Raw genomic sequence first — 144,179 nt, 5'->3', positions numbered from 1 at the left:
GCATGGCCCCACCCATTCAGGGTGGGCCTTGATCAGTGGAGCTATATAAATGACCTGACAGGCAGAGGGAACTCAGTGCAGCTGTGAGTGACATTTTGAAAAGGAGCCACAGCCAAGAGGGACACTCTGAAGAAAGCACAGGAAGTAGATGAGAAAGAGTTTGAAGTTGGCCATTGGAAGCCAACTCTTGCTCCAGAGCAGCTAAGAGAGGACAAATACCCCAAGTGCAACTAAGAGTGACATTTTTGAGGAACTGCAGCCTAGAGAGGGACATCCTGGGAGAAAGCCATTTTGAAACCAGAACTTTGGAGCAGATGCCAGCCCCATGCCCTCCCAGCTATCCTCTTCAAGAATCAAGGCCACTGGGTTGCATTTTGACAGTTGCAGGTATTTGCTTCTAGCTATTCCAATACACTTAAACCTAAAAAGGGTTATCTATATAGTGTGTAAGAATGTCCACCAGAGTGACCTCTTGGCTCCTTTTGGAATCTCTCAGCCACTGAAGCTTATTTCATTTCCTTTCACATTTCCCTTTTGATCAAAAAGATGTTCTCCATCCCATGATGCCAGGTCTAGATTCCTTCCTGGGAGTCATATTCTGTGTTGCCAGGGAGATTTATAAGCCTGAGAGTCAGGTGCCATGTAGTGGGGAGGGCAGGGAGCTCACCTGTCAAGGTGGCTTAGCTAGAGAGAGAGGGCCATATCTGAGCAACAAAGAAGGCGTCAGGGGGAGACTCTTAGGCACAGTTATAAGCAGGCCTGGCTTCTCCTTTGCCCTACTGCTGCTTTTACAGCCTGAACATGGCTGGTGGTCTTGTTAGATTCACTTGGGCTCAAGGAGAAGGATATCAGAGGGAAAAATATCCTAATGGTGCCCCTTTGCTGCATCTAGCATGGCATGGAATTGCTGATTGTCTGGATATGAAACTGAAGAATAAAAGCCTACTATCAGCCTCTTTCATAACTTTGGATTATGTAAATTGTTACTTAGCTGGTACACACACAAAATTCAAGTGATCTAGACCATTATGAAGTTAGGACCAGTGCCATTATATATGGTCATTTTAATGGCAAGATTTCACTGAATCTTTCCATTATCCTTTTATCATTGTGTAAAGCTACCCATGCAAGTTCTGTGTTTTATAATAACTGCTTTAAAAATTAAAATTAGTAGGAAATATTTGCTTTTTATTGACCCAAATAAAATTTGCTTTTTAAACAATGCAATTTTATTGAGATATATTCACACACCATTCAATCCATCCAAAGTATACTATTGATGGCTCACAGTATCATCATGTAGTTGTGCACTCATCGCCGCAATCAATTTGAGAACATTTTCTTTATTCCAAAAAAGAGGGGGGGGTGTGGAAGAGAAAAAATCTGAAGCATCCCATATCCCTTATCTCTCCCATTCCCCATCTTTGTCCCTATCATTGGCATGGAACATTTTTTACTGTTGATGAAAGAATATTAAGATATTACTGTTAATTATAGTCCATAGTTGGCAATAGGTGCTTTTTTTTTTTTTACTTTATATTACTCTATTATTAATTCCTTGTAATAGTTTAATACATCTGTTCTAGTTCATGGAAGAACTTTTTTCTATTTGTACTTTTGCACAAAGTCACCATCAACTATGAGGTTTACTGAGTTATACAGTCCCTAGTTTTAACCTCTGGCTTTCCTTCTGATGACACATGACATACCCTATCAACCACATTCATACAGAATTCATCACTAAAATTTGCTTTTAAGCACATAAAATTTAGGAGTTTGGCTAAAATAAAGTATGAAAATTGACATGAATGGATGGTGTTACATATTTTGCATAAGCCATTTTTATTCCATTTAATGAAAGGTTTTGGGGAAAAAAAGAAAAGTGATGAATTTTAAATCTCAAATTAAATTACTTTCAGTGTTCAACTAAAAATTGATTCCCCTTGTCTCAGTACATTCTGCAGTTGGGCTGCATAGTAAGTAGCAACCTATTTCAGGAAGGATGTCTGGATCTTCAAGCAATACTGAAAACTATAGTAGAAACTCTATATTAGGGTCTTAAAAAAACAAAGGAATACAATTCATATTTGCAAAGGATTTAACAATTAATTCATATAATTTGATATCACCATTAGTATTTTCTAGATATCTGGGGGTTAAATTCCAAACTAAAATAAAATTTTTTGATGTGCATGATTTGGGGAATTCCTTTTGCAACATACTCTTAAGAAATTTAAATAAAGGAGAAATTTTAGCAGTTTTAAGTTTACAATGGCATCATTTTCCTCAGAGAAATAGTTTTGATATTTCCTTTTGCAAAAGATTTGAGATACAGAGGTTTGGTTCAGTGAAAATGTGAGTGATAGGTAAATTTATGTGCACAGAGAAATAGATAATATATTATCATATTTTTAAAATGACAACTCCTTTTGAAAAATTATGTACGAGGTGTTTCTTGGGCATGTATATCTATGTTAGCCATTTAATTAGAGAAAGTTAAGAAGTCATGACTATAATGATGCTTCTTAATTATACAAAGAGAGCAGGTTGTTCCTCTTCCACATCTTTTCTCTCTCTTCCCACAGCACTTTGTAAAGTGTTCTGTATATAATAGTCTTTCCATAAATGTTGTTGAATGGCTCTTTTATTTTTGTATTATGCAGAAAGCATATCTTTATTTTTGTTTACACATTCATTTTAAGAGGTAATCCCAGCTTTCACACCAACTTCATTTAAGCAAGTTATTTAAACACTATAAGCCTCAATTTACTCACCAATAATAAGACAAGGATAATGAAATTTACCTCAAATGATTGATGCTTAGCATAGTTTTTGGAACACAGTAGGTGCAGAGAAATGACAGCTATTATAACTGTTGCCGTAATACAACAGTTTAAAAAATTTTGTTTTAAACAATATGGTTCTGGATCATAATAGGTTGAATAAACAGTTTTAAAATGAGATAAATCAACAGTTCAGCTGGTTTCTTGTTTAATTGAGTCTACAAAAGTTTTATTAGAGTTATGAAAAAATGTGCTATTTTATGACTGTGAAGGCTTATTCTAACTTTTCATTTCAGTATTTAAAAAATCATAATCCTTATAATCACATAGCATCAGAATCATATCAGAATTTACAGTTTAGTTCAAATGAGTCACCTTAATAAAACTTTCACTGATTCCCTCAAATGAATGGAACATCCTCTTTTCTGAAATTCCTTACATTATAAGAATACTTTTTTATTTTGAGATAATTATAGTTCACATCAATTGTAAGATATACAGAGATGCTGTGTTCTCTTTAACCAGTTTCTCCAGTGATACAGCTTGCTTAAATGTAGTACCATATCACAACCAGAAAACTGACATTGAGACAATCCAGCTACCTTATTCAGATTTCACCAGTTTAAAAAATATGTACCTATTTGTATGTGTGTGGATGTGTGTGTGCGTGTATTTAGTTCTATATAATTTTATCAGATGTGTAGATTTATGTGATCACCACCACAGTCAAGATGCAGAACAGTTCCCTCACAAGTGCCCCTCATGCCACAGCCACCTTCTTTCTTCCTTTTTCCTTACTGCCTGGCAACCACTAATCAGTTCTCCAACTCTATAATCTTGTCATTTCAATATGGTATATAAATTGACACATACAATATGTAACCTTTTGAGACTGGCTTTTGTCAGTCAGCATAAATCCCTCAAGATCTATCCAATGTGTTGCATATGTCAATAGTTCATATCTTTTTTAATTGCTGGGTAGCAGTTCATGGAATGGATGTACTATAGTTTGTTTAGCCATTGACCTGTTGAAGGGCATTTGAATTGTTTTCAGTTTTTGGCTATTACAAATAAAGCTGCTATGTACATTCACATATAGGTTTTTGTGTGAATCTGAGCTTTCATTTCTTTGCATAAATGTCTGAGTGCAATTGCTGAGTCATATGGTAAGCATATTTTAGTTTTTTTTCAATAGCCTTACCACTTTTTAAACTCTGTCATTATCACTTTCTACTAATGCGTTTTTTTCTTTCAACTTCTTTATTAAAGTTGGTTGCATAAAATACATACATTCTCTTATTGACAATTTTTGTCATGATCAAAAGCAGCAAAAATAAGGCAATGGCAAGATTTGCTTCACATATAAACAATCATACTTTAAGAATAGGAAATATGGATTCCTGTACAATAAAAAGGTTAGGAAACCTGTTAATAAGCTCTGTACTCAGAATATATGCAAATGTGTTTGCATGGACTGCATACACATAATATAACTCACTTAGGTGCTTTTGTTTATGATGCATAATTCCTTAATCACCTATTTGTGTAATAAGAATGAACATAAAGAAAATGAAATCTGATCAGCATTTATTTTCATAATATCAATGCTAAACTAAAAATTGTAACTTCGTTGATTATAAATATTAATCTTAATTTTTTTAACTCTCTGGAATCTGCCAAGAAAGGTAGATTATTTCACTCTACTTGCAAGGAGATTAGACAGGCTGTGCTTTTGTAGCATGAGCAACAAAGGATAACAAACAAATAGCACCAAGAATAATGCCCATACATATAAAAATATCTAGTTGAGCCATGTTCTTTCTATTTATATAGCTAGACTATTAAGCAACCAGCATAAAGAAAGCTTATACAATAGACTTCTACAGATGTGTAAATTAATTACACATCTATCTGAAATTTCCAAACCTTTGCTCTCAAAACAATTTTAGTACACCTATTAAGCACTACAGATCATTTAGAAAAATAGAAATTAAACATACACCCAGTATTTGCAATTTAAAATTCTTCATAACGTGTGACAAATGTTCAGATATAAATTTTGAACTAATTACACTTTTTAAAATATGATTCATGTGATCAAGGCTTCCTAAACAAAGATCTTAGGTATACAGTCTATAAACACTTACAGTTGTTTGTTTATATTTTAAATAAAGATTCTGTTCCTACTATAATATTACAGTATAACTATTTTCTGAGTAAAGATTTTATGCTAGGGCTTAAGATAAACTCGTTGGAAGGCAAACACCTAGTGAAGAAATTAGCATTCATTTAAAAATGTGTATTGTCTCAAAATAGGCTCCTGCACTTTCAAATTTATATTGAGAATATATTTACATCTCAAATTTCTAGGAAAGGCACAGGCTTTACGTAAAGAAGCAGCAAATTTTAAACCTACCAATTTATTGAGAAAGTCATTACTTTTATTAGAAACAATGAGTGCTTCTTAAGATGTTGGCAACAGGTCATATATTTCACAGTCTATTTCTCTGTTTGATTATAGTCCAGCAAGAAATGGAATACCTCCTTCACCATGGGCAGAAGTATTTGTTGGACTGTGTAAGCTGGTCTCCTTGTACACAAACCAAGCATTTCCTCTCTAAATTATCATTGTCAGAAAGCCGAATATCACAGATACAGGGATCCCATACTAGTGATGGAACCAAAAATAACACATCACTTCTTGATGCTTGGTACAATGCAGTTCTTGAACAATATTGTGACCAGTAACTCTTTTAATGTCTGTGAGAGCTTTAGCTCAGGCTGAAGTACTCACCAACCACAGAAAAGTGGCAGCAAGAGTAATAATGAAGTCAGTCATGGGCAGTTTTCAATTATCCCAACATAGGTTCATGTAACCAACATAAAGGAGTAAAGCAGCAATGCAATACAGAAAACAAAGACTGCAAATGCAACGTAAAATTGCACAGAAGAGTAATCTCTTATAAGGATATGACTTTTCCAATTTACATGACACACATTTACTGGAGCTGACTGAAATGATGCGTGATTCGACCTGAATGGATAACTAAAAGTGGCTATAGCAGTTTTATTTTCACTAATTTTAAGAGGACAAGTCACTAGAATTTCTGTTTTATTCTTAAAACTGCCTCAAATGGCAAAAGATGGAAGCAATTCACTCGAGGAATTTGATGAAGCCAAGTGACTCCTCGAGTGGGTTGAGGTTGATCTGGAAGGCGGATGCCCTCTGAGAGAAGGAAGGCGAGTCAGGCCGGGAGGCTGGAGGAGAGGGGACATCCCAATGTTTTTATGCATGTGTTAATAGATCTGATTTCAACAGTTAAATTATAAGCTCCTTGGGTGCATAAGCCATGATTAATTCATTTTTTATATCCTTTATGGTTCATTAAAGGATGTTATTAATTATAGGATCTCAACTGATATTTATTAAACACAGAGAGACAATATTGGCAAAAGCAAAGTGATATAAAAAAAGGGAAAAACTTTAGGCACAAAAAAATTAACATTTTTTCCTTGATAAAGGTATTAAGGCTTGATTCCTTCAATACTGGGCTTTGCCACAGTACCTCCAAGTATTTTATGTTGCTTGATATAAAATCATTCCTACATGGCACACAATCAAACACAGACTAAAATCATGGTTTAGGAGTGAAACTCTGCCCATGTCTGAATTTATTTCCTCACATGGAATATACCTAATAGTTTTCTAACACATCAGCTTCTACACTGTACTTGCAGAATAAATTCTAATATAAGGGTATGCTCAATAAATATTTGTTGGCCTTAGTTTAATTTAATTTTTATAACCATGACTGAATAATTTGTTTGTTCTAACATACTTTTTATTATAGAACTTTCAAGGTGGAGTGAAAGACAGAGGCCTGTGGTATGCAATTAAAAGTCTCCCTTAGTTGGTACCTCTTTGCTATGGCTGCTTGCAGCTTAACTTCCACAATCAATCATTAAAATCACTGCCCTACCTGCACAATTCACTCTTTCGCCCCTCTCTTGCTTTGCCACTCTATAACGCTCTCTTTTTGCCACAACCCTTGTAAAATCCAATTCTCCACCAGCTCTTCCCTATATCCACACAGCCAAACATGGTTATAGAAAAATATACAAATACACTGACTGGTCTAATTTCAAATTCATGATCATTAACCTTCACTGGCTAGCCAAAGATGAAATGAAGGTCCTCTCTCTCTCTCTCTCCCTTAAAAGTCTTCAACAGATTGGATTAAATTCAGCTGACTGAATTCTCTCATTGAAGAAGACACAGCCTTTGTTAATGCAAGCAGTCACAGGTGCAGTCAATTGACTGATGATTTAATAAACCATTGTTCTGGTTTATTGACCAGCAAGAGATGTCCTTGCAGTAATGGTTAGGCCAGTGCTTGCTGGACTAGACACCATCACCTGCCCAAGTTGACAAATAAACCTATTACAGTCCACCCCTTGACAACTTGGCAGTTATACACATCACCTTAAATCATAGTTTATCACTAAGCTGAGAACAATAACAAACATATGTTTCACCTAAAAATAGACAGTTGCCCTGTGTACAACCAGAAATGCACTAAATCTATCCAGGATAGGGTGCAAATCCTTGGGTGACATTGACTCTTAAAATTGATTCCCTTTAACTTAAATACTGTGAAATGAACAATACAGTTTATGTCATATGATAAAGGATAGACTGAGGAGAACACAAAGATATTTGCTTTATGGACAAATACAAACATTCTCATAACAAAACAAGGAGGAAATATTCAGGCCATCATAGTACTTGTTTCTGTAACTGGTCACATGGCCATAGTTCATATTTATCAGTACCTTTTTCCACTATCCATTCCATGTTCCCTTTACCTTCAGCAAGCAATTCAGCTGGCCATGGTTCTTTGCCTGGTGGGGTGACCCAAACCTTCATTGCTGAAGTTTCTTGGCCATTGGTAGCCCTGCCTGGATTGAGTTGTTGCAGTTTTCCATCGACTTTAATCACAGGGCATGGTAGTACTAAGAGATGCCCTAGGGGATCTCCTGTATTCCAGGAAAGCTCTTCTTTACCTCCATTGTGTAGCTGCAGTGCTATTTCCCCTTAATAGTCAGGATTGATCACCCCAGTCAGTACAGTAATCCCCTTCCTTGCCTGCTGATTCAGAATATGTGAAGCCCAAAGTGGCCAAGTGGCAGTCTGAACTTCCAGTTCAATGGAATTATCATTGTGTCTCCTGGTGGAAGTACTCCTCCTTCTGGAACTAAGACTTGTAGACAAGCAGAGCTTAAGGTTGCAGGGACAGGAAGCCAAAACTTTCCTAGTGAATCACTAGGAGTGATAGTGAGTGGTGCCACTCCTATTTCCACCCCATGATTCCTGGACCCATGAATCCTGACTATGGGAGAAACAGCTCCATAGAGTGGACACTGATTCAGAGCATACACAGCTTCCTGGAGTACATTGCCCTATCCCTGCAGGGTATTGCCATCTAGTTGGCACCACAATTGAGTCTTCAACAGGCCACTCCACCATTCTATCAACCCAGCTGCCTCTGGATGATGGGGAACATGGTAAGAACAGGGGATTCTGTGAGCATGTGCTCATTTCCTCACTTCATTTGCTGTGAATTGGGTTCCTTGGTCAGAAGCAATGATGTGTGGAATATCATGATGGTGGATAAGGCATTCTGTAAGTCCATGGATGGTAATTCTGGCAGAAATACTGTGTACAGGAAAGGAAAACCCATGACTGGAGTATGTGTCTATTCCAGTGAGAACAAATTGCTACCCCTTTCATGATGGATGTAGTCCAATATAATCAACCTGTCACCAGGTTAATCACTTCATCACATACTGTGGATGGACTCTGGGTCTCTGCCACTGGCAGATTAGGCACTCAGGAGTGGCTTTGGCCAGGTTGGCCTTGGTGAGACTAAGTCCATGTTGCTGAGCCCATGCATAACCATACCACCATGACCACTTTGCTCATGCACCCATTGGGCAATGACAGGAGTGGCTGGGGAAAGAGTCTGAATATTATACGCGGAATGGATCATCTTATCCACTAGATTATTTAAATCTTCCTCTGCTGAAGTCACCCTCTGGTGAACATTCACATAGGAGAAAAATATCTTCATGTTTTTTGCCCATTCAGAGTGTTCTATACACATACCTCTTCCCCAGACTCCTTTGTCACCAATTTTCCAATCAAATTTCTTCCAAGTCCCTGATCATCCCGCCAAACCATTAACAACAGCTCATGAATCAGTATACAAATACCCCTCTGGCCAGTTCTCCTCCAAGCAAAATGAACAACCAGGTGCACTGCTTGAAGTTCCATCCACTGGGAGAATTTCCCTCACAAGTGTCCCTCAGGGACATCCCAGAATAGGGCTGCAGTGCTACAGTTGTCCACTTTCAGGTTGTGCCTGCATGTTGTGTAGAACCATCTGCAAACCAGGCCCAAGTTTTCTATTGCTCAGAAAACTGATTGCAAGGAGGTCCCCAAGATGCCATAGCTGTAGGTAATGTGGAAGGAGTGGGGGCTATGGGCATTTGGGCCACTTCCTCATGTAACTTACTTGTGCCTTCATGACCACTCAAGCTCTATCTCATATATACCATTTCCATTTTATGATGTAGTGATGCTGTGCACACCCAACTTTATGGCTTGGTGGGTTGGACAGCACCCAGCTCATAATAGGTAATTCAGGTCTCATGGTAACTTTGTGGCCCATGGTTAAGCATTCAGCCTCTAGTAAGGCCCAATAGCAGGTCAAAATTTGTTTCTCAAATGGAGAGTAATTGCCTGCAGAGGATGGTAAGGCTTTACTCTAAAATCCTAAGGGTCTGCATTGTGATTCTCCTATAGGAGCCTGCCAAAGGCTCCAAACAGCATCTCTGTTTGCCACTGACACTTCCAGCACCATTGGGTCAGCTGGATCATATGGTCCAAGTGGTTGAGCAGCTTGCACAGCAGCCTGGAGCTGTCAAAGAGCTTCAACTTTTTTTGGTCACACTCAAAACTAGAAGCTTTTCTGATCACTTGGTAAATGGGCTGGTGTGGCACACCCAAATGAGGAATATGTTGTCTCCAAAATCCAAAGAGACTGATTAGACATTGTGCCTCTTTTTTTGGTCATAGGAGGGGCCAGATGCATACAGTTTATTCTTCACCTTAGAAGAGATATCTCGACATTTTCCACACCACTGGACACCTAGAAATTTACTGAGATGAAAGTACCCTATATTATTTTTGGATTTATCTCCCAACATCTAACACACAAATACCTTACCAACAAATCTAGAGTAGTTGCTACTTCTTGCTCCCTAGGTCCAATCAACATGATTATCATCAATATAATTGACCACTGTGATGTCTTGTGGGAGGGAGAAATGATCAAAGTCTCTATGGACAATATTTTCACATAGGGCTTGAGGGTTAATATACTACTGGCCTTGCCAGCTGAATGCAAATTATTTCTGGTGGTCCTTAATAGCCACTACTGAGAAAAAGCATTTGCCAGATCACTAGGTGCATACCAGGTACCAGGGGAAGTTTTGATTTGCTCAAGCAATGATACCACATCTGAAATAGCAGCTTAGAGTCACCATGTGGTTCAGTTTACAATAAGCCACTGTCATTCTCCAAGAACCATCTGTTTTCTGTACAGGCTAAATAGGCCAGTTGAATGCAGATGCATCCTTCAAGTCCTTAAGCATGGCATTAATCTCTGAAATCCCTCCATAAATCTGGCATTGTTTTTGGTTTACTATTTTGCTAATCAGGGGCAGTTCTATTGGCTTCCACTTGGCCTTTCCTACCATAATAGCCCTCACTCCACAAGTCAGGGAACCAATGTGAGGATTCTGCCAGTTGCTGAATATGTCTATTCCAATTATGCATCACAGAACTGGGGAAATAACCACAGAATGGGTCCAGGGACTCATTGGACCCATGTGAGATGCACTTTAGCTAAAAATCCATTGATCACATGACCTCCATAAGCCCCAACTCTGACTGGTGGACCAGAGTGCCATTTTGGGTCTCCTGGAATTAATGTCACTTGTGAACCAGTGTCTAACAATCCCCAAAATATCTGATCAGTCCCTTTTCCCAAGTGCACAGTTACCCTGGTAAAAGGCTGCAGGTAGCGCTGGAGAAGGTTGGGAGGAAGCTTAACAGTATAGACTTTGGCAGTGTACCCAACCTTCCCCTCATTCAAGGGTCTCTGAGTCTGTAAACTGTCTCAAGTCTTGGAATTGATTAAGGGGCTGTGACTCTCTATAATTCAAGGTAGACTTTTGTTCACTTGACCTAGAATTCTGCTGCTCATATAGATCAAACAAGCATTTAGTAGATTGTCCATCTATTTTACTCTAGGTACTCCATGAACTACTAGCCAATGTCATAAGTCTGTGTGCATCAGATTATTCTGACTGCTGCTTTGAGCCTGTTTTCTATTATGGTAGACAACCCCACCGTGTCTTTCATGATTAACTGCTGCCACATGGCTTCTGCCAATTCAGGATCTGATTATCCCCTTTTGTTTAAGGATTTCAGCTCAGTGACAGCAGTCCTAATAGTAATACCTGCCTTACAGAGAAGGGTGATGACAGAGCTCTTCAGGGATGATGCAGATAGTCTCACAAATTTATTCCTCACAGTCCTGGTAAAAGGTGTGTCCTCTGGACATTCCAGGGGTGTGTGAGCAGGTCTTCCATGATAAATCCACTCTAATATTCCAATCTCCCTAAGCCTTTGAGTACCCTTCTCTACATTATACCAAGGCAGTTCTGGCATTTTGACTTCAGGTAATGTTGGCCACCTTTTGATCCATGTTTCAGCCAACTACCCAAACAAACTGTTAACACCCTTCTAACCACTCAAGCTATGACATTTAATGCAGAATCTCTGCTTAGTGGGCCCGTATCAATAAATTTAGCATGATCCAACTGTATATTCCTTCTATCACTATTCCACACCCTTAATATCCATTCCACACATATTCCCCTGATTTCTGTCTATATAAGCTGGAAAACTCATTCAGTTCTTTTGGAGTATAGTGTACATCTTCATGGGTCACACATTTTACCTCACCCTTAGGGGCCTTTTGGGACTTTAGTCTAGTTATAGTTCTTGAAACAAAGATTGATGGTCGGGGTCGGTCATGAAAATAATTAGAAGTATCCCTCAAATCATTTACCTCATGACATTCCATTGCAGTTTCATCTCATAAAACAGGATTAATCTCTCCAGACAGAGGAGGGAGGGCTGCTTCCTCAGGGGAGGTGATTATAGGTTTAACAGGCACTGAAGATATCTTTTGGTAGAGGCTGATGACAGGCTCCTGAAGGCAGACTGGAGGTGGCAAGACATTTCCTCAAAGCTAGCTGGAGGTTGAGTAGCTGTCTCCTCAGGGCAGACTGGAGATGGGGAAGCTGTTTCCTCAGGGCAGACCATTACATGTACATCTAGCAAAGACTCAGCAGAATCCAGGGTTCCAATGCCCTTACTGCCATTATTATCAATCCATGTGTCCCCACCCCATGTTTCAGAATCCCATTCTTTTCCAATCAATACCTTTACCTTTAGAACATACACCCTGCAAGGTTGAGATTTTAGTTTACCTTGTAAATATGTTACTGACACAATGAGACCCTGGGTCTGGTTTTCAGAAATCTCAAGTCTGCACCAATAAGATTGTCTTCCAGGACACACATATAAACCTTTACATCTTTCATATGGCACTTAAGTTTCAAATATGAAGCCTTTAGCTCATCCCTTTGTCTTATAACTTCATCCAGATTAAGTAAGAGCAGCCAACCAATATCATTACACCTCTTATCCCTTCAAAACTCTGTTAAAGTCTCAAAAACACTGTCACCCAGAGCCTTGCTTTGTACAAGAGTATAATTAAGAGAATCAAATGGTGATATTTTGTGTTATCTCCATTGCCAACTCAGGCCACGGACTGTCAGTGCCATCTTGATTCTTGGAAATGTAGTCAATAGTGCCTTTGACTCTAATCAGAGTAGATAAGCAATTTTAAAAGCCCATTTTTAGTTTCTGTTTCTCAAGAACCACCCCACTTCTGGTACCAAGTTGTATTAGTTAAGGTTCTCTAGGGAAACAGAATCAACAAGGGAGATCTGTTAATATAAGATTTTATAAAATTGTCTCATGCAACTGTAGGGATGTATGACTCCAAATTCCATAGGGCAGGCAGTGAACTGGCAACTCTGATGAAGGTGTTCAATGAACACCTCAGGAAATGCTTTCCTTACTAGCCAAAGAAGAAATGATGCTCTTCTCTCTCTCCCTTAAATGTCTTCAACTAATTGGATTAAATCAAGCTGACTGTATTCTCTCATTGAGGGAGACATGTCCTTTGTTGATGTAATCAGTCACAGGTGCAGTCTATTGACTGATGATTTAATAAACCATTCTTCTGATTGATTAAGCAGCCACAAATGTCCTTGCAATACTGGTTAGGCCAGTGCTTCTTGACCAGATACCTGGACACCATCACCTGGCCAAGTTGATACACAAACCTAAGCATTACAGTCATTCATTCAAAGAATGTGATAAGAGTGGTTTCCATATTCCAGGTGAGCTAAGTGCTAGATATGCAGAGAGACAAAGTAGACACAATTTATATCCCCAAAAATCTTATATTTCTACTTGGAAAGGTAGAACATAAGCAAGTAACAAAAATAAAGTATGAGATGTGTTATAATAAGGAAAGACCACATCACTAAGGAAAAGTTCATTAGGGATCACAAAAAGTAACCCAGAGTCATTGATAACTAAGGTGACACCTGCAGCATGTGTAAGAATAAGTGGAAGAGATGGGGGCAAAGAGGGAGACACAAAAGAAAAGCAGCAAGAGCAGGTCCCAAGAACTCCAACTTCAGGCTAACAGGAAGAGGATGAGTAAAGAGGAACCAGATTCTAGAGAGGTAAGTTAAGACCAGGTAATACTAAGGAGGTAAAACATCTATTAAAGGCATCAGGGAACCCATGAAAAGAGTTAAACAAGGGAGCACTGTGAATAGTGTTCTTTTTGTGAATACCCCTCAAGATGCAGTCACTGAATTGAATGGCAGGGAAGCAAAACTGTTGAAAGGGAGATCAGATAGAAGGTTGGTACAGGAGTTTAGACAACAGATGATGGGAAATTAGACTAGAATGTTCACAGATGGAAGACCATATCTACATCTAAAATAGTACCAACTTCATGTTGTTTTTCCATGGAAAAAATTAGTAAATACATGGAAAGTATTTAAAATATCTCCGGCATATACTAAGTGACCCAAAAGTAATATTAACTATTTTCATTGATGTTATATTTTGTTACAGTTAATAATACTATTATTATCTAATATGTACAAGGCACTTTAGATATAATCCATCATTTAATAACTGGATATCCTACTGATCAAGAGAATTCTATTCTCTACTCCTAGGAAACAGATATCCTCTGCAGTTGTTTAAAAGTAGATGTGCTGCCAATTGCATGGAACTTTGAATAGGAAGTGAGATACGGTAGGTTAGTATAGGCTGGAGTGAAATAGTGACACATCCCAGAGTAATTTGGGAAGATAATAAAAAATATATTTACAGCCTCCCCCTCCCCAGCCCTGAGGATCTGGCGGAAGGTGCGGATGTGTTGGACATCCTCACCTGGACTGGTGTTGATGTTGTCACAAACATTGGGACTGGCGGTTTGATGTGCTGAGCCCTCGAGCATGGGACTTGCCCTTATGAAGCTCATTACCACAAAGGAGAGTCTAAACTTGCATGTAATGGTGCCTAAGAGTCTCCCCCTGAGTACCTCTTTGTTGCTCAGATGTGGCCCTCTCTCTCTCTAACTAAGCCACCTCGACAGGTGAACTCACTGCCCTCCCCCCTACGTGGGACCCGACTCCCAGGGGTATAAATCTCCCTGGCAATGCAGAATATGACTCCCAGGGATGAATGTGGACCTGGCATCGTGGGACTGAGAGTATCTTCTTGACCAAAAGGGGGACGCAAAATGAGACGAAATAGTTTCAGTGGCTGAGAGATTTCAAATGGAGTCAAGAGGTCACTCTGGTGGACATTCTTATGCACTATATAGATAATATGTCTTAGGTTTTAATGTATTGGAATAGCTAGAAGTAAATACCTGAAACTACCAAACTCCAACCCAGCAGTCTGGACTCCTGAAGACAATTATATAATAATGTAGATTACAAGGGGTGACAGTGTGATTGTGAAGACCTTGTGGACCACACCCCCTTTATCTAGTGTATGGATGAGTAGAAAAATGGGGATAAAAACTAAAGGACAAATGGGGTGGGATGGGGGGATGATTTGGGTGTTCTTTTTTCACTTTTATTATTTTTTATTCTTGTTCTGGTTCTTTCTGATGTAAGGAAAATGTTTAGTGATAGATTGTGGTGATGAACGCATAACTATGTTATCATACTATGGACAGTGGATTGTATACCATGGATGATTGTATGGTGTGTGAATGTATTTCAATAAAACTGAATTTAATAAAAAAAAAAAAAAGATGTGTTGCTGAGTGAAATAATTAAGGCACTTAAGGGCAAATACTGTATGACTTCATGTATATGGAATCTAGAAACCACAAATTCATAGAGACACAGAGTGGATTGGAGATTACCACAATACAGGAGAGAAAAGAAGGAAGAATGGTTGCTTGGTGAATATAGACTGTTAGAAATTTTAGAAAGTTTAAAATAAAATGGCAAAAATAATGTAGGTGTATAAGTTTTGGCAACCAGATGAGCAAATTGAAATGTTAAAATTTTAGTTGATGAGTAGTCATCCATCAACAGTATAAATGTGTCTCCAACAATATTGGCAGCCAAACCTAGAATTTACACTTTTACTCCAGCACTTAAACAATTCCTCCTTTGGGACCCCAGAGTCACACTTTGTAGAGCATAAAGAGGATGTTGAAGTCTATCAGAGCAGGGTTTTTCTGCCATACACCAAGTGTATAGGAAAACCTCAGTAAAGTTCCTTTGGGAAACATGGATCTTTTCTACATCATAGCTGTCTGACAGAATAAACACCAAGAAAATAGACCCTATATGTATATAATAAAGACCATAAATTCTGTGTATTTATAAATAAATACCAAATAATTTCTAACATTTATATTTAGTTTCTTATCTGCTAGAACAAACACCGTACAATGGATTTGAGTTAAAAGAAATTTATTGGCTCATGGTTTCAGGAACAAGAAAGTTTGCTTCCTTCTGGGGTCGGCATCTTTTGGCTGACCAGTGATTTTAGGGTTCCCGGCTTTTCTGTCACACAGCAATGCACACATGGTAGCACCTTCTTTCTCTTCCTGGTTCTATTGACTTTCAGCTTCTGGCTGTTCCTCATGGCTTCCTTTTCCATGGCCTTCTCTATAAAGCTTCCAGCAACAGGATTAACACCAATCCTGATTCAATTTAGCCACACCTTAACTGATTCACCTCATCAAAAGGTCCTATTTACAATGGGTTCACACCCATTGGTAAGGATAAAGATTGAGAGCATGTTTTTCTAGGGTACCTAGCTCTAGGTCAACACAGTTTGTTATCTGAAATTGCCCTGACTTTGGCATTGCAAAAGAATTCTGTCAGCACATAGGATACTATTCTTTATGAATGAAATCAAGACTCTAATATATTTTAGGTTAATATCACACCTTTAAGACAAATAAAAGCAACTATTCTTTACTGCATTATTATATACTGCTCTTTTGTTACGGATCACATTCTTTCTTCACAGGAAATGGAAGAGTTTGTCCAGAGCTCTGGAGAAAATGGCAGTGTAGTGTTTACTCTTGGGTCAATGGTCAGTAACATGATTGAAGAAAAGGCCAATGTGATTGCATCAGCCCTTGCCCAGATTCCACAAAAGGTTAGATAAAGGCTTACTGGTGAACAATCAGTCAATCAGTCTGTCAAACTCTATAAGGTAACCGATTATGGAAATTTTCTGCAAGAAGATAAACCGTTATGATAGTTCCAATTTATCTCAAAATTTAAGTTGAAAATAAAAATATATATTTTAGATGCTAAAATAATACAGGGAGTATTTTCATTGCTAATCACTGTAGCTTGACATTATGTGGTCAGAAAGAAATATATTTTATAAGAGGTATAGTGTGGAGTTTGTGTATTTTAATGGTATCATGGCCAAATACCCAGAACTCACTGAAGTCTATGCTTTCATTTGCTCTTTCCCTTACAAGATTCCTTAGGACAGTGTACACACTGCAGGCATTATCAGAAAGGAATAAAGTTTAAAATGGTAATTGCACCAGCACATCTGAGCAACAAAGAGGCACTCAGTGGGAGACTCTTAGGCACAATTATAAGCAAGTTTACTTTTGAACCAAATTTACATTATCTGATCTAGCCTTTTCCGAATCACCTATGTTAGTTTTTTAGTAAGACCCTGAAATCCCTTTTTTTTTTTTTTTTTAATCATCATTTTATTGAGATATATTCACATACCACGCAGTCATACAAAACAAATTGTACTTTCGATTGTTTACAGTACCATTACATAGTTGTACATTCATCACCTAAATCAATCCCTGACACCTTCATTAGCACACACACAAAAATAACAAGAATAATAATTAGAGTGAAAAAGAGCAATTGAAGTAAAAAAGAACACTAGGTACCTTTGTCTGTTTGTTTCCTTCCCCTACTTTTCTACACATCCATCCATAAACTAGACAAAGTGGTGTTTGGTCTTTATGGCTTTCCCAATCCCATTGTCACCCCTCATAAGCTACATTTTTATACAACTGTCTTCGAGATTCATGGGTTCTGGGTTGTAGTTTGATAGTTTCAGGTATCCACCACCAGCTACCCCAATTCTTTAGAACCTAAAAAGGGTTGTCTAAAGTGTGCATAAGAGTGCCCACCAGAGTGACCTCTCGGCTCCTTTTGGAATCTCTCTGCCACTGAAGCTTATTTCATTTCCTTTCACATCCCCCTTTTGGTCAAGAAGATGTTCTCCGTCCCACGGTGCCAGGTCTACATTCCTCCCTGGGAGTCATATTCCACGTTGCCAGGGAGATTCACTTCCCTGGGTGTCTGATCCCACGTAGGGGGGAGGGCAGTGATTTCACCTTTCAAGTTGGCTTAGCCAGAGAGAGAGGGCCACATCTGAGCAACAAAGAGGCATTCAGGAGGAGACTCTTAGGCACAAATACAGGGAGGCCTAGCCTCTCCTTTGCAGCAACCGTCTTCCCAAGGGTAAAACTTATGGTAGAGGGCTCAACCCATCAAACCACCAGTCCCCTATGTCTGTGGTCATGTTAGCAACCATGGAGGTGGGGTAGGCGAATACCCCTGCATTCTCCACAGGCTCCTCAAGGGGGCACTACATCTTTTTTTTTTTTTTTTTTTTTCCTTTTTTTTTTTTTTTGTTTACTTTTTTTTTTTTTTTTTTTTTTTTAACTTTCCCTTCTTTTTTCAAATCACCTGTATGAAAAAAAAAAGTTAAAAAGAAAACAAACATACAATAAAAGAGCATTTCAAAGAGACCATAGCAAGGGAGTAAGAAAAAGACAACTAACCTAAGATAACTGCTTAACTTCCAACATGTTCCTACTTTACCCCAAGAAAGTTACATAATATAGCAACATTTCAGTGAACTTGTTCCTACTACAACCATCAGAAATTAACAGACCATAGTCATTTCTGGGCATCCCCAGAACATTAAATAGCTTATCTGTTCTTCTTGGATTATTGTTCCCCCTTCCTTAATTGCTCTCTACTGCTAGTTCCCCTACATTCTACATTATAAACCATTTGTTTTACATTTTTCAAAGTTCACATTAGTGGTAGCATATAATATTTCTCTTTTTGTGCCTGGCTTATTTCGCTCAGCATTATGTCTTCAAGGTTCATCCATGTTGTCATATGCTTCACCAGATCGTTTCTTCTTACTGCCGCGTAGTATTCCATCGTGTGTATATACCACATTTTATTTATCCACTCATCTGTTGAAGGACATTTGGGTTGTTTCCATCTCTTGGCAATTGTGAATAATGCTGCTATGAACATTGGCGTGCAGATATCTGTTCGTGTCACTGCTTTCCGATCTTCCGGGTATATACCGAGGAGTGCAATCGCTGGATCGAATGGTAGCTCTATATCTAGTTTTCTAAGGAACTGCCAGACTGACTTCCAGAGTGGCTGAACCATTATACAGTCCCACCAACAATGAATAAGAGTTCCAATTTCTCCACATCCCCTCCAGCATTTGTAGTTTCCTGTTTGTTTAATGGCAGCCATTCTAACCGGTGTTAGATGGTATCTCATTGTGGTCTTAATTTGCATCTCTCTAATAGCTAGTGAAGCTGAACATTTTTTCATGTGTTTCTTGGCCATTTGTATTTCCTCTTCAGAGAACTGTCTTTTCATATCTTTTGCCCATTTTATAATTGGGCTGTCTGTACTATTGTCATTGAGTTGTAGGATTTCTTTGTATATGCAAGATATCAGTCTTTTGTCAGATACATGGTTTCCAAAAATTTTTTCCCATTGAGTTGGCTGCCTCTTTACCTTTTTGAGAAATTCCTTTGAGGTGCAGAAACTTCTAAGCTTGAGGAGTTCCCATTTATCTATTTTCTCTTTTGTTGCTTGTGCTTTGGGTGTAAAGTCTAGGAAGTGGCCTCCTAATACAAGGTCTTGAAGATGTTTTCCTACATTATCTTCTAGGAGTTTTATGGTACTTTCTTTTACATTGAGATCTTTGGTCCATTTTGAGTTAATTTTTGTGTAGGGGGTGAGGTAGGGGTCCTCTTTCATTCTTTTGGATATGGATATCCAACTCTCCCAGCCCCATTTGTTGAAAAGACCATTATGGCTCAGTTCGGTGACTTTGGGGGCCTTATCAAAGATCAGTCGGCCATAGATCTGAGGGTCTATCTCTGAATTCTCAGTTCGATTCCACTGATCTATATGTCTATCTTTGTGCCAGTACCATGCTGTTTTGACTACTGTGGCTTTATAATAAGCTTCAAAGTCAGGGAGTGTAAGTCCTCCCACTTCGTTTTTCTTTTTTAGAGTGTCTTTAGCAATTCGAGGCATCTTCCCTTTCCAAATAAATTTGATAACTAGCTTTTCCAAGTCTGCAAAGTAGGTTGTTGGAATTTTGATTGGGATTGCATTGAATCTGTAGATGAGTTTGGGTAGAATTGACATCTTAATGACATTTAGCCTTCCTATCCATGAACATGGAATATTTTTCCATCTTTTAAGGTCCCCTTCTATTTCTTTTAGTAGAGTTATGTAGTTTTCTTTGTATAGGTCTTTTACATCTTTGGTTAAGTTGATGCCTAGGTACTTGATTTTTTTAGTTGCTATTGAAAATGGTATCTTTTTCTTGAGTGTCTCTTCAGTTTGTTCATTTCTAGCATATAGAAACATTACTGACTTATGTGCATTAATCTTGTATCCCGCTACTTTGCTAAATTTGTTTATTAGCTCTAGTAGGTGTATCGTTGATTTCTCAGGGTTTTCTAGATATAAGATCATATCATCTGCAAACAATGACAGTTTTACTTCTTCTTTTCCAATTTGGATGCCTTTTATTTCTTTGTCTTGCCGGATTGCCCTGGCTAGCACTTCCAGCACAATGTTGAATAACAGTGGTGACAGCGGGCATCCTTGTCTTGTTCCTGATCTTAGAGGGAAGGCTTTCAGTCTCTCACCATTGAGTACTATGCTGGCTGTGGGTTTTTCATATATGCTCTTTATCATGTTGAGGAAGTTTCCTTCAATTCCTACCTTTTGAAGTGTTTTTATCAAAAAGGGATGCTGGATTTTGTCAAATGCTTTTTCAGCATCTATTGAGATGATCAATTGATTTTTCCCTTTCGAGTTTTTAATGTGTTGTAATACATTGATTGTTTTTCTGATGTTGAACCATCCTTGCATGCCTGGAATGAACCCCACTTGGTCATGGTGTATGATTTTTTTAATGTGTCTTTGGATTCGATTTGCAAGTATTTTGTTGAGGATTTTTGCATCTATATTCATTAGGGAGATTGGCCGGTAGTTTTCCTTTTTTGTAGCATCTTTGCCTGGTTTTGGTATTAGATTGATGTTAGCTTCATAAAATGAGTTAGGTAGTGTTCCATTTTTTTCAATGTTTTGAAAGAGTTTGAGTAAGATTGGTGTCAGTTCTTTCTGGAAAGTTTGGTAGAATTCCCCTGTGAAGCCATCTGGCCCTGGGCATTTATTTGTGGGAAGATTTTTGATGACTGATTGGATCTCTTTGCTTGTGATGGGTTGGTTGAGGTCTTCTATTTCTTCTCTGGTCAGTCTAGGTTGTTCATATGTTTCCAGGAAATTGTCCATTGCTTCTACATTATCCAGTTTGTTGCCATACAGTTGTTCATAATATCCTCTTATAATTTTTTTAATTTCTTCAGGATCTGCAGTTATGTCACCTTTTTCATTCATTATTTTGTTTATATGGGTCTTCTCTCTTTTTGATTTTGTCAGTCTAGCTAGGGGCTTGTCAATCTTGTTGATCTTCTCAAAGAACCAACTTTTGGTGATATTTATCCTTTCTATTGTTTTTTTGTTCTCTATGTCATTTATTTCTGCTTTAATCCTTGTTATTTCTTTTCTTGTACTTGGTTTAGGATTGGTTTGCTGTTCATTTTCTAGCTTCTTCAGTTGATCCATTAGTTCTTTGATTTTGGCTCTTTCTTCCTTTTTAATATATGCGTTTAGTGCTATAAATTTCCCCCTTAGCACTGCTTTTGCTGCATCCCATAGGTTTTGGTATGTTGTGTTCTCATTTTCATTCGTCTCTATATATTTAGCAATTTCTCTTGCTATTTCTTCTTTAACCCACTGATTGTTTAGGAGTGTGTTGTTTAACCTCCAGGTATTTGTGAATTTTCTAAGTCTCTGATGGTTATTGACTTCTAATTGTATTCCATTGTGGTCAGAGAATGTGCTTTGAATAATTTCAATCTTTTTAAATTTATTGAGGCTTGTTTTATGTCCCAGCATATGATCTATTCTGGAGAAAGTTCCGTGAGCACTAGAAAAGTATGTGTATCCTGGTGATTTGGGATGTAATGTCCTGTAGATGTCTGTTAAATCTAATTCATTTATCAGATTGTTTAGGTTTTCAATTTCCTTATTGGTCTTCTGTCTGGTTGATCTATCTATAGGAGAGAGTGATGTGTTGAAGTCTCCCACAATTATTGTGGAAACATCAATTGCTTCCTTTAGTTTTGCCAATGTTTCTCTCATGTATTTTGTGGCACCTTGATTTGGTGCATAGACATTTACGATTGTTATTTCTTCTTGCTGAATTGCCCCTTTTATTAGTATGTAGTGGCCTTCTTTGTCTCTCAAAACATCCCTGCATTTGAAGTCTATTTTATCTGAGATTAATATTGCTACACCTGCTTTCTTTTGGCTGTAGCTTGCATGAAATATTTTTTTCCATCCTTTCACTTTCAATTTCTTTGTGTCCCTGTGTCTAAGATGAGTCTCTTGTATGCAACATATTGATGGTTCATTTTTTTTGATCCATTCTGCGAATCTATATCTTTTAATTGGGGAGTTTAATCCATTTACATTCAACGTTAAAACCGTGAAGGCATTTCTTGAATCGGCCATCTTATCCTTTGGATTATGTTTGCCATATTTTTCCCTCTCTCTATTAGTATCCTTTATTGTACCCATACCGAATCTCTTTAGTACTGAACCTTTCTCCAAGTCTCTCTGTCCTGTCTTTGTTTCTCTGTCTGTAGGGCTCCCTTTAGTATCTCCAGTAGGGCAGGTCTCTTGTTAGCAAATTCTCTCAGCATTTCTTTGTCTGTGAAAAATTTAAGCTCTCCCTCAAATTTGAAGGAGAGCTTTGCTGGATAAAGTATTCTTGGCTGGAAATTCCTCTCTCTCAGAATTTTAAATATATCGTGCCACTGCCTTCTCGCCTCCATGGTGGCTGCTGAGTAGTCACTACTTAGTCTTATGCTGTTTCCTTTGTATGTGGTGAATTGCTTTTCTCTTGCTGCTTTCAGAACTTGCTCCTTCTCTTCTATGTTTGACAGTGTGATCAGTATATGTCTCGGAGTGGGTTTTTTTGGATTTATTCTATTTGGAGTTCGCTGAGCATTTATGATTTGTGTATTTATGTTGTTTAGAAGATTTGGGAAGTTTTCCCCAACAATTTCTTTGAATATTCTTCCTAGACCTTTACCCTTTTCTTCCCCTTCTGGGACACCAATGAGTCTTATATTTGGACGTTTCATATTATCTATCATATCCCTGAGGTCCATTTCGAGTTTTTCAATTTTTTTCCCCATTCTTTCTTTTATGCTTTCATTTTCCATTCTGTCATCTTCCAGGTCACTGATTCGTTGTTCAACTTCCTCTAGTCTTGTACTATGAGTGTCCAGAATCTTTTTAATTTGGTCAACAGTTTCTTTAATTTCCATAAGATCATCCATTTTTTTATTTAGTCTTGCAATGTCTTCTTTATGCTCTTCTAGGGTCTTCTTGATTTCCTTCATATCCCGTACTAGGGTCTCATTGTTCATCTTTAGTTCTTTGAGTAGCTGCTCTAGGTGTGTCTCTTCTGGTCTTTTGATTTGGGTGCTTGGGCTTGGGTTATCCATATCGTCTGTTTTTTTCATATGCTTTATAATTTTCTGTTGTTTTTGGCCTCGTGGCATTTGCTGACCTTGATAGGGTTCTTTTAGGGTTTGTAGACCAGTTGAAGTCCTTATCTCTAATTTATCAGATCTACAGCTTCGTGGAGTACACTTTCTCTAACTAACCAGCAGGTGGCGTCCACGAGCCACCTGTTCTCCACAAGCCAGATCTCCCCTGCTTAGCCTTTTTGGTGAGTGGGGGAGTGAGTCTTGTGGGGCCCAATTGGTGTCCCAAGCTTGCGTGTGTAGTTGGTGTTGCCTGCCCTGGATGTGGGGCGTGTTTCTGGGCAGTCGGGGAGGGGGGGTGGCCCTAACAATCAAATCTCCCTGATGATCCTAGAGTTTTAAAGCTACTGCAATAGTCTAATCCTTCAGTTCAGTCCTGCCACAGTTTGTCTCTGCCACTGACCCACAAGTCTTTGGTATTGGCGTATGGCTCCTGAGACTTGCAAGTGAGCCCCTCTTCCAGGCTGTGCACCCCGGGTCCTCTGTTGAGGGATGACTGTGCTATGTCACAGGTGAGTGCCGTCCCCCCAGGGCAGTTCTGGGCTGCTGGGCTGTGTTGGGAGGCTCCCAGTCTGCTCAAATGATGGCTGAATGGGGCTCTGTTAATTCACACTGCTCCCCCTTCCCAGCTCTGGGACATTCAGCTGAGGTTGCAGGGAAGGCTAATGTCCACGCCCAGTTTTGTGGTGTGTGCCTGTTATTTGAAGCACTTCCGTCACACTGGGTTGTCTGGGGCAGCTCTGGGCTATGGGGCTGGCGATGGGCAGGAGTGTTTCCTGTCCACCAGGATGGTGGCTGTGAGCGGACACCCCCCTTTTCTTGGGAAGTTGTGTTGTTTAGTGAATTTTCTCAGCCACTGGATTATTGCCTTTTGTCTCAGAGCTCTCTTAGTTCTGCTCTTGACTTGACGTGCCCAAATTTCAATTCTTTGAAGCTTTCTGTATTGAGCTTCTTAGAGTAATTGTTTTAGAAAAAGCAAAAAGGATTTAAAAAAAAAAAAAAAAAAAAAAACGGCCCTCCTCAGAGATCTAATGGGTTATTGAAATGCTAATAGACAAAGCAACCAGGGCCATTAAGGAAAGGTGCCCAGGGCAGAGAGATCAGCCTTGCTTCGGGATTTGCATATGCGCCTCAAGGCCTGATCTCCGCCCTTCCCCTTTCTGTGTTCACCAGAACTCCAAAAATCCTCTGCTTTTACTTTGGAGCTTCTCGTGTTGTTTTCCTTCTATGCCCGTCTCCTCTCTGCTGGGCTGGCTGTTCTCAGAGTCTCTGGTGTCTGGCCTCAGTCTATCTATGGTTGGAGTTTGAATCAGTAGAATGAGTTTCCGATAAGAGCAGCCACTGCAATTCTCCCTTCTCCTTCCTGGAGCTGATAGCCCCTCCTCCCCCGGGACTGAGCCTGGCAGGGAGGGGCGCGGGTCCCCTGGCCACAAAAACTTACAGATTTCGCTGATTTCAGCAGTTCCACGTTTTCATGAGTGTTGTATGAAGTATGCCCAAAGACAGATTGCTCTGTGGTGTCCAGTCCACGCAGTTCCTGGCTTTTTACCTACTTTCCTGGAGGAGTAACTAAAACATACAGCTCACCAGTCTGCCATCTTGCCCCGCCTCTCTAGGATCTGAAATCACTTTTAACATTCATATATCAAATACAAGTGAACCACTGGTAAATAATACTCCTATTCAAAAGGATTGTTTGGGAATTCCATGATGAGCATCGTGTTGAGCATGGAAGTGACTTGGATATGGGAGGCCATGTCAATCACTGTTGTCAATGCTTTGTGGTGCTACTACTTCTATTATCATAATGGTCAGTTTGTTAATGGGATTAGCTAAACAAAATTTAACATAATCACAATTTTGGATTTTTTTTTTTTCCCAATACCCAAACTGTTATTTATGAATTACCAGTGAGCTCTTCTTTTCTACATTTAAATAACTTCTAGACCAGTCTAGCAATATGATAACACTTTCAGTTCATATCATATATTGCCAATTGAAATTTACTTGGAAGTATTGGTTTATAATTTGTGAAGTAAAAGAAATCATACTTACTTCCTCAGCATAATTCACTTAGTTCTCACAAATAGCTGATTGCACAGATTTGCTAACTTTAATCAAATAATGCAGAAATCTAACAAAATAGTTTATGGAACAAGTGCCTATAGGTAAATTCCCTCAATATCACTCAAAATAAAAACAAAAAAAACCCACCAGGTTAATACTAAATTTGGAAGATGAGAGCTAGTATAATAAATAGATAAGACAAAATAAATGTGTGGATCATTAGGAATTTACTGTTTTTTTGCACTATAATTATAATAATGGCCTAACAATTGCTTAAGAACTTGAATTTGTTATTGATAATCTCATTTGTCTTAGTTACTATGTGTGAAACATCATAATTACATACCAGATCAGATATAAAAATAAATAGATTGAATGTGCATATTTCTATTTACTTCAGTGTTGTATTAGTTCCAATTTCTTAACATCTCTTGAACTCATTTCCTTATCTGTCATACGGAAGGGAGTTGACCAGATGATTGCTTAATCTGCTTAAAAGTAAAATTTGCTATAACTTTGTGGTTCTACTCATGGAATAAAGCACTTTCTTCACCTTAATAGGTTCTGTGGAGATTCGATGGCAAGAAACCAGATACCTTAGGACCCAATACTCAGCTCTATAAGTGGGTCCCGCAAAATGACCTTCTTGGTAAGAATGAATAACAAACACTGAAAATGTGAGTTACAGCCAATCAGATGATAATAGTTTAAGAGGAAATGAATTTATCAGATATTCAATATTGAAAATCTCAAAAATAAAACATAATTTCTTTATATTTATTTTCCAGTCTTAGTGAGGGGAAAGGAAGAAATAGAGGATTTAAAATTTTATTATACACAGTCACATTCCTTAGAGCCAGAATCAAAGTATCTTTATGTCAGGTGTAATTACCTTTTATTTGGAATTTTTCAGTAACTTCTTAGATGAGCTTTCTCTCTCCTTATTCATTCTTATCACACCTATACTTTCCCCTATGTAGTGTTTCAAGTGCCAGTGCACATTAACAACATTCTTTTCAAATCAGTGACTCTCCATTTTCCACAGGAAAACATCCAAAATCGTTATCATGAAGTGATAAAACATTTTATGATGAAGTGTTGCCTTACATCTTTCTGATAACAGCACCAACACCTCACACTTTCTGCTGTTTTGGACACCCTAAATGTCATACTCAGTGACTTTTACCTCTTTAAGAGAATATGCTTTAACATGACCCCTTTTTGCACATGATGTTACTTTTATCCAGAATGTTCTCCTTCAACTTGTCCACCTGGCAACCTTCCCTTCATCTTTCAAGTCTCAAGGCATACAGAATTTCTTCCAGGAAGACTTCACTTACCTCTCCACATGCTTAGTTGCTTCTTGCTCTGAGATCTGAAAACAATTGAAGTACAGTTTCATGGGGACAATAATCTATTATCTAGAAAATACTGCCTCATGCACTGCCTTTTATTGCCACTTCTCATTTTATTTGTAAGACATAATTAATTTTGCTAAATTTTACCCAATCCTAGGTCATCCAAAAACCAAAGCTTTTATAACTCATGGTGGAACCAATGGCATCTATGAAGCTATCTACCACGGGATCCCTATGGTGGGCATTCCTTTGTTTTGGGATCAATTCGATAACATCGCTCACATGAAGTTCAAGGGGGCAGCAGTGAGTCTGGACTTTTTCAAATTGACAAGCACAGATCTACTTAACGCTTTGAAGACAGTCATCAATGACCCATTGTGAGTTGTCCCAAAAAAGGTTTTCTTTCTGGTATTAGGAGGAAGATTTGTCAGAGGTTTCAGGAAAGTGGAGAAGTTTTAAAACACTCAATATGGAGAATGAAAGGAATCACTAAAAATGGTAACACTAGAACAAAGTTGAAGCAAGGAACCATGAATATTGTACATTTCTAATCTGCACAACCAATTGACTTTCAGCATTGAGAATTCATCAAATGTTTTAAACAATTCTAAAGTGGGCCCCCTTCCCCAGTAAATCAGCAAGACATAAACAACCTCAATTCCCAGTACATTTACCAAATTCCAGAAATTTCTGTTTTAGTGTTTTAAACCCATTAATGATAAATGTAAACACCTTGAATCTAAAATTTATCCAGTTAAAACTTTTAAAAAAAAAGGATACTACTTATAAATGCAGGCAAATTCTTAGGTGTTTTGGTTGTGGTTGTTTCTATCTTATTTGGAGGAATTATAAAATAAAAAAGTGATTGACCTGGAAGAAATACATTAGAATATTTCAGTTCAAAAGCCAAAATTCCTGAAAACAGAAATATCTGGTGCCCAATTTCTCTGAAGGTATACATTGATTTCAGTTTTGTTGTTACTATTATTATTGTAGTATTATAATTAATCAGGTATTTTGCTTTGAAATAACTTTAGTGGAAATAAAATATTTTATTTGAGAATATATTGACAATATTAGTGCAGTAGACACTTATATTTTCAAAGAAGTGTTATTTTCATTTCAGCCACACCTATTGCCCATCCTAAAGGGTATCACATAAATCAATTTTGTTTTTCATTATTATATAAAGGAATATACCTTTCATTTGATGAATTCACTCATGTAAAAGTACATCTTTCCAGTATAGACATTTTTCTTTTTTTTAATTTTTAAAAAATGTAAAGCTGTCAGTGAAAAATGAAGATAATTTCTTTATTTGCTGATATTTATGGTATGCTAGGCATGGTACTAGTTTTTTGCATGTATTAAGACACTTCTTCATTACAGTCGTTCTATATTGTATTACAAAAATGTTTCTCGACTGGTGCCATCATCTCAAAAACTCAGCCTTCTTACTGTGATTTTAAAATAACAAGGAGACAAGTCCCGTCCATAGCTGTTGATACAATGCTATACTGTTACAACACTTTGGAATTCAAAGTTCATAAATGATATAACTCTATGGCTTCTTCCCCATCTATTAGTCCGTAATCATTTTCAACAGTAGAAACAAATGAACCGCAATGCCTCAGAGTGAAATGTTTAGCAATCTTCAGATCATAAATAATAATACTAATGAGGACAACTAAATTAATAGTAGCAAACAATTACTGGGTACACTACATGACAGGAACAATTGTAAGTGTTCTAAGAATTAATCCATTATGCCTCACAATAATCAGATAAGGAAGGTGCTATTCCTATCAATTCCTTTTAACAATGAGAAAACTGAGGCATAGAGAAAATAAAAAATCAGACAGTGAATATCAGAGTTAAGAGTCAAACCCAGGCAACCCACTTTCACTCTTCTAACCACTAAATCACTGACCCAAGGTCAATTCCAATTTTGGGCAATACCAATTCCTGACCAGCTCTGTGTAAACATGTCCCTGGACCTCATCAGGGATCTGCCTCCTCTCTCTGGATTATACTAACCTGCACCGTGTAAACCAAGTCCATCAGTAACTCTACTGGATAATTCAAGTTCTGAATTCTCAAGTGATTTCTTTCTTTCTTTTTTTCCCCTTTTGGGATTTAGCTCATTCTATTCCTCCCCCATATTCTCTCTTTCTATACTTCTTGAAATCCTATGCAATCAAAAAATTTGAACCCACAGTCTGTGATCTGTATAATCATCTTTGAAGACGACAATATATTTTCTTATGTAGCACTCATTTGTACCCTCTGCATGAATATTTCACGTTTATATTTTCTAGTTCATTGTCTAAGTTTACATCTGCTTCATTTTCCCTCAGCTATAAGGAGAATGCCATGAAGTTATCAAGAATCCACCATGACCAGCCCATAAAGCCCCTGGACCGAGTGGTCTTCTGGATCGAGTTTATTATGCACCACAAAGGAGCCAAGCACCTCAGGCCAGCTGCCCTTGACTTGACCTGGGCACAATACTACTCTCTGGATGTAACTGGATTCCTGCTGGCCTGTGTGGCAATTGTCACTTTCCTTATTAAGTGTTGCTTGTTTGGCTATAGAAAGTTTGTTAAGACAGTGAAGAGGGAAAAGAAGGAGTAGAGTTCCTAGAGATCTAAGGCTATTATGCATGGTAGGTAGGCTCACTCTTTAATTCAACCACTATGTTTCAAGTTGTGAGTTATTCTACCCTAACAGGGGAATAAATCTGAGATTTTGTATTTTTTTTTTTTTTTTTGATAAACTATTCCTCAATATTCATCAATTTCATTCATCACACTAAAGAGGCAATGGTTCCTGGGGACATAAAGATAGATTATATTCAAGGTATTATTCATATTTTGTAAATCCTCAAACAATTCTACTTTGGTGTTGATTTATGTACTGATTTGAGAAGATCAGAAAGCCTGAAGTTTTTACTGTGCATTTTCACAAATTTATTCTATGTATGTTAAATGCATTCAAATGGTATGCATTTGTCCCTCAAGAAGCATGAAATATTTCTTCATGGAAATTTTCTTTATTTCAGGTATTTTGAATGGTCCTAACTGACCTTCTGCCTAGACTTATGAAACCTGTATTAAGTCTTTGGTTAAAAGAATTGAAGATATTTTCTACACAAGACTTTAAATTTGCTGGAGTTACTATCCTTGCTTTCTTGAACAACCCTTCATAATTGGATAGTAAGTCACAAAATTCTTAAAATCCAACAATCACAATTACTGAATACAAGGGTAGTACTTAGGAAGGGATGTGTCTTCCTGCCATTACCAACTTGCAGGGTTATTCCAGTGCCCTCTATTGATGAAGCTTTTCTTTTCAGCTAGTTAGTAAAGGAGAAATGTTTACAAGGTCCAGATTTAATAGCACAAAGCTGAATTTGGAGGTGAGAGACATTAAATTGCAAACTGACACAACAGACTACAGTATGTCAAAATTTCTCATTTGTTGGAATCCCAAAGGTTTTTGTACTTTTGGGCACTGCCTTATGGTAAGATTCAGATGAGCAAGGGGCATGACTTTCTTTTAAAAATGAAGTTTATGAAAGGAGGGTATATGGAGTGCAGGCAATGAATAGAGAGTCCTGATAAAGATCAGCTTACAGTAGGTCCACTGGGTCTGCAGCACCACCAGTGGTCATTTGCTTGGTCCCAAAATGTATAATCACAATAGACATAGCTGCAGATTGGGTTTTTGGTTGCAGTAGTAGCTGGCTTAGTCTTGGTTGGGCTCATGTACAGACTTCATCTCTGCCTTGAGCCCCACTCTGCTCATGTACCGTCAAGCAGAACTGGAGGGGTTAGTTATTTGGTGTCTCTCTATTGTGGATATTAATTTTTTCCAATTCAAAGTATATGAAAATTATCTCATTGGCTTAATAGTCAAATTCCTAATTATTTATCTGGTTGACCATCTTTTCTTATCTTTTCATATGTTTATTGCTCTGTGTTCATGAATTATACTCATCTTCTATTTTGATGTTTTTCTACTGACTCTTCTTTGATGTAGAGATGTTATAAAGAGTATATTTGCGTATTTGCTATTTATAAAAAAAAAGGACAAAATAAAACAAAACAAAACAAAAAAACACACTAGCATCCTGGGTCACGTATTCATGGATGACAGTGGCTCAATGTAACTGGCAAAGAAATGAGATCAATGAAGGTAAGGTGAACTCTGATAAAAATTAATCTGAAATCCAAGGTCAAAGAAGATGAGGTTTTGGAACTGCGTAGATCAATCATAGGGAGGATATGCAAGTTGCAAGAGCCAGGTTTTAAAAAAAAACGATGCAAACACATAGAATCAGATCACATATATTGTAACAAGTGGTGGTTTAAGGCCAAAAAAAAACAGCTAGGAGCAAGAGAGCTTCATAGGGTTCTAATGTCAGATGTTAATGAATAACACTTTATATTTACATCAGTTATCTGGTAATTCCTAGAGCTTTTATTTGATTCCTATTGGAGGCTGTATCAGTCTTAAGTTCAATCAGGAAAACAGAAACCGTCTACATATTTCAAGTAGAAAAAGATTTAATATAAGATATTAAATGCTTACAATTCCAATTTCCAATAGGCTAGAAAAGCAAAAGCCAGGAAAGGGTATCATGTACTTTCAGATTTGCCTGTTGTCCAAAATATCAGGATGTTGCTAATGCTGTCTATATAAGGAAAATGGAGGTAGCTATCTTCAAGAGTCACAGCTATCCCACAGCCTCAGGGTTGGGGGCAGTGTTGTTAATAGTCATGGAAAACCTCACATGGAAGATATCACATCTGCTCAAGTTCACTCATTTTCCCACTTCTGCTAGAGGAAGAATAAAATGACTTCTTTCTTATATATGCCCTCTCACATATGACAGCACATAACTCACTTCCACAACTTTGAAGTCAAGAGAGTCTAGATAACGTAATTCCATGTAAAACACAAGAGAGCATAAAGGTGGTGGTACATGCTGGTGCCAAAAACAGAGACCAAATCACATCCAACACAGGGGCAGAGCTCAATTTCAGGATTTGTGGCTAGACTAGATAGATAGGAATAGTTTATAAATAGTTTCTATTTAAGGTATGGTAGACATGCAAGAAGCTTTTTGATAGCAGATCTACCCTGGACACTCTTTTGTTTCAGGTGAGTGAATAGCTGCAGAATCAAAGTTTGTTCAAGTATTAGAAAACTAACTTGTCCATGACACATAGCTCATGGGCAAAGTCATGGGATATAAACTAAGGTCTGCATTTTTCCTAACCAATGAACAGGACCCATCTTTGAAGCTTTTTCAACTTCATTTATTTATCCAAAAACAGACTGCATATCTGCCATCTCATATATTATGGAAAATATTAATGTGAGTAAGATACAGCACCTAGTCTCAAATATCTTAAAATTTACTAGGGAAGAGAAGCATATACACATCAGAATAGCAAAAATCCTCTGCAAGTAACTACACTCCTTTTGAGAAACAGCTTTTGGCTTGCAACTGAGCTTTAGAGGAGACCAAACATTAGCCATGGTGCCAGCAAGTTACAATAAGACCTCAGCTGCCCATCATGAACTGGGTGTTGTCTGAGCCACCAAGCCATGAATTTGGGTGTGCACAACATAACTCTGACATCAAGTGAAAGTGGTATATACAAGATCAAGCTTGAGCAGGCCCTGAAAGCATAAGTCATTTATTGAAGGAAGTGGCCCAAATCCCAAGGCCTCTTCTCCTGCCACATTATCTTCTCTCCCTCAGCATATAGCTATGGCCACTTGGGGAGTTGCCTCCAATCAGTCGACTGAAGAAGGGAAAACTTGGGCCTAGTTTACAGACATTTCTGCATGGTATTTAAGTACCACCTGAAAGTGGACAGCTACAGCCCTACAAACCCTTCTGTGACATCCCTGAAGGACAGTGGTGAAAGAAAATACTCTCAGTGGGCAGAACCTTGAGCAGGCCACCTGATTGTTCATTTTGCTTGGAAGGACAAATGCCTGGAGGTCCATTTGTGTACTGTTTCATGGGGTATGGCCAACAGTTTGGAAAAATTTGAATGCTTACCAGAGGGTGACCTTGGCAGAGGAGGACCTTAATAATCAAGTAGATAGGATGACCTGTTCTGTGGATACCAGATGGCCTCATTCTCCAGCCATTCCTGTAACTGCCCAATGACTTATTAACAAAGTAGTTATGGTGGTAGGGATGTAGTTTATGCATGTGCTTAGCAACATAAACTTTAACTCACCAAGGCTGACCTGGCTACAGCCACTGCTGAATGCCCAATCTACCAGCAGCAGAGACCAACACTCAGTCCCAAGTTTGGCATCATTCCCCAAGGTGATGGTAGCAGGTTGATTACATTGGGTTTCTGCTTCTATCATCAAAGGGGCAGAATTTTGTTGTTATTGGAATAAGCACATGCTCTACATATAGATTTGTATTCTCTGCATGCAATACTTCTGCCAAAACTACCATCCATGGCCCTACAGAATGCCTTATTCGCTGTCATGGAATTCCACACAGCATTGCTTCTCATCAAGGAACTCACTTCACAGCAAATGACATGCTGGAATGGGTACACGCTCATGGAATTTACTGGTTCTTAGCATTTGTCCATCATCCTGATGGAGGTGAATTGATAGAATTGTGGAATGGCCTTTTGAAGACTCTATGGCACTAACTTGGTGGCAATGCCTTGAAGCTCTGGGGCAGTGTTCTTCAATAGGTTACTGTGCCAGTTTGAATATATTGTGTCCCCCAAACACCATTATATTTGATGTAATCTTGTGTGGGCAGATATCAGTGTTGATTAGATTGTAATTCTTTGAATGTTTCTTTGGAATGCACCCCACCCAGCTGTGGGTGATGACTCTGATTGGATAATTTCCATGGACGTGTTGCTCTGCCCATTTGGGGCGGGTCTAAGTTGATCAGTGGAGCCATATAAATGAGCTGACACAACAGAAGGAACTCAGTGCAGCTGTGAGTGATGTTTTGAAGAGGAGCTACAGCTAAGAGGGACACTTTGAAGAAAGCACAGAAGCTGCAGAAGAGAGACAGCTTGAAGACAGCTGTTGAAACAGATTCTTGCTCCAGAGAAGCTGAGAGAGGACAAATATCCCAAGTGAAACTAAGAGTGACATTTTTGAGGAACTGCAGCCTAGAGAGGAACATCCTGGTAGGAAGCCATTTTGAAACCAGAACTTTGGAGCAGATGCCAGCCATGTGCCTTCCCAGCTAACAGAGGTTTTCCAGATCCCATTGGCCATCCTACAGTGGAGGTGTAGTTGCTGATGTGTTACCTTGGATACTTTATGGCCTTAAGACTGTAACTGTGTAACCAAATAAACCCCCTTTTATAAAAGCCAATCCATTTCTGGTGTTTTGCATTCCAGCAGCATTAGCAAACTAGAACAGTTACATATGCTCATATGCTCTAAATCAGTGTCTGATCTGTGGTTCTCTTTCTCCTATAGCAAGGATTCACAGGTCCAGGAATCAGTGGGTGAAGACAGGAGTGTCACTATATCCTATCACCCATAGTGATCCACCAGCAAAATTTTAGCTTCCTGTTACTGCAACCTTATGCTCTGTTGGCCTAGAGATCCCAGTTCTAAAGTGAGGAGTGCTTCTACCAGGAGACCCAACAATGATTCCATTGAATTGAAATTTAAGATTGCCATCCAGCTATTTTGGACTCCTCATGTCTCTGAACCAACAGGCAAAGTAAGGAGTTACTATACTGGCCTGGGGTGATTGGTCTTGGTTATTCAGGAGAAACTGGATTTCTACTGCACAACAGAGGTAAGGAAGAGTATATATAGAATGCAAAAACACCCTTAGGGCATCTCACAGTTCTACCATGTCCTGTGATTCAGTGGAAAACTACAACAACCCAACCCAGGCAGGGCTACTGTGCTGGTTTGGAGCTGTTATGTATTCCACAAATGCTCACGTTCTTTTAATCCATCCCTGTGAGAGCAGACATATTGTGGGTAGGACCTTTTGGTTCACTTAGATGTGATCCAGCCCATTCAGTGTGGTTCTTACTCCCTTTATTAGTGTCCTTTAGGAAGATAAGAGAGAGAAAAATGCACACAGGTACTCAGAGAGAAAGTCACTGAAAACAGAAGCTTAACCTAGGAAAGAGGACCAGCAGACTGGTGTCAGGTTGATTACAATGGGTTGCTGCTTTTGGCATGTGGCAGAGAAATGTGACAGAGGAACCCTAATGCTGACAGCCTTTCCTCAGAGAAGGTATCCTTTTGTTGATGTCTTAATTTGGACATTTTTCATGGCCTTAGAATTGTAACTTTTAACCTGATAAACCCCCATTGTTAAAAGCCACTCCATTTCTGGTATAATGAATTTCAGCATTATATCAAATACAATATGTCCAAAACTGAACTCCTGATCTTTCCTCTGAAACCTATTATCCCCACTGTCTTCCCCATGGTGGTCAACACCATTCTTCCAGTTGTTCATGCCCCAAACCTTGATGCCATCTCAAGTCCTCTCTTTCTCTTACATCCCACATCTAAAATGTTTCTAACATGCTAATATTCTAATACACCAATCTTTTCTAGAATTTTGCCTAAACTCAAGCTCACTTGTAAATTGTTTGTAAACCAATATTCATCCCTCTTTTGAAAAGAATGTCATTTTCTACTTCTCTCATTTTTGGATTCTTTGTAATTCCAGAAACATTAGTTTAGATAGTTGAAAGTAATCATTTGCAAGTCCTGTTGGTAACTTACGATATGGTTCATTCTGGGCAAAGAAATCTGAAGGCATTTATAATAGTGGAGTGGCTTCCTAAAATCTTTGAATTCCTCTTCAGCTTCTGCTGTCTCCAATTCAGCCTCCTTTGCAGCGGTTATAAGGCATGTCCGTCAGCCTACAACTTAATCTTTTTAGGCATCAGTTGGAATGATCACCTGAGCATTTAGTGACAAGAATAGGCCTCCAGTTCCCTCACCCCCTGCATTTACACTTCCATCCACAACATTTTCAACAAATCATAATCCCATATATCCAACTACCTATTCAAAAGCTCCACATAATTATCTAAAAGGCCTTTCAAATAGAGCATGTCTTTAAAAAAAGTCATGGTTTCCAAAATTCACTCTCTGCTTTTCCCTGAATGTTGCCATCTCAGTTAATGGCGTTACCACATACCTCACTGCTCAAGCCCTGAACCTCCCACCACATTCAATCCAGCAGCAAATCCTGCCAGCTCTAACTTCAAAATGTACCACCTCTGCAGTCCAAACCAACATCCTTTCTCATCCGGGCAACTGCAATAGCTTCTTTACTCCCTGTCTCCCATTCCTACTCAGCCCAGTCAGTTCTTTTTTCACACAGCAGCCCTTGGGAGCCTTTAGAAATGTAAGTTTGACCATGTCATTTTTATGCTTTAAAATCTTACAACACTTTTTCACTAAACTTAAAATAAAATCCCAAGTACTTATTACATCCTAAAAGGTCCAATAAGAATGACTCTTCTTTGCCCATTAACTCTATAGCATCTTATCTTTCTACTGTTTCTTTAGTTTTCTGTACCCCAAATACTTTGGCCATGTTGTTGTCCCCTCAAGCATCTCACAAATTCTCCTGCTACAGCATTTTTGCTTTTGTCACCTTCTCTGCCTGGAGAGCTAGATCCCTAGTAATCATGTGATTTTTTTTTCCTGTTACTTCATTCGAGACACTACTCAAATGTCAACATCGCAGAAAGGCCTTCTTTTACCACCCTATATCTCATACAAGCCCTTGTTATTCACTTTCCTTTCATCTTACTATATTTTTCTTTATAGTAATCATCTCTGCCACACACTATATATACATATCCAAATACATATAAATGTATACATGTATACATTGTTGTCTTGTTGTCTGTCTCCTCCACTAAAATGTAAGCTCCATGAAGGAAGAGAGCGTTTCTCTCTGTTTTCTATTTCCAGTGTGCCTGGAACAGAGTAAGCATCAATTATTATATAGAAAATGAATAAATGAATGAAATAGTGTTTCTAGGTCCTGAAATCTTCTAAGGAACCTGAATTCAAAGGGAACCTGAATTTGTCAGTTAGGACTCAGGATGCTTGACTGAGACAAGGGGCATTCTTTCCGTTTGTATTAAAAATTACATTGTTACTATTATTCAAGTAATGTCCCAATTAGTTTTTTTAAAAACATTGGGACCAGGAAGTGGTTCCATGGTTAATGAATGTAATACAGATACATTTTGGCCTTTGTTCCAGTGTATTTTTGTGCATGAACACATGGGCATGTGTTCCCTCACCAACCCCAGGGTTAGAATGGCTTTGTCTTTGGAAGGAATTCTAGCTTTATTAGTCCCTCCCCTAAGATTGAAGACGGACAACATTCTCCTTTTTCACATCAGGCTACCAATTGTTCTTGACTTTCAGAGTGGGACATTCTGTTAGTTATCTATTGCTGAGTCACAAATTACTTCAAAGTTACCACTTAAAATGACAAAATAATATCTCAAGGTTTCTGTAATTCAGGAGTCTTGGTGCAGCTTAAATGGATGCCTCTGGTTCAGGGTGTCTCATGAAACTGCAGGCAAGGTGCTGTCTGGGGCAGCAGTCATCTCCAGGCTTGACTGGGGTAAGATCTGCTCCCCAGTTCACTCCTATGGCTGTTAGACTGCATGCAGACAACATCTTGCATGCAGATAGTTTCCTGGAGGTGATCTCAGAAGTGAGGGACTAGGAAGAAAGAAATAAGGAAGAAGAAAAAGCCAAAACTTGGATGAGTTATTGAACTGTGCCTCTGTTACGGTATAGTGTTGTGCCAGTTTGAATGTATTATGTCCCCCAGAGAAAGCCATATCCTCTGATGTAATCTAGTGTGGGCAGACATTATCCGTGTTGATTAGATTGTAATTCTTTGATTGTTTCTTTGGAATGTGCCCCACCCAACTGTGGGTGATGACTCTGATTGGATAATTTCCATGGAGGTGTTGCTCCGCCCATTTGGAGTGGGTCTAAGTTGATCAGTGGAGCCATATAAATGAGCTGACATAACAGAAGGAACTCAGTGCAGCTGTGAGTGATGTTTGATGAGGAGCTACAGCCCAGAGGGACACTTTGAAGAATGCACTGGAACTCAAGAGAGGAGCTTCAGCAAACAGACATTTTGGAGATGGCCTTTGAAAGCTCATTTTTGCTCTGGAGAAGCTAAGAGAGGACAAATGCCCCAAGAGCAACTGAGAGTGACATTTTGGAGAGAAGCTGAAGCCTAGAGAGGAATGTCCTGGGAGAAAGCCATTTTTAAACCAGAACTCCGGATCAGAAGCCAGCCACGTGGCTTCCCAGCTAACAGAGGTTTTCCAGATGCCACTGGCCATCCTCCAGTGAAGGTATCCGATTGTTGATGCACTACCTTGGACACTTTATAGCCTTAAAACTGTAACTGTGTAACCAAATAACCCCCCTTTTATAAAAGCCAATCCATCTCTGGTGTTTTGCATTCTGGCAGCATTAGCAAACTAGAACAAGTGTTCTATCCCACTGGAATTTTCTGAGGAGCCTATAGTCTATGGTATTTCTCAGAAATGTCCACCTGAGGAATGAAAGGACAAGCATTTCCCCATTACCCCCAATTTATTGAGGCTTGCCCCAGGGTGTATAGTCTGTTTGCTCTACTGGGTTGCACAAATGTGGGAGATGAACAGGCTCCCACAGGCATGTCCCTCACTGAGGTTTGAGAAAAACCCTAGGACAACCTGAAGAAAGATGATGTCAGACTGAAGGAGGTCAAAGTCTGTGCAGAATTGTTCTCCGTAGCAGTGTCTGGAATTGAGGTGAGGCTGAGAGGATAAGAAGTGATATCCAAGAGATTTATGATGCAATGGGAAAGGCTAGGAAAACTGGAAGCTCAGTGATGAAAGAGTCTGCCTTCAGAGAGCCAGGATAAGTCACCCACATACTGTCCCATGCCTCCTCATCTAGTCCTCAAGACTAGAACAGTCTCCCCACTCCTGTTTAAGGCCCAACTATTTTCCTGCTTTAGAATGACTGGTGGTCCGATTAACCATGGCCTTATCCCAATGGCTCCCAGTATATATTCACACACACAAAAATAAAATCTTGTTATAAAGGCACTGTTCCTTAGGTCTTGGCTATTAATTTTTGTCATTCATCTATTTATGTATGTGCCCTTAAAAGGAGAGAAAATGTTAAAAGTAGTTATCGCTAGATTAGTGCTGTCTAATAGAGACATAATGTAAGCCACATGGGCAATTTTAATATATTAGTAGCCACATTAAGAAAAGTAAAAAGAAACTAATTTTCATCATATATTTTGTTTAAACCAATATATCCAAAATATTGTCATTTCAATATGTAATTGATATAAAAATTTAGAAGATATTTAACATTTTTTCATACTACACCTTTGAAATTATACTAAGACATGTTAATATGGACTAGCCACATTTCAAGTGCTCAATAGACACATGTGGCTTGTGGTTTGGCATAGTGGGTGCTGTAGCTCTGGATGGTGGGATTAAGAGTGTTTGCTATTGTAATACCAGCTATGCCTACAATACAATGTATGGCAAATTGAACTGGCCATGTCAAGTCATGTGGTACTATGCTAGTTAGCACACATTGGGTAAATACTTATGGAGTGAGTTAATGAATTATTAATAGAACCTAATCATTCTCATTCTTTAAAAGAGTGAGGAAGAAACACTGAAAAAACAATTCTTGTTCCCTCTGTTTGCTCTTTATCTCTTTTATTGAATCTTTTCATCAGAAAACTGCTCTTCCTTTCAACAAATTTTTCTACTATAATTTCCAAGTTTACACTATCTGTTTTTAAAGATTCAGAGAAGTGTTAGTTATGTATATAATAAAATTTTATGGTGGGGTAGCTGAGCAGTTTAGTTTATTTATTTGCATACCTCCAAAGTACTTAACTCACCAATAGAATGTCTTACAATTATATTTTCGGATAGGTCATTTCTCAGAAGTTCCTTCTACATAGCTAACTGCAGTCTACAAATTAGTTCTATCATATTTCTATTGCTGTAGTAAACATAATTATTAGGAGAGGAAAATTTGGCATTAGGCTTGGTGGGTTTGTTCTATTAGCTTTTCATTTTAAAAATGTCACAGAAATGTCTGGATTAAATCACATTTATGGTCACCAGCCTGAAATTGCTTTTTGGTACTGCATGTTTCTTAGATAGAAACAGCTTCCCTGTTTCTATCTAAGAGTAGTGCTCTGTATGTTACCTCTTCTCCAAGACTGCACTACATCCTCTTGTCTTCTATGACATTATACTCATTTGATTTTTTTAAATGAAGTTTTATTGAGATATATTCACACACCATACAATCCATCCAAATTATACAATCAATAGCTCACAGTATCATCACAGAGTTATGCTTTCAGCACCACAATCAATTTTAGAACACTTTCATTACTCCAAACAAAAAGGGAAAAAACAAACCATCCTATACACTTTTTCCCCCATCATTGACCCCTAGCATTGGTGTGGTACATTTGTTACTGTTGATGAAAGAAAATTTAGATATTACTGTTAACTATAGTCCATAGGTGGCAATAGGTGTGCTTTTTCCCCACATACCACTCTGTTATTAACATCTTGTAAGAGTTTTGTACATTTGCTCTAGTTCATGAAAGAAATTTTTATATTGTACTGTTAATCACAGTCATCATCTACGACAAGATTTACTGAGTTATACATTCCCAAATCTTAGTATGTGGCTTTCCTTCTAGTGACATATATAACTGTAAACTTCCCCTATCAACCACATTCACACAGCATTCAGCACTGTTAACTATTTTCACAATAACATGCTACTCTCACTTCTATCCATTTCCAAACATTTAAGTTCAACCTAGTTAAACATTCTGCACATATTAAGCAATAACTCCCCATTCTCTAGCTTTATTCCATCCCCTGGTAAACTATATTCTAGATTCTCTATCTATGAGTTTACATAACATTATCAGTTCATATTAGTGAAATCATACAATATTTGTCCTTTTGTGACTGATTTATCACACTCAACATAATGTCCTCAGGGTTAATCCATGTTGTTGTGTGCTTCAGGACTTCCTTCCTTCTTATTGCTGAATAATATTCAATTGTATGTATATACCACATTTGTTTATCCATTCATGGGTTGATAGATCCTTGGGTTGTTTCTATATTTTGGCAATTGGGAATAATGTTGCTAGGAACATTGCTGTGCAAATATCTCTGTGACCCTGCTTTCAGTTCTTCTGGGTATATACTGAGTAGCGGGATTGCTGGATCACAGGGCAACTCTGTACTTAACTTTCTGAGGAAACACCACACTGTTTTCCACAGTGGCTGTACCATTTTACATTCCCACCTCACTTGATTTTTCTCCTCCCCCACCATCTCCAGTATTACAGACCACAGGTAAGAACAGAAAAGAAAATTATTAGAAAATAAGATTGGGTGGAGCAGTATAGATTTAGGATGTGACAGTACTGAAAATCCAGAATGATTCTATGACTGGCCATGAACCTACAAAATAGATTCCACCAAAGATGATGGGCACTTAAGGCCCAAAAGTGAAGCAGGCTACTCCATATGGCAAAATAGTAACAGTTTATTTGAGAAATTACAGACCAGGTAGCTGGTCTTTGGCAGCTACAGGATGTTCAGAGCAGCACTCTGTGCCACCCAGGGGATTACAGGGCATTATAGAGATAAGGACAAGGAAGTCACAGAGCCAAGTTGGGATTGCAAGATCATAAACATGTTTCTTTGAAGTTACTGATATGTAACCAAAGTTGTCCTACACAGATAGCTATTGTGCTTAGGAATATGCACAAACTCCTTAAGATGCACCTACAGGTTTTTTTATTTGTCTTATCTAGGAATTTATGGCTTTTCTGGTTTATGTTCTCACATTCCACCCCTCTTCTGTAAATATCCCTGTGCAGTAATTGAGGGGCATATCTGGAAGCAAAATCCACACAAGAAACATATACTAATAGCGATGCCTGCTAAAGTCAAGATGAAAATTATTTAAGCACATCTCCAAAACCTACTCTGTTACATTAAAAAGTGATACTGTCCAAGGTTTTTGTGATGGTTAGGTTCATGTGTCAACTCAGCCCGGTGATGGTTTCCAGGCGTCTGGTCAGGTAAGCACTGGCCTAACCATTACTGCAAGGACATTTGTGGCTGGTTAATGAACCAGAAGGCTGGTTTATTAAATCATCAGTCAATTGGCTGCAGCTGTGACTGATTACATCAATGAAGGGGGTGTCTTCCACAATGAGAGAATTCAATCAGCTGGATTTAATCCAATTAGCTGAAGACTTTTAAGTGAGACAGATAGAGGACCTTCACTTCTTCTTCGGCTGACCAGTGAAGTGTTTCCTGAGGAGTTCATCAAAGTTGCCAGTTTGCTGCCTGAGGAGTTCATCGAACATCTTCCTTGGAGCTGCCAGTCTGCTGCCTGCCCTACAGAAATTGGACTCATGCATACCCACAGTTGTGTGAGACACTTTTATAAATCTTATATTTATAGATATCTCTTGCTGATTCTGTTTCCCTAGAGAACCCTAACTAAGACAGTGTTCCATCTCTGGTTCAAGTTGGCAACTGTTCACACGCCCAAGTTAGTCCCATGGTGGGTTGCACCTACTTTGGTTGCCCATTTCAGAAATTCATTTCCTTCAGCTGTAAAGATTAGCAACATTAACCTAAGGACAAAATACATGATTTTTAGCAGGGACTAACTTGGGGAGGTCATGACTGTTCAGTAATATGCAGGTTACAGGCCTATCTCCCGACAAGATGGTTCCAAACAATGGCTTCTTCAGGAAGGTGTACCAAGGTTTCTACAGTATTGGGTAGGACATTATAAAAAGGAGCCTGTGTATTAACACATAATAAGAGTGAACTTCTGCTCCAGCTCCTATACAGGAGACTGTAGATCAGAGCAATGGGGAACCATCTCTATATAAAATAGAAGTCAGAGTTATTGTTAATTCCTTTCCCTGTCCCTAAAGAATAAGAATACCTATCCAGTAGGAAGGTGTTTACCAATGTAAGCTCCACCAAATTTTATGGTTGCCTTTGGGTATGGCCTTTGGCAATCTCAATACAAATTCCTGTTCTAACTGGAGAAATACCATGTTGAGGTGTTACTTCTACTCTTACTGCTGATGGAGTGAACCCTGGAGTCCTGAAAGGTTTAAATGCTGAGATCTGTCCAGTCATTGGTGCACTATTTTTTTAGCCCAATTGCTTCCTGTAAACAAGGTGCCCACCCATGCAATGAGTGGTTTGGAGATAACTGCTGCAGCTGTTGTTTAAAATACTGTTCTTCCTATCAGGAGAGATGAAAATAACAGGTATTTTCTCTTTCTTGCATCCAGTCCTGGACTTGTAAAATCAGTGCCTTGGTCACTGTCAGTGTGTTGTGGGTACCCATACATGTAGGAAACTTTCTGAAGTCCTCGTATTGTTGAAGCTTGATTTATTCATTGACATCCAAAAGTCTGCAGAATGCCTGAAGCAATATCTATATACCTTAGTGCATACTTTTGTCTATTTGATAGAGGAAGGGATTCTATATAGTCGATTTGCCAGCATTGCCAAGCCTGGATTCCCTGTGCTATTTGCCCCATACTATGAGGTAGTGGGCACCTTTGTCGAGCACATGTTGGAAAGGGCTCACATGCTCTAAGCACATTGTTATATTTCAAAGGGAGATTTAACCTTTTACATAATTCCCAGTCATAAGACCCTTGTGTTCTAATTTACGGTGTGGCCAATCTACTTGGTCCTGATTTTCATCAACCCATCTAATTTTTTTTTTGGTAATCATCCTGTTTCTTTATTTGGCTTGTAATTTTTTGCTGACATCGGGGCATCTGATTATCTTCATGAGTTAACTTTGAAGCTCATCTTCTCCCTCCTGCCTAGGGTTTTATTGTCAAGAATCTTCTTTGATGCTTATTCCATATTATTCTAGACCTTTATAACAGCCCATATTTAATTGTTAATAATTTTGCGTATTTTCTTCATCTGATTCTTACCCTGGATATGTGGTACAATTTTTGCAATAGCACTGTTTTTTTAAATTAAATTCAGATTTATTGAGATATATTCACATACCATACAATGGTCTATGGTGTACAATCAGCTGTTCACAGTACCATCATATAGTTATGCATTCATCACCCCAATCTATTTTTGAACATTTTCCTTACACCAGAAAGAATCAGAATAAGAATAAAAAAAAAAAGTAAAAAAGAACACCCAAATCATTTCCTCCATCACACCCTATGTTTCATTTAGTTTTTTTTGTTTTTTAGTTTTACTTATTCTGTGAGTTTTGCAAAAGTCAATTACAGAGACATTTCACTGTAATTTCACTTTTAATTGGGTCATTAAAATGCTCATTAAGTGACAAGATCCAAGAGCATTACACCATCACCAAATTAAAAAATACCACAAACACTGTTTCTAGCTCTGTTTTGTGGAAGCTGAATTCTGGTTGTTCCAAAGGATAGAATGAATGACAGCTGTCCCTTAAACAACTTCTGTCACAGAATACAGACACAGCCATCAATTAACCTAGCCCCAGGAGGGACTTAGTGTCTGAAATTCCTTTGTGGACATGTGCTTGTAAAAAGAGCAGCAAAGTTTTTCTTCCCTCTGTGCCCCTAAGGATTTTTTTTTTTTTTTTTCAGTAGTTTCTAGTATCTCTTCCTTTGGTCTTACTAGCTCTACACAACTCATATTAAAGAATGATATCCAAAGAAAATTCTCACATCTTCTTTCAGACACCATCATCTTTTTCCTCAGTTTGTATACTCTTTTACAAGCAAATCCTTCGATTTTTATTTTCTATGACCTTATCCACCATCTAGAGGAAATGAGAAGTAATGTCTGAAACATGAAAGGTAAAAGTAAAAAGGTCCAGATAAACAGATATTCAATTTCTGAATAATGAAATAATCAGAATAATTAAGCTTTTAAAACAAATACTTATATACTTAGAATTTAGGTTAAAATATTCCCTTGCTTTCTCAAATTTCAGAAATGTTGCAAGGCCAATGCTGAAATGCTAATAAACAACTGTAAATTCAGAAATTTATGGTCTTCTAGAATTTTTTGAAAGTACATTCTTTGCTGAAATTTACAATACAGATCTCTTCTAAAATAGTAGTATCACAGGCCGTTCTGGAATCTTTTAGTCAAAGGCCTATATAACAAGGAAACAAGCAGTTCTTAAGAAAATCAGAAGTGAAAGTTGTCATATCTGAATGAAATAAAATGAGGGGAAAAAAGAGGAGTTGATAAGTTCAAGAAGATACACTGCTACCCTTTATCAAAATATTTTTGATAGATAAAAAGAAATTATTCCTGCAACTTTATAATGAATCCCCTAGATAGTATCATGCTGTTCATAATACATATGTACACGAGAGTCTGCTATGTGTAAAGTGTTGAAAAGGAACACAGAGTTGAATAGTATGAAGTCCCCAACCTCAATAACATTATTGTTATTCTATCAGGAAAGATAAGATAGTTAATTTTTCAGAAACTGCAATGGAAGACTGATTTTGTAACTCCAATGGAAGAATCTGGATTAAACAGAGAAGCTACTAAATTCATGGTTTGGTTTTGTTTTGTTTTAAAATATGACTTATAATCTCCTTAGGCCCAAATCATTTTTCAACTGGGGATTAAGATTCTCTATAAAAGCAGGGGCGGGGGTGGGGAATGAGGAGTTAATGCTTAATTGGCACAGAGGTCCTGTTTGGTTAATGGAAGGTATGCATAGTAGTACAGTATTATGAATGTAATTATCACCATTGAATTGTGTACTTCAAATTAAAATGAGAAATTTTATGTTGTATTTGTTACCACAATAAAAACCCATGTAACTCTGTGTACAACACAAAGAGTGAACCCTAACATAAACTGTGGATTTTAGTTAATAACATATTTGCTCATGAGTTGTAACAAATGTATCACACTAATGCAAAATATTAATAATAGGGAAAACTGTGTGTGTGAGGGGTTGGTATATGGTTACTCTATACTTTCTGCATGATTTTTCTGTAAATCTACACTTCTAAATTAAAAAGTAAAGAATAAAGATACTCAATAAGGCAAGTAATTTGGGAACTTCATACCTTCAAGTTATGAGATAGTGATGACCAAGAACACTGTCGCGAATGAAATGTTGAATATTCTTTAATTAAATCTTTCTTCTAGGAAAAATACTTTGGAAAACTGGACTGCCAACTTTGGAACTGAAGTAAAAAAATCTTACATGACACAGAAACTCTGAAAAATTATTGTTCATGAAAATTATCATCCATGATGATTATTACCCTTGTATAGCTTGCTGAAGAAGTCTCCTTTTCTTATGGCTAATAAGATATATATATATTTTATGGCTAATAAGATATATAGATATATAACATGTCTATAGTATAGATTCTATACCAATGATCCTTTAAAAGAATCTTCATGAAAACTCCTGCTTAGGGCAACGTACCCAGCAGTTTTGTGACCTTCGGAATATTTAAGCTTTTTTGGACCCTAATCAGGTCTGATTTGGCCTGGGTCCAGTTCAAATTTTAACAGGATATTATGGACAACAATTGACCTGGGAGATTTGGAAAAGCTCTGAGGAAAACTAATTTTCAAGAAACCCAAGGTGACTGTGTGGGTTCTAATTTCCCTAAGTATCCATCCAGGTACACTCTTTGTAAATTCTGTAAAAGAACATTCATTGCTATGACAAGAAACATTTTCCTTCCCTCTAAGGTGTCCCTGGTGCACCTCTAGTTTACCCTGATACTAGAAATATTTGGCACCTGTTGGTGGTGAAAAATGTGCTAAAAAGAATAAACCAAGTGTCCATATGCAGACTACTTATCATGATTGGATTGCTTCTCATGGGGGATTCTAAAAGAAAAGTAACTTGCAGAGTAGAACATAATTACTATAGATCATAATGATCTATAATTTAGAACAGCTCTTCAGTAGGTAGTCCTTTCTTATCTGGACAATAGTGTCAAACTATGAATAGTTGTAAAGACATGGTTTTCATTAACACAATTTTCATCTAAAAAGAACTTCAATTTCACTTATCTAGTTCACTAAAAGATGGGAGAAAAGAAAAGAGAAATTATGACTAATTCTATTGCTTTTCATCAAAGTGATAAAGCGTAAAAATTTTTCAGACATCGTACCTCTTGTCAAAATAATTACAAACACCACCACTCCGCAGCAGCTGCAATCAAGCCAAGGGCATTCTAGGCAAGAGGGAAGGCGGGGGAGGAGGGGAGCGGGGAGGGGAGGGGAGGCGTGGCGGGAGAGAGGGGAGGCGGGGGACGGAGTGGGGTGCGGCGCAGCTGCTTCCCTTACCCCAGGCGCGACCCGCCGGGCTTTGGAAGCCCAGTCCCCGCCGGGCTCTTCCGCCTTCGGAGTCCATCGCCGCCGCTGCCGTGTCTTCCGAAGCCAATGTGAACGCCCTGCAGCGCCTGGTGGAGCCGCTCAAGCTCGAGGCTGCGGTGGAGAGGATCCAGTTTTCTCCGGCGGTTGCAAAGCTTCAGCAATTCTGCGTGCAGTTTGCCTGCAAGCAGGTCCTGCTGGTGGGTGTTCCAGCCCGGAGCAATGCTTTCCAGGAAGATCCTGCGCTTTGCTCTGACGATTCATTGAGGAATGCCTTCAAGCACAAAGTGATAAATGACTGCCTCCAAGTTTCAAGAAAACACCTTTCTCTAGCTGTTTAACAGCTGAAAGGAGACTCTGAAAACCAAAGCATGGAAGTTTATTGAACTAAAGTAGCATTAATGCAGAAGAGCAACACAAAGTTACTGCTCAAAAGGCAAGTTTTGGACAGGCAGAATATGTGAGTGCTAGGAACAAAAAGAGGGTATGGGAATGGGGAGGAAGAGCAAGGGAGAGTGAGCTACAGAGCTGCTTGAGGCGGGATGTCCTTGGGCCAAGGACATTAATTGCAACTTGGACAGGCAGGATCTCTCTGCAGGAGCAGGGCTATCTAGAGAAAATAAGCAAGCTTGCTGGTGTCAGCATGACTTGTTTCTTCTCTGCAGGGGCAGAGGTCTCAGTTAGCTTGGTGAAGGATATTGTATGTCACCCTGGCAGTTTTCTCTGTTGCTTCTTTTTAGTTACCTTGATAAAAAGAAAGTTGTCACTGCCCAAGAGGGCTTGTTACCGTTTGAAAACATGGTTATAAATAGTTAGGTCCGCCTGATCCTGCATCAGAGAAACAGGTCTCTTTGCTTGGTGAGAAGGTGAGTTTATTGAAGATGCATCAACAAGGAATTGGAGGAAAAAAAAAAGAAAAAGATTCCCAAGTCCAGTTCAGAGTGAGAAGAATTATTTGGGCTTTTATAACCTCAAACAGAACAAAGAAATGGCCAGAAGCCAGAAGAAAGCAAGAAGGAAAAAAAAAAAAAATAGATGGGAGAAAGCTGTTTGGTCAGCATTTCTTTGTTATCTTCAGGTTCTCCCCTCATTCAGGCTTGTTTTTCAGGGTCCTGATTATGAGACCATATGGTTACATCCCTCATATCTTACTGCAGGCAATGCTGGGAAAGATCCTGGGAGCAGAGAATAAGTTTTTGTTGTTGAGAATAGGGCAACAGCAAGTTATTTTAACAAGGGCTTTTCATGGTCAGAATAACTTAAAACTGCTTGAATGAAGTGATCTTAATCAACAGTTTTTTTTCTCTCTATTGGCTATTGAAGACTGTACTAACCATTTTCCAGCTAAAGAATTATATTGAACATTTTCTACTTATCCAGCTATCATTACTATAGTACACCAAGGTTTGGGATTGTGACAGGAAGTTGTGCCTTACAGATATCAAACCAGCCTTGTTTGTGATTTTAGAGGAAAACCAACAAAGGTGTTCACTTAGATTAGTTGTAAAAGAAGCAGGACAACTTTTACAGCAATGTTTTCAGAAATTCCGCAAAAATTTTTTAGTGCCTCTGATGTACTAGGCATTGTGCTAAATGTTAGGGGGAATAAAAGATGAATAAGAACAAAATTCTTTCCCTAAAAGAGAATGCAATCTCAGTTACCTTTTCCCTTCATTGTAAAACAAGGTCATTTTATAATGTCCAAACAGGGAGACAAATGTGCCAAACACGTCTTGCTAGAATTTATTTAAATAACCATTACTAGGATATCCAGCTGAAGCACAATTAATTTAGCACCACTTCAACCTCATTTAATTTGTATACTTCTAGTATTAGAAAATATCTTTTATACTATCATCCTTCAAGTCATTGTCTTTTTTAAAGAACCCCTTCTTTCTCCTTTCTTAGAATAAGGTGATGCAAAAAGCTATTGGTAAATAAATTAAAAAAGAAAGCAAGTAAGACTTTGTGTCTTTGGGTGTTGAACAGTGAAGACCCCTCTCATGCAATTTGGATAATTTACATGTTTTCTCCCTCTGTTTAGCTTTATAAACACAAACAGGTGGTCTTTCAGGTCTTGAGTTTACTGACTTATCAAAATTACATTAAGACTGGAAAGCCACTAGTCTGGATATTACAAGTGCAATATTACAGTGTGGTTATTAACAGGCCAGGCTTTAATCTAGAACTAGACTGCTGGGGTTCAATACCAGTTTAGCCATTTACCAGTTGTGTTACTTTGATTAAGTCATGTAAATCTTTCTGTCTCTCTTTCCTCAACTGCAAAGTGGAGATAATAATAATGTCAATATCTAGTATCAAGAGTCACCTGAGATAGAACTGAATGTAGGGATTTAAGAGCAAACAGAAGGCCTATGTGGCACTGTACAGTGAGAACTAGAGCTAGAGGTGGGTAGTCAGATAATTTTGGATTGATAATAGATACATTCAATAAATAAAAAGAAATACTTCAAGTAGTATAAAACCTTATAGAATTCAGGAAACATAACTAGATATATAAATAATCAAGATTATGAAATGTTGAGTGGGATTTATTTTGTTGCACATAATTGAAAAGAAAGTTAACCACTCCGTCTTTTATGAAAAATTACAAGGAGATGCCAAAAATCGGGGTATTATTATTGTCTGTTAGTTGTGAAAACTGTATTTCTGGTTTTTACTATATGTATCAATATGTATTATTATTAGCAGAGGCTCACAATTGATGCTCAGAAATGTTATCCCAAGCATCATGAAGTTAAAGCAGTTGCAGAACTTCTAAGAGAGAGGTAGAGAAACAATCACATTTTAGCTAGGAAATCAAGACAAAGAGGAGAGTCAGTGACAGAGTAGAGACAGCTTATTCTCCAGTAGCACTTTTACATGATCTCCTCCTGTTGGGATAGAGGCAAGGATTAATTAATTGTACTGAGGCTCTCTGTTTTCTCAGCTTAAACAAATTAGGTGCATCAGTACCTTCAAAACATTACACGATAGGAGGAAATGGGCCAACAAAATGAGCAGACAAAAGACAACAGCTGTGTTTGCCTAGACAACTAGTTCATTCACTAGTTTAACAACATTGGCCACTCTATAATGTACATCCCAAAAAATTGACCAGTGAAATTAAGGGCATACAACCTAGCTACAACTTTGAAGGTTTCTATAAATTAATCATGTTATTATTTATAGACATCCATGTATTATCATATTCATAATTTGAATATTAGGCATATTTAAGCAAGGGAATACTTAAACAATGATAAATGTCATTCCTGACTAGCCACCCTGGCAATGTACTATGCTTCCAGCTATCAGATGCCTATTGCTATGACATTGCTAGCAATGTAAGAAGAACTGTGGGAGTTTGTTGACTGGTAAAAATGCCTGTGGTCAAGTTGTTATTTTTCTAGTAATATCTATTGTGCATTTCAAGTCCATAAATGTATTCCTCCTGACTCTGCTTCCACTGTTGCACAGAATGATATAGTAAAGTTAGTCTTTCCTGATCTCATGAAGAAAGTTAACTTTTTGAAGACATTTTCCTCACACCATAGAGAATTGCAGAATAAAATTATAATGTCACAAAAACAGCAAAGAAGAAAATGAATATTTGAATGAAAGACAAACTTTTTGCTCTAGGTTTTTGTTTATCTCTTAAAGATCAATTAATTTAGAAAGTATTGCTTTTGCTTTTGCAGGGTACAACTCTATCAAATGATACTTAAATACGTGAACTGCTTCACTCAGTGGATAGTTTAGAGTCTAATGTTTCATTCTCCCATCTTTTCCCCTTCAAATTGCTACAAAGAGTAAGCTATATCATGAAATTTGATTATAAACACATAATGCCCTTTGAGCAGGCTGAATGAATTCCATTAATATAGGAAGGATATACTCATGAGAAACTTTTGATATTGTTTAGACCAATATCCACTTTCCTTCTATTTACATACATATCCTTAATCTCTTGGTTTTCTATAAATTATAGTTTATACACATAGCTTTAAAAAAAAAAACATGAAAGCCCTCTGATTTTCTGCATCTATATTGCTTAGGTATATATATCATTAAGTATAGAGGACCATAGGACCATATAAAGGATGTATTTGAAATTAGAATCTAGATATTCAGAGAAAAAAAAGTCATGAAATTCTTTTAAAATTAGTCTGGCAACTTTCGGCCTAAACTTTTTTTAAAGGCTGTATAATAGGAACATCTTAATCCCATAGCATAGAAGTTTCTATTTCATTATTGTTGCCTCACTGTTTTTTCTTTAAATTTTACTTTTAACCTGATGCTATATATTGAATAAATTTAAGTAAATATATTTGTTGTTCATCAGTTTTAAGTGATCTATTGGCCAGAGTAAAAAGAATAAATGCAATTTTGTCTTCAGCCCCAAGAACTTTACACCCAGTTTAGAGGCTTCTTGGGTTTCCAATTCTTGGTAGCCCTCCCATGTGTCAACACAGATCCCATCTTCTGCATCTGCTCAGATGAGCCATGGGCTAAATGGAGGTGTAATAGCATTAAACAATATTTATTTGTTTTCTTTATGGAAATTTTTAGGACTAGTCACATACATACCACACCCTCTTCCCTCTTCCTTCCATGAATATTTTTGAGAGCCCATAAATGCTAGGCATATGTTTCCTGTCTGTTAGAAATTTTCGGTCTAGTGAAGTGGGAGACACAAGAAAACATAAAATTCCAGTATAGTGTGGTAAATATTATGATACATGAGAGCACCGAGGAGACACACCTACTCTAGTTATGGGGTTTAGGGTAGGACACACTATTTTTATAAAATATTTATTTCCAGACAGAAGACAATTGTGGTTTCTTGTTGACTGATATGCTTGCCTACAGTAACAATGAAAAAAACACCGTCTCAATTGGGGGTTAAGTTTTATAAACAACTTGATTTTATCGAATAAATATATAATTTCAAGATATTGGTGATTTTCTAATCCTAGGATATTTTTAGCAGCTGATTTATAGTCAATAACAAAGAAAAACTTTCTCTAGATGTATGGTACAGTGCAGAGAATGTCAGATTACGTAGAAAAAATTTATAGTTGTTAGTAATAGCTTGGCAGTTCATTAAACTGAATTAAACCTCACTTTCTTCACTAAAACATGAGGAGCAGATGGTTTGTACAGTGTGTGGATATATCCTAATAAAACTGCATTAAAAATATAAAAGAATAGGTCCCAAGGAAGAGACTCCATGTTGGCAACAAATCTATGTTTTAATCCTTGGTATTTATTGCCTCTGAAATACATTTAAAAGGCAAGTAATTTAAAATATTTATAATGTTCCCAAGGAGAACACCAATTGAAACAACTCACATAAGTGTAAACTCGGTAGCTGATCCAAAATGGTGCATAGAAAATGTGGAGCCTGTTGTAAAAATGCCTAATCTTGCAACAGCAACAGTGTTTGTGTTTGTTTGAAAAGGATTTTAACATATTGAGGATACCATGATAAATAAGGGTCTATGGTAGTAGACAGACTTAAGATGAAAGTAATTAGATGACATACTTTCTAAGGTTCCTACCAGCTCTGAATTTTGTGATAGAACAGAAATCCTGGACATAGGTTGTTTTGTTGTTGTTCATTCTTATTCAGAGTTGTAACTGTGTGACTTTATTACCATGGGTTGCCTAAAATTTGCTAAGTACTTTCTCCAGCCACCTGTATGTAAGGTTTAGACTTTTTAGGTTCTGACTTTTTTATATTGCATGTACTCTTTGCCACAATCAAGAAAGTCACCCTCACACTGAAAAAAAATGAGAAGACTGAACAAGATGATTTAAAAATTTCTTTTTAGATTTAAACTCCTGACTTTTCTAAAAATGCTGGTTTACACCAGTAGTTATTTTTATTATCTTAAGACAATAGCCTTAAGTTCCTACTGCTAGAAAGTGCTTGTAGATTATTTATACTCCCTATAAAATTTGTCTTTGTCTTGCCAGTCACGCAAGCAATCCCCACTACACTAGCCAAGACTTGTCAGACTCGTTCTATTTAGGTCATCAGTAACTTCTTTCTTCACCTCTGTCCAACCCACAAAGTCACTTTTAGAGCTGGGATGCACACACTTGATCATAGAACTTGGTCTACACAGGTCAGCAATGTATTGGTGAGTTCCATTTTCCTTTCTATCTTTAGGTGACTTGTAGATTAAAATGGCATAAGCCACACCAAGAAATGTGTAGATCTCCTATTTATTTCCTTTGCACTATATATGTGTGTGTGTGTGTATATATAAATATATATATATATATATATTTTTTTTTTTACATTGCATTATGTCAAGAAACAAATATGTATTCTTTATGTATTAGCATTCCTTGCCTGCTCATGCCCACCCCAAGGTCTTTTCCTACATGTTTTCAGAAGGATTCTGCTAAAGATAAAGGTACGTGTAGTTTGACACTTGTCTTTTTGTTTGTTTCTTTGTTTCAAGAATAATAGGATGTGCTGCTAGCTTGGGCTTCATTTGTCTTATTGAGAAAATGTCCTTATTTGCAAATGTATATGTGAGGGAAGAATTAAACTGAAATCTTGTAGATCAAATTTGTTCATTTCTGCATATAAATAGTTGATATTAAATAAATTATAGATGTTTTGAATGAATAAGATACAATTTAAAGAGTATGAATAAATTATTAAGGTTGCAATTTAAAAGTAAATCCAATGATGTATCTTGTAACAATCAGCTTCTCTAACAGAAAAGTCATAATCATTTTGAGGTTGTTTTCTTTCAATGTTAGAAACCAACCAGTAACAAGGTTTAGTTTACTGGTTTGGACTCTGAAAATAATTTTTTCTTCAAATTAAGACTTTATTTTCTCAGACCGATATATTAGCATATTATTTTTATAATTAATTTCTACTTTGAGAAGAAAACAGTTTGAAAAACATAAAACATGCAAAGGAACCTGTGCTCTTCATTTAACTCGGGAAAAAATGCTTAGTTTCTGTCATTGATAGAGATAAATTTTGACATTGTTATATAGTTTCTGTTGTGTAAGGTTCAATATGAGAAGTTTGTTACAGGAAGTTAAATACTCTTCTCCACATGTGAAGAAACTAAGGACCTCAGACGCTACAAAGTGAATCAGACTTCTTAAGGGTCCCTCCTTACCTTTAGGAAGAATCTCTTTTTAAGCTATGATTGTTTTGTGTTTTACTCTTTTCCCTGCATTAGCTTTAACAATATTGCTATAATAAAACAATGCTTCAAGAAAGCCTCTACCAAATTCAACTTACTACATAGTTTACAGCCTTGTCCATGCTAGATCTGAGTGAGTCTAGAATTTGATTTTAAATGTGTAGAGGAGCTGGAGGACATGTGGGGATATATGAGTGAATTTCTCTGAGTGTAATCTCTACTCTGAGGCAAAAGATGCACATATATATATATATATATATATATATATATATATATATATTTTAAGTTATGCTTCAGAGCAAATGGGAAGTATCCCTCAAGAAAAGAAACACCTTTCTGGTTGTATAACAGGTGCAGCACATCTATGTTTGCAGAGGCCTAGGCGATGTTAGAAGGATGGGCTTCATAGGAAGGGATTAAGTGTCCTATGCACATTTGCTGGAGTAAGTCTACCAAGAATGCTTTGAAGAAAGACATGTAATTAAAATACCAGGAGATACATAGACAACTTCTCTTTAAGGACATTGGTTTATAACTGGGAAGGCATATAAGACAGGTAGAAAGCTTTTCAAATGGCATTTGCCTTCCTCTCTAGCCATATTTCTGATCACTCCTCCCCTACTCCGCCTGTTCTAAATGAGGACTATTTTTAAAAATTTAGGGGTAAGAAGACATTTGGAACAGGTAGACATTATCTTCTTATGTTGCCATTTCCCCCAAACTAATATTTTATACTATTATCTGAGCATGAAGAGACCAACACATGAATTTTATAAACACATACACACATACACAAACAAAGTAGAAGGTTAAAGAGAAATTTACCAGCAATAAGTTTATGGAGATGAGGTTTGGGAAGAGAAGAATATCTATTTATTGATTATGGGGATGTAGGCTGACTATAATCACCAGCAACCACTGGAAAGAATTAAAGGTAAGCAGGCAGAATTATAGGCATGAACATCTACAAACATTTAGATTGATGAAGATGAAATGAGTCATATTGAAATGAAACAAAATGGACAACTTTGATTTTTACATAATAGGGTATCTCTGGAAGTGTGGCCCATGGACCCCCTGCATTAGACTCACCTGAATGCTTATTAAAAATAGAGAAGCCTGGCTCCCATCCTAGAAATTCTGATACATCTTTGGTTGAGTCATGGGAATCATATTTCTAAAAGTGACACATGGTGATTTTATTCATACTAAAGTTAGAGTAGAAAACAGTTTGTAAAAATGAAAGAAAGTAAGGCATCCATGAAATAGGTCAATTTTGAAAAGAGGTAGTCCTTTGTTTTATTTAAATTGGCATGATTACATCTTAATGGGAGAAGAATACTCATTTAAGCAACCTAGTGATGATTAAAGAGGAAAGGACAATTTCAAAAGTTATGGGAAACTGAAGGGACGGTACAGACATTATTTGGGCAGTTTGTTTCAAACAAGGAAGGGTAGTCTTTTTGGAACTTAAAAATCCATTTGTTCACAGGGAAAACCTTGAACTATTATTAATCTAGCAATGTCACTCCCTGAGATTAGTCAATAGATAGTGATGATAAAGGGCCACTCTACTTACGTTTAGGCTCAGAGTTGCAATATGATCTTGATCAAAGTATTTAACACTGGGTCTCACTTCTCCTTCAGCCAACATCATTCCTGGTACATACGACATAATTTTTAGCATGTTCTCATTGTGTTCTAAATCTTGGGTGGAAGGGAACTACTAGATAGTGTGATTTTTTTTTTTAAAAAAAAGCTATCTCATATCATTTTGGCAATACCTGGCGAGTTACTTATTATCACAACTACTTTAGAAGATGAAAATGGTTGTGGCTCAGATTGTCTAGGCTTTGTAAGTGTTGGATATAGAATTTGACTCTGGTCTTTCTGACGCTAAAGTCCAGGTTCTTTCCACTATAACACATTGTCTACCCTGTGTGGTGATCTAAAAGAAGAGTCTTTAGGAAAGTTTGCACTCTAATAGAGAAATGGAAAACATATAGACAAAGAAACATCATCTACAGATTAATATGAAATAATTCACATATATGTTGAGGGAGCAGGGGTTGCTGTATAATTTTACTTCCATTTATAGGTTTTTAAAGCATTGTTAAAGCCTGTACTGTTTGCCCTTTTTTCATTTTCATAAAACTATCTTCATATGTAAACAAAATAAGTGTGTAATGTCACTTTCCCACACTATCTCAAAGGTGATCAGTGACTTTAAGAGAATAGCACTTCAATTACAACAGCACTGTTTCTAGAGAGGATTATGTTTGCTATTATTTTGAAAATCAAGTTCATTTCAGTGCAGAATTCTGTGGAACTAATCCATTGATCTGTAATAACTATAACTGTAATGGACCTTTGTTATTCTTCCATTATTGTCTACTTTCTTCTCAAACCATGTTGCTTCAACATAAAGGGAATAAACAGAAACATTAAAGAAAAATAGTAACTTCACATGCTTTGACATCAGCACTGGGATTCCTAGCATGCCTGATGGCTTTAGTCCTTGAGAATGGGGAGAGCTGAGCAATTAGGGGGCAGGTCTTCTGAGATGGTAGCTGGTGAAAGGAATGCTCTGGTTGTATTTCACAGCTTTGTCTAGATGTGGTTTAGAGGAACTATACTAAAAAGTACTTAACACATAATCCCTTGGAATACTCTTATTGAAGATAATGGGTGAGAATTGTGAAGAATTCCCTCACAGATTCAGAAGAAATTTAATATGTTTGAAATGAGTGGGTTATAGAGCAGGGAGATTTCTGGGCTTCGGAGACAGCAAGTCATGCCAGAACCTGCAAGCCCAATCATCTCCCAGGTGTATACATGGCCTGTGTGGTTGGGCAATTTGTGAGATTTTTAGAATAGTAATTTTAAGATGACAATACTAACCTTAGGGGAATTCAAAATGGCATACAGGTCCCATTAAACTTTATCCTACAACCATTTATCTGAAAATGCCAAATGATATCTGTGCCAGTTTGAATGTACTGTGTCTGCCAAACGCCATTATCTTTGATGTAGTCTTGTGGGGCAGACATTTTGGTGCTGATTAGATTTGCTTGGAATGTACCCCACCCAGCTGTGGGTGATGACTCTGATGAGATATTCCCATGGAGGTATGGCCCCATCCATTTAGGGTGGGACTTGATCAGTGGAGCCATATAAATGAGCTGACTCAGAGAAGGAATGCAGTGCAGCTGTGAGTGATGTTTTGAAGAGGAGCAAGCTTGCTAGAGAGGAACATCCTGGGAGAAAGCCATTTTGAAACCAGAACTTTGGAGCAGACTCCAGCTAACAGAGTTTTTCCAGATGCCATTGGCCATCCTCCAGTGAAGGTACCCGATTACTGATGTGTTACCTTGGACACTTCATGGCCTTAAGACTGTAACTGTGTAGCCAAATAAACCCCCTTTTTATAAAAGCCAATCCATCTCTGGTGTTTTGCATTCCGCAGCATTAGCAAACTAGAACAATATCTCTTTTTTGAAACTGCAAAAGCAGAGACACAGAAGGGGTTTAGTACAGTGTTTAAGTCAATCTATGAGCCACTATAAGACAAAATTATACTAGCTATCATTTGTTTCATATGTACTATGTGTCAGGTACTGTTGTAAAACATCATGGGCATTTAATCTTTATAACAACCTCTAGTTTAATATTATGCCCAATGTACAGATGAGGAAACTGAGGCCCAGACAGGTAACATTATTTGCCCAGGGCTAATAAATGACACAACCAGAAATTGACCCAGGCCTATTCTACTCCAAAGTCTGTGCTGCTAATCACATCCCTATCCTGCCCTGCAACATCTTCTTTGTCTACTACATGGTCCTACTATTATGTTAATTTAGCTGTATTGTGTTGAAAGATAAAATTTATGTCTTCAAGGAACTATGGTATTTACTGGATAATTTTTGGAACAGATCTTTGAGGCTGCTCAACAGGAAACAGTGCTATCTGCATTTATAAAGGAAAGGAATAAAATGCTGAAAGATTAGGTAATTTGCATGCGATCACAGGAATGCATGTGAGTCAATAGTAGAGTAAAATCTGTCCTTCCTGTTCACCTGCATACTAAGTCACAGGCTGTTAAGTTGTGGAGTTACATTAACACAGCTGACTATATGACCCAAAAAATAGTATTATAACTATTATTTCAACTTGTATAGAAATATATGGTTCTTTAAAATTAGCTATTGCACATTAAAAGCCTTTCATGTCATGTTAGTGAAATACAGAAAGGATCTAAACAGTAGGAATAAAAATTTACTGAGATAAATACACACACACACACACACACACACACACTAGCACAAACATAATTCCAACATATATTTTCTTATTTGCTACTTGCTAACAAGCCTTTGAGGCAGATAATTTTAATATTTTCATGATTTTACAGATAAAGAAACCAAAGATTAGGAAGCTCGATACTTCCAAATCTCTGAGTTAGTAATTGATGGAATTGAGGTGTGACTTATCTCCAGCCCCTACAACTTTCCAATACTCCTGCTGTCCCCACACCATGATCGTTGGAATCATTTGTGCTCCTGTGATTAAGCAGAGCTAACTTTCCTTGACTTTCAATTAGCTTAATCCTAGTATCTCAATTTTCCTGATCAAGAAAATACCAAGGATAATAAATGAATACATCTAAAATATTTTGGACCAATCTTCTAACCCATGCAGCATATTAAGCTATTATTAAGCTCTTGGGCATATATTACAGCAGTCAACAAAAAAGCTAGATATGGGCTTCATAAAAGAGTCCTAAATCCTTGTGCTGACTGTGATGGACAATTGGGAGCTTCCTGATTCATATATTCTTAGATTTGTATGGATACAAAGATGAATGGTTTTCTACATTCTCTTGATCAGTTTAATTCATTTTTCACAGAAGGTCGAATGTGAACCCCTGAAGCAGAGAGCAGAGTTGCTGTGTTAGAGTGGGGCTGAGGCTTAGGAGGCTCACCAGCTCTGCTTTCTCCTTATCCTCTCAGGCACACATGAAGCGTCTTTAGGGATTTTTTTCAATATACTTTAAAAACAAATTAGTTACTCATTTTGAAGGAGAAAATGATGACAATAGACAACATTTGTTGAGCATTTACTCTGTGTCTGGCATGGTTTAAATTTCCTGATAAGTATTATTTCATTTAACTCTTAGAAGAACCCTCTGAGGTCCAACCATTATCCCTATTTATAGGTGGGGAAATGCAGTCTTGAGAGAGGGTGAGTAACTTGCTCAGAGGACCTAGCTAGTGAGAAGTAGGACTAAACCCACACTGTTTGACCCAAAGCCCAGGCTTTTGGCCACTAAACAAGAGAATGGGAGTTGCCTGCTTAAACTCATACAGCCTGTTACAAGGAAAGCCTTGATTAGAACCTTGGTCTCCTGATTTATTAGTATTAGGTTTACTTGTATAGCAAAATTATCCTGCCAGAGCAGATTCAGTAAAAGTATTTTATCATCTTTTTCTGATATAGAAACTATAAAAGAACAATATTTCTTAATTTCTTCTTTTCCCAGAAATACTGATATAAAAATGGTAATTTAACTTGATTGCAACTAATCTACTTTGGATATCGTAATAATATCAGATTTCATTGTGAGTGACTGAAACCCAGAGTAATAATGACTTACACAAAATGGAAGTTTACTTCTGTTTAATGTAATAGAAGTTGGAGGCAGGCAGGTAAAAGCTGATAGGGAGGTTCACATATGAATCAGGTAGCTCCCAATTGTCCATCATAAAGTCAGTGCAAGGATTTAGCTCTCTTTTTATGAAGCCCACATCTAGCTTTTTTGTTGACTGCAGTAATATATGCCCAAGAGCATCTTAGGAATCTAGGCTCCTGCTATCTTGCTGTTCCCCCATAATGAATATATGTCTTCCTAGTTATGGTTCAGTATGGCTTCCTGAGCTCCTACTAACACATCTATATCCTAGCTGTGGAATGCACATCTGTATTCTAGCCACCAGATTAGAAACCCTATTGGCTAGAGCTCATTCACAATGTGACTCTTATGGACAAAGGACACTACTGTATTTTCCAGGTGACAACATACCCAACTAAAAAGCAAGGATTGTATTATTAAGGAATAAGGGAAACAACTCTCCAAGAAAGACATGCTGAGTTTGAATGGTCAGTGGTACAACTCATTGTCATGAACAGTAGGCAGGTGGATATATGGGTCTGAAGTTGAGCAGAGTGACCTGAGTTAGTGTTATTGAGTTGGTAGACATCAGTGTCTAGATATGATCTATAGCTATGGAAATTGGTAACTTAAAATATTTGGCTCTTTTAGATGAAATAATACTTTTCTTGTAATTTTATGGTATTAAATTGCACAATACATTCTCTCTTACACTAATATGAACTTGAGCGTATCTTACCATATGTTATTTTTAAAATTACAATATATTAAAGTGTGATTAAGTCAATTTCACAAATATTGTGCTCTACCCAAAAGTTAAGACTCAGTACTTCCACGTAATACAGGACAGTAATTGTGACAGAAAATTCAATAGTTGAGGAAACTCACATTTGGAAGAATCATATAAACATTAATAAGGACCATACATTTCCCAAGTGTCCTCATTGCTAAGTTAATTCAGATGGAGTTTTACTATATACAGGCATTTCTGGATCATCTTAAAGATTCTTGGTGTATGGCTTGCAATACTTGCCAGGGGCACAGAAACTTGGAGGACATTGTAAGATCTTAGCTTGGGTTCCATTGGCATGTTCTGATTTTAAGGGTCATCAGGGTCTAAGAATTTTGACTTAGTATGCAAAGGTCTTGACCCCTTGAATTTCCTCATATGAGTGATACTCTGAATATCCCAAATGGCTTGCTATCCCTTAGTTTGGCCATTCCAAATTATCTGGCATTGTAGCTACCAAAAAAAGCAATGCATTTGAACAATTATGTGAAAACTGATTGTTTAATGTAGACTGAATTTTAATTATAAGTAATATTAAGCACTTACTAGGTTAAAGCATGAAACATTTGCTTTGGAGCATTAATATCAAGCCAAATATCCACTTTTTTTTTTTAACAAATAAAGAAAATGAGAGAACATTCAATGTTACAAAAGTTGGTGGATATTGGAACTTGTGCAATATTGAATATGATCCCAGATTTAGTCTTTGTTGGAAGTAAGACCAAGTCAAAGGTCACCAGCCTTCCAATTTGGAGTTACTTTAACAATATCATGCCAACTGTCACAGGAAGCCTCTAGACAAAGTCATAAAGAAGATTTGGCAGGAAGACATCTAATATAACAAAAAGTTAGTAACCGCAAGGATGTCTCTAGCCCAGGATTCTCAACCATTTTTATTTCTTATACACATGCCATGACATACTAAACACACTCCCAGTTAATTCTAATTCTTCTTACACACCTTTAAGTGTGTACAGTTCTCTATGGTTGGCTGCAATGGCATCCCTTCTCAACACTGCTGCTTTTAAAGTTGCTTATGCAGGGCATGCTAATTTGTTACCTCAAACTGAAAGAGTTTGAGGGAAAGAAAGCAGATATATAAGTGGAGTGTAAAGCTTATAATAGCTCAATTTACTTAACCTATACCTAATTACTTAATTTACTTAACAGGTTAGCACCCCATCTGTTTGTGATTGTAAATTTCTAGAGGTCAGGCCATGTGTTAACCTAAAGCTTGGTTTGTAGCAAGTTGTGGACTTAATAAAGACCTTGATGATAACACAATGGAGATCAGAGACATTCCTTACTGTTGAGTTGCCATTAATATTTATATAACATACATATCTAACAAAGTCTGGTGGTATGATATTAAGTGCTATCTTAATAGCCTCCTTTTAAATTTGGGGGACGAAAGATACTATACCTTGAGCTTTATGGTTTGCTAAAATATAGACATGGTTAAGCTATGAGTTTTGCATATGTTAACAGTTAATAAGTGGTAGGGTTTTCTGTCACTAACAATATTTACTAATGGCTTACTGCTGAAATTCTATAATTATAACACTATTTTTAAACAGTTGGGTTTTTCTGCCTATCATTTCAATAGTTTTTGTATAATTGTAAGTGAAAATAGCTCCTAGAGCCATTTCGATAATAATTAAAGAAGTGTTGTCAGATATTTAAAAAATTCAGAGCTTGGTATTTAAATGATTTCACACTACCTCCCCACCTCCTCCCACCTCCCATAAAATTGCTATTACTGAAATGTAAGTGATGCCATTTGCCAGTATTGTGGGACATACCATAAGTATTATGAAACTAATTTTTGTTTCAATACTAAGAATGCTGTTGAAAATACAGTTTATTGTATTATATAGTACCCTTTTTTTGTGAGGGCATGAAAGAACTTTATTGCTGCTGAGAAACTGGTCTGTTTTTATCTTAATGGGTGCCATGAAAAATGTACCTGAGCAAGGTGTGTTTCTTTGTTTTCCTTTGCTTAGTTTTGTTTTTGAGTTGGCTACAAGAAAACTACCAAATTTGTGTCCTAACTTAAGGAAATTTGAAAGTGGGAATTATTTAAGTTTTGTTTTATTTCTACGTTCACAAATTTATTTTTATATCATGTATTACAAGTCTGTATTTCCCTAAGTCACCTTAAAGAAATCTTGAAAAAAGTATCATTAAGTAAAAGCATGTATAATATAAACAATGAGTTGCCCATCATTTGTCTTGGTGCTGTAAAAAGAAAATGGAAACAGTTGTCTGCTAATTAGACTACCACCTTGTTATAATTGTAACTTCTCTATGAGAACTATTCATAATTAGCACTGTAAAGAATGCACACATTGTAAATCAGTTCAAGGACCTTGCTATGTTATCAGGCTCTTTATAGAGGTGTTTTGTATATCATTTGACAAGATAGAAATGTACTATCTGCATTTTATAGGAGCATTTTGTTAGTATTACTTATCTTTTTTAAAAAAAGCTAGGATCCATGCACACATTTACAAAATTTTAGTTCCACATTGGACATTGTTATATCCTTGTTCTCAAAAGTATGAGAAATACTGAAGGTCTCATGAATGCCTGCTGGTATGAGCTTTCCATAGAGGACAAAGCTTCCAAGTATTTGTGTGGATAGGACAAACCTGGATAATTCTATAGGCTAAAGAATATGCTAGTGCCAAACACAGAATAAATGCTGAATAAATATTTATTAATTCATGCTATAGATCTTATGCACTGACTTAGGGAATTAGCAATATCCCGAGTTACTATGCTGTGTTTTCTCTCTACATATGCCCAAATAGTATGTGTCTTCTGAAATTCATGTTTCCTTATTGGCACTTGTATATTGGCACTGGGCTACGATAACATTTGTATAGTAGACAGACCAAATAATCAGTTGGAATTGCATGTATTTTCAATACAAGTGAAATAGAAATATTAACCACAAAACTGTATCATTATCTAAAGTATTTTCATGGAAATCAGACTTACTTCATTAGTAACCAGACTTCACAATGTCTGACTTGTCTTTCCTTGTGTGTAATATTCCCGGTTCTTTTCTAAGGAATAAGATGGACCAGAAGTGCTTTGAGAGAGATCAGCACCCACACTGGGGCACTGAGAGATGGTCTGTTGCATTTGGTTTGGACAACATCAATTCAGTTCACTCTGTGATCATTTCTTGAACATATGGTCAGAGAATACAGAGATAAATAAGGCTTAGACCCTATGCCCAAGTTGTTCAGAAGACATACTTCAAAGTGATATACAGGAATGAGTAGATCTGACAAGTAGAGAGGACTCTTTGAACTTTGAACTGGCTTCTAGGTATACACAGGTTTTTATGATGCAAGCAAAGAGTAGACTCTTAAGTTACTCCACACAGGAGGCAGCATGAGCAAAGGCAGAGAGCTTGAAAGCTGGTGGGGAAGAAAGGGAATGTCAGCCTAAGGGAGGCAGACCTGGATTTCAAGTAGTCTGAGCCCCTGCTATACCAGATTTAGAAAGCTTACAGTAACGGGATGACTCATAAACTGGGGAAAACAGAAGAGAAACCTGTTATCAAGGTGAAGGACAAGTTTTAGTGAGAGATGCCAGAACAAGGTCAGTGGCAATTAGATTGGAGACAGACTTCATGAGATTTGCCATATGGGTGAGTCTAGCAAATTAAAAGATCATTATAGTTTCCCAATGTCATTAGCATTGACTTGTAGGCTATTGTTTAAGTCAGAAGTTGTAATCTATGGCCCGTGAACCATTTCTGGTGTGCCACCTGTTTTTGTTTGATCCTTGAACAAGAATGATTTCTTTTTTCATTTTTAAATGGTTGAAAATAAATGAAAAGATGAAAAATATTTCATGACAATTGAAAATTATATGAACTTCAAATTTCAGTGTAGAGACATGAAATTTTATTGGAACACATGGTCATTTGTTTATGTATTGTCTATGGCTGATTTTGCACTTTAAGACAGAGTTGAATAATTGGCGACAGACCATATGGCCCATAAAGCCTAAAATATATATAATCTGGTCCTTTACATATGCAATCTGGTCCTTTTTCAGAAAATGTTTGCTGATCCCTGGCTTAAATACTTGATCATAATGCTTCAGAACCACTAACTTTACAGATACTGTGCACAGCTCATTCCAAAAAGCTGAGGTGGACTGAGCTGATGAAACTGATCTGAGAGAATATCGGTTCTGTTTATGTCTATGAAGAATGAGCAGAGTTTGAGGCCCATTATTAATCAGCACATGGTGGTAGTGTTGTGTATGGGTGCTTGCTCAGGTAAACTTTTCTTTGAAGGCACCTTGAGTCCATTTATCATTCTCCAGTGCTTGCCATGAGGTTCATTTACATTAGTACCTTTTTTCAATTGTCTTATTCAGCACTATTCTTTAAGATGACACGTTAAATGAAAAAACAAATGGCCTCTCTACCATAGTGCAACCCTGGACACATTACTTGTCTTTTAATGATTTGGGGTTAATAAATATGTACCCATACATTAACTGCAATATTCCTCTGATTCGTCACTGTCTTACCACACATGTCTATGAATTGAAAAAAGTCATATAAAGAGAGCAATTTGACATCACTGAAGCTAGTAGAATTCAACCAGTCTGTCTGAAGGTGATTTTAAGTGAGGAGGTACAGATAAGTTTCAACAGGTGATAATGATTGGACACAGGTTTATGTGCAGGAGGGAGTAATTACATAAGTGTCTGCTGATTTAATGTTTTTATTCCTCCATTTACTAAGTATAGAGCAATCCAGTTTTGAAATTTCTGAGATAACCACTAAGAAAAGTAGTTAAGAAACAGGGAGAATCAGTTTGAACAGCAATACCCTACAGACTGGGAGGGGAAAAGGTAATGTTTCAAATGACAAACATCTCAGAAATGTTGTTATTACAATATTATTAATAATTAAAACAATTATGATGATAATAATAGTCCTGCTATTTGTACAATGATTTTTCTACTTGGGAGCTCGAAGTACTAAAATACTTTATAATTTTTATCTCTACATAGCTTGTCAGGTGGTATACAGAATTTTTATTGCTGTTTTCCATATGGAGAAAATAAAAGGGAATTGAATTTACTGGTAGGAGACTATGCTATAAATAATTTGGTGTCAGCACCCAGAAGCGTAGTCTCTCAATTGTTTACTCAAAGTGTTTTTGACTAGATTTTTTTTCTCTTTGTCCCATACTATTCCCTTTGTCTCCTAAGCCACCAAAGACTGAGGGTCACTAAAATAGTTGTGGAAGGAGGGGATCAAGAAAGGAGGATTCCAACGGCAAATTGTGCAGATGATGATGGGATATCCATGAAATGACATACATAATCTTCCGTGATTATTTTTTTTCCATTTAAATAGCCTTCTCTTTTCATTTAATTTAAAAGCTATGCCTGTTTTATTGTTTAAAATAAAATCCACTTCAAGAATATTAAAACAAAAACAAATTTTCTCTTTTCTTTCTGCCATTCCACTCTTTACTATTAATAATTTGGTGAATCCCCTTCTACCCATTTTTCTACATACGAGCATATGGAGTTTTATTGTTTAGAAACATAAACTGGAACATAGAATGCACATTATTCTGAAACATTTTTTCATTAAAATGTGTAATTGACATTTTTCATGTTAATACATGTAGATCTATATCAACATTTTTTACTGGCCACCTTTGTTTCACTTTTTGGTCTTGAAAAAACTATTGCAGAACAAATAGAACTTCTGCCTTATGTTTTGCAATTCTGCATAGTGATTATGTACTTTTGATGCTTTGTCATGTTTCTAACATTTACAAATTCATTCTCTTCATCTGGTATGTTCTGCGATTAGTTGAGGGAAGCCCTACCCCCCTTCCATTCCCGCCCCCTTGCCCCCACACCCACTGCAATTTTGCTTATGTCTGTTACACACATCTTTCTTTTGAAACAGATGAACAGCAAGCATTCAGGGATCAAGAGATAGGAGTCAGGTGTTGAGCTTCTTAGCCACGTTTGCACATAAAAAAATATAACCTCCTCCTGGAGAAATCTTTTTATATTGCAGTAATTGCTGTTCTACTCCAGGGATGAGGTTGGGGAGGGAAAGATATTGTTTCCCTGGCTACAGCCTAATGAAAATATCAAAGAACAAAGGAGGATACCAAGTAGAGTCCCCAGAGCCTTCAGCAGGGGAGAGTCATTTAGTGATGATGCCACCATTGTTTGTGACAATGTTCCCTGCAGAGCCAGGGATGTGGCAATGATGTGGCAGGGACCAATATGATAATATCTTCACTTCCTGGTCCCTTGATTTTGATAAGTGGGGATTATTTATTGTGAAATGCTTTGCAGTTTGCAACAAGTTTTCATCTCTGTGATCTCATTCTGGGGCTCAGAATCAACCATCTGCTTTAGAGAGGATGGCTATCCTGCCCCTATTTGACAGATGGAGAAACTTAGAGGATGGAAAAGAAAAAAAAAAGGATCATCTTCAAACTCCTTTGCCAACTCAGATTTACTGTTTCATTTTCTGTAGCTTTTGAGTTTTCTTAGCAACAAGGGAACAGCAACATTATCAATCAAAACCAGACTGATCAGCATTTTTTAGTAACATGTTTTTGGAGGCAGAACAATTGGGAGAGATTGAGGGAATCTCATGTCGAAAGTATTTTTTGTAGCTCAGAGGTAAATATTAGCTGCAAAACTCAGGCTCCTGAGAAGAGAGCCTCTGGTTATCTCTCTTTTTTTTAAATAAGATTTATTCACACATGGTACAATCATCCAAGATATACCATCAACTGATCACATTACCATCATACAGTTGTTCATTGAGCACCCATCTATTTTTGTAACATTTTCCTTGTACCAGAAAAAGTGACCATAAGGGTAAAAAAAAATAGTGAAAAAAGTAGACCCAAATCATCCCCCACCTGCCACCCTATTTTTCCTTTAGTTTTTTTGCCCCCATTTTTCTAATCATCCATCCATACACTAGATAAAAGGAGTGTGATCCACAAGGTTTTCCAAATCACCCTGTCACCCCTTGTAATCTACATTGTCATACAATCATCTTCAAGAGTCAAGGCCACTGGGTAGTGGTCTGATAGTTTCAGGCATTTACTTCTAGCTATTCCAATACATTAAAACCTAAAAAGTGTTATCTGTATGCTGTGTCAGAATGTCCACCAGAGTGACCTCTTGACTCCATTTGAATTCTCTCAGCCACTGAAGTTTTATTTCATTTCATTTTGTGTCCCCCTTTTGGTCAAGAAGATGTTCTCAGTCCCACAATGCTGGGTCCAGATTTATCCCCGGGAGTCACATCCTGCGTTTCCAGGGAGATTTACATCCCTGGGAGTTAGGTCCCACATAGTGGTGAGGGCAGTGAGATCACCTGCCAGTGTGGCTTTTTTAGTGAGAGAGGACCACATCTGAGCAACAAAGAGGGATTCAGGGGGAGAATCTTAGGCACGATTATAAGCAGGCATAGCTTCTCCTTTGCAGTAACAGGCTTCTTAAAGGCAAGTCCCATGATAGAGGGTTTGGTACATCAACCCTCAATGTGTGTGAGAACATCAGCAACCATCCAGGTGTGGAAGCCCAACACCTCTGCACTCTCCCGCAGCTCCTCAGGTGGGCTCTGCATATTTTCTTCATCGTTTCTCAAAACACTAAAAAAAAAAAAAAAAAAAAAAAAACAATAAAAAAACATTTCAAACAAAACCAAAATATAAGAATAAGAAAAACAAATACCCTAGAATAACAAATATCCTAGAATTACAAAACCAAAACAAACGAAAAAGAAAAAACAAATAACCTAAAATAATTCTGTTACTTCCTACCTGTTCCTACTCTACCCCAAGAAAATACACAGACTATAACCTAGCAAAGGAATAAGAAAAACAGATAACCTAAGATAACTACATTTCTGTGAACTTGCTCCTACCATATCCAGCAGAAATTAACAAACCACAGTAATTACTGAGCATTCCCAGAATGTTAAATTTACCCAAGACAACTTATCTGTTCTTTTTAGATTATTATTCTCCCTTCACTAATTGCTATCTATAGCTAGGTCCCCTACATTCTATATTATAAACCATTTATTTTACATTTTTCAGTGTTCACATTAGTGGTAATATGTAATACTTCTCTTTCTGTGCCTGGCTGATTTCACTCAGCATTATGTCTTCAAGGTTCATCCATGTTGTCATATGTTTCACGACATCGTTCCTTCTTACCTCTGCATACTATTCCATTGTGTGTATAAACCACATTTTATTTATCCACTCACCTGTTAAAGGACATTTGGGTAGTTTCCGTCTCTTGGGAATTGTGAATATTGCTACCGTGAACATTGGTATCCAGATATCTGTTACAGTCACTGCTTTCACATCTTCTGGTTTTATAGCAAGACGTGTGATTGCTGGATCAAAGGGTAACTCGATACCTAATTTTCTAAGGAACTGCCAGACTGTCTTTCAGAGTGGCTATACCATTATACAGTCCCACCAACAATGGATAAGAGTTCCAGTTTCTCCACATCCTCTCTAGCATCTGCAGTTACCTATTTGTTTAATGGCAGCCATTTTAATTGGTGTCAGATGGTATCTCATTGTGGTCTGAATTTGCATCTCTCTAATATCTAGTGAAGCTGAACATTTTTTTCTTGTGTTTTTTGTCCATTTGTATTTCCTCTTCAGATAACTTTCTTTTCATATCTTTTGCCCATTTTGTAATTGGGCTGTCTGTAATGTTGCTGTTGAGTTGTAGGATTTCTTTATATATGCAAGATATCAGTCTTTTGTCAGATACATGGTTTCCAAATATTTTTTCCCATTGAGTTGACTCTCTCTTCTACTTTTTGAAAAATTCTTTAGAGATACAGAAGCTTTTAAGTTTGAGGAGTTCCCATTTATCTATTTTTTTCTTTTGTTGCTTGTGCTTTGGGTATAAGGTCTAGGAACTGACCTCTTAATACAAGGTCCTGAAGATGTTTCCCTACATTATCTTCTAGGAGTTTTATGGTACTGTCTCTTACGTTGAGGTATTTAATCCATTTTAGTTAATTTTTGTGTACAGTGTGAGGTAGAGATTCTCATTCATTCTTCCGGATATGGATATCCAGCTCTCCAAGCACCCTTTGTTGAAAAGACTGTTATGTCCCAGTTCAGTGGTTTTGGGGGCCTTATCAGAGATCAGTCGACTGTAGATCTGGGGTTTTATCTCCGAATTCTCAATTTGATTCCATTGATCAATATATCTATCTTTGCGCCAGTACCATGCTGTTTTGACTACTGTGGCTTTATAATAAACTTCAAAATCAGGGAATGTGAGTCCTCCCATTTCATTTTTCTTTTTTAGAATGGATTTAGCAATTCTAGGCATCTTTCTTCTCCAGATAAATTTGATAACTAGCTTTTCCAAGTCTGTGAGGTAGGTTGTTGGAATTTTGATAGGGATTGCATTAAATCTGTAGTTGAGTTTGGGTAGAATTGACATCTTAATGACATTTAGCCTTCCTATCCATGAACATGGAATATTTTTCAATCTCTTTAGGTCCCTTTCTATTTCTTTTAATAGAGTTATGTAGTTTTCTTTGTATAGGTCTTTTACATCTTTGGTTAAGTTTATTCCTAGGTACTCAGTTTTTTTTAGTTGCTATTGGAAATGTTATAGTTTTCTTGAGTGTCTCTTCAGTTTGGTCATTTCTAGTGTAAAGGAACATTACTTACTTATGTGCATTAATCTTGTATCCCACTACTTTGCTAAATTTGTTTATTACCTCTAGTAGCTGTGTCAGTGATTTCTCAGGGTTTTCCAGATATAAGATCATATCATCTGCAAATAATGATAGTTCTACTTCTTCCTTTCCAATTTGGATGCCTTTTATTTCTTTGCTTGCTGGATTGCCCTGGCTAGCACTTCTAACATGATATTGAATAACAGTGGTGACAGTGGGCATCCTTGTCTCGTTCCTGATCTTAGGCAGAAGGCTTTCAGTCTCTAGCCATAGAATACTATGCTGACTGTGGGTTTTTCATATATGCTCTTTATCATATTGAGGAAGTTTCCTTCAATTCCTACCTTTTGAAGTGTTTTTATCAAGAAGAGATGTTGGATTTTGTCGAATCCTTTTTCAGCATCTATTGACATGATCGTTTGATATTTCCCTTTTGATTTGTTAATGTGTTGTAATATATTGATAGATTTTCTTATGTTGAAACATCCTTGCAGGCCTGAAATGAACCCCATTTGGTCATGGTGTATGATTTTTTTAATGTGTCTTTGGATTCTATTTGCAAGTATTTTGTTGACAATTTTTGCATCTGTATTCATTAGGGAGATTGGCCTGTAGTTTTCCTTTCCTGTAGCATCTTTACCTGGTTTTGTTATTAGAGTGATGTTCACTTCAACAATGTGTTAGGTAGTGTTCCATTTTCCTCAATGTTTTGAAAGAATTTAAGTAAGACTGGTGTCAGTTCTTTCTGGAAAGTTTGATAGAATTCCCCTGTGAAGCCATCTGGCCCTGGGCATTTATTTGTTGGACACTTCCTGATAACTGATTGTATCTCTTTGCTTGTGATTGATTGGTTGAGGTCTTCTATTTCTTCTCTGGTCAGTCTGGGTTGTTCATGTGTTTCCAGGATATTGTCCATTTCCTCTACATTATGTAGTTTCTTGGCATTTAGTTGTTCATAGTTTCCTCTTGGAGTTTTTTTAAATTTCTTCAGGATCTGCAGTAATGTCACTTCTCTCATTCATTATTTTGTCCATTTGGGTCTTCTCTCTTTTTTATTTTGTCAGTCTAGCTAGGGGTTATCAATCTTGTGGATCTTCTCAAGGAACCAACTCTTGGTGTTATTTTTTCTATTTCTTTTGTTCTGTATGTCATTTATTTTTGCTTTAACCCTTGTTATTTCTTTTCTTCTACTTGGTTTAGGATTAGGTTGCTGTTCATTTTCTAGCTTCTTCAGTTGATCCATTAGTTCTTCGATTTTAGCTCTTTCTTCCTTTTTAATGTATACATTTAGAGCTATAAATTTCTCCCTCAATACCACTTTTGCTGCATGCCATATGTTTTGATATGTTGTGTTCTCATTTTCATTCAGCTTTATATATTTAGCAATTCTCTCATTATTTTTTGCCATTTCTCCTTTAACACACTGACTGTTTAGGAGTGTGTTGTTAAACCTCCAGGTATTTTTGAATTTTCTAAGTTTCTTATGGTTATTGACTTCTAATTGTATTCCATTGTGATCAGGGAATGTGCTTTGAATAATTTCAATTTTTTTAAATTTGTTGAGGCTTGTTGTATGGCCCAGTGTATGATCTATTCTGGAGAAAGTTCCATGAGCACTAGAGAAGAATGTGTATCCTGGTGATTTGGGATGTAATGTTCTATATATGTCTGTTTATTCAAATTCATTTATCAGATTGCTTAGGTTTACAATTTCCTTAAAGTCTTCTGTCTGGTTATCTATCTATAGAAGAAAGTGATGTATTGAAGTCTTCCACAATTGTGTAAACCTCTATTGCTTTCTTTAGTTTTGCCATAGTGTGTCTTATGTATTTTGTGGCACCTTGATTGGGTGCATAAACATTTATGACTGTTATTTCTTCCTGTTGAATTGCCCATTTTATTAGTATGTAGTGGCCGCCTTTGTCTTTCATAATATCCTTGCATTTAAAGCCTCTTTTATCTGCGATTAATATTGCTACTTTTGCTTTCTTTTGGCTGTAGCTTGCATGAAATATTTTTTTCCATCCTTTCACTTTCAAATTTGTTGTGTCCCTGTGTCTAAGATGAGTCTCTTGTATGCAACATATTGATGGTTCATATTTTTTAATCCATTCTGCCAATCTGTATCTTTTAATTGGGGAGTTTAATCTATGTACATTCAATGTTGTTACTGTGAAGCCATCTTGAATCAGTCATCCTATCCTTTGGCTTATGTTTGTGAGATATATCCCACCCCCCTCTTTTAATGTCCTTTAACATACCCATACTGAATCTTTTTAGTTCTGAACCTTTCTCCATACCTCTCACTCCTTTCTTTGTTTCTCTGTCAGTAAGGTTCCCTTTGGTATCTCAAGTAGGGCAGGTCTCTTATTAGCAAATTCTCTCAGCATTTGGTTGTCAATAAAAATTTAAGGTCTCTCTCAAATTTGAAGGACAGCTTTTTTGGGTAAAGAATTCTTGGCTGGCAATTTTTCTCTTTCAGAATTTTAAATATGTCATGCCACTGCCTGTCACTTCTGTGGTGGCCAATGAGTAGTTACTGATTTGTCTTATGCTGTTTCCCTTTTAAGTGGTGGATTGCTTCCCTCTTCCTGCTTTCAGAACTTGTTCCTGTTCACAATCTGATCAGAATATGTCTTGAGTGGTTTTTTTTTTGTTTTTTGTTTTTTTTTGATTTATTCTGTTTGGAGTTCATTAGTCATCTATGATTTGTGTATTTATATTGTTTAGAAGCTTTGGGAAGTTTTCCCCAACAATTTCTTTGAATACTCTGCCTAGACCTTTACCCTTCTCTTCCCCTTCTGGGACAATAGTGGTTCTTATATTTGTGTGTTGTACATTGTCCATCTTATCCCTGAGATCTGTTTTGATTTTTTCAATATTTTCCCCATTCTTTCTTTTGTTCTTTTACTCTCTGTTCTGTCCTCTTCAAGCTCACTGATGTGCTGTTCAGCTTCCTCCAATCTAGTACTATGAGTATCCAGGATCTTTTTAATTTGATCAACAGTTTCTTTTATTTCCATAAGATCATCTTTTTCTATTTACTCTTGCAAATTCTTCTTTGTGCTCTTCTAGGGTCTTCTTCCTGTCCTTTATATCCTGTGCCATGATCTGGTTGTCTGTCATTAGTTCTTTGATTAAATGCTCCAAGTACTGTGTCTCCTCTGATCTTTTCATTTGTATGTTTGGGTTTGGATTATCCATATCTCTTGGTTTCTTCATATACTTTAAAATTTTCTGTTGTTTTGGCTTCTTGGCATTTGCTTATCTTGATAGGGTTCTTTTAGGATATGCAGGCTTCTGTGAACAAATATCTCTAATTTGTCAGAGCTACAGCTTGGTGGAGTACACTTTCTCTGACTAACCAGCAGGTGGCATCTACAAGCTACCTATTCCCATCAAGCCAGTTCTCCCCAACTTTCTCTTTGTGGTGGGTGGAGGTCTGTATTTTGTAGGAGTCCAATTAGTGCACCAAATTTCTATGTGTGTTTAATGCTGCTCACACAGAATGCAGGGGGTGTGTCTGAGCAGTTAGTAAGGGAGGGCAGCTTTAATAATCAAATCTACCAGGTGTTTCTGGAGACTTATAGCTGTTGTAAGAGTCCAAACTTTGGTTCAGTGTCCCCACAGTCTGTCTCTGCCATAGACCCACAAGTCCCTGGTATTGGTTTATGGTCCCTGGGACTTCCATGCAGTCCTGCCTCCACGGGCCTATCAGGGGGAAGACAGTACAATGTCACAGGTGAGTGCGGTCCACCAGGGAAATGCTGGGCTGCTGTGTAGCTCAGGGGCATTCCCAGCCCACTGAAAAGATGGCTGTGTGGGGAGTGGTTATTTTCTGCTTTTCATGGACCTCCACCTTCCTAACTACAGGACAATTAGCTGTCAGTGTGCAAAAGGCTATTGTCAATGTCAGATATTGAGGCATGTGCATGTGTTGCTGGAAACACTTCCTGCTGTGCTTGCTTGTGCAGCAAAGCTCTGGACTGTGGCACCAGGCAGGATTGTTCCCAGCTTGCTGGGAAGATGGCTGTAAGGGGCGTGGTTATTTTCACCCTTTTGCTGACCTCTGCCTTCCTATCTCTGGGATAATTAGCTGCAGGTGTTCAAAAGGCTATCATCCACACCAGATATTGATGTGTGCCCACGGGTTGTGGGGAAGCAGTTCCCTCCGTGCTTCACTGTGTGGCTCTCCCTGCGAGCTCGGCAGCCTCCCCTGGGTTTTTAAACTAATCCCTCTTCAAAAAACCAGGTCCCAGTTTCTCCAGACTGTGGCATGGCTGCCAGCTTCCCAGCATGCTCACTCACTCATTTCAGAATGCAGTCTCTCGGATTCACCAAGTGCATGGTCCCTGTGGATCTAGCAGACCTTGACCAGATGGTGCATTATTTGAACTGGTATTCTGGGGCACCTTCAGTCTTTTATCTAGTATTTTTCACAGAGACTATTTGTGCCCTGTCTCCCCTAATCCACCATGTTCTCCCCTCCCTCTGGTTATCTCTTATGTGTATCCTCAAAGTTTGGTTTGGAAATAAATCAGGATTGGAAAGAGCAGAGTTAGAAACTCTTTCTGGAACCTGGTATGATTCAAGCTGTCAAAAGTTTCACAACTGTTTAAGATTCCAGAATGCTAGAGACAGTGCCTAGCCCAGCATCCTGTACCTAGCCAGCTGAATAAATAATAGTTAACCCTTACATAGTACATTATATACCAGGTACTATTAAAAGCACCTTATATATAGTCATTTTTTAATCCTCACAACAATCCTATGAGGAAGATACTTTTATTTTCATATTCATTTTATGGGTGATAAAACAGGCTCAGAGAAGATATATAACTTGCCTCAATTCATGCAGCCAGTGCCAGGACTGGATTCAGACCACCCTTGACCAGTGCTGTTCTCTAAAACAAGACACTACTCTACCATCTAAATGAAGGTCCTTTATTCCCCAGAAATGTCTGCTTTGTCTGAGGAGTGGATATGGTACGCATTGTGATATAATCTATCTATTTGTTTTCTTTCTCAGGCCACCTGTGGTGAAGCCCAAGAAAAGAATTTGTTTGGAGCCCTGGGTTGTTGGCTTCATCACCTTCATATCCTTGATTGCCCTGGCAGTGTGCATTGGACTCATTGTTCATTATGTGAGATACAATAAGTATGAGCTGTCCTGGCATCATGTGATTTAACCCAAATATTTCTTTACTTAACTTCCCTGTTTTCATTTGCCTGTGGCTTATTCATTCATTACCATAATTCATTTGCATAAACAAAGAACTTTTTACATGCTTTGTGATTTAATTCTCACAAGTCAAGAAGAAATCTTTCTTCTCTCCTTGATGTAGCAATACTTCCTGCTGAGAAAAGCATGGTTGTTTTCATATTCATTAATAAGCAATAATGCAGTCTTTAATAGGGGGAAGCAATGGAGAAATATAGGATTGCTAGAGTACAATGTCTTGAGTTGTTTGAAGTCAGAGGAAAATCACCTTAATTTAAAATAATTTCAGATCATGGAAATCCTGACAGCCTGATAAATTAATCACACAATCAGAGATCATAGAGAAGACAAGTCTAGTAAGATGGAAAAATGCTCAGAGTTATATATTGTTGACAACTACCTATTTCTTGGCATGTTATTTTAAGTGATTAAAGAGGACAGGATATGCTGAGAAGGTTCATTATATGAGGCTCACCCTGTGGTCAACAGGTACTTCCCTGCTAGATGAACCAGAGTTGTTTTGTTGTTAGAAAGGTCTCTAGGGTGCTTTGGAATCATTTTTTCCCCATATAACAACCCTTCTGAAGTTTCCTTCTAATGTGACTCAGGTTTTGGTTAGTTGACTTGACTATGACTTGTTGGATTAATTTCTCCCTCTGTGAGTAGATTATGCTTTGATGTTCAAGACCCTGTAACAAAAGAAACTAATCACGTGATTCTAATTTAATTGGGAAATTGGAGAAGTTGCTTTCCCATCAAGAGAAATGGTGATATTGTAAATTGGTTTTCTTCCTCTATGATGAGACAGAAATCCCATTACAATTTATAAAGCAAGGGGAATCATTTCTGATTATTTTAAGGAAAAATAACAAAAGCAATTTTTCTAAAAATAGAATTTGCCTGGAGGCCTTTAAATTGTGAGTCTCTACCTTTTAATAATGGAGACTTGTCTGGAGAGTGTCTTTCAATAAAAAAAAAAGACCAGCTGAAAAAACTTTATAATTCTATAGCTCAGTTATGAATATAGTGATTCCTTCTGTTATAGGCATCATTATACCTCCCTATGGATGCCTAGGACTGTGCTTTATTCACTTTTGTATTTCCAGAATTCAGGAGAATCATAGCATATTATGTGCTTAATAAATGATTATTGAATACTGGATGATAAAATTGAATGAATAATACCTCTAATATTTTCTTGGGGCATGCTCTGGTGTGTCTGACTACACAAGGAATTCCTTCTGAAAAACTGGCAAGATTTTTGCAGTAACCTGTGTGTCTACTTCCCAGTACTCCTGTGGCTGGATCCTGTTATTTGCATGCTCAGCTGAGTAATATGGAACACAATTTCCATGCACACAGAGCACATCTGAATAAACAGCGATTATTGTGATTAGTCTTCCTGTCTTACATTTGTGACCTGCCCTCTGTTTCTTGGTATGTAAACTTAGAATAGAACTAGCACATGACCATTTAGGAGCTGGCATGTCAAGATAATCAAACTAAACCAAATCGAATGAATCAGTTAAAGGAATAGATAGAAGTTTAGATAAAGGTGATCAGACTTGGGGAAAAAAAGTCACTTCGGACCTCATTTTATAAAGCCTAAGACAGCATAGAATTGTGTGTGCAGTGCATGTTCAGAGGCATTTGGGGCTGCATTTCTGACCTTTCTGTGATTTGAATGGCAGGAGGTGAATACGTTATAAAGAATGTCACTGCAGGTATAGAATTACAAACCTATTAGGAAATATTCAACAAGCCCTAACAATATTTTTCAATATCTGCACATGCCACATAATTCTGGCAACTGGGGATATGTTTTGACCTTTGGTTGCCTGTTTGGGTCTATATAAAACAGTGAAAAATTGAGTACAGATAGTAAGTTGTTCATTAGGCTGAACTATATGAAATTGCCCATATTTGACCATTTTGGCCTGTACAAATGGCAATTTCATATGATTTCACCTAATAATTTAAGAAAACAGGTCCACCAAGTGGAAGAGGATATTATCCTCATCTCTAGAACCTTGCTCTTCAATGTGGAGTTAAGTACCAGCAGCATCAACATCACCTGGGAGCTTATTAGAGATGCAGAATCTTGGGCCCAACTTTAGACCTAGTGAACCAGAATCTGAATTTTAGCAAGATCCCCAGGTTTTTCATTTGTATATTGAAGTTTGAGAAGCAGCATTCTAGAGCAGTGGCTGCAGCTATATAGAAAGATGATCATTTTTTAGATGATCAGAAAAGTTTATTTTTTTTTTTTTGAATATATCAAATGTTTTTCAGTACTTGTATAGAGGTGCTATCCTTCTGGTTTTGTAGTTGTAACTTTTATCAATTGATATTAAATTCACATACAGTTTGCACTGGTTGGGTCTAATTTCCTAATCTGTTATATATGGATAAAGCTGTCTTCCCATATGGTTATTTTAAACTAAATGGGTCATGACTGCCTGGCACACAAATGCACAATGTGTTTCCTTCACCTCTGGGGTTTAAGTGAGAAGGGAAAGAATGGGAAGAAAAGAGAGAAGAGAAGAGAAACAGAGATTGGGTAAAGCACTCTCCATTATCCTAAAATAAACATAGACATTTGTCTTGATCTCTATTGTATCTCAAATGCCTGGCACAGTGCCTCTCACAGAAAGGGTAGTCCATAGTAATATTTGTTTAATGGAGGATGAATGAATGAATGAATGAATGAATCATCTGCAGTCTGTGTGTTTGCTTCTTATACAGGACGGTAGAGGAAAAGCTAAGCTGCATTCAACTCCTTAGCAGGCCAAAGATGTGGGCTGCTTTAGCACAATGCAGCAAGCAGAGGCAGTGGCTAAGGAAACAAATAAACCAACCCCTGTAGCTGGTGGGAGAAAATAAATGGAGTGACGAGGGAGCTAGGTGAAACTAAGTAGTGTCCCTGGAGGGGTTATGCCAGGTGGCAGTGCTAGCACACCAAACTTCTGTTTATTGACCCCACCGAAAATTGAATCCCTACCCTCTTCTCCTTCTTTAACCAAAATAAATTTTGTCTTGCCTGAGTCCTTGAGGTCAGAATTTTTTTTAATACAGCTTTATTGAGATATATTCATATACCCTAAATCATCCATAGTATAATCAATTGTTCATAGTACCATTATATAGTTGTGCATTCATCACCACAATCAATTTTTGAACATTTTCCTTACATCCAAAAAAATAAAAATAAAAGTAAAAAAGAACACCTGAAACATTCCATTCCCCCCATCCCACCCTATGTTTCATTTATTTTTTTATTTTTTTTTCATTTATTTTTTGTTCCCATTTTTCTACTCATCCGTCGATACACTGGATAAAGGGAATGTGAGCCATGAGGTTTTCACAATCAGTCACACCATGTAAGCTACTTAGTTATGCAATTGTCTTCAAGAATCAAGGCTACTGGGTTGCAGTTTGACAGTTTCAGGTATTTCCTTCTAGCTATTCCAATACACCAAAAATTAAAAAGGGTTATCTATATAGTGCATAAGAATGCCCTCCAGAGTAACCATTTGACTCCACTTGAAATCTCTCAGCCACTGATACTTTATTTTGTTTCATTTCTCTTCCCCCTTTTAGTCAAGATTTATCCCAATCCCATGACATCAGGTCCAGGCTCCTCCCCGGGAGTCATATCCCATGTTGCCAGGGAGATTTGCACATTGGGGAGAGGGCAGTGAGTTCACCTTCCATGTGGGCTTAGACAGAGAGAGAGAGGGGGCTACATCTGAGCAACAAAGAGGTTGCCTGGGGCAGACTCTTAGGCACAATTAGAAGTAGGCTAGGCTAGGATTCAACACTTGTGCAACACAGTTCCATGGATTTTTTTTAAATTTTTATTCTGTTGCTATAGAAACAATCTAACATTTCCCCCTCTAACTATATTCAGTTATATATTTCAATGCTGTTATTGCATTCACAATGATGTGCTAACATTACCAGCATCCATTACCAAATATGTCCATTATTCCAATTAAGAACCCTGTACATTTTAAGTAGTAATTTCCATTCCATATTCCTACCCCATCCACTTGTAACCTATATTCTAATTATGAATCTGTGGGTTTGCTTATTCTAATTTTTTCAAAGGAAATCTACTTTTGAAATATAAAAATGCAGTCACCCTTGGGAGACTTCTGAATTCATCCCTGTTTGCAGGCTCAGGTGATATGACTTGCTCCCTCTTGTGGCATAAGAAGAATGGATAAGACATGAGTAAAGAGTCCACAGTTACAGTAAAGCTTTCGCATAATACCCAAGAAATACTAGGCATTTCATAAAGCTTTAACATGTCAAAACTTCTTATGATGAATGATGTTGCCTTATGTTCTGGGATAACTATGGAGCCCAGAGGTTGTATGATGGAGAAGATATCCTGGTGTAGGGGTACTTCTTCCTATCTTGGATTTTCTAGTAACCACCAAATGGGGAAATGGTACTGAGTTACACATACCTATTAAAAAATATATGATGGGTGTTGCCTTTTTCATTGCAGATCAAGAAAGACCCACAATTACTATATCACACTGTCATTCACAAGTGACAAACTATATGATGAGTTTGGATGAGAGGCTTCTGAAGACTTCACAGAAATGAGCCAGAAAATTGAATTAATGGTAAGCACTTTTTTTTGTCTACCTTTCTAGGACATTTGCTATTGCGTTCTTACCATAATTTTTTTAATACCTTGGATTCTAAAGCAAGTATTCAACTGATTTTTGCATATCTTTGCAAAATGGGAAGAGGCCCTTCCTGAGAGATAGAAAACAAAACTGACAATACACCACCTGGAAGAGTATACCTGGAAAGGCTGAAACAAGTGAACTTTAGCCCTTCCTTTATTTCCCTCCTATTCACCCGTCTTTGACTAGTGCTACTTTTGATCAGCTAAGACCAGAAATTCTTGGAATATAAGGGTGCCTCAAAATATGGTTGACTTCCTAAATAATAGACTCTGAGCAAAAGATATCTCAAGATTAAAACTATTCAGACAAATACCAGAATAATACTTTAGTATTTGAAAATATCTAACTTTTGACCATTTTGAGGGGCACAAAGGCCTATAGGAAAACCACAATTCTCATCTCTGTGCTTAAGGCTGCATCCAGAGGGTTGAATAAAATACTTAAAAAACTGGAAAAATTAGCAGAATAGGCCAAAAAGCAAGAGCCTGGGTGAGGACTTCTTGTTATTAGCAGATGAATGAATAATTTTGACTTTGCCTGATAGTCTATAGTATAGCTTGTGTCATGATGTGATGAGAAGAACACTGGACTAGAAGTTGGGACACCTAGTTTTGTACCATCTAATTGTTGGTGGTTTGTCATTTGGAATACCCTTTATTCATTCTGAATAAATAATTTTATATGAAAATTATGATGTTAGATTAATTTCTAATACCCAGAATCAATATTTTGAATAAGAACAGAATGTCAGTGGCACCCTAGCTAGGAGGCTGGAAGACTTAGGATTTAGCCACCTTGCTGGGTAGAAGACCAAATCCTGGTGGTGGTGTAATTTGCAAACTCAAAATCAGGGAGCCATTGGAAGAAGCTATTTTATGAGATTAAATGTATCTATAATTAGATAAATATATTTGTATATGTAAAGATGGAAAAAATAAAGGACAGAAAATGGAGTTTAAAAGGTGAGATAAGATGGAATGATTCCTCTTGTTCTCTGTGCCACTCACCAAAACGAATTTTATAAGGTCCAGATTGATTTAAACTTATAAAGGAACATAGGCAGGATATTTTACTATCAACTGAAATTATTTGATGAAAAAATAAACCCTTAAATAAAAATTTCCAAATGAATGCTGTTATTATGAAAATCTCTATTTACATCACAGTGATTTGCATGATAATTATAGGAACTATCCATAATTATTAAAGAGTGGATGAATTATAAGAAAGAATAAAAAGTTCATTGTTTCTGTTAGTCAGTCACCAGTTTGTAGTAATTGTGTTTATAAAGATAAACACACTGAAAACAAGAAATACATGAAATATTCCTTTACCTTGGCTGCTAATTTAAAAAATTAAGCTGGTCAGAATTTTTATTTACAACAGTAAAAAAAATATCTTTACAAAATCCCTTCTTCCACCTTATTGGAGTAAACCTTCCAGGATGTGTTAGGACAAATGCTTCAGGTGACATGGATCTTTCTAAGAGAATTTTCAGTTGCTGTGCTGGGTCATTTTTTGTTTGTTTGTTTCGTTTTTTTTTTATTAAAGTCATACTGTCATCCATGGTATACAATCAACTGTCCACAGTATGATAACATAGTTATGCACTCATCACCACAATCTATCTCTGAACATTTTCCTTACATCAGAAAGAACCAGAACAAGAATAAAAAATAAAAGTGAAAAAAGAACACCCAAATCATCCCCCCATCCAACCCCATTTGTCCTTTAGTTTTTATCCCCATTTTTCTACTCATCCATACACTAGATAAAGGGGGTGTGATCCACAAGGTCTTCACAATCACACTGTCACCCCTTGTAATCTACATTATTATATAATTGTCTTCAGGAGTCCAGACTGCTGGGTTGGAGTTTGGTAGTTTCAGGTATTTACTTCTAGCTATTCCAATAAATTAAAACCTAAGACGTGTTATCTATATAGTGCATAAGAATGTCCACCAGAGTGACCTCTCGACTCCATTTGCAATATCTCAGCCACTGAAACTATTTCGTTTCATTTTGCGTCCCCCTTTTGGTCAAGAAGATACTCTCAGTCCCACGATGCCGGGTCCAGATTCATCCCCGGGAGTCATATTCTGCATTGCCAGGGAGATTTACAACCCTGGGAGTCAGGTCCCATGTAGGGGGGAGGGCAGTGAGTTCACCTGTCGAGGTGGCTCAGTTAGAGAGAGAGAGGGACACATCTGAGCAACAAAGAGGTACTCAGGGGGAGACTCTTAGGCACAATTATATGCAAGTTTAGCCTCTCCTTTGCAGTAACGAGCTTCATTAGGGCATGTCCCATGATCGAGGGCTCAGCACATCAAACTACCAGTCTGTACTGGGTCATTTTTATGACCCAGCTATCACTTGGCACAATTATTTCTTTTCCTTTGTCAACCTGCAGTAGAAGATCTTGCCTCGAGATATGAATCCTTACTCTTTTTTTCCCAAAACAGTATTTCCTTCTCTTTTGTCTCTTTCTGAGTTTAGCACAGCAGAGGTCACTCCTGGTCCCACTGTGGTTCTTTAGCTCCTGTGATTCCTAAGGAGAGATCAGTTGAAATCACTGTGTAGACTACTGAAAGAGATTCCTCAAGACACCACAAGTTCAGTACATTATGAGATGTTGGTCAATGGTTTTGTTTTTTACTTTTAAATTTACATAGAGCTTTTAATTAACTTGCAGGATTTCAGAAAATTGTTCTTACTGACATATTTTAAATATTTTCAAAACAGGTAGAAAATGCATTTCATAAATCTCCAATAAGGGGAGAATTTGTTAAGTCTCAAATTATTAAGTTCAGGTATGTAGATCTAAAATGTTGATTTCTGAATATAATTTAAAGCTAAAGCTCTTAACCTGGTCAGCTTTAAATACATTTTGAAGTGTTATGTTATGATGCAATTTAATTCAACACATTTATTTGGCACCTGTTCTACATAAGTCATGGGCTGTAATGTGCTTTACTCATTCTCTAAACCCAGAAGTAAGCATTTGCAAGATGATTGCTAGGGACAGAGGTGTAGTTAGTGGCTATGTTAGAGAATTGTTCTTTGGGAAACTCTAACCGGAACAAATAGGGACCTAGCCCACAATCCTTGGTTTAACAGCAAATAGTGCTTTTGTAAAATAGTATAGTAGAAGATATTTGTCTTCTAGCTCTTGGTTCTTCTCTTCATCAATTTTCTTTGCTTTCTTCCATTCCACCCCTTTCTGCTCCAAATATTTAGCTAAGAAGATTTCAGATGTGATAATCAAACTTTAGTAAATAGATAATTTCAGAGCATAACATTTTAAGCAAAATAGTATGCTAGGATTTTAAATAATATATTGCATTACCAATTATTTGTATTTCTCAAAAGTAAGTTAAGAAGAACTGCTTCTAATACTATTTCAAGATAAAAATCCAAGAGTTAATTCTCAGTCTATTACTTAGCTGACTCCTCTGAGGCCACTGTCACTGAAAACTCTGAACTCTTTGGTGTTTGAGACATTCTTCTTTCTGAATCTATACCTGCTTCTCCATTCTCTAAATTTTTCACTCTCTCAAGGTAACTTCATCCACCCTTATGGCTTCATATGTTATCAAAAGCCAAATCAGAACTATTTTCCCGATTTCTAGAACTGTATACCTACTCTGGACATTTCAACATGACAAATCCATAGGAAATTCCCTAATTTAAGGAGAACCCAATCAGACTAATGAGAAGTTGGAAGTCATCGTATACTCTTCCCTTTCCTGGGATCCTCAATACATTATGAATGGTCTTGCCGAGTGTATCTTCAAAACCACATTCCAATTTGTTCACCTCTTCATCCCAGTAGTCTTGGTTCTCCTTACTATTTCTTCTTTTATTGCAATAGGAAGAAGAAAAAGTTTATTGGAGAGATGAAGTCAGTTTTAGAGATGTTGAGATGAAATACTAGGAGACCATATGAGCCTGAAATATGAGTCCAAATTGGTGGAGAAAAAGGAGAACTGAGTTGAAAATATACAATTAATCATTATCAACTCAAAGTATTACTGGAAAGTGTGGGCATAAGAGTTTTTCAGAAAAAAAGGATAATGCAAGAAAAAAACAAGATGCTGAATAAAGCTTGAAGAACCACAATATTGAAAGGAACGGAAGTTAAGTTGGAATCTCAGAAATAAACTTGGAGGAGCAGATCAGAAAGCAGAACCTTGAGAGAACCATCACAGATGCTAGAGACAGAAATTTCACTGGGGGAGTGCTCAGCAGTGATATAAACACTGAAAAGAATCCATTGACTATGTGAAGTAGTAAGCCATTAATGTTCATATGGAGAGATGATTCCGTGGAATGAAATGGCAAAGAAGCAGGATTGCAATGAGGTAAATATGAGGCAGAATGTAATTTATCCTTTGAAGAAGATTTGTTGGGATAAGGTGAGAAATAAGTTAAATAGCTGGGGTAGGGAAAGGATGTTTGTTTGTTTGTTTTCATCAGCCAGTCAGTATAGGAATAGCTTAATTGATAGAAGAGAGAATAAATAATTGATGGTAGAGATTTGCTGAGTCAATGAAAGTGGATGTGATGCATAACAAAATTATCTTAAAATGTATTTATATTTTTCAGAATACAAAAGCAATACAAAGTTGTGTAAAATTAACATAATACAGTATTATATAAAATAGAAAAACAATCTCCTCTAATAATTCTGCTTCTAGAAATAACATATCCCCTAATAGTTTATTTTTAACATCTTTCCAATGACTGTATAAATCTATCTCATTCTTTAGCTGACTATACAGTATTTCATGACAAACATGTGTCAACCTTGATATAGCCAACTATTGATGGATGCTTGGATTGTTACCTGTTTTCTGTTTTACAGACAAGGTTACAATGAGCATATTTATACACATCTCCTTGCACACACAAGAGAGTATTTGAAGTTCAAATTGCTAAAAGTGGAAGTGCAGAGAGTATTTATAATAGCTAAACAAATCTGCCCTTCAAAAAAATAAAAGGTTCTAATTGAATTTCCCATTTACAGTTTATGAGAATAGGGGTTGATGCTGGAAACAGTAAGGAGCTAGATTCTTTAACAATTGACAGTTGGCAAGAATGAGGTAGAGTGTCTGGCAGAGAATGAGAAAGAGGAGTTAAGGATGATTCTAAGGTACTTCTAAGGTAGCTGCTGACCACTCCCTCAGTGAAATAACAATTAAATTAAATAATATTCTGTCTTGAAAATACAGTAGCATGAAATCAATACAATTCTGCCAAGCTTAGGACATTGTTTTGGAGAGCCTGAAGGTGGTTTAGGAGAAATCACTGGATTTAAGCTACTGGGAATTAAACCTGAAAGCCAAAACCACAGTTGATTTCATATTTGACATGCATTTTATTTGTTAATTTTGAACAAATGACAAGAGAAATTCTAAAAATGTATTAATAGTCGTGTACTTAAGTAGACCCCTTAGTGGTAAGGGAGACCACGAACATACTGATTTGCTGGCTGAGTTGGAGATGGATTCTGTATGTGGTCAATAGGAATATAGAAAGAAACACATTACATGTTTTTAAATAACAGATTTTTGTGTGTTTGTGTTTCAAATGAATAATAAAAAATACAGTTTGTGCTGTTTACGGAATTAAATTGTGTTTTAGGCTGTATCTTTAGACCCCATTTTTCTTTTTTTTTTGTTCCACAGTCAAGAGGAACATGGAATGCTGGCTCACATGCTGTTGATTTTTAGATTTCACTCTACTTAGGATCCTGAAACCATAAATATAAGTATTCAACATTTTCTGCATGAAAATTATAAGATGCTGTAGGAACCCCTAAAGTAGATTCTGAATCAGTTGAAATTAAAAGTAAGTCTACTAATCTCATTTAGTTTACTTTTCTTACATAGAATGCCTTGATATTAGGTTGGGTCTTGGGCAACATTTATTTTTTGTATGCCCTTTCATTCACACACCATATAAACCATCTGAAGTTCATTGGCTCAGTGTCATCACATAGTTGTACATACAACACCATAATGAATTTTAGAACATTTTCATTACACCAGAAAAGAAATAAAAATAAAAAAGAAAACCCAATTCTCCCCATACCCTTGATCCTCCCTATTATTGACCCATAGTATTGGTATGGTACATTTGTTTCTGTTGATGAATGAATATTAAAATATTACTGTTAACTATAGTCCATAGTTTGCAATAGGTACCTTTTCCCCATATACACCTCTATTATTAACTCTTTGTAATAGTGTCATACATTTGCTCTAGTTCATGAAAACACTTTTTAATATTTATACAGTTGATCATGGACATTGTCAACCACAAGATTCACTATGTTATACATTCCCATGTTTTAAACTCCGACTTTCCTTCTGGTGACATACATGACTATAAATTTTCCCTTTGCACCATATTCATGCAAGATTCAGCACTGTTAATTATTCTCACAATAATGTGATACCTTCACCTCTGTCCATTTCCAAACATTCAAGTTCAACCCAGTTAAACATTCTGCACATATTAAGCAACTGCTTCCCATTCTTTAGCCTCATTCTATGTCCTGCTAACCTATATTGTATTTTATGTCTATGAGTTCATATGCTATAATTAGTTCTTATTAGTGCTGTCATACAATATTTGCCCTTTTGTGCCTGACTTATTTCACTTGACATAATGTCGTCAGGGTTCATCCATGTTGTCATGTGCTTCAGGGCTTCGTTCCTTTTAATGGCTGAATAATATTCAATTGTATATATGTATCGATATGCCACATGGACACTTGGGTTGTTGTCATCTTTTGTCAATTGTGAATAATGCCTCTATGAACATTGGTATGTAGACGTCTGTGTGCATCTGTGCTTTCAGATCTTTTGTGCATATCTGAGTAGTGGGGTTGCTGGGTTGTAAGGCAATTCTATACTTAAATTCCTGAGGAAACACCCAGCCATCCTCCACAATGGCTGTACCATTTTAGATTCCCAGCAGCAGTGAAAAAGTGTTCCTATTCTTCTACATCCTCTCCAAAACTTGTGGTTTCCTATTTGCTTAATAGTGGCCATACTAAGAGGTGTTAGATGATATATGTCATTGTGGTTTTGATTTGCATTTCCCTAATAGCTAGTGAAGCTGAGCATCTTTTCATGTGCTGATTAGCCATCTGTTTTTCCTCTTCAGAAAAATGTCTATTCACATCTTTCACTCATTTTAAAATATTTTTTTGTCTTTTCATTGTTGAGTTTTAGAATTTCTTTATGTATTCAGGATATCAAACCCTTATCAGATATGTGGTTTCCAAATATTTTCTCCCATTGGGTTGGTTGCCTTTTCATCCTTTTGACAAAGTCCTTTGAAGCACTGAAATATTTGATTTTGAGGAGTTCCCATTTATCTATTTTTTCTTTCATTGCTTGTGTTTTGAGTGTAAAGTTTAAGAAACTACTGCATATCACTAGATCTTGTAGATGTTTCCCTACATTTTCTGCTAGGAGTTTTTTTGTACTGGCTCTTATATTTAGGACTTTGATCCATTTTGAGTTAATTTTGTATAGGGTGTGAGATAGGGATACTCTCAGTCTTTTGGTTATGGATATCCAGTTCCCCCAACACCATTTATTGAAAAGATTGTTCTATCCCAGCTGAGTGGGCTTGGGAGTGTTGTCAAAAATCAATTGACCATAGATCTGAGGTTCTATTTCTGAACTCACAATTCAATTCTATTGATCAATAAGCTTATCTTTATGCCAGTATCTTGCTGTTTTGACTGCTATGGCTTTATAATATGCTTTAAGTTGAGAAAGCTATCTCCCACTTCATTCCTCTTTTTCAAGATGTTTTGAACTATTTGAGGCCCCTTCCCTTTCAGATAATATTGATAGTTAGCTTTTCTAATTCTGCAAAGAAGAATGTTGGAATTTTTACTGGTATTGCATTGACTCTGTAGATCAATTCTACAGAGTAGAATTCTACACAGTAGAATTAACATCTTAATGACATTTAGTCTTCTAATCCAGGAACACAGAATGTCTTTCCTTTTCTTCAGGAAGTATTTGATTTCTTTTTGCAATGTTTTGTAGTTTTCTGTTTACAAGTCTATTATATCCTTGGTTTAATTTCTTCCTAGATATTTGATTCTTTTAGTTGCTGTTGTAAATGGAATTTTTTTCTTGATTACTTCCTCAGATAGCTCATTACTAATATATAGAAACACCATTGATTTTTGCATGTTGATCTTGTATCTGCCACTTTGTTGAACTCATTTATTAGCTCAAGTAGCTTGGTTGTTGTTTTTTCAGGACTTTTTACATATAGGATCATGCCATCTGCAAATAGAGAAAGTTTTACTCTTCCTTTCCAATTTGATGCCCTTTATTTCTTTTTCTTGCCTAATTGTTCTAGCTAGAACTTCTCACACAATGTTGAATAGCAGTGGTGACAGTGGGCACTTTGGTTTGTTCTCAATCTTAGAGGGAAGGCTTTCCATCTCTAAGAATTAAGTATGAGGTAAGCTGTGGGCTTTTCATATATGCCCTTTATTGTGTTGAGGAAGTACTGTTTGTTTCCTCCTTTTTGAAGTGTTTTTATCATGAAAAGATGCTGAATTTTGCCAAATGCCTTTTCTGTGTCAATTGACATGATCATGTGGTTTTTCCTTTTTGATTTGTTAATGTGGTGTTTTACATTAGCTGATTGTCTTGTGTTAAACCACCCTTGCATACCTGGGATAAAACCAACTTGTTGATGGTATATTTCTTTTAATATGGTGTTGATATGATTTTTAAGTATATTGTTGAAGATTTTTGCATCTCTATTCATTAGAGATATTGGTCTGAAGTTTTCTTGTAGTATCTGGCTTTGGTATTAGGGTCATATTGACTTCATAGAATGAGTTATGTAGTGCTCCCTCTTCTTCAATTTTTTTGGGAAAGTTTGAGCAGGTATGATATTACTGCTTGGAATGCTCAGTAAAATTCTCCTGTGAGGCCATCTATCTGTACCTGGTCATTTCTTTGTTGGTAGGTTTATTTTTTATTTTTTTATTTTTTTAATGACTTATGCAATCTCTTTATTTTGTTTGTTTTATTGAGGTCTTCCATTTCTTCTCAAGCCTGTGTAGCTTTTTCATGTGTTTCTAGGAAGTTGTCCATTTCCTCTAAGTTGTTAGGTCGTTTGCATGTTCACAGTAACCTCTTATGATCTTTTCATTTCTTCAGGGCCCATGGTAATTCCCCCCACCTCTCGTTTCTGATTTTAATTATTTGCAGCTTCCCTCTTTTTGTTTTTGTCGGTCTCTCTAAGGGGGTGATGATTTTATTGATCTTCTCAAAGAATCAACTTTTGGTTTTATTGATTATCTCTACTTTTTATATTCCCCATTTCATTAATTTCTGCCCTAATCTTTGTTTTTCTTTCCTTCTGCTCACTTTAAGATTAGTTTGCTGTTCTTCCTCCAGTTTCTCCAGTTTTTCAGTTAAGTCATTGTTTTTAGCTCTTTTTTCCTTTTTAATGTAGGTGTTCAGGGCTATAAATTTCCCTCTAAGCACTGCCTTCACTGCACGCCATACATTTTGACATATTGCATTCTTGTTTTCATTCATCTCAAGATATTTACTGATTTCTCTTGCAATTTCTTCTTTGATCCACAGATTGTTTAAGAGCATGCTGTTTTACCTCCATGTTTGTGTATTTTCCAGTTCTCTATTTGTTATTGATTTCTAACTTCTTTCCATTAAGTCAGTGAAAGGACTTTGTATAATGTCAATCTTTATAAATTTATTAAGACCTGTTTTGTGCCCCAGTAAATGTTTTATACTGGAGAATGTTACATAATTGAGAAGAATGTAAATCCTGGTGTTTTCGGGGTGCAATGTTCTATATATGTCTATTAGGTCTAGCTCATTTATCATATTATTTAGGTTCTCTGTTTCTTTATTGGTCCTCTTTTAGATGTTCCATCTATTGGAGCAAGTGGTGTGTTGAAATCTCCATTTTGCGGTAGAGTCATCCTTTACTCTATTCAGTTTTGCCAATGTTTGCCTCATGTACTCTGGGGCTCCTTGATTAAGAGCATAGATATTTATGATTGTTATTTCTCCTTGGTGAATTGCCATCTTTATTAATATATAGTGTTCTTCTTTATTTCTTATAATGTCTTTGCATTTAAGGTCTATTTTCTATGATAATAGTAAGTTTTTTTTTTTTTTTTTTTGGTTACTACTTGCATAGAATAAATTTCTCCATAGTTTCAACTGATTTGTATCTGTGCATCTAAGATGGGTTTTCATATAAAAAGCATATAGATGGGTTATATTTTTTAATCCATTCTGCAAATCTGTGTCTTTTGACTGGAGAGTTTAATCAATTAATATTTAAGTTTATTACTGTAAAGGCAGTTCTTAATTCAACCATCTTATCTTTTGGTTTTTATTTGTCAGATCTATTTTTTTCTCTCTCTATTTATTCTTTAGTTACCCTTACTAATACTCTTCAATTCTGTACCCTCCTCCAGACCTGTCTCTCTTGTCTTTTCTTTTCAGCTGGCAACATTGCATTCCATTTAGTAGTTCTCATAGGGCTTGTCTCTTATTAATGAACTCTTTCAGCTTCTGTATATCTGTGACTATTTTAATCTCCCCTTATTTTTGAAGGACATCTTTGTTGGGTAGAGAATTCTTGCTTGGCAATTTTTTTCTTTCGGTGCCTTAAATATATTGTACCACTGCATTCTTGCACAAGACTAACTCTATGCTTTTTGTTTCATTTCTTGACACCTGTACCTTCTACTAACAGTTTCTACCATCAGTTTTCTGGTGAACAAGGAAGGACTAAAGGGAAAAAGAACTCTGGGTTGCCCTATCTTTCCCTTTCCTTCAATGTCACCAATTTTAACCTAAGCTTTTAGCTAATACAGTGAAGCAGAAAAAATATATATAATAGATTCCTTGGTGTGCTGGTTTGGCTCTGTTATGTACCCCATAAAAAGCTATGCTCTTTTGATCCAGTCTTGTGAGAGCAGTCCTATTTTGGGTGAGATCTTTTGATTAGATTGTTTCCATGGAGAAGTGACCCTGCTCATTCAAGTTGGATCTTAACCCTTTACTAGAGTCCTTTAAGAATCTCACAGAGAGAGAGGGCTCAGAGAAGCTGAGAGAAACATTTTGGAAAGAGAAGCTAAGATACATAATCTAGAGTTTGCCCCCAGGAGAAGCAAGCAAGGACCTACGGGAAATGAGACAGAAGCCCAGAGACATTTTGAAGAAAGCCACTGAAATCAGAAGCTAAACAGAGAAGGTACAGCAGAGCCAATAATGTGCCAGAGGAATCCTGGATGTCATTGACCTTTTCTCAGAGAAGTTATTTACCTCTTGATGCCTTAATTTGGACATTTTCATAGTCTTAGAATTGTAAGTTTGCAACCCCATAAATCCCCATTGAAAAAGACAATCCATTTCTGGTATATTGCATTTCAGCAGCTTTAGCAAACCAAAATACTTGGTCATTCCTGTTTCTTTGAATGACATTGCCTTCTTTCTGTATTTTAAGTGAGTTAAGGTTCAAACAGGAAACATGGCCTCCTGTCAGTGACCCCCTGCTTACTTAGTCATAGATATAACACACTTACCTTGTACTTGCTTTCAGTTTCTCTGAACTCCCACACATTGTGGGTCCACAGGAATTCTGGCTCATTGTTGCATTGTGAATGCTATATACTAGTAGGGAGGCAGGAAATGGTGGACCCACACATTGTCCCATTGGCCTTCACTTTCAAAACACAAGTTCAAAGACAAATTTATGAAGAATTTCAGGAAAGCAACAGCAGAGCATTAAACTAAGTATGATGCTCCTGCACAGGTTGCAAGTCCATGAAGCCAGCCCTATTAGTAGGATTTTTAGTTTACTAGGCTGCTGAAAGCAATATACCATGAAATGAGTTTGTTTTTAGTAATGGGAATTTATTAGCTTACAAGCTTACTGTTTTGAGGCCATGAAAATATCCAAATCCAAGGTTTCATCAGGGTGATGCTTTCTTCCTGAAAACCAGCTACTGACAATCCTGGACTCTTCTGTCACATGGCAAGGCATATGGTAGTGTCTGCTGGTCTCTCCCTTTTCTTCTGGTTTCAATGCTTTAAGCTTCTTTTTTCCATGGCTTTTTCTTTTTGTGTGAATTTCATTCTCTTATCAAGGACTACACTGATAGGATTAAGACCCATCCTGATGGAGTGGGTCATATCTTAACTGAGGTAGCCTTATTAAAAGAGTGTACTTACAATGGGTCCTCACCCACTGGAATGGATTAACTCTAAGAACATGCTTTTCCAGGGTACATACAATTTCAAACCACCATATACTATTGCTATGCAAAACCAGAACTTTCCCTAGAAAGAACTTGTGATAGAGAAGAAAATGTGAGTATTTGAAACAGGGAACTTGGTGATGTTCCTTTTAATATTTACTGAGAGTTAAGTGGGTCAATTCATCCTTAGTTATAGTTGCCGTTTCTCCTTAGGCTCAAATAGCTGGAATGGGTAAAGCATAAAAATCAGAAAGAAGCTTTAAAAATGAAGAAAATTGCTTTCTAGAATACAAATTTCTATGAAATTAATATTATTAATTACTAAAAGAAAAACTAACAGGTTAAAATTTTTGCATTTTGAGCTTCATCCTACCATATTGAAGGAGAATAATTTTGATTGTTGGAAATCTACTGAGTCAGGAATTGGAAATCTATGGAGAGTTTTATGGATCTGTTGGTTGGCTTAGGGTTTGAATAGGGTTAGGACCAGACTACTGAGAAGTCAACAAGCTAATCAGCCACCTGCTGAAGTTGTATGACAGTTTAAGGGAAAACTGACTTTCCAAAACTTCAGCAGAATGAAGCCTTAGAAAGGATAATAATATCTTTTAAATGAGAATTAGGATTGATTTATGGAGCTGCCACTCAGGTATTCTACAAGTGGAAATACACCTATTCATTTAGTAAAATAACCTGAAAAAATAGTCAATGAAAATATGATTACATTTGGAGAATCAATCTTGCAGCTTAAACTAGTATATTGCAAATAGCAGCTGGGAACACTTTTATTTTACTTATTGATATAAAATTTAGATTCCTGGGCCTCAACACAAACCTAAGGAATCAGACTTACTGAGAAGGGGAACAGAGATTTTATATTATAAAGATACTCTCTATGTGATTCGTCACCAAAGTTTTATAAACACTGTTCAGATCTCTCTTCTCCCCAAGGAATGAATACACTGTGACTATGATAAACTAGTTGTGTTGCTTTCTTTATAACCTAGAGTTACTATCTTATAACAGAATTAAACAGTCTTTTAGTATTTGAAGTACACAGAGGAATAATGGAATTTTGATGTGCTCAACATGTTCTTGTCACCATTTCTGTGTATTTCAGAAATCACCAAGACAGAAACAGACAACTAGCTGAACAATTGTAAGTTCAATGTATTTATTAAAATTGTATTATCTGAATGTAAAAAAAAAATACTCTATCTGATGTAGGCTTAATTTTTGTTGGTATTATAGGGACAGAATAGTTTTCTTTGAGCACAGCTGATGTTGCTTCATCTTATTTATGAGACATATTCTAATGCTACAGAGAGACAACATTGGGAGACCCTTGGAGTGGATTTTTCGGCCTGTGGCAGATTTGGCGTATAAGTGAATTGTGATGCTATCAAAGATGAGGCAAAATTTTCACTTCTCAAAGTTCTGATTGCAGATATCCAGAATACACTCTCACAAAAGTTTTAAAAGATTATATAAACATAATCTATGTGTTGGTATTGTTCAACTAGATGCAGAAATGTATTTTTATTGTACCCTAAATAAAATCTTCTTGATGTTATTAATATCATGTTACTGAAATAGCAGGTGATTATGGGGTTGAGATATATATTGATGACATTGAAGGCCCAAATAATATCTTTACCCACATTTTAAAAGTTTTGACTCTAGTTCCAGTACTTCCCTTAATGTATAGCAGAGTGTTCCACCATGATTTAGAGAATACATTTAATAATTGTGTAATTAGCACATTAGTACAAAGGTTTTAAAGGATAGAGGAAAAAGTGCTACTCACCAACTCAGAATTTGGTTAATTTATAACCGAAAGATAATCCCATTACTTAAATGACACATATTCTTGCAGCTGATATCTATTGGATACCAATTATGTGGTTGTAATCTGTTAGGCAATAGAGATACAAAGATGAATAAGCTATAATTCCTTCCAAAATCATTTCATACTCTATTGGGGGAGACTCATGTATAAACACATAATTCTAAAACACTGGTTTTAAACAAACAGTGATTTTGACTCCCAGGTTATATTTTTGATTGTTATGTTTGGGAGGTAGGGAATGAATGCTATTGACTTCTAGTATATAGAGACCAGGGATGCTACTAAACATTTTATGAAACACAGGAGAGGCCCCCACCACAAAGAATATCTGGCCCCAAATGTCAATGTTGCCATGACTGAGGAACCCTGATAAACAATGTGGAAGGATATACACATACACATATACACTCACATGCATATACACACATATGTATGCATCTATATAAATACATATGTATGTCTTCTTATCTGTGTACACATTTATTATTATTATTGCTATTAGGGAAGCATTAAGAAACACATTACCAATCTAGTTTAGGGTCAGGAGAATGGTTGGAAATGGCATCCTAGTGGAGGTAACAACTGAATTAAATCCTAAATGATGAATCGTGTTTAACAAAATGAAGCATTATAGCTTAAAGAAAGTTAAGACCAAGAGAAGATATTTGGTACTATTGGAGCAAAAAGTACAAGGAATATGGGAAATAGTAAAAACATTTTGTTTAAAAACAAGTCTAACCAATTGTCTCTTTTTGTAGGCTGTGGAACACAAAGGAATAAATCTACAAGCCAGAGTCTCAGGATCGTTGGTGGGACAGAGGTTGAAGAGGGTGAATGGCCATGGCAAGCTAGCCTGCAACAGGGTGGGATCCATCGCTATGGAGCAACTTTAATTAATGGCACATGCTTGTGAGTGCGGCTCACTGCTTTAGAACGTAAGTCCTGAAGCTTGCAATGGAATAGGGGTAAGCAATGTAAATCGAGGACATTTTAAGAGGAAAATACCTCATGAAATTAAATTTAGTGAGGTAAATTCAGCCTTAATTAAAGAAAATGAATACATCAGAAAGAATGGGAAACTCATAAATCTTAGAGGTTTTACAGTCCAGAAATGGAAATGGCTTCAAAGTACATGTAGACAAATTTTCAAATGCTAAATACACAGTAGATTGTCAGTGAAAGCAGGAATTTTAGTCATCTTTGGGCTTTGAATTTGAGGTCAAGGAAAAGAGCCATGTCTCTCTTTTGCAAATGTGTCAGAGGTAGAGCTGAGTGGATTATAGATTGGACCCCAATGGGGAAATTTCATATGACAAAAAAGATAATTCAGTATGAAGAAATTTGGAAGTAGCAAATTACACAACTGAATATGTTGACTTATTGTATTCTGAGGAGTAGAGACCCTTTCAACCCACTGTCAAAATACATATGGTATGTTTATAGTAATGTGTTATTGAATTATTATATGGCCTTGGTTTTTAGAGAAATGTATATGTTTGTGGTAAGGAAGATGGGATACATAGAATACATTTATTTCTCTCATTCTGCATAGACTATGCTTTGAGAGGTCCCTGTGGAGACACTGATGTCCACAAATGTCATAAGACCCAAGATCTGGTGAAATGGGATGTAGGGTGGCACTTCCACTTGTGATTTGACCCCTGAGCCTGATGCTCAGATTGGAAAGTTTGTTTCTATACACGGAAACTATATATATATATTTTTTTTTATGGGGAGGTTCTTTTTTTTTTTTTAATCTTTATTGAGATGTATTCACATACCACGCAGTCATACAAAACAAATTGTACTTTTGATTGTTTACAGTACCATTACATAGTTGTACATTCATCACCTAAATCAATCCCTGACACCTTCATTAGCACACACACAAAAATAACAAGAATAATAATTAAAGTGAAAAAGAGCAATTGAAGTAAAAAAGAACACTGGGTACCTTTGTCTGTTTGTTTGTTTCCTTCTCCTATTTTTCTACTCATCCATCCATAAACTAGACAAAGTGGAGTGTGGTCCTTATGGCTTTCCCAAACCCATTGTCACCCCTCATAAGCTACATGTTTATACAATTGTCTTCGAGATTCATGGGTTCTGGGTTGTATTTTGATAGTTTCAGGTATCCATCACCAGCTACTCCAATTCTTTAGAACCTAAAAAGGGTTGTCTAAATTGTGCGTAAGAGTGCCCACCAGAGTGACCTCTCGGCTCCTTTTGGAATGTCTCTGCCACTGAAGCTTATTTCATTTCCTTCCACATCCCCCTTTTGGTCAAGAAGATGTTCTCCGTCCCACGATGCTGGGTCTGCATTCCTCCCCAGGAGTCATATTCCACGTTGCCAGGGAGATTCACTCCCAGAAACTATACTTTTAAAAAGAGAAATTTATCCTGACACCTGCAGACTAAATTGTTTGATTTGAAAACATTTTGTTAGTAGCACAGTGAAGTGGAATTTATTCTTCCTTTTTTATCTCCAGGTTTATGGATCCAGCCAGATGGACTACTCCCTTTGGAGTAACAGTAAAGCCTCCAAAAATGAAACATGGACTCAGGAAGATAATGGTCAATGAAAAAATACAATTATCTATCACATGACTATGATATTTCAGTTGTAGAACTTTCTAGACCTGTTCCTTATAGTAATGAAGTACATAGAATTTTTCTCCCTGATGCTTCCCATGATTTCCACCCGGGTGATCAGATGTTTGTGACAGGATTTGGAGCATTGCAAAATGATGCTAATAATCTGAAAAGAAAGTCAAATATAGTAATATAATTTGGTATTCTAAGGAATTTAAGGAAGGGGATGTTATCGTGCCAAAATACTTTGGATGGTTGATCATATGGACCTGGGTCAAGTCAAGCCCTGCTAGTGAACCAAGTCATTCGGAAAACACATGAATTTCTTCAAGCCTTAAGTTACTTTTTTTTTTTCTTTTCTTTAAAGCACTTTTATTCACCCTTTATACAATCCATCCAACATGTACAATCAATAAGCCTCAGGTTAGTAGTAATTGCATTACTACTACTTTGCAATGGTGTTTGGTAAGGTGACTGAAAGAGTAAATATGTCTCCTAGCTACTGAACTTTTTACTAAGGAATTAATGACATAGCAGATTAGAGAGAATTAATATACTCAACTGTGAAGATCACAGTCATAAAGCCACCATTCTCCCCTTCTGCAGCTTCCTTCTAAGGTTAACAATGGAATGGAAATTACTTGAACAACTTATGCTTATTCCTTAGTCACCTAACTTTTCATTTAAAGTAGTTAGGAAGAAATTTGAAGGGCTGTATCTTTCCAAATATTACTGTATCTCAAAAATGCAAATCCTGAGATTCTATATTGCCATCTTAGTAATGATATATGACTTAATTCAGATTTCTGAAATATATGTATGTCTACAAACACAAAGACTATCTTTTCCTTTTAGGTGATCATCAAAATCATCTTCGGCAAGTACAAGTGGATCTCATAGACACTAAAATATGCAACGAACCTCCAGCTTACAATGATGCCATAACTCCTGGAATGTTATGTGCTGGCTCCTTGAAAGGCCAAAGAGATGCATGCCAGGTAAGGGGTTTTATCTATTACTACACCACATAATTTTGGTTAACTCTTTGTTTTGAAATAATTATAAATTTATAGAAGTTGCAACAGCAGTACAAAGGAGTCCCATGTACGCTTTACCCCATTTTCCTCAATGGTTGCAGCTTAAAAAATATAGTAAAATATAAAAACCAGGAAACTGACATTGGTACAATGTGTATGTATAGTTCTGTGGTATTTTATCAGGTGTGTGATTCTTGTAACCACCACCACAATCAAGACAGAGAACTTTTTCATCACTACAAAGATCTCCCTTTATAGAAACATGCAATTCCATCCTTCCCACCGTCCCTAAACCCTGGCAATCACTATTCTTTTCTCCACCTCTATAATTCTGTCATTTTGCAAAATTTTATATAAATAGAATCATACACTAATTTTTTTTAGAATTACATTTGTTTCATGTATAGAGGTTTTTTTTTTTTTTAATAGTATCTCTTTGTAGAATTTTTTAAATGGTTCCTCTAGGTATTACATTATACATCTAAAACTTATTATAGTCTGCAGGGTCTTTTTAAAATTCAATTTTATTGAGATATATTCACATACCATACATCATCCAAAGTTTACAATCCATTGTTCACAGTACCAACATATAGTTGTGCATTCATCACCCCAATCTATTTTTTGAACATTTTCCTTATACCAGAAAAAGTGGAAATAAGAATAAAAAATAAAAGTAAAGAAGAACTCCCAACCCCCCTCCACTCTATTTTTCATTTAGTTTTTTGTCCCCATTTTTCTACTCACCCATCCATACACTGGATAAAGGGAGTGTGATCCATAAGGCTTTCACAGTCACACTGTCACCTCTTGTAAGCTACGTTGCTCTACAATTGTCTTCAAGAGCCAAGGCTACTGGGTTGCAGTTTGATAGATTTGAGTATTTACTTCTAGCTATTAAAATGCATTAAAACCTAAAAAGGGTTATCTATATAGTGCATAAGAATGCCCACCAGGGTGACATCTTGACTCCATTTGGAATCTCTCAGCCGTTGTTTCAATTCACATCCACCTTTTGGTCAAGAAGATGCTCTCAATCACATGATACTTGGTCCAGATTCATTCCCAGAGTCATATCCTGCATCACCAGGGAGATTTACACCCCTGGGTGTCAGATCCCATGTATGGGGGAGGGCAGTGAGTTACATTGAGTTGGCTTAGCTACAAAGGGAGGGCCACATCTGAGCAACAAAGAGGTACTCAGGGGGAGACTCTTAGGCACAATGATAACCATATTTAGACTCTCCTTTGCAGTGAAGAAGCCTGAAGGTTTTTACATTTACTACTATGAGTGAAATGTGGAATAGAATCTTTCCTCCCTTTATGTCCATTTAACCCCTCACTTTTAATGTTAAATATTAATAAATATAAATTTAAGTATTAAATATTTCCTTTGCTTACATTGAGGACCATTTCAGAAAATATTTTTGCTTCAAATGTCAAACATAACTCAAAAAATTCAAGAGGAGAAGGAAAGTTTATTATATTATACTATAGTTTTATTCTTTCTGTTCATTTTTTCACAGATTTTCTAGGATTACTTCTTTTATCATCTCAGCCATTTTAAAGATTCTGCTGGTGACAAATTCTCTTAGAATTTCTTTGTCTATGAAAGTCCTTATTTCCCCTTGGTTTCTGAAGGATAATTTTGCCAGATGTAGAATTCAGGGTTCTTCTCTTTCAGCACTTAAAAATTGTTGTGCCATATCCTTCTGGCCTCCCTGGCTTCTGAAAAGAAATCTGGTGACATTCAAGTTGTTTTCCTCCTATAGGTGAGGTGTCATTTCTCTCTTCCTGCATTCAAGACTTTTCCCTTTGTCATTAGTTTTCAGAAGTTTGGTTATGGTCGGTTAGGGCATGAATTTTTTAGGTTTGTCTTGTTTGGGGTTTCCTCATCTCTTTGGATCTGTAGGTTTATGTCTTTTGTCAAACTTGGGAATATTTACTAATTATCTTTTTAATTCTTTTTCAGCCCCACCTTCTTTCTCCTCTCCTTCTGAGATTACAATGACAGGAATGTTAGATCTTTTGTTATAGTATCACAGGTCCCTGAACTTCTGTTTTTTTCCCCCACTCCATTTTCTCTCTATTGTTCAGACTGAATAACTTTTATCATTCTATCTTCAAGTTCTGTTATGTCCATTATGCAGTTGTCAGCATCCAGTGAGTTTCACATTTTTGTTACTGTACTTTTTAATTCTAAGATTTCCATTTGGTTCTCTTTATATCTATTTTGGTGTTGAGACTTTGTTTTCTCCATTTGTTTCCATCATGGTAGTAAATGTTTCAAACATGGTAGTAATCATGATGAATGCTTTAGAATCTTTGGCAGATTGTTCCAACACATGTCAGCTCAGTGTTGGTATCTGTTGATTGTCTTTTCTCATTCAGGTTGAGATTTTCCTGGTTCTTGGTGTGACAAGTGATTTTCAAAAGTATCCTGGGCATTTTGGTATTATGTTTTGAGACTCTGGATATTATTTAAATATTTAAATCTCCTGTTTTAAGCAGACTGCACTCTGAAGGGCAGAGGGGTGCCACTTCATTACTGCCAGGTGGAAGTGAAAGACCAGGCTCCCCACTCATCCTCCTTTGACACCAGCTGGGGAGTAGTACCCTGTTAGTGCTGAGTGGAGGTGGGATTTGACTTCCCACTAGGCTACACCAGTACTACCCTTGCTCGGAGGGGTAGGAATACCTGTGTTACTGCTCTCTCATGGCCTCCCCTAACACCATGGGGTGGTAGTCTCCTTATCATTGGGTGGTAGTGAGAATCCTGACTCTGTTTTAGGTCTTCTCTGATACCATCCCAATGGGGAGGGAGAGGAGAGTCTCATTACTACTGGATGGGAGCGACAGTCCATGCTCCCCATCTGATCCCCACTGATATCAGAGGGGCAGTGCATAAGGGCTTTAGTTCCTGCTCAGGAAGGATGAAAGTACAGCTTTCCACTCAGCCTTACCTGATACCAGTCTGGAGGGAGATTGTGTCTTGTTACAGCCTGGTAAGGGTGGAAATCTAGACACTTCAATTGGTCCTTGCTGATGGGGATAGTGTGGGGCTGCAATTTTTTCTGTGTTTGCCTGGAGTAGAGTTGTAATTGTCTTCTTGGTTCTTTGGACAGAGCAGGCTTCTCTTGAGCATTCTGTTTTAGTTTTCCAGGCTGCTATGACAAATACCAAACAATGGGTTGACTTAAACTTGAATGGCTTGTGGTTTTAGAGGCCAATAATTTCAAATCAGGGCATCTGCAAGCTCATGCTTTCTCCCTAGGTCAGTAGTGTTCTGGTGATGTCAGTCTCTTTCACATGGAGATGGCCCTGGTTTCCTCCTATGTGGTTTTCTCTGACTCTCTGCATCTAAATTTCTTCTGCTTATGAAGGACTCCAATAATACAGATAAGGGCCCAGCCTGATTCACTGGTTCACATCTAAAAAGAATTTTAGAAGATCCTATTCACAAATGAGTCCATACCTTAACTGATAACATATATTCAAAGGGTCCTATTTACAAATGCATTCACACCTACAGAAATGTGGATTAAGATAAAGAACCTGTCTTTTTGCTGTGGTACATAATTCAGTCTACCACAGCTTCTTTTTCACTGCATCCTTTGGCATTTCCAGATTGCCAGCTTCTTCAGCTCTCCAAGTCTGGGATATGTGAGGCAAAGGGACAAATCAGAGAACTTCCTGCTGTGATTTCTCCAGTCCTGTGGCCCCTATCCCATCTACCTTCTTCTTTATACCTTTCAGAGTCTTCTTAAATTTGTTTTCTTTTTTTTTTTCCTAATATCCAGGGATTTTAGCTGTTTTAGCAGGAGGGTTGGGTAAAGAGAGGAGGTAGAAGTAAATCTACTTCATCTTGGTCTGCAGCATAAATACTATTTAGAACCTTATTTTACTTTACAGTGTATAGGCTGGTGCTGTCAACATTTTGTCTTTGGCAGATATGAAAATTAAGACCTCTATGTCTTTATCCACATTGCTGATAAAATCTTGGAGTTGGCCAATAACTGAGCCCCGGGCCACACAATCAATGCTTCTTTAATTTTTATTTTGTGACTGCCCAGGCCCATGTCTAATGTGCTCTCTAAGCCCCCATGTTGCTCTTTGAAATTCCCTGTAATATGTATGCTTTTCAATCTGTATTCATAACATGTCATCCATTTCTTAGATTTTTTTTTTTACAACTTTACATGTTTTTCTTTTACTCTGTCATATACACACTACAACTTAATCCACTTCTGGCTTTACCAGAATTCCTTTCCAACTTTTACCTCAGGGCCAGTCACTTCAGCATTTCTCCATGCTACATTAAAGTCTTTCACCCAGTTGACCGTTCACCATACCTCCCTGCAAATGTTCAAGGTTTGTCTCACTTCATTGTGTTCCTGTTTCTGTTCTGAGGCCCTTAGTGTTCCTGAAAGAAGCCATTGAACAATGCAAATTGGTCCCATTACAGAAATTTACACAAAGTTCAGGTTGATAAAACTATTGAAAAAATCATGTTTTCACATTTACAACCCTTATTTATGATCTTCCTTCAAATATCCCAGCCTCTATTTATAGCAATTTCTTTCCTGACTTTCAGAGGAACAGCTATATGTCCCTTCAGTTTTTTATTTTTTATTACAGAAAATTTCAAATATATACAATCTTAGAAGGAACAGTATAATGATCCTTCACGTACCAATCACCCAGCTTCAACAATTATCAACTTGTGACCAATCTTAGTTCATCCATACATCCCCTAATGCCATCCCACTTATTCCTTCCCTTGCAAAAAGATAAGTTAATTTTGAAGCAAATCCCATATATCATATAGTTTCATCAGAATGTATGTCTCCTACTCTAAAATGCCATTTCAATGACAGTATTAGAGGTAAATATCCTTTAAAAAAATCAGGGAAGTAAAGACAAGGAACCAAATTTAACCCTAGTTCATTTTTATATCATCCTTCCTTATCTCTGGAGAGAAGCAGACCATTTTTTACCTCTTTTAGGGCTAGTGTCAGTTTTTCTCACTTGACTAACTCCATACATTTTAAAATCTCAAAAGTCATCAATAATCTCATATGCAATAATCTTTACTTGGGTCTCCTACACTTTTCTATTTCGGTGGTATGTGGCTATCTCCTCCCTCTTGAAACGTGATCCTTCCTTGTGTAAGATCCTAAAATATGCTGATTTCCTTTCTTCCTCTCCAGCCACTCATTTCTGGTCCTTTCTTTTGTTCATATTTTTCTCCCTCTCTATAAACTCGACTATCCCTCAAGACCTAGGTCTCATATAAAAATTTTCTCTGCTGTCCATTTAATCACTCAAAGAAGTCATCTTTACTTTGAACTCAGCAATTACATTAATGACTTCCAAATCTACGTCTCCACATTTAACTTCTTGCCCAAATTTAGTCTCAATTTTTCACCTACTTCAAAGCCATTTTCATTTAGATGGTTTAAGCTGTTAGTATGAGACTAAAATCTGAATGTGTGCCAACTCAGACTCAACAGTCAATATGAAATGTTAAATGGTTTTTATTTTCAAGTTTCTAATTTCTGTTATGGCTTCACTATTTTAGTCTTCATTCACCGTTACCTTTCATTCATTTGCAATAAATTAAGTCTTAGAATATTTTCCCTCTCTATTATGGCTTTCAGATTTATCTCTATTTTTCCATCCCTTCCATTAATACCCTAATCTATTTCCTCATTACTTCATTTCTTGATCATTACAATTGCCACCTTATTAGGCATTTTGCTTACAATTTTAGAAGTTTCTATTATATCATGATGTGTTGCTTTAAAAACTTCTTGTTTTGTTTCTCACTAAACTGCTCACTAAAAATAGCAGGGGTTATGAAAAAAAATAGGATTAGAGAAAACCTGACAGATCCCTCAAGGCTGTGAAGCTTTTAACCAGAGAATAAACAGAAGCAATAATTAGTATCTTGAAAGATAACTTGGGCAGTGTAGGCAGGCAGGTTTCACGGAATTGTTGGTGGCTGATTCAGGGATGCTAAAAATGCACAGAAACAATAGAGTGAAGACATTGGCTTGCTGGGACTGAGATGATACACACATGTGGATGTGTGGCCCTAGCACAGGAGGAAGTGCTGCCTTCCACGACCCAAAAGCTACTCAAGGCTGACGGTGTATCTCTGGGGGAAGGAGTCCTGGTCAAGGCCACTCTTAACATTTTCTTAAATTAGAGCTCAAAAGTCTTTTTTATGCCTGTCTGTTAGTTGAGCTGAGAGCTTTTCCCTTTTCTCTGAAGATTATAATTCCACTCCCATTATTCTGACTCTTTTCTAAGAAAGTCATATCCCTTTTCTAAGAGAGAACACATATTAGCCAACAGAGTTTTCCATCTTATACTGACATTATTTCCCTATTCATCAATTGCTTGTGACTTAATTAGCTTTAGTGGCACAGACTCTACCTTTCTCTACCTGATACTTTCTGGTCACTGTTTTAGATGCTATGTGGAAATTCTTTGGGTAATGAGTTGCAAACACAGCAGCAGACATCTGAGAATAAATGAAAGGACAGCTTTATTAGGTCAGAGGACCTGGAAGGAGAGACTGGAGATGAGGGCAGCAGAGAGGCCTGGGGCTTACCTAACCCAGGCCCCTGGGAGGGTCAGTGGAGAGGGGAAGAAGACTATGAGTCCTGGGCTCTCGACTTGATTGTAACTCAGAGTGGGAGGAGTGTAGCTTTCCTGTGGATGCTGGGGATTGGCAACTTTAAGCATCAAGGGCCACTTGAGGAAGCTGAGGGTGGCTCTTGTCACCTGGACCGCATGGCAGTACATGCCTTGCTAGTTGTGGTCATGCCTAAGGTAGGGCTGACTGGGGTGGTCTCTCAAAAGGGGAATTCATGATTAGACCAGGCAAGATGACAAGACAAGTACAATCTATTTTACATCATTATAGTCATCACCTTATTTTTCAGCCTGTAATGCTGTCTGATACTTTGCTACCTTTTTAATTTAATTACTTTACTTATTCTTAGACCAATTTTTCCCTGTCTCATGAATTGAACTAAGCATTTTTCTCTTTGGAACCTTCTATTTCTCAATCCTAATCTCCTCCTTCTTCTCTACCTCCATATAAGCCTGGGTCTCAATTATCAAAATGATTTATTTTCAAATAGCTTCATATGGCATATCTTATTTCTATAAGTGGAATGTAAGCTCTTTGAGGAGAAGGCCCCTGTGTTTATAGTCTTTTTAATATTTCCTACCACATAGAAGAATATCAGTAAATACTTATTGGTTAATTCATTTCCAAATTACAAAAAAATATTTCAAATTTAGCTATTATTGGTATCAGCTACTATATTTTACATGGACATAAGAAAATACACAAAGCAAGTTGTATAACGGAGGGACAAATATATTATTTTCTGTGTTAGATACCTCTGGGTTCACATTTAAGTTCTGTGACTGATGTGACCTCAGTCAATTTAATAAAATTCTCTGAGTTTCAGTTTTCTTATTGCTAAAATGGAGAAAATGAAGCCTATCTTTCTGCTTTGTCACAAGGGTTGCATTAAATAATGAGATGATATGTTGATTAATTAAGAGCTTCATTGATAGCTAAGGATTAATAGGTGGTCAATACTTAGAGACCACACTGGCTGAGAAATGATCAGGCAGTACATTGTTCTTATTGCCTGTATAAAGAAGCAGCCCTCTGGAGTTCACAGGAGACACATAATTTGAAATTGTGTTTTTAAATATTTATTTACTAAGTTCTGCTTTGTGCCAGGTTCTGTGCTAAAGCATCTACATTCACCATCTTCCATGATCTTCAAAATAATCAGGTGAGACAGGTATTATTAAAAGCATTTACAAGTAAGTAAATTAAACATCTTAGGCTGTTTATAAGGTCCAGATTTGAGATTTAAACCCAAGTGTTTGACTCTAAAGCTCATGTTTATTATCAACAAAGACTCTTCACCCTTTTTGGGGAGATATGTCAACATTATAAAGAGGCAAACTGTATAGGAAGGATAACAGGGGGTTGTTTCTGTCAGATGTACCAGCTAAATGAAGAGTACTGTTTTCCAAAGGGGTGGATTCCTCAATCTCTGTGGACTGAATCCTGAGCCTAAGCCAATTTTCTAGGTATCAGAGCTCCCCTATTATATAAATAAGTGACATGGATCAAGAGAACCACTTCGACATTCAAATACATCAAAGATTTGAAAATGTCACAGTTTATTAAACTCTTAAGTGGGAAAAATAGGAAATTCATCTTAATGAACTGAATCACTATTTACTACTCTTTCTTTCTCCTTAGGGTGACTCTGGAGGACCACTGGTTAGCCCAGATGCTAGAGATATCTGGTACCTTGTGGAATAGTGAGCTGGGGAGATAAATGAGGCCAACCCAATAAACCTGGTGTTTATACTAGAGTGACTGCCTTCCGGGACTGGATCACTTCCAAAACAGGTGTCTGAGAGAGAAGAACCTAGTAGAATGGAACTTTTTTTTTTGTATGTAGGCCATTCTTAGAGATACGGAATTGTAGAAGCCTTGGAAGTCGCCTGGATCTGACCAATCTAACTAAACTGTTTGCTTGACTCATATATTTCCTTCCTAGCTCTGTTCCACACATGAACATCCTACCTCTGCCTGATGGATTCTGTGCCAACCTGCATTAATTTGTTTCTTAGAAGTTGTCCATTATCAAAATTTTGTCTGGTTGATATAAATTTCTCATGTGTATATATAATTTGAAATGGTCCCTTCCTTCATTTTTCCAACTCTGTCATTTCAGTAAGTTTATGAATTAAAAGGTTAGGACAAGGAATGAAAGGAAACTTAAAAAGGAAAAAATACATTTTCATGTACAGAATGGTATTATGTGTTTACTTTTCTGAGTGGAATGAGAACAAATGTTATATGTATTGTGAAAGGTAGAACAAGCAGAGCAGCAAACACTTCATAATGGAGAAAAAGTGGGAATTAAGAGTGAAAACAAGAAGTAGCTTTATTTTCCTTCCCAGTCAAAAAAACTGCTGAGATAAATGTGGAGAAGATTCCATTTTCTTGTGAACTACGATAATTGTACCAACTTTATGTAATGTATTTGATCTGAACAAGTTAAAGCAGATTTATTTCACTATTGCACCTCTGAGCATGCCAATATATGATACTAAAAACATATAATACTGAAAAACCTATGTCTTGGTATTGTAATTTGATAATCCATGGAGAAGGGGAAGATGAGGAAAATGTCACTAGTCAATTTATTAAGAATTCTTTTAAGACTTAAGGCTAGAATTGCAATTCATTGAAGGACAATGGACATACCTCATTTGGTAAGATTTTTGGGTGGTTGAGTGGAATGGGAGGGGATGAAGAGAGAATAAATTCAAACAGTTGAATACAATGGATTATAAACAAGCTTTTGTGAATTTCAAGCTTCCCCAAGCTTCAAAACCTTGAATGGGAATACCACCCATGTATTGTAGTCATGCACATGAAGCTAGGGCTCAGATATCCATTTTGAGATGATTGCAGTTCTTCCCCTACTGCTGCCTAATTTTTTTATTTGTTCATTTTTTCAATTAAGATTTATTTACCCACCATACAATCATCCAAAATATACAATCAACTGACACATTAGCATCATTTAGTTGTTCATTCATCACCCCAATCTATTTTCTTAACATTTTCCTTGTACCAGAATAAGTGATAGAGAATTAAAAAATAATAGTGAAAAACCAACACCCAAATCGTTCCCCTCTTCCTGCCCTATTTTTCCCTTAGTTTTTAGCCCCCATTTTTTTTACTCATCTACAAGGTTTTCAAAATCACACTGTCACCCCTTGTAAGCTACATTGTCATACAATTGTCTTCAAGAATCAAGGCCACTTGGTTGCAGTTTGACAGTTTCAAGTATTTACTTTTAGCTTTTCCAATACATTAAAACCTAAAAAGGGTTATCTATATAGTGCATAAGAATATCCAACAGAGTGACCTCTCCACTCCATTTGAAATCTCTCAGCCACTGAAGCTTTATTTTGTTTCATTTCACATACCCCTTTTGGTCAAGAAGATGTTCTGAATCCCATTATGCTGGGTCCTAATTCATCTCCAGGAGTCAAATCCTGAGTTGCTAGGGACATTTACACCCCTGAGAGTCAGGTCCTACATAGGGGGGAAGGCAGTGAGCTCACCTACTGAGGAGGCTTAGCTAAAGAGAGAGGGCCACATCTGAGCAACAAAGAAGGCTTCAGGGGGAGACTCTTAGGCACAGCTATAAGCAGGCCTGGCTTCTCCTTTGCCCTACTGCTGCTTTTACAGTCTGAACATGGCTGGTGGTCTTGTCAGATTCATTTGGGCTCAAGGAGAAGGTTAACAGAGGGAAAATATCCTAATGGTGCTTCTTTGCTGCATCTAGCATAGCATGGAATTGCTGATTGTCTGGGTATGAAACTGAAGAAGAAAAGTCTACTATCAGCCTCTTTCATAGCTTTAGATTTTGTAAATTGTTACTTAGCTGGTAGAGACACAACATTCAAGTGATCTAGACCATTATGAAGTTAGGACTGGTGCCATTACATATGGTCATTTTAACGGCAAGATTTCACTGAACCTTTCCATTATCCTTTTATCATTGTATAAAGCTACCCATGCAAGTTCTGTGTTTTATAATAACTGCATTAAAAATTAAAATTAGTAGGAAATATTTGCTTTTTATTGACCCAAGTAAAATTTGCTTTTTAAAAAATACAATTGTATTGACGTATATTCACACACTGTTCCATCCATCCAAAGTATACAATTGATGGCTCATAGTATTATCATATAGTTGTGCATTCATCACCACAATCAATTTGAGAACATTTTCATTACTCCAAAAAAAGGAGGGGGGAGAGAGAAAACCTGAACCATCCCATATCTATCCCTCCCACCCCCCTTCATTGATCCCTAGCATTGGCATGGAACATTTTTTACTATTGATGAAAGAATATTAAGATATTACTGTTAAGTATAGTCCATAGTTTACAATAGGTGCTTTTTTTTACTGTATACTACTCTATTATTAACTCCTTGTAATAGTTCAATACATCTGTTCTAGTTCATGGAAGAACATTTTTCTATTTGTATGGTTGCACAAAGTCACCATCAACTATGAGATTTACTGAGTTACACAGTCCCAAGTTTTAACCTCTGGCTTTCCATCTGGTGACATACATGACTGTAAACATACCCTATCAACCACATTCATACATAATTCATCACTAAAATTTGCTTTTAAGCTGATAAAATTTAGGAGTTTGACTAAAACAAAATATGAAAGTTGACATGAATGGTCAGTGTTAAATATTTTGCATAAGCCATCTTTGTTCCATTTAATGAAAGGCTTTGGGAAAAAAATAAGACAGAAATATGATGAATTTTAATCCTCAAATTAAATTACTTTCAGTGTTCAACTAAAGAGTGTTCAACTAAAAATTGATTCCCCTTTTCTCAGTACATTCTGCAGTTGGGCCTCCAAGCTGTAAGAAGCAACCTATTTCAGGAAGGATGTCCCGATCTTCAAAAAATACTGAGAACTCTAGTTAAAAATCTATAGTAGGGCCTAAAAAACAAAGGAATACAATTCATATTTGCAAAGGATTAACAGTTAATTCATATAATTTGATATCACCATTAGTATTTTCTAGATATTTGGAGATTAAATTCCAAACTAAAATAAAATTTTTTGATGTGCATGATTTGGGGAATTCCTTTTGCAACATACTCAAAGAAATTTAAATTAAGGAAAAAATTTGGCAGTTTTAAGTTTACAATGGCATCATTTTCTTCAGAGAAATGTTTTCAATATTTCCTTTTACAAAAGATTTGAGATATAGAGCTTTGGCTCAGTGAAAATATGAGTAATAGTTAAATTTATGTTCACAGAGAAATAGATAATATATTATCATATTTTAAAAATGACAACTCCTTTTGAAAAATTAGGTAGGAAGTGTTTCAGCATTCTTGGGCATACATATCTATGTTAGCCATTTAATTGGAGAAAGTTAAGAAGTCATGACTATAATGATGTTTTTAATTATACAAAGAGAGCAGGTTGTTCCTCTTCTACATCTTTTCTCTCTTTTCCCACAGCACTTTATAAAAGTGTTTTGTATATAATAGTCTTTCCATAAATGTTGTTGAATGACTCTTTTATTTCTGTATTAGGCAGAAAGCATATCTTTATTTTTGTTTACACATTCACTTTAAGAAGTAATCCCAGCTTTCACACCAACTTCATTTAAGCAAGTTATTTAAACACTTTAATCCTCAATTTACTCACCAATAGTTAAGACAAGGATAATGATATTTACCTCAAATGACTGAAGCTTAGCATAGTTCTTGGAACATAGTAGGTGCAGAGAAATGGCAGCTATTATAACTGTTGCTGTAATATAACAGTTTAAAAAATTTTGTTTTAAACGATATGGTTCTGGATCATAATAGGTTGAATAAACAGTTTTAAAATGAGATAAATCAACAGTTCAGCTGGTTTCTTGTTTATTTCTGAGTCTACAAAGTTTATTAGAGTTATTAAAAAACATGTTATTTGTCCAAGTGTTTTGTATGACTGTGAAGGCTTATTGTAATTTTTCATTTCAATATTTAAAAAATCATAATCCTTATAATCACATAGCACTGAAATCATATCAGGATTTACACTTTAGTTCAAATAAGTCTCCTAAATAAAACTTTCACTGATTCCCTCAAATGGATGGAATATCTTCTTTTCTGAAATTCCTTACATTATAAAAATACTTTTTTTATTTTGAGATAATTATAGTTCACATCAGTTGTAAGATATACAGAGATGCTGTGTTCTCTTTAACCAGTTTCTCCAGTGATACAGATTGCTTAAGTGTAGTACCATATCACAACCAGAAAACTGGCATTGAGACAATCCATCAACCTTATTCAGATTTCACCAGTTTAAAAAAATGTACCTATTTGTATGTGTGTGGATGTGTGTGGCGTGTATTTAGTTCTTTATAATTTTATCAGATGTGTAGATTTGTGTGACCACCACCACAGTCAAGATACATAACAGTTCCCTCACAAGTGTCCCTCATGCCACAGCCACTACTTAGTGCCTGGCAACCACTAATCAGTTCTCTGAGTCTATAATCTTGTCATTTCAAGATGGTATGTAAATTGACACATACAGTATTTGACCTTTTGAGATTGGCTTTTGTCAGTCAGCATTATTCCCCTTGAGATCTAACCAATGTGTTGCATATGTCAATAGTTCGTATCTTTTTTTAATTGCTGGGTAGCAGTTCATGGAATGGATGTACTATAGTTAGTTTAGTCATTGAGCTGTTGAAGGGCATTTGAATTGTTTTCAGTTTTTGGCTATTACAAATAAAGCTGCTAGGAACATTCATGTGCAGGTTTTTGTGTGAACCTGAGCTTTCATTTCTTTGCATAAATGTCTGAGTGCAATTGCTAAGTCATGTGGTAAGCACATTTAGTTTTTTTTTTAATAACCTTACCACTTTTTAAACTCTCTTTTATTATCACTTTCTACTAATGTGCTTTTTTCTTTCAACTTCTTTATTAAGTTGGTTGCATAAAACACATACATTCTCTTATTGACAATTTTTTTGTCATGATCAAAAGCAGCAAAAATAAGGCAATGGCAAAATTTGCTTCACATATAAACAATCATACTGTAAGAATAGGAAATATTGATCTCCATACAATAAAAAGGTTAGGAAACAACATGTTAATAAGCCCTGTACTCAGAGTATATGCAAATGTGTTTGCATTGTGTGCACACCCACAATATAACTCACTTAGGTGCTTTTGTTTACAATGCATAATTCCTTAATCACCCATTTGTGAAATAAGAATGAACATAAAGAAAATGAAATCTGATCAGCATTTATTTTCACAATATCAGTGCTAAACTCAAAATCAGAACTTCATTGACTATAAATTTTAAACTTAATTTTTTAACTCTCTGGGATCTGCCAAGAAAGGTAGATTATTCCACTCTATTTGCAGGGAGCCTAGACAGCCTGTGCTTCTGTAGCATGAAAAACAAGGGATAACAAACAAATATCATGAAGAATAATGCCCATATACATCATAATATCTAGTTGAGCCATGTCCTTTCTACTTATAAAGCTAGAATGTTAAGCAACCAGCATAATGGAGGCTTATATAATAGACTTTTACAGATGCATAAATTAATTACACATATATCCAAAATTTCCAAACCCCTGCTCTCAAAACAATTTTAGTACACCTATTAAGCACTACAAGTCATTCAGAAAAACAGAAATTGAACATACACCCAGTATTTGCAATTTAAAATCCTTCATAATGGATGAAAAATGTTCATATACAAATTTTGAACTAATTACATTTTTAAAAATATGATTCATTTAATCAAGGCTTCCTAAACAAAGACCTTAGGTATATGGTCTATACACACTTACAGTAGTGTATATTTTAAATAAAGATTTTTTTCCTACTATGATATTACAATATAACTATTTTCTGAGTATAGTTTATGCCAAGGTTTAAGATGTAAACTCTTTGGAAGGCAAACACCTTAGTGAAGAAATTATCATTCATTTAAAAATGTATATTGTCTCAAAATAGGCCCCTGAACTTTTGAATTTTTATTGAGAATATATTTACATCTCAGGTTTCTAGGAAAGGCACAGGCTTTACGTAAAGAAGCAGCAAAATTTTAAACCTATCAATTTCTTGAGAAAGCCATTACTTTTATTAGAAACAGTCAGTGCTTCTAAAGATGTTGGCAACAGGTCATATATTTCACAGTGTATTTCTCTGTTTGATTATAATCCAGCAGGGAAATACTTCACCATGGGCAGAAGTATTTGTTGGACTGTGTAAGCCAGTCTCCTTGTACACAAACCAAGCATTTCCTCTCTAAATTATCATTGTCATAAAGCCAAATATCAGACACAGGGATCCCATACCAGTGACAGAGCCAAAATAACACATCACTTCTTGATGCTTGGTACAAGGCAGAAGTTCTTGAACAATACTGTGACCGGTAACTCTTCTAATGTCTGTAAGAGCTTTAGCCCAGGCTGAAGTATTCACCAACCACAGAAAAGTGGTAGCAAGAGTAATAATGAAGTCAATCATGGGCAGTTTTCAACTATCCCAACATAGGTTCATGTAACCAATGTAAAAGAGTAAGGCAGCAATGCAATGCAGAAAAACAAAGACTGTAAATGTATCATAAAATTGCACAGAAGAGTAATCTCTTATGATGATATGACTTTTCCAATTTACATCACACAGATTTACTGTAGCTGACTGAAATGATGCTTGATTCAACCTGAAGGGATAAAAGAAGGCGAGTTAAGCTGGCAGGCTGGAGGAGGGACAGCCCAATGTTTTTATACATATGTTAACAGATTTGATTTCAACAGTTAAAATGGAAGCTCCTTGGGTGCATAAGCCATGATTAATTCATTTTTTATATCCTTTACAGTTCATTAAAGAATATTTTTAATTATAGGAGCTCAATGGGTATTTATTAAATGCAGAGAGACAATAGTGGTAAAAGCCAGCAAAGTAAAATGAAAAAAAAGGTAAAAACTTCAGGCACAAAAGAATTAACATTTTTTCCTTGATAAATGTATTAAGGCTTGATTTCTGCAATACTGGTCTCTGCCACAAGTACCTCCAAATATCTTATGTTGCTTGACACAAAATCATTCCTACATGGCACACAATCAAACACAGACTAAAATCATGTTTTGGGAGTGAAAATTTGCCCATGTCTGAATTTATTTCCTGACATGGAATATACCTAATAGTTTTCTAACACATCTGTATCAGCTTCTACACTGTACTTGCAGAATAAATTCTAATATAAGGGTATGCTCAATAAATATTTGTTGTTCTTAATTTAATTTTTATGACCATAATTCTGTAATTTGTTCTAACATACTTTTTGTTATACAACACTCAACGTGGACTGAAAGACAGAGATGCCTGTGACATGCAATTAAAGTCTCCCTTAGTGGGTACCTCTTTGGTATGGCTGTTTGCAGCTTAGCTTCCATAGTCAATCACTAAAATCACTGCCCTGCCTTCACAATTCTTCCTTTGTCACTCTATAACACTCTGTTTTTTGCCACACTTGTAAAATCCAATTCTCCACCAACTCTTCCCTATATCCACGCAGCCAAACATGGTTACAGAAAAATACACAAACACACTGACTGGTCTAATTTCAAATTCATGGTCATTAACCTTGTGGGAGATTGACTCACATCCCAAAAAAGCATATTCAAGTTCTAACCTTAGGCCCTGTGGTTTGGACTCATTTGTGACTAGGATCTCTGAAGATCCTATTTAGATGAGGCCGTGTTGTACATGGGTGGGCCTTAATACAAGCAGAAGAAATTCAGATGCAGGCAGAAATCAGAAGTCAGTGGAAACCAGAGAAGCAGATGAAAGGGGAACAGAGAGATCACCCTGTGATGGAGGATTGCCAGAACACTACAGAGTCTGAAAGATAGCCCTGCAAATCCTTGATGTTGGAGTTCCAGCGTCCAAAACCATGAGACAGTACTGTACAAGCCAACTCATTGTGTGGTAGTTGTAATAGCAGTCCTGTCAAACTAATACAGCCCGTCTTCTTCTGAGGAGACTTACTCTGGTTTGCCAGATGAACCAAATCTGTAGTTATTTTCCCAGTTTAAGAACACATAATTAGAATATACATAATCAGCAGCTTGAAGAATCCCACATTGGTTCCCTCACCTTTGTGATGAGGGTTATTATGGTAGGAAAGACCAAGTGGAAATGTCTAGAACTGCCACTACTGAGCAAAATAATAACCGAAAAGCAATACCATATTCCTTCAGGAACAGCAGAGATTAATGCCATCACCAAGAACATGAAGAATGCAGGAGTGATGATTCCCACCACATTCCCATTTAACTCTTCTATTTGGCCTCTTCAGAAAGCAAATCAGTCATGGAGAATAACAGTGGGTTATTGTAAACTTAACCAGGTAGTGACTCCAATTACTACTGTTCCACATGTGGTGTCATTGATTGAGTGAATTAATACATCTCCTGCTGTTGATCTGCCAAATGCTTTTTCTCAATACCTTCTAGTACAGATCACCAGAAACAGTTTGCTTTCAGTTGACAAGGCCAGAAATATGCCTTCACTGTCCTACTTCAGGGGTGTATCAACTCTCCAGGCCCATATCATAGTTTAGTCAATAGGGAACTTGATCACCTTTTCCTCCCACAACATATCACACTGGTCCATTACATCAATGACATCAGGCAAATTAGACCTAGTGAGCAAGAAGTAGCAACCACTTTAGGCTTATTGGTGGGAAATAACTCCAATGAAAATTCAGGGGCTGCCCACATCAGGGAAACTTCTAGGTGTTGAGTGGTGTGGAGGCATGCTGAGATATCCCTACTGAGGTGGAGGAAAAGCTGCTTCATCTTACCCCTCTTACAACCAAAAAAGAGCCACGATATCTAGTTAACCACTTTGGATTTTAAGGTAGCATATTCTTCCTTTGAGTGTGCTTCTCTGGCCTATTTTTGAAAAGATGTTAGCTTTGAGTGGGGACTGTAGCAAGAGGAGTCTCTGTAATAAGTCCAGGCTACATTCAGGTTGCTCTGCAACTTGGGCCATATGATGTTGCAGATCCAATGGTCCTTGAAAGTGGCCAATAGAATCTTTGACAGGAGAATCACAGCACAGATCCTTAAGATTTTGGAGCAAAGGCCTATTATTCTCTGCAAATAGCTAATCTCCTTTTGAGAAACAGCTTTTGGCTTGCTACTGAGCTTCAGAAGAGACCAAACATTTAACCAGGGGTCAGCAAGTTACCATGTAAACTCAGCTTCCCATCATGAACTGGGTGTTGTGTGACTCACCAAGCCATGAATTTGGGTGTGCACAGTGGAACTTCATCATCAAATGAATGTGGGTTATACAAAATCAAGCTTGACCAGGCCTGGAAAGCACAAGTCATTTGCACAAGAAGTGGCTCAAAGCCCAAGGCCCCCACTCCTTCCAACATTACTTCTCTCAGCACATAGCTATGGCCTCTTGAGGGGCTGCCTACAATCAAAGGATTGAAGAAGAAAAAACTCAGGCCTAGTTTACAGACATTTCTGCATGATATATAAGTACTGCCTGAAAGTGGACAGCTACAGTGCTACCACCCTATCTGGGACATCCCTGAAGGAAAGTAGTGAAGGAAAATCCTCTCAGTGGGCAGGACTTTGAGCAGTGCACCTGGTGGTTCATTTTGCTTAGAGGACAAATGCTTGGAGGATGTGCATTTATATATTGATTAATGGCTTGGCTGGGTAGTCAGGTACTTGGAAGGGACATGATTGGAAAATTGGTGACAAGGAGGTCTAGTAGAGAGGTATATGGAAAGACATTTATAAATAAGCAAAAAACATGAAGACATTTGTGTCCCATGTGAATGCTCACCAGAGGGTGACCTCAGCAGAGTAGGATTAATAATCAAGTGAATGGGGTGTCTCATTCTGTGGATACAAGGCAGTCTTTTCCCCAGTCACTACTGTCATTGCCCAATAGTCTCATGAATAAAGTTGCCACAGTGAAAGAGATAGCTATGCATGCACTCAGCTACATGGATTTCCACTCATCAATGTCAACATAGCTACAGCCACTGCTGAGTGCCCAATCTGCCAGCAGCAGAGATCAACACTCAGTCCCCCATATGGCTCCATTTCCCAAGGTTGCTAGCCTGCTGTCAGGTGGCAAGTTGATTACATTGGAACACTTTCATCATGGAAGGGGCAGCATTTTGTTCTTAGTAGATTAAAAACTTCCTCTGGATATGGATTTGTCTCCCCTGCATGCAACACTTCAACCAAAATTACCATCCATGGACTTATGGAACACCTTATCTACCATCAAGGCATTCCATGTAGCATTGCTTCTGATGAAGGAAAGCAATCAATGGATTACTGGAAAACAGCCAGTGAAGTGAGGAAATAGGCCTATGCTTATGGAATTCACTGGTCTTACCTTTCCCCATCATTGAAGCAGCTGATTGATAAAACAGTGGAATGGCCTTTTGAAAGCTCAATTATGGTGCTAACTAGGTGGGAATACCTTGCAGGGCAGGGACAGCATTCTCCAGGAAGCTGTATATGCTCTAAATTAGCACTCTTCAGAGCTATTTTTCTCATAGCCAGGATGCTAATGGGCCTAGGAATCAATGGGTGGAAGTGGGAATGGCACCACTTACCATTACCCCTAGTGATCCACTAGGAAAATATTTTCTGATCCATTTAAAAATATGTTTCTATGACTTTACACTAAGCTTATTATAGGTCTTAGTTCCAAAGTGAGGAATGCTTATACCAGGAAACACAACAATGATCTCATTGAACTGGAAGCTAAGACAGCCACCCAGCCCATTTGGGCTCCTCATGCTTCTTAATTAAGTTAAAGAAGCTGTTACTCTACTGGTTGGGGGATTTTTTGCTTGTTTGTTTGCTTTTGCAAACAAATAATTTCTTGATTTTTAGAAATTGTTGGTATGAATCTTTTTATTTCTTCATACATGTCTTTATTTTATTACACATTTATCTATACAGTGGATAAAGGGAGTATCAGTCACAAGGTTTTACAATCACACAGTCACACAATAGAAGCTATTTAGTTATACAATCATTATCAAAGATGAAGGCTACTAGATTACATTGCCACATTTTCAGGTGTTTCCTTCTGGCTATTCTAATACACTATAAGCTAAAAAGAAATAGCTGTATAATGAGTCACTAGTCATAATCATTTGAAAAACCCTAATTTCTTGATTACACCTCCTCCCTCACTTTTGATCATTCTGTCAGTTTTCAGGGATATCTGGGCAATGGTCATTTTAACTTCTTCATGCTGGAAAGGGGTGTTGACCCTATAGGGTGATGGAATGAAACTGGTTGATGTTCATGGAAAGACTGATACCTCTGGGTTTCAGGGCTTGTCTGGTATGGGATCAATCTGGAGACCTTTAGTTTCTGAAAAAAATAAATTTACTGGGAAACACATTTATAGAGTCTTATATTAGGGTTTTCAGGAATCCTGTTGGTTGGGAGTGGCATACTGTGGCAATTTGCAATATCAGGCTGAAGTTTGCCTAGGAGTGACCTCCAGAATGTCCTCTCGACTGTATTTGAAATCTCTTAGCTACTGAAACTTTATTTCATCATTTCTTATTCCCTTTGGTCAAGAAGGCATTCTCAATCCCACGATGACAGGACCATGATCATCCCCAGGAATCTTATCCCTTGTTGCCAGCAAGACTTATACCCCACAGAGGGGATAGAGTAGTGAGTTTATTTGCAGAGTTGGCTTAGAGAGAGAGGCCACATCTGAGCAACAAAAGAGGTTCTCTGGAGGTGAATCTTAGGCATAATTATAAGTAGGCTTAGTTTCCTGGCTGGAGTGGTTTATCTTGATTTCCAAGAGGAAACAGGACTGCTACTACACAATGGAGGTAAGCAAGAGTATACTTGGAATACAGGATATCTTCGTACTGCCATTCTCTGTGATTAACATCAGCCAAAACATACAACAATCCAATCCAGACAGAATTATTAATGGCCCAGACCCTTCAGGAACACAGGTTTGTGTCAGTCCACCAAGCAAAGAACCAAGACCAGCAGAGGTGCTTGCTGAGGGTAAAGAGAATGTGTAATGGGAAGCAGAAGAAAGTAGTTACAAATACCAGCTACGGCCACATGACCAGTTGCAGAAATGAGGGCTGTAATTGTTATTAGTATCTCTTCCCTATTTTGTTATGAATATGTTTGTTTGTATGTGTGCATATTTGGAAAATGTCCAAATCAAGGCATCATTGTGGCAATGGTCTCTTCTTGAAGACTGGCTGCCAGTGATCCTTGGCTCCCCTGTCTCATGGCAAGGCACATGGGGGCATCTGCTGCTCTGTATCCTTTCCTCCAGGTTTCATTGATTTTAGCTTCTTGCTTCTATGGCTCTCTCTCTCTGTCTGAATTTCATTCTCTTTTAAAGGACTCCATGTATAGGATTAAGGCCCATCCAGATTGAGGTGGGTCACACCTTAACTGAAGTAGCCTCATCAAAAGGTCCTATTTACAATGGGTTTGCATCCATAAGAATGGGCTAAATTTCAGAACATGTTTTTCTGGGGTACCTGCAGTTACAAATTACCATATTATCTTGTTCCCTTATCACATAAGTTGTTTTAACTACTTGTCTTAGTACTTAAAATAAAAGATATCAAGGATACGGGTGAATATTACCCAAGGACTTGCATTCTCTTCTGGGGAAAGTGTTAATGTATTTTCATTTGTAAGCAAGACTGTTTGTAGGCAAAAATATGTCAATGTTATTGTATTTATTTGGAGATTAGGTAACTTTTAAAGAGATGTGCATGGTTGCCAATTTGACAAGTGGACTGTGATGATGAAGTTCATGTGTAAATTTGGCTAGTTTATGGTGTCTAGTTGTTTGGTCAAGCAAGCACTGACCTGATTTTTTGTGAGATATTTCTTATATGGTTTCAAATCTATTATCAGTTTCTTGCATTTACAGTAAACAAAGGTGATATTGCTCAGCAACGTGAGAATTCTCCTCATTCAATCAGTTGGAAGAATGAAAAGCCAGAGGTGATGACTTCAAGCACCCAACTTCTCCTGGGAAATTCAACATTACTTTCATCAGAGTTTCGAGCTTGTGGCATGCCCTATGGAATTTGTACTTTTGGACTTGCCAATCCTCATGGTTGCTTAAGCCATGTCTTATAATTAATCCATCCAGCTTTTTATACTCTGTTGAGTTTATTTGAAGAACACTGACTAATACAGTCATTGATTATTAACTGGGTGATAGCACTTATGATGACAGATGAGACCTTACATGCACTCATATAAACCCAAAGTAATCTGCCTATTGCTTCTTCCACTTGCAACCTGCATGCTCTGACTAGTCATATAATCTGTTTACTTTGACAACTAGGAGTTATATTTTAACTTCTTGGTTGATTTTTACATTAATATAAGTATGAGGAATGGCAAAAGGAAGAGCTATTTGAAAGGAAGCAGCACATTTAACCAGGATGGCAATGAAATGGGCTTCAGTTCTTGTGCTGATACAGCTGAGTTGTTCCTTTACCTCTGGGAGTTGTGGAAAGGTGCTGGTGTGGCCAACAGAATACAGCCATTGGATCAATGTAAAGACAATACTGGATGAACTTGTTCAGAGGGGACATGAGGTCACTGTTCTGACATCTTCAGCTTCTATTCTTATTGATCCCAATGAATCTTCTACTATTAAATTTGAGGTTTATCCTACATCACTTACTAAAGATGTTTTTGAAAGTCTTTTCATGCAATGGTTAAAGAAATTGACATCTGAGCCACCAAGAGAAACATTTTTGGCATATTTTTCACTAATGCAAGAAATCTTCTGGGAGTATTCTGCTTGCATTAAAAAGTTGTGTGAAGATGTAGTTTCAAATAAGAAACTTATTACAAAACTATAGGACTCAAAGTTTGATATTGTTCTTGCAGATGCCATTGGTCCCTGTGGTGAGCTGCTGGCTGAGATTCTTAAAATACCTTTTGTGTACAGTATCCGGGCCTCTACTGGCTACACCTTTGAAAGATATAGTGGAGGACTTCTATGCCCTCCTTCCTATGTTCCTGTTCTTTTTTCAGAATTAAGTGATAAAATGACATTCATGGAGAGGGTAAAAAACATGCTATATATGCTTTATTTTGACTTTTGGTTCCAAATATTTAATGTGAAGGCTTGGAATCAGTTCTACAGTGAAGTAGTAGGTAAGTCATGTTTTGATTGATAGAATGAAGTGCCAACTTTCCTTGTGCTCTTGAAGAGGAGCTTTTAAAAATATAAAATCAGAGTAACTGATTTTTTGTAAGTGCAATGAAGAAATTAAAATATAATTTGATCTATCAATCTGATATAATGGAAAGGCTTACACTGTAGGGTCACTTAGAACCCTGTGCCCCAACACAAGGACAGGAAGTTCCAGGAAGCCATAATCTGTCAAATTAAGATAGTTAAGATTTCTTTAAACTGTTGCATAGAATTTTAATATACCACTTTTTTTCATTCATAGATTTTATTTGTTTTCATAGCAGGACTTCTGTGGCAATGTAAAATTGACTGGATCCCAAAAAAGTTTAAATGTAAAATATTAAAATATTTCATAGAATAACTCATCGATGAGTTAAGCCTATTTACTTTTAAAAAATATTTTTACTTTTGTCTTGGTAAGGGGCAAGGTGTTAGCAGCTAAAGGAGATTCACTATACTGTGTTTCAACTTTTAAAAAGTCATAATCTTCACTAAATATTTTGATGAACATAGACATGTAGATTGAGGAGTCACACACATATTTCTAGCATAAATATCTATGTATTACGGAAAATTGTTTCCTCTGGTGTAGCTCAGTTTTCTTATTTAGAAATCAATATATCCTGCTATATTACCTGAAGGATTCCTTCTTAGTGAGAGATATAGTAGCTCTATCTCAGACTCAGAAACCTATAATTTGTGTCTAAAATATCTTATTGATCTGTTAGCCTAACAGCACCAATTAAAATAATTATAAATTGTACATAGTGAAACCTGATATCATTAATGATTTCACATTCTTTCTGTAAGTGTTTCCAAACCATAACTTTTAAAGATCTAAAGTCTTGTTGTAGGGTTAGCATACAAGTTATCACTATGTATTTTTGGAAAACTATGTGTCTCCATTAAAAAATAAAGTGCCTAAATTTAAACGTGAGCCCATCTCTCTATTTCCATAGTTTCAGAAAATCCCCAGCTGTTTTTGCATATATTTTTATTTAATAAACTAATGTTATTAAGCTCCTAACATGTACCAAAGGCAGCAGTTGGTATAAGGAATTCAGTCATACTATCCAGAACCTCATAGTTTAATTGAAGAATCTGTGATTAGGGACCATCTTACTAAATGGTTGAAATCAGACCAAGTACTGCTTGGAAAGGTGTTACAATGGGTCTGACTGGATTAATTTGGTTGTGAAGCTCAAAATTCAGTTGTTTACCTTTGCATCTGTTAATTTTGCAGCTTTAGAGAGAAAACAAATGCATTGTAAATTATGTGGTGGCTAATGCTTAATAATTGTTTATGGTTGGGAATGTATATATAAATTATTGTTTTATCAAAGCAAAGGTATTTTAAACATATTTGATTACATTGTTCAAACTTCTTTCAGAAAATTACCTGGTATATTTAGATGACAATTTTATGAAGTTTTCTCCATTTTTTTTCCCACCATTTTCCTTTCAGGAAGACCCACCACATTATATGAAATGATGGGAAAAGCTGAAATGTGGTTCATTCGAACCTACTGGGATTTTGAATTCCCTCGTCCACTCTTACCACATTTTGAGTTTGTTGGAGGACTCCAGAGCAAACCTGCCAAACCCCTACCTAAGGTAAATCTATTATGGTTTATTCTCTTTGATTTGTTTTTGGATTTCCAGTTGGAATGATTCTGCATTCTTCATTCAGAATGCTTTACTCAGAGAGAGATATTTGAAGTGGGGTAAAGTGACCTGTAAATTAGAAACTCATCAATTTCTAACCACAGTATCAAGTATTAGAATTTCATTATTGGTATAGAATTTAGGTGAGATTCCTGAGAGACTGAAAATAGGGGAATTGTTCAACACATATGAAAGTATCAGTCATTGTGTTAGGGTTCTCTAGGGAAATAGAATCAACAAGAGATATCTGTAAATATAAGCTATTATAAAAGTGTCTCATGAAATTGTGGGAATGCATGAGTCCAAATTCTGTTGGGCAGGATGCACAAGTTGAAATTCCATAGAGCAGGTAGCGAACTGGCAACTCCAATGATGGTGTTTGATGAACACCTCAAGAAACACTTCACTGGCTAGCCAAAGATGAAATGAAGGTCCTTTCTCCCTCTCTCTCCCTTAAAAATCTTCAACAGATTGGATTAAGCCCAGCTGACTGAATTCTCTCATTGTGGAAGACACAGCCTTTGTTGATGTAATCAGTCACAGGGGCAGTCAATTGACTGATGATTTAATAAACCGTTGTTCTGGTTTATTAACCAGCAACAGATGTCCTTGCAGTAATGGTTAGGCCAGTGCTTGCTTGACCAGACACCATCACCTGGCCAAGTTGACACATAAACCTAACCATTACAGTCCACCCCTTGACAACTTGGCAGTTATACATTAAATCATAATTTTATCACTAAGTTGAGAACAATAACTAGCATACATTTCACCTTGCAATACTCATTTGTCCTGCATACAACCAGAAATACACTAAATCTCTCCAGGATAGGCTGCAAATCCTTGGGTGACATTGGCTCTTAAAATTGATTTCCTTCAACTTAATTACTGTGAAATGAACAATACAAAATCATGTCATATGATACAGGGATAAGATAGAAGGGATAACAAAGATATTTGCTTTATGGGCAAATACAAACATACTCAGAACATAACAAGGAGGAAATATTCATGCCATCATAGTCCTTGTTTCTGTAAGTGTTCACATGGCCATAGTTCCCATTTATCACTTCCTTCTTCTACTACCCATTCCCTCAGCAAGCAATTCAGCTGGCTGTGGTTTTTTGCCTGGTTGGGTGACCCAAACCTTCATTCCTGAAGTTTCCTGGCCAATTGATAATTCTGTGTGGATTGACTTGTTGCAGTTTTCCATTGACTTTAATCACAAGGCATAGTAGTACTAAGAGAAACCCTGAGGATCTGCTGTATTCCAGGAAAACTCTTCTTTACCTCCATTGTGTAATTGCAGTGCTATTTCCTCTTGATAGTCAGGATCAATCACCCCAGCCAGTACAGTAAACCCCTTCCTTGCCTGTTGATTCAGAGGTATGTGAAGCCCAAAGTGGTCAAGTGGCAGTCTGAACTTCCAGTTCAATGGAATTATTGTTGTGTCTTCTGGTGGAAGCACTCCTCCTTTTGGAACTAAGACTTGTAGACCAGCAGAGCTTAAGATGGCAGGAGCAGGAAGCCAAAATTTTCCTAATGAATCACTAGGAATGATAGTGAGTGGTGTCACTGCTATTTCCACCCCATGATTCCTGGACCCATGAATCCTGGCTATGGGAGAAAAAGCTCCATAGAATGGATGCTGATTCAGAGTATACACAGCTTCCTGGAACACATTGCCCTATCCATGCGGGGTATTGCCATCTAGTTGGCACCATAATTGAGTCTTCAAGCAGCCATTCCACCATTTGCTGTAAAGTGGGTTCCTTGGTCAGAAGGAATGCTGTGTGGAATACCATGATGGTGGATAAGGCATTCTGTAAGTCCATGGATGGTGGTTTTGGCAGAAGCACTGTGTGCAGGAAAGGCAAACCCATGACTGGAGTATGTGTCTATTCAGTGAGAACAAATTGCTGCCCCCTTCATGATGGATGCAGCCCAATATAATCAACCTGCCCCCAGGTTGATCACCTTGGGTAATGGAGCCATACTGGGAACTGCGTGTGGGTCTCTGCTGCAGGCAGATTGGGCACTCAGGAGTGGCTATGGCCAGGTTGTCCTTGGTGAGAGAAAGTCCATGTTGTTGAGCCCATGCATAACCATACTGCCATGACCACTTTGCTCATACACCCATTGGGCAATGACAGGAGCGGCTGGGCAAAGACTCTGAATAGTATACACTGAATGGGTCACCCTATCCTCTAGATTAAAATCTTTCTCTTCTGAAGTCACCCTCTGGTGAACAGTCACATGGGACAAAAATATCTTCATGTTTTCTGCCCATTCAGAGTGTTCTATACACATACCTCTTCCCCAGACTCCTTTGTCACCAATTCTCCAATCATGTTCCTTCCAAGTCCCTAACCATCCAGCCAAACCATTAGCAACAGCTCATGAGTCAGTACATAAATAACCCACTGACCAGTTCTCCTCCAAGCAAAATGAACAATCACATGCACTGCTTGAAGTTCTGTGCACTGGGAGGATTTCCCCTCTAAGGTGTCCCTCATGGACATCCCAGAAAAGGGTTGCAGTTCTACAGTTGTGTACTTTCAGGTTGTGCCTGCATGTTGTGCAGAACCATCTGCAAACCAGGCCCGTTTTCTATTCCTCAGACAACTGATTGTAAGGAACTCCCCAAGATGCCATAGCAGTAGGTAATGTGGAAGGAGTGGGTGCTATGGGCATTTGGGCCACTTCCTCCTGTAACTTACTTGTGCCTTCAGGACCCACTCAAGCTCTATCTCGTATAGGGAATTTCCAATTTATTATGGAGTGTTGCTGTGCACACCCAACTTTATGGCTTGGTGGTTTGGAGAGCACCCAGCTCCTGAAAGGTAACTCAGGTCTCATGGTAACTTGGTGGCCCCTGATTAAGCATTCTGTCTCTAGTAAGGCCCAATAGCAGGCCAAAAGTTGTTTCTCAAATGGAGAGTAGTTACCTGCAGAGTATGGTAAGGCTTTACTCTAAAATCCTAAGGATTTGCTTTGTGATTCTCCTATAGGAGCCTGCCAAAGGCCCCAAACAGCATCTCTGTTTGCCACTGACACTTGCAGCACCATTCGGTCAGCTAGATCATATGGTCTAAGTGGCAGGGCATCTTGCACAGAAGCCTGAACCTGTTACAGGCCTCATCTTGTTCTAGTAACCACTCAAAACTAGAAGCTTTTCTGATCACTTGGTAAATGGGCTGGAGTGGCACACCCAAATGAGGTATATGTTGTCTCCAAAATCCAAAGAGGCTGATTAGGCATTGTGCCTCTTTTTTGGTCACAGGAGCAGCCAGATGCAACAGCTTATCCTTTACCTTGGAAGGGATAAATTGGCATGCCTCACAACATTGGGCACCTAGAAATTTCACTGTGTTGGAAGGCCCCTATATTATTGTTGGACTTATCTCCCAACATCTAACATGCAAATACCTTGCCAACAAATCTAGAGTAGTCACTACTTCTTGCTCCCTAGGTGCAATCAACATGATTATCATCAATATAATTGACCAATGTGATGTCTTGTGGGAGGGAGAAATGATCAAGATCTCTATGGACAATATCATGACATAGGGCTGGAGAGTTGATATACCCCTGAGTTAGGACCATGAACATATACTACTGGCCTTGTCACCTGAATGCAAATTATTTCAGGTGGTCCTTACTAACAGCTACTGAGAAAAAAAGCATTTGTCACATCACTAGGTGCATACCAGGTACCAGGGGAAGTTTTGATTTGTTCAAGCAATGATACCACATCTGAAACAGCAGCAGCAAATAGAGTCCCCATGTAGTTATGCTTATGAAAATCCACTGTCATCCTCCAAGAATCATCTGTTTTCTGCACAGGCCAAATAGGAGAGTTGAATGGGGATGCATCTTTCAAGAGCTTAAGTGTGGCATTAATCTCTGAAATCCCTCCATGAATCTGGTATTGTGTCTGGTTTACTATTTTGCTAGTCAGGGGCAGTTCTACTGGCTTCCACTTGGACTTTCCTACCATAATAGCCCTCACTCCACAAGTCAGGGAGCCAATGTGAGGATTTTCCCAGTTGCTGAGTATGCCTATTCCACTCTTGCATTCCAGAACTGGGGAAATAACCACAGAATGGGTCCAGGGACCCCTTGAGCCCACTGTGAGGTGGGCTTGAGCTAAAACTCCATTGATCACCTGACCTCCATAAGTCTCTACTCTGACTGGTAGAGCAGAGTGATGTTTTGGGTCTCCTGGAATTAATGTCACTTCTGAACCAGTGTCTAATATTTCCCAAAATATCTGATCATTTCATTTTCCCTAATGCACATTTACCCTGGTAAAAGGCCGTAGGCCCCCTGGGGAAGGCTGGGAGGAAGATTAACAGTATAAATTTTGCAGTGTAACAGGTCCCTTCCCCAATGGTACCCAACCTTCCCCTCATTCAAGGGGCTCTTAGTCTCTAAACTATCTGAAGTCTGGGAATTGATTAAGGAGCTGTGACTCTCTGTTTTTATTATTCAAGGTAGGCTTTTGATCACTTGACCTAGAATTCTTCTGATCATGTAGATCAAACAAGTATTAATAGACTGTCCATTCATTTTACTTCTAGGTACTCCATGATCTACTAGACAATGCCATAAGTCTCTGTGCATCAGATTATTTTGACTGCTGTTTTGAGCCTGTTTTCCATTATGGTAGACACTCCCACCTTGTCTTCGGTGATTAACTGCTGCCTCATGGTTTCTGCCAATTCAGGATATGATTATCCCCATTTTGTTTAAGGATTCCAGCTCAGTGACAGCAGTTCTCACAGTAATACCTGACTTACAGAGAAGGGTGACTACAGAGCTCTTCAGGGATGATTCAGATAGTCTCACAAATTTATGCCTCACAGTCCTGGTAAAAGGTGTGTCCTCTGGACATTCCAGAGTGTGTGAGCAGGTCTTCCATTATAAATCCACTCTAACATTTCAATCTCTGTAAACCTTTGAGTACCCACCTCTACATTATACCAGGGCAGTTCTGGCATTTTGACTTCAGGTAATGTTGGCCACCTTTTGATCCATGTTTTAGCCAACTACCCAAACAACTTGTTAACACCCTTTCTAATCACTCAAGCTACAACAATGAATGCAGAATCTCTGCTTAGTGGGCCCATATCAATAAATTCAGCCTGATCCAACTTTATATTCCTTCTGTCATTATCCCATACCCTTAATATCCATTCCACATCTTTTCCTCTGATTTCTGTCTATATAAGCTGGAAAACTCATTCAGTTCTTTTGGAATATTATGTATGTCCTCATGGGTCACACTTTTTACCTCACCATTCGGGGCCTTTTGAGACTTTAGTCTAGTTGTAGCTCTTGAAGCAAAGACTGATGGTGGAGGTGGGTCATGAAAATAATTAGAAGTAGCCCTCAAACTATTTATCTCAGGACATTCCATTACAATTTCATCTCTTCAAACAGGATTAATCTCTCCAGACAGAGGAGGGAGGGCTGCTTCCTCAGGGGAGGTGGTTGTAAGTTTAGCAGGCACTGAAGGTGTAATATCTTTTGGTGGAGGTTGATGACAGGCTCCTGAAGGCAGATTGGAGGTGGCAAGCTATTTCCTCAAAGCTAGCTGGAGGCTGCGTAGTTGTCACCTCAGGGCAGACTGGAGATGGGGAAGCTGTTTCCTCAGGGCAGACCGTTCCATGTACATCTAGCAAAGACTCAGCAGAATCCAGGGTTCCAATGTCCTCACTGCCGTTATTATCAATCCATATGTCCCCATCCCATGTTTCAGGATCCCATTCTTTTCCATTCAATGCCTTTATCTTTATAGCAGACTCCCTGTGAGGTTGAGATTTTAGTTTACCTTGTAAACATGTTACTGACACAATGAGACTCTGGGTCTGGTTTTCAGAAATCTCAAATCTGCAGCAATAAGATTTTCTTTCAAGGCACACAAAAAAACCTTTACATATGTCATATGGCTCTTAAGTTTTATGAAGCCTTTGGCTCATCCCTTTGTCTTATAACTTCACCCAGCTTATGTAAGAACAACCAACCAACATCATTATAGCTCTTAACTCTTCAAAACTCTGTTAAGGTATCAAAATACTGTCATCCAGAGCCTTGCTTTGTACAAGAGTATGATTAAGAGAATCAAATGGTGATATTTTGCATATCTCCGTTGTCAACCAGGCCATGGACTGTCAGTGCCATCTTGATTATTGGAAATGTAGTCAATAGTGCCTTTGAATCTAATCAGAGTAGAAAATCAATTGTAAAAGCCCATTTTAAGATTCTGTTTCTCAAGAACCACCACACTTCTGGTACTATGTTGTATTAGTTAAGGTTCTCTAGGGAAACAGAATCAACAAGAGAGATCTGTAAATATAAGATTTTATAAAAGTGTCTCATGAACTGTGGGGATACAAGGTTCTAAATTCCATAAGGCAGGCAGTGAACTGGCAACTAAAATGAAGGTGTTTGATGAACACCTCAGGAAATGCTTTGCTGACTAGTTGAAGAAGTGAAGGTCGTCTCTCTCTCTACCTTAAACGTCTTCAACTGATTGGACTAAATCAAGCTGACTGAATTCTTCCATTGAGAAAGACATGCCCTTTTTTTTTTGATGTAATCGGTCACAGATGCAGTCAATTGATGATTTAATAAACCATTCTTCTGGTTTATTAAGCAGCCACAAATGTCCTTGCAGTAATAGTTAGGACAGTGCTTGTTTGACCAGATACCTGGACAACATCACATGGCCGAGTTGACACATGAACCTAAGCATTACAGTTATTCATTCAAAGAATGTGATAAGAGTGGTTTCCATATTCCAGGTGAGCTAAGTTCTGGATATGCAGAGAGACAAAGTAGACACAATTTATATCCCCACACATCTTATGTTTCTACCTGGAAAGGTAGAACATAAACAAGTAACAAAAATAAAGTGTGGGATGTGTTATAATAAGGAAAGACCACTTTACTAAGGAAAAGTTCATTAGGGATCACAAAAAGTAACCCAGAGTCATTGATAATTAAGGTGACACCTGCAGCATGTGTAAGAAGAAGTGGAAGAGGTGGGGGCAAAGAGGGAGACACAAAAGGAAAGCAGCAAGAGCAGTAATGAAAGGTCCCAAGAACTCCAAGGTTAGGCTAGGAGGAAGAGGATGAGTGAAGAGGCACCAGATTCTAGAGAGGTAAGTTGGGGCCAGATAATATTAAGGAGATGAAACATCTATTAAAGGCATCAGAGAACCCACGTGTGCCGGTTTGAATGTATTACGTCCCCCAGAAAAAGCCATATTCTTTGATGCAAACTTCTGGGGCAGACAGAATAGTGGGGATTAAGTTGGAATGTTTGAATTAGTTTGTTTGCATGGAGATGCGCCCCACCCAACTGTAGATGATAACTGATGGGATATTTCCATGGAGGCATGGCCACACCCATTCAGGGTGGGCCTTGATCAGTGGAGCCATATAAATGTGCTGACTCAAAGAGATGGAACTCAGTGCAGCTGTGAGTGATGTTTTGAAGAGGAGCAAGCTTGCTAGAGAGGAATGTCCTGGGAGAAAGCCATTTTAAAACCAGAACTTTGGAGCAGACTCCAGCCATGTGCCTTCCCAGCTAATAGAGGTTTTCCGGACGCCATTGGCCATCTTCCAGTGAAGGTACCCGATTACTGATGTGTTACCTTGGACACTTTATGGCCTTAAGACTGTAACTGTGTAGCCAAATAAACCCCCTTTTTATAAAAGTCAATCCATCTCTGGTGTTTTGCATTCTGCAGCATTAGCAAACTAGAATAGATTTTGGTACCAGAGAAGTGGGGTGCTTTTGCTGCTGAGTTTGCAAATACCAAACATGTTGGAACAGCTTTTTAAATGGATAAGGGGAGGACTGTGGAAGAATTATGAGGAGCTTGATAGAAAAGGCCAAAACTGCTTTAAAGAGACTGTTTGTGGAAATACGGACTCTAAAGATACTTCTGACGAGGCCTTGAACAGAGATGATGAATGTGTTGTTGTGAATTGGAAGAAAGGCGATCCTTGTTTTAAAATGGCACAGAATTTGGCAAAATTGAGTCCTGGTGTCAGATGGAAGGAAGAATTTGAAAGCAACAACCTGGAATACTTAGCTGAGGAGATCTCCAGACTACGTGTGGAGGATGTAACCTGGCTTCTCCTTGCAGCTTATAGAAAAATGCGAGCAGAGAGAGATAAATTTAGAACTGAACTCTTGGGTTCAAAGAAACCAGAAGCTGATGGCTTGGAAAATTATGAGCTTCCAGGGGGTGGAATCCCTGAAGCTACAGCCCAACATGAGGATGTAACCAAACATGGAACCCAGCCACCATTTCACTACAAGCCAAGATTGGAGATGGAATTATCCAGAAAGGATTTGTGGAAAGTCCTATTGTCTGATGGCTTTGACCACTGCATGCTTCATGCAAAGCCAACGGAATTTTTGCGAGATCTTTATAGACAGAGCCATTGCCGGTCTGGACTGGAGGAGACAGACAAGGAAAAAATTAAAGGAAAAATCTCTTCAAGGTCACAGCCATGGATGTTGAGGTCTGGAGTCAGGAGGTTGCGGGCTGGGAGAGCAGAACAGCCCACATGCATGGAAAGGGTGAGTTTGCCCTGGAGGTTGAGGGCAGGCTTTCCACCTCGATGCTCTGGAAGAGTTTTGCCACCTCAGGTCCCAAAGAGGGTGGAGCACATTTCCAGGAAATTGGGGAGAGCCTGGCTGCCACCACACTATTCTGAAGGGGTTCAGCATGTGCCCCGGAGATGGAAGGGAATCCGTGAGCTGCCCTGATGTTTGAGGAGGGTGGGGCCGAGAAGGTGGTCTCCCCAATGTGTGGAAATGTTGGAGCACTCACCTAAGCATTTGGAGAGGAAAGGGCTGCCAGAAAGGCCCTTAGGAAGGGTTAGACTCCCACTCTCTCAAGCCCCAAGGATGCAACGTCATTCTGTAAATGACTCTCAGACTTTGAAATCTAATGGAGTTTGTCCTGCGGGTTTTAGGAACTGTTTTGGTCCTGTTAACCCTGTTTTCCTTACTCTTTCTCCTTATGGCAATGGGAATGTTTATCCTATGAATGTCCCTCCTTTGTATATTGGAAGCATATAACTTGTTCTAAGTCCACAGATCCAAAGCTAAAGGAAAAGTATGCCTTAGGACTGACCATGCCTATATTTGATTTTGATGGGATCTTGTACTTAACTATTTTTACTGAAATGATTTAAGTTTCTGTGGTATTGTGGAATGAATGTATTTTGTATTTGGAAAGAATATGTTTTTCTGGGGTCCAGGGGGTGGAATGTGCCGGTTTGAATGTATTATGTCCCCCAGAAAAAGCCATATTCTTTGATGCAGTCTTGTGGGGCAGACATAATAGTGGGGATTAAGTTGGAATGTTTGGATTAGGTTGTTTTCATGGAGATGTGCCCCACCCAGCTGTGGGTGGTGACTCTGGTGGGATACTCCCATGGAGGCATGGCCCCACCCATTCAGGGTGGGCCTTGATCAGTGGAGCCAAATAAATGAACTGACTCAAAGAAAAGGAACTCAGTGCAGCTGTGAGTGCCATTTTGAAGAGGAGCAAGCTTGCTAGAGAGGAATGTCCTGGGAGAAAGCCATTTTAAAACCAGAACTTTGGAGCAGACTCCAGCCATGTGCCTTCCCAGCTAACAGAGGTTTTCCGGACACCACTTGCCATCCTCCAGTGAAGGTACCTGATTACTGATGTGTTACCTTGGACACTTTATGGCCTTAAGACTGTAACTGTATAGCCAAATAAACCCCGTTTTTATAAAAGCCAGTCCATCTCTGGTGTTTTGCATTCCACAGCATTAGCAAACTAGAACACCATGAAAGGAATTAAACAAAGGAGCACTCTGAATAGTGTTCTTTTTGTGAATACCCCTCAAGATGCAGTTACTGAATTGAATGGTAGAGAAGCAAGACTGTTGAAAGGGAGATCAGATAGGAGGTTGGTACAGGAGTTTAGACAACAGATGATGGGAAATTAGATTAGAAAGTTCACAGACCGAAGACCATATCTACTTCTAATTTAGTACCAACTTCATGTTGTTACATGGAAAAAATTAGTAAATACATGTAAAGTATTTAAAATGTCTCTGGCATGTAATAAGTGACCCCAAAGTAATATTAACTATTGTCATAAGTAATGTTAGCTATATTCATTGATGTTATATTTTGTTACCATTAATAATACTATTATTATCTAATATGTACAAGGCACTTTAGATATAATTCCTCATTTAATAATTGGCTATCCTACTGATCAAGAGAATTTTATTCTCTACTCCTAGAAAACAGATATCCTCTGCAGTTGTTTAAAAGTAGATGTGCTGCTGAGTGAAATAAGTAAGGCACTTAAGGGCAAATATTGTATAACTTCACTTATATGAAATCTCTAGAAATTACAAATTCATAGAGACAGAAAATAGATTTTACATTGCCACAATACAAGAGAGAAAAGAAGGAAGAATGGTTGCTTGGTGGATATAGAGTGTTAGAAATTTTAGAAAGTTGAAAATGAAATGGCAAAAATAATGTAGATGTATAAGTTTTGGCAACCAGATGAGCAAATTGAAATGTTAAAATTTTAGTTGACCAGTATTCGAGTGTAGATGAAAGACCATCCCTCAACAGTATAAATGTGTCCCCAACAATATTTGCAGCCAAACCCAGAATTTACTCTTTTACCCAGCATTTAAACAATTCCTCCTTTGGGATCTCAGAGTCACACATTTTAGACATAAAGAAGATACTGTATTCTATCAGAGCAGAGTTTTTCTGCTGTACATCAAGTCTAGAGGAAAACCTCAGTAAAGTTCCTTTGGGAAACATGGATCTTTTCTACATCATAGCTGTCTGACAGGATAAACAGCAAGCAATTATACCCCATGTATATAATAAAGACCATAAATTCTGTGTATTTATGAAAAAATACCAAATAATTTCTACCTTTTATGTTTAGTTTCTTAGCTGCTAGGACAAATATACAATGGATTTGAGTTAAAAGGAATCTATTGGCTCATGGTTTCAGGAACAAGAAGGCTTGCTTCCTTGTGGGGTTGGCATCTTTTGGCTGACAAGTGATTTTAGGGTTCCTGACTTTTGTGTCGCACAGCAATGCACATGGTAGCACCTTCTTTCTCTTCCTGGTTCTATTGACTTTCAGCTTTGGGCTGTTCCTCATGGCTTTTTTTTTTCTGTGGCCTTCTCTATAAAGCTTCCAGCAACAGGATTTTCACCAATCTGGATTCAATTTAGCCACACCTTAACTGATTCACCTCATCAAAAGGTCCTATTTACAATGGGTTCACACCCATTGGTAAGGATAAAGATTGAGAGCATGTTTTTCTAGGGTACCTAGCTCTAAGTCAACACAATTTGTATCTGAAACTGCCCTTGCTTTGGCATTGCAAGAGAATTCTGTCAGCACATAGGATACTATTCCTTATGAATGAAAGCAAGACTGTAATATATTTTAAATTAATATCACACCTTTAGGACAAATAAAAGCAACCTTTTTTTTTACTGCATTATTATATGTTGCTCTTTTGTTATGGATCACATTCTTTCTTCACAGGAAATGGAAGAGTTCGTCCAGAGCTCTGGAGAAAATGGCATTGTAGTGTTTACTCTTGGGTCAATGGTCAGTAACATGACTGAAGAAAAGGCCAATGTGATTGCATCAGCCCTTGCCCAGATTCCACAAAAGGTTAGATAAAGGCTTACTGCTGAACAATCAGTTAATCAGTCTGTCTGATTATGGAAATTTTCTGGAGGAAGATAAACTGTTATGATAGTTCCAATTTATCTCAGAATTCAAGTTGAAAATAAAAATATAGATTTTAGATGCTAAAATAATTCAGAGGGTATTTTTTATTGCTAATCACTGTTGCTTGACATAATGTGTTTAGAAAGAAATATATTTTATAAGAGGTATAGTGTGTAGTTTGTGTATTGTAATGGCATCATGGCCAAGTACCCAGAAATCACTGAAGTCTGTTCTTTCATTTGCTCCTTTCCTTGACAAGATTCTTAGGACAGTGTACACACTGCAGGCATTATCAGAAAGAATAAAATTTAAATGGTAATTGCACCAGCACATCTGAGCAACAAAGAGGCACTCAGGGGGGAGACTCTTAGGCACAATTATAAGCAAGTTTACTTTTGAACTAAACTTTATATTCTTATCTGATCTAACCTTTTCCTAATCACCTATGTTAGTTTCTGCTAAGACCCTGAAATGACTTTAACATTCACATACCAAATACAAGTGAAACACCAGTAAAGAATACTCCCATTCATGAGGATTGTTTGGGAATTCCATGATCAGCATCGTAGTGAGCATGGAAGTGACTTGGATATGGGAGGCCATGCCAGTCACTGTTGTCAATGCTTTGTGCTGCTACTCCTTCTCCTATTATCATAATGGTCAGTTTGTTAATAGGATCAGCTAAACAAAATTTTACATAATCAGAAATTTTGGATTTTTTCCCAATACCCAAATTGTTATTTATGAATTATCAATGAGCTCTTCTTTTCTTTTAAGTTACTTCTAGACCAGCCTAGCAATAGTGATAACACTTTGGATTCATGTCAAAATTGCCACTTGAAATTTACTTGGAAGTAGTGGTTTATAATTTGTGATGTAAAAGAAATCATGGTTACTCCCTCAGCTTAATTAACTTCTCACAAATAGCTGTTTGCACAGATTTGCTAACTTCAATCAAATAATGTAGAAAGCTAACAAAATACTTTATGCAACAAGTGCCTACAGGTAAATTCCCTTGATATCACTCAAAACAAACAAAAAACCCATGAGTTTAATACTAAATTTGGAAGATGAGAGTTTGTATAACAAATAGATAAGGTGAAATAAATGTGTAGGTCATAAGAATTTACTATTTTTTCTGCACTATAATTATAATGATGGCCTAACAGCTTCTTAAATACTTGAATTTGTTATTGATAATCTCATTTGTCTTAGTTACTATGTGTGAAACATCATAGTTACATACCAGATCAGATATAAATATAAATAGATTGAATGTGCATATTTCTATTTACTTCAGTGTTTTATTAGCTCCAATTTCTTAACATCTCTTGATCTCATTTCCTTATCTGTCATATGCAAGGGGTTGACCAGATGATGCTTAATCTACTTAGAAGTAAAATTTGCTGTAACTTTGTGGTTCTACTCATGGAATAAAGCATTTTCTTCATCTTAATAGGTTCTGTGGAGATTCAATGGCAAGAAACCAGATACCTTAGGACCCAATACTCGGCTCTATAAGTGGGTCCCACAAAATGACCTCCTTGGTAAGAATGAATAACAAACACTGAAAATGTGAGTTACAGCCAATCAGATGATAATAATTTAACAGGAAAAGAATTTATCAGATATTCATTATTGAAAACCTCAAAAATAAAACATAATTTCTTTATATTTATTTTCCAGTCTGAGTGGGGGGAAAGGAAGAAATACAGGATTTAAAATTTTATTATCCACTGTCACATTCTGAGAGCCAGAATCAAAGTATCTTTATTTCAGGAGTAATTACCTCTTATTTGGAATTTTTCAATAACTTCTTAGATGAGCTCTCTCTCTCCTTATTCATTCTTATCACACCTATTCTTTCCCCTATGTAGTGTTTCAAGTGCCAGTGGACATTAACAGCCATTCTTTCGAATCAGTGACTCTCCATTTTCCACAGGAAAACATCCAAAAATATTATCATGAAGTGATAAAACATTTTATGATGAAGTGTTGCCTTACATCCTTCTGATTACAGCACCAACACTTCACACTTTCTCCTGCCTTGGACACCCTAAATGTCAGACTCAGTGACTACTCTGTCTTTAAGAGGATATACTCTAAGATGACCTCTTTTTGCACATGATGTTATTTTATCCTGAATGTTCTCCTTCAACTTGTCCACCTGGCAACCTTCCCTTCATCTTTCAAGTCTCAAGGCACACAGCATTTCTTCCAGGAAGACTTCACTTACCTCTCCAACATGCTTAGTTGCTTCTTGCTCTGAGATCTGAAAACAATTAAGTACAGTTTCATGGGGACAATAATCTATTATCTAGAAAATACTTTCTCATGCACTGCCTTATATTGCCCACTTCTCATTTTATTTGCAAGACATAATTAATTTTGCTAAATTTTTCCCAATCCTAGGTCATCCAAAAACCAAAGCTTTTATAACTCATGGTGGAACCAATGGCATCTACGAAGCTATCTACCACGGGATCCCTATGGTGGGCATTCCTTTGTTTTGGGATCAATTCGATAACATCGCTCACATGAAGTTCAAGGGGGCAGCAGTGAGTCTGGACTTTTTCAAATTGACAAGCACAGATCTACTTAATGCTTTGAAGACAGTCATCAATGACCCACTGTGAGTTGTACCAAAAAAAAGGTTTTTTTTCCTGGTGTTAGGAGGAAGATGTGTCAGAGTTTTGAGGAAAGTGGAGAAGTTTTAGAACACTCAATAGGGAGAATGAAAGGAATCACTAAAAATGGTAACATTGAGAACAAAGTTGAAGCAGGGAATCAAAAATATTATAATATTTCTAATCTGCACAATCAGTTTGCTTTCAGCATTAAGAATACATCAAGTGTTTTAAACAATTCTAAAGTGGGTCCCCCTCCCCAGTAAATCAGCAAGACTTAATAAACCTCAATTCCCAGTACATTTAAGAATTCCAAAAATTTCTGTTTTAACATTTTAATCCCATTAATGATAAATGGTAAACACATTGGACCTAAAATTTATCCAATTAAGTCTTTTGAAAAAAGGGATACTAATAAATGCATACAAATTCTTAGGTGTTTTGGTTGTGGTTGTTTCTGCCTTATTTGGAGGAATTATAAAATAAAAAAGTGATTAACATGGAAGAAGTACATTGGAATATTTCAGTTCAAAAGCCAAAATTCCTGAAAACAGAAATATTTGGTGCCCAATTTATCTGAAGGTATACATTGATTTCAGTTTCGTTGTTACTATTATTATTATAGAATTATAATTAATCAGGTCTATTGCTTTGAAATAATTTTAGAGGAAATAAACCATTTTATTTGAGAATATATTAATAATAATATTTGAGAATATGTTGACAATAATAGTGCAGTAGACACTTATATTTTCAAAGAAGTGTTATTTCCATGTCAACCACAACTATTGCCTATACTAGAGGGCACCACATAAATCAATTTTATTTTTCATTATTATATAAAGGACTATACCTTTCATTTGATGGATTCACTCATGTAAAAGTACATCTTTCCAGTATAGATGTTTTTCTATTTTTTAATTTTTAAGAAACATAAAGCTGTCAGTGAAAAATGAAGATAAATTCTTTATTTGCTGATATTTATGGTATGCGAGGCATTATACTAGTTTTTTGCATGTATTAAGACACTTCTTCATTACAGTCTTTCTATATTGTATTACAGAAATATTTCTGGACTGGTGCCATCCTCTCAAAAACTCAGCCCTCACATTGTGATTTTAAAATAACAGGGAGGCAAGTCACTTCCATAGCTGTTAATAAAATGCTATATTGTTACAGCACTTTGGAATTCAAAGTTAATAAATGATATAACTCTATGGCTTCTTCCCCATCTATTAGTCCGTAATCTTTTTCAACAGTAGAAACAAATGAACTGCAATGCCTCAAAGTAAAATGTTTAGCAACCTTCAGAGAATAAATATTAATACTAATAAGGACAACTAAAGTTATAGTAGTAAACATTAACTGAGGAAACTGCATGATAGGAACAATACTAAGTATTCTAAGAATTAATCCATTATGCCTCACAATAATCAGATAAGAAAATTACTATTCCTATCAATTCCTTTTAACAATGAGAAAACTGAGGCATAGAGAAAATGAAAAAGCAGACAGTGAATATCAGAGTTAAAAGTCAAACCCAGGCAGCCCACTTTCACTCTTCTAACCACAAAATCACTGAACCAAGGTCAATTCCAATTTTGGGCAATACCAACTCCTGACCAGCTCTTTGTAAACATGTCCCTGGACCTCATCAGGGTTCTGCCTCCTCTCTCTGGATTATACTAACCTGCACCGTGTAAACCAAGTCCATCAGTAAGTCTACTGGATAATTCAAGTTCTGAATTCTCAAGTGATTTCTTTCTTTCTTTTTTTCCCTTTTGGTATTTGGCTCATTCTATTCCTCCCCCATATTCCCTCTTTCTATACTTCTTGAAATCTGATGCAAACAAAAAATTCCAGTCCACAATCTGTGATCTGTATAATCATTTGAAGAAGACAATATATTTTTTATGTAGCCCTCATTTTTACCCTCTGCATGAATATTTCATGTTTATATTTTCTAGTTCATTCTCTAAGTTTACATCTGTTTTATTTTCCCTCAGCTATAAGGAGAATGCCATGAAGTTATCAAGAATCCACCGTGACCAGCCCATAAAGCCCCTGGACCGAGTGGTCTTCTGGATCGAGTTTGTTATGCGCCACAAAGGAGCCAAGCACCTCAGGCCAGCTGCCCTCGACTTGACCTGGGCACAGTACCACTCTCTGGATGTAACTGGATTCCTGCTGGCCTGTGTGGCAATTGTCACTTTCCTTATCATAAAGTGTTGCTTGTTTGGCTATAGAAAGTTTGTGAAGACAGGGAAGAGGGAAAAGAAAGAGTAGAGTTCCTTGAGACCTAAGGCTATTAGGCATGGTAGGTAGGCTCACTTCCTTTAATTCAACCACTATGTTTCAAGTTGTGAGTTAACTCTACCCTCACAGGGGACTAAATATGAGTGTGTTTTGTTTTTTTTTTTTGATAAATTATTCCGCAATATTCATCAATTCCATTCATCAATCTAAGAGGCAATGGTTCCTGGGGACATAAAGTTAGATTATATTCAAGGTATGATTCATATTTTGTAAATCCTTCAAAAATTCCACTTTGGTGCTGATTTATTTATAGTTCCATAACTTTTAAACAAAATGAGACTCATTGAAGTCTCAAACTACTGACTTGAGAAGATCAGAAAATTTGAAGTTTTTACTGTACATTTTCACAAATTTCTTCTATATAATGTAGATGCATTCAAATGGCATGCATTTGTCCCTCAAGAAGAATAAAAAACATTTCTTCAGGGAAATTTTCTTTATTTCAGGTATTTTGAATGGTCCTAACCGACCTTCTACCTAGAACTATGAAACCTGAATTAAGTCTTTGGTTAAAAGAACTGAAGATATTTTCTACACAAGACTTCAAATATGCTGGAGTTACTGTCCTTGCTTTCTTGAACAATGCTTCATAATTGGATAGTAAATCACAAAGTTCTTAAAATCCAACAATCACAATTACTGAATAGAAGGGTAATTCCTGGGAAAGGATGTGTCTTCCTGCCATTACCAACTCGCAGGGTTATTCCAGTGCCCTCTATTGATGAAGCTTTTCTATTCAGCCAGTTAGTAAAGAAGAAATGTTTACAAGGTCCAGATTCAATAGCACAAAGCTGAATTTGGATGTTAGAGGCATTAAATTGCAAACTGACACAACAGACTATGGTATGTCAAAATTTCTCACTTGTTGGAATCCCAAAGGTTTTTATACTTTTGGGCACTGCCTTATGGTAAGATTCAGATGAGCAAGGGGCATGACTTTCTTTTAAAACTGAAGTTTATGAAAGCAGGGTATATGGAGGGTAGGCAATGAATAGAGAATCCTGACAAAGATCAACATACAGTAGGTCCACTGGGTCTTCAGCACCACCAGTGGTCATTTTCTTGGTCCCAAAATGTATAATCAGAATAGACATAGTTGCAGATTGGGTTTTTGGTTGCAGTAGTAGCTGGCTTAGTTTTGGTTGGGCTCATGTATAGGCTTAATCTCTGCCTTGAGCCCCAATCTGCTCATGTACCATCAAGCAGCACTGGATGGGTCAGTTATTTGGTGCCTCTCTATTGTGGATATTAGTTTTTACAAATCCAAAGTATATGAAAATTACCTAACTGGTATAACAATCAAACTCCTAATTATTTATCGGGTTGACTATCGTTTCATACCTTTATGCATGTTTATTGCTCTGTGTTCATGAATTATACTCATCTTCTATTTTGATGTTTTTTTGCTGACTCTTCTTTGATGTAGAGATGGTATAAAGAGTATATTTGCATATTTGCTGTTCATGAAAAAAAGACAAAAAAGAAAAACACACAGTAGCATCCTGGGTCACATATTCTGGATGACAGTGGCTCAATGTAACTGGCAAAGAAATGAGGTCAATGAAGTTAAGGTGAACTCTGATAAAAATTAATCCAAAATACAAGGTCAGAGAAGATGAGCTTTTGGAACTGAGTAGATCATTCATAGGGAGGACATGCAAGTTGCAAGACCCAGGTTAAAAAAAAGTGATGCAAATGCATTGAATCAGATCACATATGTTGCAACAAGTGGTGGTTTAAGGCCAGAAAAACAACTAGGAACAAGAGAGCTTCAGTAGGGCCCTAATGTCAGATGTTAACAAATAACACTTTTATATTTTCATCAGTCATCTGGTAATTCCTAGAAGCTTTATTTGATTCCTATTGAAGGCTGTATCAGTCTTAAGTTCAATCAGGAAAACAGAAACCATCTACATACTTTAAGTAGAAAAAGATTTAATAAAAGATATTAAATGCTTATAATTCCAATTTCCAATAGGCTAGACAAGCAAAAGACAGGAAAGACTATCATGTACTGTCAGATTTGCCTGTTGTCCAAAATATCAGGATGTTGCTAATGCTGTCTATATAAGGAAAATGGAGGTAGCTATCTTCAAGAGTCACAGCTACCCCACAGCCTCAGGATGGGGGACAGTGGTGTTGATAATCATGGAAAACCTCACAATGGAGATATCACATCTGCTCATGTTCATTCATCTTCCCACTTCTGCTAGAGGAAGAATAAAATGACTTCTTTCTTATGTATGTCCTCTCAAATATGACAGCACATAACTCACATCCAAAACTTTCAAGGCAAGAGAGTCTAGAAAACATAATTCCAAGTAAAACACAAGAGAGCATAAAGGTGGTGGTACATGCTGGTGCCAAAAACAGAGACCAAATCACATCCAACACAGGGACAGAGCTCAATTTCAGGATTTGTCGCTAGACTAGATAGGTAGAAATAGTTTATAAAGAGTCTCTATTTAAGGTATGATAGACATGCAAGAAGCTTTTTGATAGCAGATCCAGCCTGGACACTCTTTTGTTTCAGCTGAGTGCATAGTTGCAGAATCAAAGTTTGTTCAAGTAGTAGAAAACTAATTTGGTCATGACACATAGCTCATGGGCAAAGTCATGGGATATAACTTAAGGTTTGCATTTTTCCTGACCAATGAACAGGACCCATCTTTGAAGCTTTTTCAACTTCATTTATTTATCCAAAAACAGACAGCATATCTGCCATCTCATATATGATGGAAAATATTTTTGGGAATAAGATACAGCACCTACTCTCAAATATCTTAAAATTTACTAGGGAAGAGAAGCATATATAGATTAGAATAGCAAAAATCCTCTGCAAGTCACTACTCTCCTTTTGAGAAACAGCTTTTGGCTTGCTACTGAGCTTTAGAAGAGACCAAACATTAGCCATGGTGCCAGCAAGTTACAATGAGACCCTCAGCTGCCCATCATGAACTAGGTGTTGTCTGACCCACCAAGCCATGAATCTGGGTGTGCACAACATAACTCTGACCTTAAGTGAAAGTGGTATATGCAAGATCAAGCTTGAGCAGCCCTGAAAGCATAAGTCATTTACCGAAGGAAGTGGCCCAAATCCCAAGGCCCATTCTCCTGCCACATTACCTTTTCTCTCTCAGCATATAGCTATGACCACCTGAGAAGCTGCCTCCGATCAGTTGACTGAAGAAGGGAAAACTTGGGCCTAGTTTACAGACATTTCTGCATGATATTTAAGTGCCACCTGAAAGTGGACAGCTACAGCCCTACAACCCCTTCTGTGACATCCCTGAAGGACGGTGGTGAAAGAAAATACTCTCAGTAGGCAGAACCTTGAGCAGGCCACCTGTTGTTCATTTTGCTTGGAAGGACAAATGCCTGGAGGTCCATTTGTGTACTGCTTCATGTGGTATGGCCAACAGTTTGGAAAATTTTGAATGCTCACCAGAGGGTGACCTTGGCAGAGGAGGACTTTAATAATCAAGTAGATAGGATGACCTGTTCTGTAGATACCAGATGGCCTCATTCTCTAGCCACTCCTGTAATTGCCCAATGGACTCATTAACAAAGTAGCTATGGTGGTACGGATGTAGTTTATGCATGCGCCTAGTAACATGAACTTTAACTCACCAAGGCTGACCTGGCTACAGTCACTGCTGAGTGCCCAATATGCCAGCAGGAGACATCAACCCTCAGTCCCCAATTTGCCATCATTCCCCAAGGTGATGGTAGCAGGTTGATTACATTGGGTTGCTGCTTCTGACATCAAAGGGGCAGAATTTTGTTCTTATTGGAATAAACACATGCTCTACATATAGACTTATATTCCCTGCATGCAATTCTTTGGTCAAAACTACCATCCATGGACCTACAGAATGCCTTATTCACTGTCATGGAATTCCCCACAGCATTGCTTCTCATCAAGGAACTCACTTCACAGCAAATGACATGCTGGAATGGGCACATACTCATGGAATTTACTGCTTCTTAGCATTTGTTCATCAACCTGATGGAGTTGAATTGATAGAATTGTGGAATGGCCTTTTGAAGACTCAATTATGGCACTAACTTGGTGGCAATGCCTTGAAGGTCTGGGGCAGTGTTCTTTAGTAGGTTACATATGCTCATATGCTCTAATCAGTGTCTGATATGTAGTTCTCTTTTTCATATTGTCAGGATTCACAGGTTCAGGAATCAGTGGGTGAAGACAGGAGTGTTACTATACCCTATTACCCGTAGCGATGCACCAGGAAAATTTTTGCTTCCTGTTACTACAACCTTATGCTCTGTTGGCCTAGAGGTCCTAGTTCTAAAGTGAGGAGTGCTTCTACCAGGACCCCAACAATGATTCCATTGAATTGAA

General features: G+C 37.3%; 2 protein-coding genes and 3 pseudogenes across 2 annotated transcripts in view; 3 read left to right on the top strand and 2 right to left on the bottom strand.

Annotated features, from left to right (window-relative positions):
* LOC119530298 (UDP-glucuronosyltransferase 2A3-like) overlaps window positions 1-29,559 on the top strand; it is a 352,297-nt gene extending 322,738 nt beyond the window's left edge. Inside the window, exons 5-8 of the mRNA XM_037831437.1 lie at window positions 16,576-16,707; window positions 26,129-26,216; window positions 27,083-27,302; window positions 29,283-29,559. Of these exons, the coding sequence (XP_037687365.1) occupies window positions 16,576-16,707; window positions 26,129-26,216; window positions 27,083-27,302; window positions 29,283-29,559 (717 nt within the window). The remainder of the gene's footprint in view (window positions 1-16,575; window positions 16,708-26,128; window positions 26,217-27,082; window positions 27,303-29,282) is intronic.
* Window positions 5,299-7,638, bottom strand: LOC119529048 (annotated as a pseudogene).
* A 12,542-nt stretch (window positions 29,560-42,101) lies between the features above and the next one.
* On the top strand, window positions 42,102-108,339 carry LOC119530297 (annotated as a pseudogene).
* Window positions 108,340-113,331: 4,992 nt separating this feature from the next.
* On the bottom strand, window positions 113,332-113,871 carry LOC119530296 (annotated as a pseudogene).
* Window positions 113,872-120,655: 6,784 nt separating this feature from the next.
* LOC119529471 (UDP-glucuronosyltransferase 2B31-like) lies at window positions 120,656-141,212 on the top strand. Its single transcript, XM_037829917.1, is given in 6 exon segments — window positions 120,656-121,379; window positions 122,885-123,033; window positions 134,682-134,813; window positions 136,333-136,420; window positions 137,286-137,505; window positions 139,507-141,212. Coding segments are annotated over 6 exon segments (1,593 nt in total). The 3' UTR covers window positions 139,787-141,212.
* The last annotated feature ends 2,967 nt before the right edge of the window (window positions 141,213-144,179 follow it).

The sequence above is a fragment of the Choloepus didactylus genome, chromosome 3 (assembly GCF_015220235.1).
Source record: "Choloepus didactylus isolate mChoDid1 chromosome 3, mChoDid1.pri, whole genome shotgun sequence".
NCBI classification, from domain to species: Eukaryota; Metazoa; Chordata; class Mammalia; order Pilosa; family Megalonychidae; genus Choloepus; species Choloepus didactylus.
Note: the sequence above shows the minus strand (reverse complement) of the source record. Positions and strands in the feature narration are given on the sequence as shown.